Consider the following 144179-nt stretch of genomic DNA (forward strand, 5'->3'; position numbering starts at 1 on the left):
TCCTGAGTAGTAAGGTGAAGAAGGTTTGGCAGATAGCACCGATTTTCCAGCACTTGCCTTAATTAACAGGTTACATTTATCATCAGCATTGCTTCTAGAAGCACTATCACAGTTGAACCTAAATGCCTAAAATAAGAGCCTATTATAAAACACTGCTATTCCTATTGCCAGAATCTGAGCCAACACTGAAACACTGGGAGCAGGAGAGAAGATTTCTACTACCTCTGAGGACGCAAGTTGCAAACGCAGGAAAAGGGGAGAAATTCTAGCCCAAATCTTTTCCTTATAACCGATGGTGTGGAGAAAACTACAGCTGGTGGGAAGAATAGGAAGAAACCCTTAAGCTGCTGTGTCTGCCACCTTCCAAGCAACACGCTTCCAAGCTGCCCACTTAGCACGAGCACAGAGGCGCAGCACTCTGAAGGCGTTTGTAAATGACCCAAACTCTTTGCTATTGCGTCCCCCAGAGCAGCAGAAGCAGCCAGTGCTTTACTGTTGGCCAGAGTGCCAGCAGCTTCCGGCATTTAATTACCACGTTGTGTTTCAGGCCTGGAGAGGATTTATCTGACATTAGCCGAATGTCAGATAAATGAATTTGTTGATACTAGAGCCTTAGCTCACTACTTTTCCTGCTACGGTTTTTACTTGTATTGCTAAACTGGTAATAGCAACCACGGCAGACCAGAATATCTAACACAGAAGAGGCTAAGTTTAGCAATTTGGGCTTAAACTTAAACTGGGTTTAATCTACTAATACACAAACGTTTCATTGGATTGGCCCTGTACAAAGACCTGGAAAAGTTTTATCACAGATGTATCTGCAGTTTTGTGTAAATTATTAATGTACTACAGCAACACTAATTTGGTATTCACAGAGATAGTAATAGCACAGTTTTTACACATCTTTCGCTCTCTCATCGTTATCGCTCCCATGCCTAAACAGACACAGACGCAAACTCCTAACAAGATCTCACATACTTATCTGTAGCCTGCAGACATTTCTCCCACTGATATGCAAGTGACTTCCATTTCCTCACTCACATTATCCCATGGGGATCTTTATACTCACATATATGCATATTATGATAAAGGAAAATTAATATGACAATATAAACACAAATAGCAGACCTTAATTCAAATTATATTGCCAACAACAGTGAACTTTGAGAAACTTCAAATATGCTAACTTCTCTAAGACCTTGTTCAGTGTTGTAACAGATAGCACCAACAAAACGGTATTGAAGAGGTTCACACGAAAACGTTTCCCTCTGCTTCCAACTTTGGTCACATTTCTCATTTTCCCACCCTCCCATACTTCATTTTTTCTCTACTTCTTCACGTTAACTCTTGTGTCTGATTCAATAAAGACAATGCAGTGGTGAAATGCACTATAGCTCCTCCGGAATCTTTCAATTTTTAACCATTTATTACAAAATAGATTAAACCCAGGACATATTAAGTTAAACGAATGAAAGAGTTGATAAGAACACTGAAGGTACTGTGCCAGTCTTAAGCTGGTAATCAAATTATGACAATTTTCAGTATGAACAATCATTACAAAGTTTCTCTCTAAAGTCATCCCAGGAGTTACATGGCTGCCTGTACTCCAGCACGTAGCTTACATGAGAAACCTAGATAAGGTCTCTGAAAAATAAAGGCAAAGGAGTACAGAGAAATCGTCCAAAGTCTTTCAGCAATCTCTTGACTGAAATAGAAATAGGTACCAAAATCTCCTGCTTAACAAGTTATAACACAAACCAGATTTACCAAAGAAACCTTTTCTATACACACACAAACAAGGTTTTCATGTATGAAAAAAATCAAATAAAAATCTTGTCTCTCAAAGGTGATTTTGTTTTGTTTGTTTGGGTGTTGTATGTAACTACCAATGCAGCCAATATATATTAAGTTAAGCCAATTCATATGTTATACCCAGCAATTCAAACAATATACCAGCGGGAGGAGATGAACAATATACTGATCAAATACATTTATTTTAATCCTCAAAGCACAACCCTTTTTCTTCATCATCATCATCAGTAGAATCTGCATAGGACTCAATGGTGTTGTATATGAAAGAGTACAGCTTGACATCCGGTCCTGAAGTAGAACAGCTTCTGCATTCTTCATTGTAGTATCTCAGTAACAGCCTATAAATGTCCCCTTAAAAATGAAAAGAAATAATTTAAAAAAAAAAATAAATGTAAGATCACGCCATAAGAAGAACGTATGACTGCAACTGAAGACTAGATTCGCACGCTCACACCGATAGTGGCTAGGAACATCTCTTTAAATGAGCAGTGAAAGAGGAGGCAGACAACTGTATCGGGGAGCACAGCTGTTTCCAAGTTTGTCTCCCTGTCCTGGTTTCGGCTGGGATAGAGTTAATTTTCTTCCTAGTAGCTGGTACAGTGCTGTGCTTTGGATTTAGTATGAGAATAATGTTGATTGCATGCTGATGTTTTTAGTTGTTGCCAAGTAATGCTTTTACTAAGTCAAGGACTTTTCAGCTTCCCGGGCTCTGCAGCGAGGAGGTGCACACGAAGTTGGGGGGCAGTGTAGCCAGGACAGCTGATCCAAACTGGCCAAGGGGGGATTCTGTACCGTATGATGGCACGCTCAGTATGTAAACTGGGGGAGCTGGCTGAGGGGTGGCAATTGCTGCTTGGGAATGGGCTGGGCATTGGCCAGCTCCCTCAACTTTCTGCTAAGCTTTCTGCACAAGCTATCCAGACGTTAGGCTTGCACACGTACTACTTACAAACATATTGCCAATTACCTCGCTTTGTGTTTCTGTCCTAGAAATTAAAAGACATTTAAAAACCACAGTAGGGTAATGGATACACAGCTTTTCTTGTATTGCTACTGGATAACACATCTGACCACTAACTCATCTTGCAGGATCAAGCCAGAACCTCTATAAGACAAATCTATATAATGAATAGGTAAGCAGATTTTCCCTTTGTAAAGCATTTTGAGTTACATTAAAAACTTTTGCAAACCCTCTCTCTACCACATGTGTCCATATTTTCCAAATTCTGGAACATAACTCCCAAGTGAGTTAACAAAAGGATTCTACAAGTCTTCTAACAGATTAATACTGTGCAGCTGACCCTGAATAAGAGGAGTTCCACACTTTGCAAACACTGAGAAGCATTTGCTTGTGTTCAGGACTTGATAACAATAATTCTTATTGGACAACTTCCACTGACAGAGATTGTTAAGTCTCTTTGCTGCACGTATAGACTTCTTTATGCTTACCAATAGTTTGGCCCTTCTCACAGAGAAAAGTGTGCATGCTGTAAATATCCCGCATCAGCTCCACATCTCCAAAAGTAAAATAAACAACATCACGTCCAGCCTCAGCAGCTGCCAATATCTGTATTAAGGCTGAAACAACAGAAAAGATTACACATGAGTACAGGATAAAACAATTTGCTGAAGGGAAAAACACAGCCTAGGTTTACAGCAAGTAATCATACAACCCATCTCCAGTTGAACTCTGCAAAGCAATTTGAACAATGGGTAGATAAGTATTACTTCCACTTTCGAAACAAAATAAAGAATACTGGGCACTACCGCTCACAGTGTTAAAGTATTCTGCTGGAGTCACTAATGACAATCACCCTTACTTTCCAGATAAACAATGTGCTTAAAAATCAAATGGGTCCATGTCCAGCGCCAAGCAGGATGCAGCCACCAATTATCCAATAAACAACAGCATAAGACGAGAGAGCGCCATCTTACATCCTGGTTTAAGCTGCTTGCATCGAGTCACAAATAGTGGGGTAAAAAGCATCTGTTAGCACATCACAATTTCCACTCTCTGCCACCCTTCAGAAGGAAGGGAGACGGCCCTTTCACTAGGTAAGCTACACAAAGCAGGAGCTGACCCAAATTTTAGCTCCAAAGAGGAGATCCGTGGTCCTGCAGCTTCTTACTGTGCAATTTAAGGTGTCCATCTTACCTATAATAGAAGTATGCAGCATAAAATATGATGGCTCATTCTGACCTATAAAACATGGGTGGCGATGCCAGGAATGCAATTCAGGTTATTTAATTTCCAGCTTTATGTCAAACTTGCTGGACCAACCCGTGTCCCAAGTTCTGTCAATGGCTAACGTTACAAAATAGAAAGAATTTGTTTTTCTATATGGAAAAGAAGAACACTTCCTATCTTGGAAACATATTTTTGAAGATTCATCTTGAGAAATCCTCTGGGGATTGATCAATGGTCCAGCTGAGCCAAGCTAATGACCCACCGCAATTGGAGAAAGTGGCTCTGGTCCAGCTACATTTCCTCCATTCTTGCCCACCTCCTGACTTTTCTGCAGCTCTCGGATGCTTATCAGACATGTCACTGAGCCAATTCCATTCCCCAACCTGGCAGAAAAGTTATACGACAAAAGAATAAAAGCTGGCTGCTTTTTGCTAGATCAGCAGTTGAATTGGCTGAGTGAAGGGCTTGCCAAGAGCCAGAGCTGATGCAAGAGAGGGCACCAGATCATACAGCCAAGAGCAGGGAAGGGGAGAAGAAAAACCAGGACCCTTTTAGGTAGCACCAAACTATTAGAAGAGCGCAGCTTTTTCACCAACCAGTACTGCGAAGTTGGAGTGTCACAGATGCGTGCAATCAATCACACGTTCATGTCAGGTAATGTTGCAACAGTCCAAATAACAGACCCCAGCAACTATTTCATCTATTACAGCTTATCTTATTTCGGAGTCTATGGGTGCAGTTCCAATATTAATTCTTTCCTTTTCTACCCAGTAAGTAGAGTTAATTAAAATGTGATTGTCTTTGTAAAGATTAATTTTAAATAAAATAACATACATAATGCATTACCACCCGCTAGTGGAAACTAAACAGAAAGCTGTCCATAGCTCAGCTCAAGAATCTTTCATATTTTTTAAACAGAGACCTAATAAAATAATGCGTTCTTTAATAAAAACACTCTTGTAAACCCATAGCTAATATTATAAATTACATGATTCACATGTGAAATTAATCTCAATCTGGGAATGATATTTTAATTAAACTACTGAACCAGCTGTAGATTTGGTAAAGCTTCAGTAGTTCAGCTTTTGAAGGGTCTAATTAACTAGCTTGCATAGGGGAACAGAACCTAATGAATCTTATTATTCATTCCAAACAAACAATGCAGTTTCACTTTACAGAAGATATTAAAAATATCCTACTGTTTATTTTGAATTGCTATAAATCTTATGAAACGAGAGTCAAAATTTCTGTCGAGAATCAGGCTTCACAATCCACTGGGCATTAATGATACATACAATGCCACGTGAAATTTTCATGCTACCAGCACAGAAAGGAGCATCACGGGAAGAGCAATAGAGCCTGCTGAACAGGGGACTGGCGGGATTTGGGCTCTTTCGCCCCTTGCACCTAGCTGATGTGATCCCATTTAACTCCTCTGAACCCGCACCTGAAGAAATGGCTGTGCTGACATACCTTCTTCTACCACCCCAGTAAGGGTGGTAGAAGCATAATAAAAATCCCTCTGGGGATCCAGCTATCCTCACAGGCCCTACATGTCCAGTCCCTTTTATCCAGAGGAAACGTTATCACCAGGGACTCCCCTACTGCGGTACCACTGCAGCAGCACAGCCAAAGTCCAGAGATCGGTGCGAGGAAAGCAGCACCAGAGATACAGCGGGGGCAAGCAAAACGAAACTGCACGACTGCGGGCGCTGCAATGCTGCGCTGGGTTAGGCGCTCAGTACTCCCTGTGTTGCTGCCTATCGGGTAAGTTCAGAACTGCAGTACTTATCACGGTAGCCCCTCAATATCGCACGCGTTTACGCGAGGCCAGATGCACGCGTTTCTCTCCTTCCGCTAATCCTATACAAGGGTCTTTTTAAATCTGATGGCAGTCTTCCTATTGAACTTTAACTTCTAACAATTGTGAGAAAGTACTCTTTAGCTGAATTGGTGTTCTTATTTATCTGAGAAAATAAATTTATGTGTTTATGAGATGCCTCATCAGATCATCTCCTGTGCATTTTCAATAAAACAACACTTCTCCAATCTTTCAACAGTTGCATAGCCCCTGCAGCAAGTAATTGTTACATTATCCTCTGGTTTGAAAAGCAAGACAAGATCTTCACAAATTCTCCCAGTTGCACAGACATACATTTTTCAGTATTGGAACTCTTAAGGTTATACTAAAATTTTGTAGAAATATCCCTAACTTAGCTGGAATCCTTCTTGTTTACATTCCAGGTCTTTAGTTTATAAAGCCAAATTATGTTTTTCCTCCCTTAAGACAACTTTAGTTTTTGCATCATCTGTGACCTTGAAGGAAACTGTATTTTATACACAATCACGTTCCTTTAATTCACGACTAAAAAAAAAAACAAAAGTGAGCAAATAGCATAATGCATTATGGCACTTATCAGTTATATCCAATTACATCAAATACTTTGCAGGTTCTGAAATCTGTTACAGATCGAGATACCACTTCTGAAAGGACAAGGGTGTATATGTTAAATGAAAAAAAGCAAGATTTTAAACTGTGAAAACTATTTTGTCATTGCAACACGCTGTCAAGCCTGTGTACTTAACAAAATCTATTTGGGCTCAGTGAAACCACAATACTGATAACCTCAGAGTTTTCTAAAACATATTCTGGAATGAAGAATTTATGACTCCCTATGAAGTGTAAAAGATTATTCCTCCAGTGTAAGAAATTTGCTTATAATGAGGTGAAACCATTGAGAGAATTTGCAGTTCAGAATAACCCTATACAGCATTTTCAAACAAAAGGGAGAAATGCGTTTAGTATTTATGACTGTGCAGGGAGTATCTGTGAACTTTATTTGGTTATTACACATCAAATGCAACTCTATTCTGGCAAAAACACACATGACAAACTGCTGTAGTCTTTTCGTAGCTCACAGTTTACCAAAAAAAAAGAATGAAGCCATCTTGTTTCTAGTCAGTATCAGCTCAGAGGAAAAGCATCACATACTAAATGATGAGCTCCATACCCCATAGCACATCACCATCTTCTAATTCTCTTTATTAAGTATTGATTTTTCAGGGTCAACTAAGAAATTAAGCTGAGTTTACAAAAAGAGTAACTTAAGTGCAAATTAAACCAATGTCTGTCTTTGTAAGGTCTGCCAAAAGAACAGGTGAAAACTTGAGAGTACACACATAGATTTAGATTAATTTTTTGTAACAGCAGCAGTGCTGTAAACTTATTGTTAAGTGTTAATTCTCGCAGACTTTGAAAAAGAAATAAGGTTGATCCAAAACCAGAGGAAGAGTTACATAAACAAAAGGTCAAACTAAAATATTAGATTAAAATATAACTGAGAGAATGTTCAAGTCTTTACATGTACTTGTTCTGCCTGGAGTTCATATCAAAGTTACAAAGCACCACATCTCATGGCTCATTTCATTGTCTACATGAAAGAATTTTCTTATGGGTTACCTCACCAAATGGACTCAGCTCTGGTGGTCTTTGCCAGTATGCTTCAGTTTTGAGCTCTGAGCAATGGGGAGAGGAAGTAAAGTATTGTAGTGAGCAGTCCCTATTCTAAAAGTCACATCCAATGTTAAACGATGAGCCATATTTTAATCAGAAACCCATACATTAAAAAAAATATACACGGGATATTACAGTTCAGATATGAGAAGAGGATTTATGCAAATAAAAGCATTTATTAAACCTTCCTAACGTAATCATAATCAAGTATGATCAGATCCTGCAGTAAACACTACTTCTGATATTGATGACCTGCACTTGGCAGCCCATTTTATCTAATGGAAATCAAAAAACAACTGTCAGGAAATCAATGAGCATTGAGAAAAAAAACCAAACAGATGCTCAATGAATAAAACACATTAAGAAAGAAAACTAATGAAGCTAGTAGCGTGATGATTGTTTGTCTCAATGTAACTACCTAAAGCTGTTCAGTAAATTTTAAATACTCTCCAAATGTTTGAAAACAAGAAAAATCTAAATTTCTACTCAGAACTATATGAATCAGGATAGCAATTTAAATGTCATGATCCATCAGTTCTTGACTTGATGGGAAAAGGTCTTAAATGAACGTAGGCACGTGATCTCTGCTGCATTATAAATACTCTAATTAAAAATAAAAGAACATGAGAAAGTGAGTGATATAGCAGGCAAGTCAGGAAAGAAAGGAGCACGTCTGAGTCACTGGAAACCTCTCTGGCATACAGCAATGTATTAAGGAGCAAAACTAAACATTAAGCATTGCCAGCAAGTTTGTGAAGCCTTGCCAATTACCACGTACTTTAAACGGCTTTGCAGAGATACAAATTTTAAGCATAACCTAAAAAGACTGCTCCAGAAAGATCAAATGATTTACCTGACTGAGAACTGCAACGAACATGTTCTTTTGTGAACTAATATTGCGTGTCCGTGCTTTTGAAGGTTCCAGTGCTACAGGTCCTTGTAATCCCAACATTTCATCATCATGTACTTACCTCAAACTTTAATCAGAAAATAGCGTGTAAAAACAGCATGCATTTTTGTTATTTAAGGCCACTTAACTCATGGCCTAAAGATCAAAGCTAAGGAACCAGTTCTATGAACAGCTTAACTATTATTCCGATTCTTGGCTAAAATGTATTAATTCAAACAAAACCAAAAAATGTACTTGAACAGCAAAGAAAACAAAGCCACGAATCAAAGTCTAAGTGATTTGATTTATTTGGAAATTAATGAACTGCTACAATTTACCTTTTAATCGGGAGTCCCCTCCAAAGGCACCACATCCCCAGTTTCCTGTGGCTATTGCAGAGAGATGTTGAGGTGGAACATTGGGTCGAGAGAAGCCACAGTAGGCCTGCAGGCAGACAAGAGTCAGAAGAAGTTGACAGGCAACCTGTTGCAATATTTTCAAACAATAAGATGATAACAATAACCAGAATTGTCTTCTAGTAATACCAAACTACAATACCAATACACCATTAGTCTTCCTTTAAATTTAAGGTCAATCACTAAAGAACTTAAGGCAGGAAGAATTTTGCCTTATTTGGATCCAAGTTAAAAATTAGATACAAGTGCTGACTCCTAACGGAATTCATTGCAGCTACAGGAAACTTTTCAGGATACCCAGAGCAGAGAATAACAGTAGATTATATCATGTTTGTTGCTTTTTGGCCCATGTCGCATACATTAGAGGTGAACTGCTGTGTCCAGTATTACCGAAATTTCTCAAAACTGAAAATAAAATACAAAATGGCATCTTAGAACACAGGTCTAATGCATTAAAAGAGGGTAGGAGGAAAAAGTGTGATATTCGCTATGAAATCTTGAGTAAAGGCAGGTGCTTCCATGTATAGAAAAAAGGATAAATCCCTCTGGGAACTTTTTCAACAGTACAAAAATGTAATGAATTGGTACAATTGTCTGGTACAGATTGAAGTATTTGCAGTTTCACTCCAGTCTGACCTAAGCTGCAAATTCAGACTTCTGTTAGTTATAATTTAGCAGGGTACCACAATACAGAGTTTGCATAAGGAGCACTTACACATCATCAGGTGCACACAGCTTCTTCAGCTCTCTCAAGTCAGAGCTATTAGTGTGCTTTGTGTCCAAAGCATGTTTGTATGAAACTAGGGGGCCAAGCAAGCCATTACTCTGGCTGCGTGGACAATAATTCTTCCAATTCCATCCTCCCAGCAAGGGAAATGGATTGGTGTTGCAACAGCATGCCATTTTCTGTTCAGCTTTTACTTAACGGGCATGCATTTCTCAACTTGCCAGGACGTGGAGAACAAAAACTGTCCCGTCAGACACAGTAAGGACGCGAGCAAATACGTGGAAGGACTTCAGCAGCCATGATGAAAAGTATCTAAGTAAGCGCTCCCCTATGATTTTTCATAACAAATAAAGGATGAAGATAAAACTAATCACTTTTTTTTTTCCTTTAAAAAAGGAGACAATGCATCAATATTTTAAATCAGTTTCACCTAGCAATACAGGAACATTAAAAGCTTTCTGTGCAGTTTTTAAAGCAGTTGCTCCTATATGGGAAGCAGAAGAGCCGTTCCTTTTAACTACATAAGTGAATCTGCTTTTAAGTTGTAGACAACTTCAAATATATGGTATCTCATATTATTTAGAAGCTGTGTGATGTTTACAATTGGTTTGTTTGCATATAAAAGTGTTCTTACAGTTAACACTGTTTAAAACATAACTCTTCTGGATACCATCATTCCTGGGGAAGCACTTCTTGCCAAAGATGAAGCTGTAGGTTGTTCGGTTGTGTTTTTTTTTTTGTTTTGTTTTGTTTCGTTTGTTTGTTTGGTGTTTTTTTTTTTGTTTGTTTGTTTTGTTTTTAAATCGGTAACTATCAAAATAGCCTTAAAATGACATTTATGAGCAGGAATTGCAAGCTAGTTGTTCCTTAGGATTTGGAAAGTAGAACTTGCAACTGGAAAAATTATTGTTAGTGAGAGCCTTTATCAGGCAATAATCTCAAGGGGCTAACAATGATGAAACAATGACATCTCTTAGAGATCTGCAAATCTTAATGCCGGAATCAGATACAACATGAGGTTTTTTTTCTTACTCTGAACAGCTGACTTTAGACAATATTAATCTTGTTTTCCTGAGTATGCGTTAAACCAGGAAACAACGGTCAGCCTCCAACAACTACCTTTAAAGTAAACTAACCGAGTGTACATTTGGTTCTTCAAGACAAATTGCTTATAAAGGAGAAATCATATAACCTTATAAGAAAATACAAGTTGTAAAAACAATCACTTTAAGTTGTTTCAATCATTTCCTAATGTCATCTAACAAAATAACAAAAGACAAACAAAAGAAGCTCTGGGAACCAATGGACACTGAGCTGTGTCTACTAATAAATAATACACTTGTATCTCAAAGCCTGTGTGCATATACTGTGCTTACTGAGTCCTGATTTATTAAGTCATAATAGAAACAGAGTCGCAGCTTATTCCAGCAACTTGTTTTCACCCACAGAAAAATCTTAAGGTCAATATAAATTTTAAATCAAACTGAAAAAACACACCATAGTACATTCAAAAATATTTGATTTGTTAAATATAAATATTTGTCTAAATATAGAACCTCCAATAAACTTAATGAAGTTTTTACTGTAGTAAACAGACAAATTAACTCAGGCTTAAAATTTTCTTTAAATACCAACCAGTCCTCATCAAACAACATTAACCAAACCGACACTGTATAAAAGTTGTGTGGATCTACCATAATTTATTTTAAAAATCCAAATGCAATCAATAATATTGAAAATTGTGGGCAGATCATAAGTTCACTAGAGTAGGTAATTTGAATTTTGTACTGAGATATCACTGAAGCTTATAAAATTTATTTACTGTCTTTTTTCAGGGCTAATTTCATTACCAACCACGAAGAAACAAGCTGATGAATGTTACTTTAGTCAAGATGCTAAGGTTTTACAACTAAATTAGTCATTCAGTACTGTACCTCATTTCTGGGAGGAATACAAAAAAAAAAAAAAAAAAAGAGATTAGCTTTCAGGTATATTTCCTTTCCCCTTCCAGCTGAGAATTAGGAACACACTGCCCTATGTTGAAGTTACTCAAAATGCATCCTATATGATTCTATACCCTTCTATACTACAGAAAGCAGGAGACTTTAACAATGGTAGTATCATGCCCTTATATTTAACACCCCAGCTAAAGCAGAGGCCCACTGCATCTGTAAACATAGAAGCACAGAAAGCAGACTTTAGCATTAACATGTTTTGAACCCAAATATAAGCACACTAATATAGTATAACTGCATAAACATTCTTGTACGCAACCGCCCAGTAAAAATAGCATTGCCATTGCTGTAACAAGCCACAGGCCTTTCATTACCTATGCCTTATACTAACCACGCAAGGTCCTCATTCTGGCCCATTAGCCTTCTTATCAACTTAGGAGAATTTGCTACATGAACTGGAGATTGATTCCAGGCATCTCTTGTTAGGGTATAAAATTCATACATGGGATAACAGCAAAGGCCTTGAAAACATTGGCACAGGTTGAAAGCTAAGGTCTCAGAACTATAAACAGCTCACTGATGGCAATTACTAGTCATTGCAAAAGTACGACCTCAAGAGCTGGGAAAAGACTGCTTTAGCTTCAATTAAAGCAGCAGCAAAGCAAGAAGAAAAACAACATGAAAAACTCAGCCACAAAACACGATAAAGCACCTGCCATGGCTTGGGAAAGTAACCCCATGTTCCCAAACATTATGCAGCACATAGTCCAAGGGCAGAAAGCAAGGACTGGGAACCATCTAGAAACTCAAGTATCTTATTTAAGGATAAGATCTGAAATTAGGGAGGGCAGGGGAGAGGAAAAAAGATGCCCACCGTGGTTCCAGCTTCCCTTGTCAAAGAGCTCTTCAGCCTGGCAACCTTGATGACTAAGACTATCGAGGCCCGTAGCTGTTGGAGCTAACGGTGCAGCTTTGCATACACACAGCGAACACAGAGTAAGGTCAAGGACCGACTGCTTTGAATGCATAGTAACAATGATTAATAATGTGTAAGAATTATTAGTAGGAAGCGTGGTGTTTCTGAATGTCAGTCTGGAAGTTTAGTTCAAAGGATTAAAACTGGCCTGATTTACCAGTCTTCTGAACACCCCTGTCACTGCAAGTTCTCGCTGGCATGTATATACACATAATTGTTTGCAATTATGCAAATAATAGGGCTATTGTTTGCAATAGCCCTTACAGCTATTGTGCAAATAAAGATAGGAGATCTATGAACAGCTGGACCTGATTGCAAGACATTAGTATATGAAAAGATAAACTCTCAGGTAATATGGCAATACTCCAAGAGGAAACAAGAAAGGTGGAAGAAAAACAAGTGGCACCATATTTATGAACTGTCACCGTGTTAAAACATGAGGCACCCCCTTTTTCACCTTAACTGGAGGGCTGAGTAGGATTCAGCAGAGCCAATCATGGTAAGAGAATTTAAAAATCATAATTTAGGAGGAGGACAGGGAAGACTTAAGAAAAAGTATATCCAAATTTCATATATTTATGAAAGTTAAATAAAATACACCTTTGAATAGCGTATCAAAGGATAAGAGTCATTCTATTTGACAAGTTTCTGCTTTAACTTTGGACAGCAAAACCTTGAAAACTACACCTTTTATAAGAGAGACAACTAAGCAAAACTTCCTTAGCTGAAGATAAAAACGCAAAAATATTTGAAAAGGTGCTATAAACATTAATAAAACAGCCTTAGACTGCAGGCCGTTGTAAGAAGTTACTGGCCTTGTTGAGCTCTCTTCTAATTTTCTCTGGACCAAACTGATCAAGGAAACGTCTGAAGTGAAATGCATCTATCGCGACAATTTCAGTGTAGCGTCGCTGCCATTCGTCCCTAAAATTGGAAGGAGGAGAAAAGTAGATGACATTAGTTGTTAAATATTGGCCATATAATTATGATGCAAACCGAGCAATTCCCTGCACAGCTCCTCTGTTAGAAGCAGGTAGAAATGCGAGTTCATACCAGGCAACAGAGCACTTCTTTTCTTTGTGGGTCAAGAATGAAAGCAACATCAGAAATGATATACGTTTAGAAAGACTCTGGCTAGACTTTGAACACACAAGTGAAACAAATCTAATTACACAGCACTATTTATTAAGTACGTAACAACACCGCAAGGTCAAAGAAAAGCACTTTGGCTCTCTGTCTTCCTCCAACATTTAAATGAGTGTACATTGTGTATGTTTCTATACCAACGGGGTAATTTTGTGCATACACTATGATAACATTGTTGGAGCAATAAATTCAAGAGCTCAGAGCTTTCAACTCAGATTCACAATATTAAAATCTTATTTTGCCACACAGCAGCTGCACTGTGGCACCTGAGGTATCATTGTCAAACTTCTTGTTGCATTACAATCCACAGTTCAGTCGGTAACTTAAAAATTTGGATTAAATACATGTAACCATAAAAGATGTTGGTTTAAGAACTGACATATTGCAGGTACCATTTACTAGCATTAATATCTCATTATTAATATAAAATAACTCTTAGCTTGTGGGGTCTACTGAAGAGAGCAGGTTAAAACAGTCAAATTCTCTATTGAGGCAAATGCTAGGAAATACTTAAAGCACCAAGTTTGCAAATTTATACATTTATTTATTCATTCTACCACTTGAAATATTTATGTGGAACTTTACCTTGGGGTCTTATCTTCATGGCTTCTTGCCCACCGATAAGTCTCTGCATAGCCTGTGTACTCACTGTACTGCTCAGTACCTGAAACAAATGATTTTCTGTATTACATACAAAATATGTACATATTTTTTTCACTTGGCAAATCTTTCATAGGAATTGCTGCTTCTCCAAATGAACACAGCTCTCGGAAGCAATGGAAAATAGAGATTCATATCTGCACCAAGAACACAAGATATTCCGAACCAGTAGAAGTTTCTTTTCCACAGATGATATGTAGCATCCACCACAGAACATTACAAGTGGAGATCTATGTATGCTGTCCAGTATATAACAAGAAGATAGTTTTCAACTTTGCCACTCCCAAGTTCAATAGCTTCTCAGTAAAATGCCTGTGGTCTTTAAAGTTTTACTGGCTAATATGTGGTTAACAAAGACTGCGAGCCTTCGTGCCACCAGCATTTTGCTTTTCTTTTTTCAGGCTACTGCCTGTAAACACGATGATAAAATAGTCACTCTGCTATTGAAAACATGGCAATCCTACTTCATCACAATTTAGCAAACGTCTGAGGCTGACAGTTCAGGAAACATGAGACAAAAACTAAAGAGATTCAAAAGTGTATATGGTGAGCTATATGTTTATAAATTTCTCTAAGGAGTTTTATTTCTCTAACAAAATTAAAATCCATAAAGCCAAAGAAAACCCCAATGGTCAGAAACCAAGCAGGTTTCCAACACACCAGTGTGACCCAATTTGTTGCCCTACAGTCTCTTGAGAGCATCCTTACATTAGGATAGGTAGGACTGTTAAGCTTCCTAGTCCCATTGCTCAATAAATCACCCCTGTCCCTTGTTATCCTTTTGTTTTGCATTTGTTCAGCACGATTCCTGCACTGTGGTTCCTGACAGGAATTGCCAGATATCACAGCAATTAATGGCACTGAATGGAGCGAAAAGCCACTTCTGTAAAAGCTCGAGGACCCACAAAACCATGGTTCAGAACATACTTGGCTGCTCTGTGAAGAAGGCCAGCAGGGTATCTTGGTAAGCATTAAGGGCTGTAAAAAAGTAGCACATTAAGACGTCCAGTAATTTTAGCTATTATGCTCTACGGTGCAAACGTCTTTTCAAAGGTTTATTCCAAGACCAAGGACAGAGTTTTAACTCAGAGTAGGGACCACAACCTTTCTTTCACCTCATTTTACCGTATTTCAGGACCTCACTTGAAAACCTGGGGATGCACAAATACTTCGAAGAAAGCTCCTAAAGCAACGCCACAGCAAAATTACAACTTTTCCCCCTGTTTTGAGCTCACAACAGCTGAATTTCAAAAGTAGAGGACTGAAAAGAATACCTTGTTTGGAAAATTTCAGTTCATACAGGTACAGTTTGGCACAAGTTATAAACAGTAAGAGTAAGAAGAGAACTGTTAAGCAATCCCTTAATTAGAAACAGTGACACCAGCTATGCCTATAAATATAACAGAAAAATAGGTTTTAGAAAGACCTGTAAGCTGACAGCACAAAACATTTGATTACTAAGACAACAGTAGTGCCCAACTATTGCACAGATCAGGGATACTCTGAGAATACAAATGTCTAAATTCAATTTCAAAGTTTTTCAATCTCTAAATAAAATTAAAAAGGTTGAACAATCAGAAACATAAAACTATTCACTTTTAACCTCACCTGACAAGGGAATTTGCATGCTTGCTTTCAGTAGTCTTCAGCATATGAAACATACACTGTTAAAGACTGTTTAAAATGATGCATATACTTCAAGACATTTTCCCCATTTACCCAAATGTATTTTAACTGAAAAGACTTATCAGCGCTTCCTTAACTTATCTGCCTTATTATCCACTCACTATTTATGTAGATTTGTCTAGATGATTAACCATACTGAGGGCACACAAATTTCACTCGCAGCTATTTTGAAGAGTTGCTATGCAAAATGAGTGGGATGGTAAAAGATTCCTCACCAAAAATTCACTGCCCGTTACAAAATCAAAGTCATCAAAATTGTGATGGCAGAATATGCCTATGTATCACACACATCCATGCTCTTGTACAAAGGACAACGGTGAACAGCTTAAGTATTCAGAAGTCAGCCTTCTAATCAAACCGTAGGCTATCAACCTCCACTAAGACTTTTCCTGATGTAGGTAAAATTCAGATTTACTGATGTGCTTGGAAAAACTGTCTGAGCAAATAGTAAGAAAAGACAGACAAGGGAAGCACGTGACTTTTCTGACAGCTCTCTTTAGAGGACAACGTAGCAAATCTTCCAACTTTGAGAAGGAAGTATTTCCTTTGGTGTCTAGCACATGGGAAGTGAAGACTAGGTTATCAAGATATTGTAACAGGATAGAGTAAATGACAGTCAGAGTATTAAGCTGATTTTTTCAAGGTTCATTGTTTTCATTAATTTTTATGGAAGTGCAGTGCCTGATCACAAAAGCACCAGAAAACAAACAAACACGCAAATACATATATATATTTGGGAAAAAAAAATAAAAATCAATAACAGAAACTCAAAAGAAATCACAGGAACTCTAAACTCATGTTCCAGAAACCTAGAGTTAATGAAAATCAATGGCTTTTCAGAAATGAAGCTTTGGAAATGTGTCAGACAAAAATGGTTATTCAACTGGCAGCACTTTTGCCTGTGAACTACTGGGATACAAACTGCTGCTGCTGGGAGAATAGAAGCAGTACAGGATAAATTGCATATGCTAACGTTTCTGGTGAATCTTTTTTCTTCCCGTTAAAAAAAATAAAGAGGTAAAAAAGCCAAGCCACAAGTACAGCATAATAGCACAGTTCCATCAGAACTTTAAAAAACAAGCTACAAAATAAACTAAAGAAGCCTACTAAAGTCAAAAGAAAGTATATACAAGTATCATTCAAAAAGACATTCTTTGTGAAACTCGTAAGTTACAGCATCAGACGAACAGTGAAACCGCCAAGTGTTAGTGCTTATGAGACCTCATTAATCTAGAAAGGGTTGCAATTATTACTAAAAATAAATATACCCCTTTCTCAGACTCCATAGTCTAGCTTTCCATTTGCATAGGATCTGTACGGTGCTATAAAGTTCTCAGGGATTGGGAAAAACCCCACCAGACTGTCCCTCTAGTATTTCTTGTGAGCTAGAAATTATACCTCTGAAGAGGCAGTATCACTAGCGCTGAATAAAAAAAAGAGTACATGTGAAAAGTGCAAGAGTACAGTTTTGTAGTCACCAATATAAACACACATTTACTGCCAAAAGTGAGCAGAAGGTCTTTCTCTCCCTTTCAACCAGTTCTGATCCTTATCTTGCACCACCATTAGTCTTCTGGCTCTCCAGACAGTGGCACAATCAGCCTGCTAAATCCAGCTGAAAAACAATTTTTCCTCTCTGAGTAAATTTTCAGCTGAACCAATTATCTGATCTCGTTCACTGCACGGGTAATGTGCTTACAAGTCTGTAAATGCACTGCTAAGATGTGGTCAGGACTAGCCATTGTTCAATCTGTAGATTTAAAACAAACACGGAACAGCTTCATCTGCTCTTAATGCTGCCCGAGTATGTGTGAACTCAAAGAGGGGGAAAAAAAGAAACACCTTGAACAAAAAACACTGACATTTATTCACAGCTCTACCAGAAATGCAGCTGTGGGGATCTCTGGCATTGCTGCTGACATTTCTGTAGGTAGATGTTTGTGTTGAAGAACTTGACTGTCGGCATGACCAGTTCCATACTCATTACAGCACCGATCTTAACCAGATACTGTGCAATCACAACAAATTTAATTTCTCTCCAATTTCTCAGACTCTTCTGCAAATTTAAGCTACACAGTTATCCCCATTAGGCCGCTGAGTCAAGATGCGTCACAAAGAATGTAATTTATCAAGAGGATTGTGATATGCAGTGGAGACTTGGCTAAGAACTGAGGTGGAAGAGCTCCAGGGATGAAATGAAAATGATGGAATGGCCATTTCCATTAGAGAAGAACATCATATCACAAGTACTAATTGAAAAACACTATGAAGTACTCAGGAAAACTAAGAGAATATTGCCGCAGTGAAAAAAACATTCTCACCTTTATTAATTCATGCCAAATCACTAGTTATTGCAGGGGAATGGAAGAAAGTCTTTCAAAACATTCATTTAGTGTTTTCCCCCAATTGGTTATTACACAGACAGATAACGCTGCTCTGTTTTTACCATCCCCAGAAAAGCCTCACCCCGAGGAAGTACTTCAATACCTTAATCTTGTTATAGTATCATATCCAAAATACACAACAGAAATCAGCGAAGGCCAAGAATTTTCTGACTTTTTTTTTTTTTAAAGGTAATCACAAAAGCCCATTTATCAAAAAGTTTTCTCAGAAAAGGCATTAATTTTGGCAGGGTGGAAAAACAAAATAAAACACTGTCTTTAAAAGATCACCAAGCATAAGACTGAAAACAAAAGATGCTCTGCCCAGTACAATCAATAGCTCACGACAGAGGAAGATTTGCAAGATCTAAGCTCAAAATTTCTCCTGCGCATGCATGTGAAAGAAAGAGCTTTGAAAGGACTTTTCCAAGAAACATGTTCAAATATCTGTGCAAATTCCTGACTGTTGAGGCAGCTCAGGTAACTAAACCCAACATTTTCACTATAGCAGACTGAACAACATTAAAATATACACCATCTATTACAGTATTTGCCCAGAGGATCTCTCAGATCACATTTTTTTCTTTGTAGCTGTTCTTTAGAGTAAATAAAAAGAACATTATAGCTTCATTTTATTTTTCAGTCATGAAAAATGCTCACTGTGTTCCTGCATATAGAACCGAGACACACACAGCATGACCTGGGCCTCTCCAGTTCTTAATAGTGACATTGGCTGTTTTGATGCTAACTCTTTTGATCCAATGGATAATAAAACATTCCAAGTTCTGTGACAGAGGTGGAAACAAAAGGAAAAATGCTTTCAGCAAAGCACTGGACAGACAGCACATCTCCATACACAGCCTCTCAGCAACATACTGGAAAAGTATTTACGTTTTGATGTTGTTAACTACGAACCCGAAATTAACTTACGAGTAACACAAACACATGCTCGTAACTTACAAGATCAAAATCCTTAAGAGACATTTCCTGACTTTCTACTCTTTTTAATGGATGCTCCTCTTTCATTTCCTCTCCTTTTTGGTAAACAGAAGGCAGTTCCTCAGAGCTTTCAATCCCACTGATCTCATCAAATGTGACAAATTCCTGACAGGAACAAAAAAACCCTTCTGCTTTAACGTAACAGAAGCATTACCTGCTGGGACCAGCTAAGAGCTGGTAATTGTGGCTTTCAGTGATATCGCCCAACAGTATTCTTTAGTTAGGCCTACATATTTATATAGGATAAAAAGAGAGTTCTGTCTGCTTGCTGTCACTTTTTTGAAGGTTTTTTGTTTCCTTCACAAAACATCTATTGGAACAGTGGTCCTATGGTCTTAAGGGGTGGGGTGAATAAGGAAAAGAAGGAAGCTCAAATGAGTATTGACTTTTTTTTTTTTTTTCATTTTTTTTTAACCTGACAGCATTCATACTAAACTTCAACTTGAAATAGATTTTCCATATATAAAACCAGAATAAGATGTGAAACATTTTCTGCAAAGACTAACCTGTGATGATAAGACATTCATTGTGATCCAAGACTTCAGTGATGAGCCTCGATACAATCAGTTCTGGGTTGATTAAAAACCGGATTTCTTCTTGTACTAGTCCTGCCCCTGTCACACCACCTCCAACAAAACGGTTTGCAAAATCAACCTAACAAAAATATATTCAGGAGGATTATGAGATAAGCAAATAGAATAAAATCTTTTCATTTACCAAGGTAAATTAAGTCTTGTACAAATTCCAATTCTATTGAAATCTGCTATTATCACTTAAAAATACAAGCAGCAGGACAGAACCTGATTAACATCATGCCTTTCTCTTTTTCCTTTCTACTTCTGCAGAAAACCTAAGACAAGCGAGATATTAGACAGCAAAATAAAGTTCTGCATCTCAAACACTCTGAATCCAAGTTTTGTGGGTTTTCTTTGAAGAGCACATATTTGAGAATAAAACATATTTCAGTAAATGTGAAAGATGAAAACAGCAAGTTACAGTATTTTTTTTGCAATTTTATGGGCATTGAAGAATTAAGTTGTCCTTTAATAAGCATTCTGCCCCAGCTGTCTACACTGAAGCATTTTTAGTTCAGCATTGCTCCTGTATGAGTTGTTTTGTACCTAGAAGAATCTCTTATAAATTATCCTTGAAATACACTTGAACAAGGCCAGTCACTATGATCATTGAGGTTTCTGCTTGAAACAGAAAAGCTCTGGACTAATTTCTGCTGCATAACACATATTTTACAAATTACATTTCTACACAGAAAATAGTTTTTAAAGTAGTTGGTTTGTTCAATAAAGTGATTGCTATTTATGCAAATTAACTGCCCATATAAATTTATAATTTTAAAAAGTCACTTCATCTTTCAAATGCTATTAGCTTCTTACTGGTTTTTATTTAGATAGCTGATGAGAGCACATTTGCAGGAGTGGAACAAAAGTTGCTGGAGTGACATGAACATCTGTGTAGATTACCAACTGATTCAGAAGTCCGAGTCAAGTCTAAAGCATATGGAGAAGCAGCCACTACAACAGCAAGTGTTCCTGAAATCTATCCTGGAAATATCAACACACTTCCGTTTAAGACTTGCTGAACTTGACAGTGATACAAAAAAGTGACGTGAAAACCACCCAGATGTACATTTGGGGCCTTGACGTGCTGAACTTTAACTGTGCTGAGTAGCCTCACCTTGGGTCCCCATCCTCATCCCCCGGCACACAGCCCCTGTACAAACACATCCCCTTGTCCTGGACCGCACCTGAGACATCAGATATGGACCCCTGCCCAGCCCTGTCCTTTCCTGATGCCCTCTTGCTGACTGAACAGCTAGGATTGACCTCGGTGACCTGAATTATCCCCTTGCATTTGTCCGATGACCACCAGCCTGTCAGCAGAAACTGTTATTGTCACCATCCTGCTCTGCTTCTCCCAGCCAGTGACCCTGCCAGCCTAGGCTGGGGTCACTGTGGACTCCCCAATAGTCTTGTCTTAGTCATCCTGCTCCCTCCTAGAGAGAGTTCTCTTCATCTCAGCAAAGACATTTTCTTTGATAAGACTTGAAATAGCCAGGAGGAAAAATACCACTCCCTAGACAGTGCTTGAATTTAAGGAGTGCAACAGAAATTTAAACACTACACAAAAAAGCATAATTCAACCTTCTCTCACCTCTAAGTTTATCGTATAGTTGAATAGAGACAGCAGAAAAGTGAACATTGTTGTGCTGTTGCTGAGTTCATAATAATTTCAACGCACGTTTTGAGAACTTAAGTTTCATACAGTCATGAGACATTTTAAAGTTTGAGGAAAATGCACTGTAGAACACCAGCCCAGTTGCCTAATTCAGCTAGGGTCTCATTTAATAGATAGATCATATGGATCAAACAACCATGCCCATCATTATTGCCCATCATTATTTCCTCTCTGCTCATGAGCAATTTTTGAACTATGATACCTGGATAGCAACCGTGATATTTAAGCAGCTAATTCTTTTATGATTTTTTTTCCCCTGCAGCAATACCCACAGAAAGTGAGATACCTCCAAGACCCCAACCACTCTGCAAGACAAAAAGCACAACATACAGTTCCCTCCCTGAGAAATGTAACAGTCTAATTTTGGACAAAACAGCATAAATGCAACTACTTGCAGAGAGGAGAATCATTACACATTAACTGTTTTAATAGCAAGTTTTGGCCTTCTACTGTTCTCTGGCATCTGCTCTTTCCAGAGTAAGTCCTCCTATTCTCCTTCCTCCTCTTCCTTTGCACCACTTGTTCCCAGCTAAAGAAGTCCTAAATATTTTTTGGTAACTGAATTCTAGAAGGCAGACTTTTTTCCCCTTTTTTTAATTACCTAATTTGAAAACTGAAATGTGTTCCTTGCTATAGATATGGACAGGGCATCCTCCTCATGAATCTCTTTTAGCTGACTGGCTCCCAGATCGAAACAGTGACGGTGGCAGCAGCAAGAAAGTCTCCTGAACTACTGACCTGGTCACTGTCTGGGGCACAAGAATAATTTTTTTTAAATAAAGTGAAACCCATGACAACTCATCAAGACCACAGCCTGAAACTTGTCTTGTCAATCTTTGATCTTGGTTTGAACCAAAAGACCTAAAGCTGTCCAGGGCTTGTGATTTTCTGTCAGTCTTTCTGTAGCAGGTACATGTGCAAACCTAGATGAGCTGGGGAATTACTGACAGTACTACGACTGCCCACAGATTTAATTTTGACGTTTCTTTTACACTGCGTAACAGCTTGTCATTTAAGTCAATTGAGGATAAACAAATAACTTTAAGCTGGCAGACCATTAAAGTATGACAAAAACATGACATAAAGCCACATTTACTGTTATACGTGCTTACCTGTAGCATACCTTGTCCATTGCTTTCAATAGTGCCTTCATAGGTGACATGCAATCTGGACAGTTTTTTCTGAGACCTATCATTGAGGAAAAATATTGTACAGAAAGGATGATTACACAATCTCCACACAAAGACATCCGTTTTTAAAAGAACACTCATCAAACCCCAATTTTCTTACACATCTTAAACATCAGGTGGTTTAAAAAAAACCCTGATGGATTAAAGAAAATGCATTTGCCTTTCAGAAACAATTTTTAAAGGTTTAAACAGTCAATTTTTCAGTTTCTCCAACTCTTTCACCATAAAACCCCAAATCTGAAATTGGAGTTCTATGTTTTTCACACAAGTTTGTCCCACATTAACTTCCTAACCAGCAAGAAAGCCGCACCACTTGTGTTTTCATGCTGGTTATCACCCATACTTCATTAGATTTCTGGTCATTTCTGAAATCAAGTCTCTCTCTTTTTTTCCCCACTCTAGCAACCGCACCAAAGACATGCTACTGTTTTCAAAATTAACTTAAGACTTGTTGGCTTCACAGGCGAACAAGCATACTCAAAAACTCAGGGTGCTCAAACTGCTTGTGGCAGTTCATGGATTTTCCTCTGTACTTCTCTCCATAACAATCCATACCAAACATTGTTTTCCATCATACTTTCAGGCCTGAATCAATTCCACATGAATGGGATTTGGTTACCACTTTTTTAAGGAATTTCTTAGATTAACAGGTTGTTTAACTTACCTTTCCCAGTCAGGAAACTCCTGGAGACACTGCCTTGTAAACGTCACCAATCCCGTAGGTTCTACAGGTAAACCAACCCCAGAGGAAAATGTATTAACTGCTGGAGCTTTAGTCCTTAGATTATTTTAAGTGGTAAGCTTTTAAAATTGCAAACAAACATCATTCTTGGCAGAAACACAAGAGCTTAACTCTCCTCAGGAGCAGCTTTGAATCTTCCCCTGACAACCCCTGCTCAATTTGGAAACAAGTAACACGAAGACCAAAATATTCACTTCTCCCTTTTGAAGTTTTGAGTATTTTTCCTCTTTCTCTTTTTAAGTGATTTTCACTTAAACTGTAAACACCACTAGAAAGACTCAATAGTTGAAGTTAAAGTAAAATGTGCTGCCACTTAGAAAAAAAGAAGTTGTGAACCTTTAGAGGTGACTACTGTGCATTGCCTGTTGACACCGAACAGAGTATTCAGCCTACGGATGGACGAAGCAGAAGCTCATACTTCCACAAAAACGCTACTATGTCATTAAAGACGCAGTGTTAGCGGATCCTGAATCAAGCTGTTTTCAGCCCTGCCAGGATGCTAGTGAAATTCACTGTATTTCAATGGAGAAAAGACCCCTGCCCTCAAGAGAAAAAGAGAAGAGAAAAGACGAAAAAGAAGAGGAAAAAAAAAGAAAAAGAAGAGAAAAGAAGAGCCACTGCTTGTTGCAGGAAGGATGCATTATCATCTTCTCTCCTTATTTTAATCCAAAAAGTTTAGTTTTGCAACAGAAAGATAGTATTAACCTTTCATTAGGTGATGTCATCCTCATAAAAAAATTTGAGACTCATTTCTTTGCTCCAGTGAGTCTATTGCACTGGCTTGTGAAAAACATTCAAAACAGCATGTAAAACACAAACATATCCTTCCAAAAGCCTTAAATAACCCAATGCCTTTATCCAAAACTACAGGGCTTTAGGCAAAAAAAGGGTTGCTTGCTCTGAAGGAAAAAAAAAAAGTGCACAGCTTTCAGTAATCAAGTGCTTTTCCACATGGAAACTCTGGTATTACTGGTGATATTTTACAAGTTAAGCATTCACCTTTTGAGCACAAAGTCTTCAGCTGATATAGTCTCCACTGTGTTCTTTACAAGGAATTCAATTACAATTTACAATAAAAAGAGTTGCAAAATCATTACAATAATTTATAGAGGTAAGTTACTTCAGTCTTACTAATTCCTTGGACAAAAAAGAACAAGAAAAGGTGTCCTTTAAAGGTATGACAGGGATTTTTAATTCAAGAAAAGAGCACTCAAGAATCTAATTAAACATTATTTAAAGTTACAACGTTAAGAAATCTAATATGGTACTTTCATGTTCCCAGCAGATTTCATATGCACAGGGGGTCAGGAACAACTGCATAAATTTAGGATTTGGTTTTCACGAAAACATTATTACTCAAGTACAAAAACCCTAGCGCACTGTACCTCTTCTCAGTCCCACACACAGGTCACAATTTACTTTTTACCTCAGAGATTTAGTTCTACCGACATTGCTGACAGTTTCATAGCCGAAACAGGATGTAGCTGCATTTAATTTGTGGTGAATTAAAATGATGAACTGAAGATGGACTGAATCAAGTAAAGGGACTTTTATATTTAATAGTTTAAAGCTGTCTCCTAAAATAAACCCTTCTGAGAGAATAAGAAACAAATAGTAAAATGCTGACATGCAAAGAAAAAGTTTTATAAAAAATACTGTAATAAGGATATTGCTGCAGATGTGACGTATGCTACTGCAGTAAAATCTCTTTCTCCCCCAAAATACAACATATAAGCTCTGATACAGTTCTCACAAAAATAAATCTATTTTCGAAAGCTTATGCAGATGTTCAAATTGATGGTAATGACAGAAGATTTGACTATGCACACCAAGGCAAATACCACACTAACTTCTAAAAGAGTTTGGGGTATCTCATGTCTTGCTATCTGAACTGGGCAAACTTTATAACAACATTGCTTTGGGAGAATAGAAAGGAGAAACCTGAAAAATCAATACAAGTAGGGGAAAATCCCTCAGCACTACAAACATTATAGTCAAAGTTCTAAATAAGCATACTGCAGGAAATCTGAAGCTTGATTCAAAATCTTTTAGCCTGTGATTTTAATGACTACATGTGGTGCTAAGTTCCCTCTACATCTCACTCTGACATATGCAACTACTTGCTGCACTGCATTAAAAACATTATATACATATATATTTATGTATACACATATACATATTTATATACACACAATTTATATAGAGAGAGGGTGTGAAAAATATATCTATATATATTTTACAAATCCTCCCATATATATCTCTCCAGAAAAAAAAAAGAAAATAGAATAAGCTCCATGCAAAAATTTTAATTGCATGCATCATTTATACGAGAAGTGACCTTAATATGAATATCAGTGTAATTAGCAAGCTGTCTTTTGTTACACACTTCCATGGTAACACTGCATAGCCATTTCTAAATTTAATGGGATTAAGTTTTTCATGTATCTGCTTTGTAGCTCAAAAAAAGAATAAAGGATATACTTTTTTCTGTGACTCTCCTGAAATAGCAGAAAAGGGTCTTAAGTTTCTCAGGCTTCCTTGGTGACCGTCCTTCAAACAATCTGAAAAACAAGAAATAAAAGCAATTAATTAGATTTCAGGGATATAGTGCATCATAAGTAGACTACTTACTAATTGTGACTTGATTTTTTTTTTATATTATGCAAATATTTCAATCAGCCTTGCATTTAAATACTCTACTGTGGAAAGAGCTCTCTAGACAGCCCCTCTGTAACATGGGTCTTTAGGAGTGACAAGTTTGTTCACTTGCCAAGTTTCTGATGAAGATGCTAAATGAACGCCTATCTTGCTCATACTGGTTTTGTAATATCAAAAAGTATAATTTCAATATGAACATCCAGGAAAGCTACTAGTTTTATTTGCAACAGACTGGCTTGGATTAAAATAAGTGACCAAGAGGGTGAAAACATGTGTTGAGTACTCTGAGATCCAAATCTCTTACCCTACTTTCAGCTGAGCAAGTTGCAGAGTAGAATACAATGCAACCATATTGCTTTCAAGAGTTCCAGTGCACCAGCAGCGTTTCTAAAGAAAAGAACCTACCCCCAACAGAAATGGCTTCATCCACTGGGCTACTACTGGCATTCCAACATTCATTTGTAAAAACCTAAGCATTAAAAAGAAGCATCTCATTTTTAGCCATTAAGTGAATGTATTCTTTTAAAGTTAGCTGAAATACTTTTACTGCATCATCTATCTTCCAGCAACTTGAACACGCATTACTTAATTTCACTGCCAACAAAGTGACAAGGCATTGTTATTGGCAACACATAATGGAATTTATCTGGAAGGAAGAACAGCGGTGACTTCAGAAATAATATCCTTTGAGTAGGAAGTCCACTAAAAGACGTCTGATACAGTGAAAGCCCTGAGGATGTAAGATTCCCCCCAATAAACAGTCTAAGTAAAGGAATGACACAACATTATTCATTTGTTTTGGTGCACTGGACTGACAACCTGCCTTTAAAACCAGAATGCTGTCAGATGAATTTAGCTTTTAGTAGTGAAGTGAACTAGATTTTTTCAGTATTTAAAAATTCTTATGAAGAATACATGCTGAAGAGATCACTTTCATCCAAAATCTATATAAAGTCACAGAAGCTAATTTTAAAAAGGTGAAATAAAAATTTCATAAAACTTTTTTATTCTTTGAACAACCAATCAGGACTTTAAGAAGGCAAACTCCAGGCTTATATGGTCTATTTTAAAACAGACCAATATACAAGTTCTGTCAAGGGGTTGTGCTTGCAACAATGGGTTCATAAAAGAAAGAGTTAATATATGTGTGCGTGCACATTCTCGCCTAAATGCGCAAATTATCTCTAACCTTTTATCTGGAAGCCTCATTTGGTACGAACGCTTTAAACTGGTTAATTTATCTATTAGCCCAATCATGCTTTTACTAGTTTTTTTCCTCTTTACTTCAAATTGGACTCTTGCTTATGTTATAAACTCTCAGTAGAGAGTTTGTCATGTCACAAGGGCAATACATCATTTGGCATAACTAGCAGACTGGGCAGGAGAAGTCCAGAACTGGAAAACACTATGCCTGGAATAAATCAGATCAAGCTAAAAGGCAATGGCAAGCAAGATGAACTTGGCTTCGTCCATTACAATTGCTCACCAAAATGCAGTCACTCTATCAATTATGGAATTTCAACCAAATACTATTTTTTTTAAATCTGAAGTGTTCAGCATTGGCCTGTATTTTCTCTTGTTAAAAGCTGTGATAAATACCTGTCTTCTTTCTACCCGGTATCAGAGCTAGAGTAATGCTGATTTGCTTCTGAAAAATCTAATTTACAGTAGGTAAATATTACCCCAACATCATCTATAATTACAATAATAAGAAGACATATCTGTATTTCTGTTCTAGCCCTATACCGCTGCATAAAACCTCCAGGGCAGCACAAAAGAATTTGAAAAAGCCCTTGCTGTAGAGGGATACTCCAAAAAACTGGGGATAGAAGAATACTGAGGTGTTCAAAATTATCTCTATTTTGACCTAGTAGCTATATGCATCCAGTAAGTACATACATCAGAGCTTTTATAGCAGTTAGCACAAGAGCTCTCATCGCTCCTCTCCTCCTCCTCACAGTATTTATTTTCTTCACTATGACACAACATAAACTGTACTCTCTCTTTGAAAATCCGGTCGTTAATGACAGAAAAAGAAATACTTTAATTATTAAACCCAAAAGTGAGCAACACCAGTCCTGAATACACATTTTAGGTCTGAATCCACCACAAATGATGTTTGTCAAAAATAGAACACCCTCATAAAAGGATAAGCATTTATGGCAGTTTGAAAACACCACTGTCTTAGGTTAATATGCGTGGATTTTCTGTGTATTTGTGTCTAGAATTTACCTTTATTAGTGAGCTAGTGGCAAATTGAAGATGGCTATCTCCAAACATGCTTTTTATTATATATATTTGCAATATACAAACCACTAGAATATTACTTGCATATTTTCATATGATCAGATCAGAGAACTCTTGTCTTCAGCTATTTCAAGTACAGCATTAGGAATTTGTTTTAAAGGCCAATCAGACCAGTGGAAAATTCCCCACAGATTTTAATGGGCTACAAATTAGCCTTAAATCCTCATAGTATCTAATTATTTCAAGTTATTGATATTCATTCAGTTCAATTTGACTGCTTCGTATATTCTTTTAAATTTCCCCAGAAATCATATCACAATGACGTTAATGGTTGAGATGACTTCCAGCAAGCTATACTAAAGTCAGAAGAAGAAGAAAGAAAAGCACAAGAGAAAAGCCAAACCCTGTCCCCCAGTAGGCACAGGCAGCCAAGCTTTCTGAAGCCTAGCACAAAGTAACCAGTCAACTTTGTGAAAGCAACAGTAAAAGCAAGTGGTATTTACAACAACTGAAAATGGCCCAGTCCTGCCTCATGAATTTATGTCAGGATATAACACAGTAAAAAGTTATGAACGGTTTAACCTTAAACCTTACTTCTGAAATGATCAATTAGGCAACATTATGAGAAGCTTTATTTCTGAAGCAAATATCTCTATTTTGAAGAACAAAGCTAGATGAGAGCATCAATAAGATATTAAATAAATTTCTTCTTCAAGCTCTAAGACACAGATCCTACTTTAAAAAAAAAACAAACCCAAACAACAAAAATGTAAGTGGAAACGACATAATCAATTTCCTGATTGAAGAACTCAAGGCCAAGACCCATTAATCCCCATTAAAGAACTCATTCAAATGAAGGGCACTGGAAATGAAATGCAGAGCACTGCAAGCCCACTTTCCGTCGAAGTAATTGAAATATTACTGGCAACTGCAAACATAAGCTGTTTTGCTTTGTACAAGATGTTCCCACTGCCATGCAGCCAATGTTAATTTAGCAGATAGAGGAGCAAAGAAAGCTTGCAGGGCTGATCACCAACCACAGCTGCACATCTATCCCTGGCGCTCCAGCTTCCAAGCCAGGGCAGTGGCAACCTTAATCAAATAAGAGACCTCTACAGAGATACACTTAAGTATTCGAAGAATCAAGGTCAGAGGTTTAAAAACCTAAGAAAGCAGATGTGTGAACAATGTCATAAAAACAAACTAGATTTTTAAAGTCATTGTGGCTAAATGGAAACTCTTTCCTAGCAAATATTCAGACACTTAATTCAGTCCTATATATGAGAAATAAAATATTAAAAATAATAACTGATATTGGTAAAATGTAAAAAAAACAACAACACCTTAAAAATTACTTGACAACCTTCAATAAACATACACTAAAGTCACAAGGCAAAAGTTTATACTGTTTCAATAATTATTACAGAAATGTGCTTTTTTTGCATTAGCGTTTTCCTAAAGTTTTAGAGTGGAAAAGAGCATTTTAAAAGTGGAATCAATATCCTAGGTTTTGCAGTCTCATTGACTGCAAACTCAAAATTGTCTTATTTTCAACCAATATTTCCACCTTAGAAAGCTGGAGCCAAAAGCTTTAAAGAACCTGCTCCTAAGTCCCTGAAGCGCTGAGGTACTTCAAAGGGTGTATTTCCAATGACACAACACCACGATTTAATAACAATAAGAGCTACACAAAAGCGACCTTGGCATGCGTATAGTTTACTAGGGAAAAGTTCCAAAAAAAAATTGTTTCCGATTAAGGTATAATTAAAATATAGTAGTTTACTTGTACAATTTAATTTCCGAGGAGCTAAATCGATCCCTTGATGTTACTTGAAGAACTGGCTCCAGTAATTTCTACAAGCAGAAGGAACCATTACAATCATGTGGTTTAACCTCCCAGCTAGATAATTTGGTATCGGTGTTTCCATCCCCAGCCTGGGCTTTCTTTGAAGGTTCCTTTTCAGAGTATAATTGTGTCTTTGCATTGAAATCGGAACCTATCATAAGGCTCCGAAAGCTGTCCACGCTCTAGTAATATGCAAAAATTTGCAGTAAGGATCATACTTCAGATACTTCCCATTCATAAATCCATGGCATTTCATATGTGCTGTTTGCAAAACTGTGGATACACAATTTTATACTTATGGTCCCCACAATTAACCACAGTGCTTTTTCTTAAATACCACAGGCACTAAAGAGTGCCTTTTTCTTTACTACTATAGTTGAAAACACACTTGTATTGTTTCTTGTATTTTAGCATGATTGCGCTAAAGATAACACAGCATCTAAGCAAGAGCAAGACATTTTACTAAAACCTCATTTTTCTCCTACAAATAAAAGCAGAAGAAAGATATACAAGGAAGCAGCATGGACAGATGAATTTCACCCACACCCATTAAATGGGCTAAGCAGAGGGAAGGATGGAAGATTAAGGCAGAAGTGAAAATACCGAACAGACATTACCTTCAATCTCAAGAACACAGCTAATCACTAAGCAGAGCTTCAGTCTGATGTATAGAATGACAAAACACTTGGAAAAAAGAATAAAGTAAGCCCTTTGCTTTTTGTATCTTGTATTTCAAAGCCTAAGCTGATCTGATATATGTATGTGTGTGGGGGGGGAAATACTATGCTTACATATGTTACTGCCAAACTTGTATTACTCTCCATATGATGGAGGGCTACTTTCATTAAAAGGCTGAGCATTCTCAATTGCTAGCAATCTCGATGGGAACTGCTAAAATTTCATACTGATACGCAGAACCCTAAAGGAAAAACTAATATAGTATTGAATGGCACAATAAACTAATAATTTAAGATTTCATCAGTTGCATTGGGGAGCACACAAGCAGCATCTCTTCAGTTTTGCTTGTACAAATATAATATTTGACATTTTTATTCAAGTGTGTTCGAGGTAACTTTGGTCCCACATGTATTAAGGACTACCTATAGATATCAGTGTATCTAATGCCTAGGAAATCTGTATGCATTAACGTGCAGAGAGGGTGTCCCATCATGTAAGCGGTGGAATGTGTATATAATTATGCCTGCTCATCACATGATTGCACAGGATAGCAAACAATCTCTTTCTCTCTAAATATATAAAAGCAATTCAGCCCAGCATGTAAGAATAACTAAAATCATATTCATTACCTGTATTCTTTGCCTGAAGAATTCTTTTAAGAAAGCTGTTTCAGTTGACTATGTATTGAGTGGGGTGTCCCTGTCCTCCCTGCCCCCAAAATATTTATCTGCCTCTTAAACCAGAGTGCTACATCACTACAGCTTTGCTTCAATAAAAAAAAAAAAAAAAAAAAAAAAAAAAGGTAGTTCCAGTCAGTTACTGGTCAAGGACTTTTCATGAAGAATGGAGCTGCAAGAAGTCTTTCACTGCTACCATTTACACTCCCCTTACCAAGAGAAATAAACTACACAATGTTTCATTCCAGCTTACACACCTGTATTTTGTGAATAGCAATACCCCAGACCCACTCTGGTCTCCCAAGTACCCCAGGGGGAGCACAAGGCAATCCACTAGGATGCAGGAAGAAAATATATTTGTAGAATTCATAAAAGAAAAAAATATTTTAAAATAGTGTTTATTTCATCTTCATCTCATCCTTTTTAATTAATGTTTGTGCATGTTTTAGAATATATTAGTACAGCAGCACATGTATGTAATCTGTAAGTAAATACGCATATATTTGGGGTGCATGCTCAAAAATTTTTTACTGATAGGTATGTGCAATCAAAAAAGTTTGAAGACTGCTGCCCTAGACTGCTTTAAATACTTAAACATCAATTACATAATGTAAGATGAAGAAACCTTAGCAAATTTAAGATTGGAAGTTTTTATATCCAATATAAAATATAACCTCTTAATATGAAGTTCTGCAGCCATTGAAAATATTTTAAGTGAGAAATAAAAGTAAAGCTGTTCAGAATACCAAAACTTCAATTCCTGAAATTTGGACTTTATATAAACCAAAAGCATGATGAGAAACTCATCCCAGAGCAATGGTAGGCAGACAAATGAACCAGCTCTCTGACAGCACAAAAGGAAATGCCACTGGTCAGATCTTGCACCTCCCAATAAGAAAAGGTACCACAACCTCACACAAGTCAGGTACGGCAACCTCAGTTCCGCTTTCCTGGTACCTAGTATATGTCTCTTCCCCTTAATAACATTTCCTCTGTATTAAAACCGCCTTCCTTTCTCTGTTTATACAGGAAGTAATTTAGAGCTTTTGAATTCCCTTGGTGTCAAGTAGGAGAAAAACAATACATTCAATAACTCAACCTCATAGGCATTTTCTTATTTACTGTCATGTGTCATAAGTACAAGCTGTCGTCATCTCAAAAGTTAAATTTAATAACATCGTACTATTCAACACCCTTATGTTTAGTTAGAACTTCATCTTTAGATTAAATAGTGACTTTTAAGATTTGTATAAACAAAAAATTGAGCACTGTAATTTTGTTAGTAATCTAGATGTACGAACTATCTTTCTGTCTCAGACACTCACATATACCCACATCTCTATTCTCTGTGATTATAATTTTGTACTTTTGTTTATCGTGGCAAGTAACTTGCAGCATTATAAACCTGTTTTAAGAGAAAGTTTTGGTGATTTAGGAGTCAAGTACTCAAACCCAAGGAATAGCAGGGTAAAATGTTTTTTTCCTGAGGATCTAAAACAAAAGACATCCCACAGCATGGTACAACTAAGTTCTGGACTAAAAAGACTATATTTACTAAGCTAACAAAAAAATATTCAGATCGAGTAGTTTTAGTCACTACAGCAAAGTAATTATGCCAGACTTGTTACAAATGGCATCCTTTTAAAGTTGTCTATTTAAAGAGTATTTCATTGTTTATCACACATAAATGTTGATTTTAAGTTTTTTCAGAAAATTATACTCAAAGTATTCCATCCAAGGCTAATTAGAACATAGACCTAAGGCAGGCATAACAGAATCAGTTTTGTAGGACTAGCGTCTGTAAACTCAGAAAACCTGGAACCACTTTTCAGAGGAGCAATGCATCTTCTTAGCCCAAACCAAGTTCTCTCGAAGTCGTGGGATAATTTATTCCCCAGAGAATACTCATTAGTGTTGTGAAATTGATGTTGTTTATGAAGAGACAATTGCATTACTGGTAAATTAGATTTCAATTCTCCTGCATAAATGTACTATACAGTTGGCCCATTTCCTTTCATGTATTATACATTCCATAAAAGACACATATATCTTAACTACTGGGTTTTTTTTCCCTCATTTCCAATCATTTGAAATTACTTTAAAGGTTTCTTTGATAAAGATGAAGAAATTCAGTCCTAGTGGCATACTGGCAGTTTCAAACGAGAGTATCCACAAATATATGTGCCGAAAGACCTACCAGGCTTATGTCGGTAGACATACCACCTTCAATTATAAATTCAACCTCAGTTGCTTTGACAGGAACTATTACAGATGCATAGTATCTCCAGCTTAACTACCGTAGTTTTTTTTGAAAAAAGAAAAGAGGAGTTATTGTAACGACACAAAAAAAAAAAGCAAGAAAGCACAGTTCAATCTTATCTTTAATATATTTCAAGAGGAATATATTCTTATGAAAGTGCTATGTTAAACAACAAACTATTCACAAAGAAGATTAATTATGAGCATCACCATAAGAAACTACTTTAAACTGTGCAACCAGTATCATTATTGTAGAGACGATCTCACATGAGTCAGTGCAATTCACGCTCTACATTCAACAGCATTCAACTTCCATGGAAAATTTATCAGTAAGAGGAAAAAAATGGCAAATGTAATTATTTTTCTCTTGCGATGGGATATTTTTGCATAAAGCTGCCCAATCTATCTCCATCTTATATTATTACAAAAGTGTTTTTAAAAAGAAAAAATGAACTCTTTAAATTTAGCTTGGTATTTTGAACGGAAGCAGTATTTTATGCTATTTAGTATGATCTAATGTTTGGCCACTGAACGGATGTCATTCCGTCTAGCAGAATTCATAAATATTAAAGCTCTCAAAGTTAAACTATGAATTTCATTTTATTAACTACATTTGAAATGAATTACATTATTAATGACATAAGAATCATAATAGTCCCATCCTTGCCAAGTACGAAAAGGAAGAGTTCAATTAAATTACTGAGTATTTCATTATACACAGGTGACTTCCAGTCTGTACCACGATGACCAACCGAAATAGACAGTTGGTGTCACAACATACTATTAAACTAAGTGCTTCAGTGTCAAAAGATGAATGCTTACTTTTTTTTCTCCTCTCATCTGGCAAGACCAACAGGCAGGAGAGGAGAGCTAAAGCATAGATGACTTAATACTAACACATACAGTGGACTCCCTTCCAAACAGTTGCACTTATTAGCACATGCACCAGCATTCAAACAACTTGCCATCATCACTCTAGTAACAGTGCCAAGTAATGGTGCACCAGTAAATGCTTAACAGAGGGAGAAGGGAAGAAAAAAAAAAAAGAAAAAAGTAAATTCTCAATATTTTGCACTGACCGTCTGTTGTAAAGATCTAATGCAGACAGAAGACTGTGAGGGAAGAAGCATTTAAATGTAGAAACTGTAACTATTTTATAGTGTATAAAAAGCTACTAATGTTTAAGTCTGCACAAAGTGAATTGATAAATGACTGCTGTGCAAAACTGAAAACACAAAGTAACAGCTTATACAGTTGTGTTTCTTACTTAAGGCACAAATTTTACTTTTTGAATCTCAAAGACTTGAGGGGAATGGTGGAAGCCTTTCGTATGAGGGTAGAAAGAGCATACATAGTAGAATCAAAGAACATCACATTTGCTAAAGAAAAATTTAAAAATCACTCAAATGCTAGCATCTGCTCAGTAATTTTGCTTCATTAGGGAACCATAGAAGACTATTTTTTTGCACCTAAAGAACAAAGTCATTCATTCACAGTCATGTAGCAGATGAATTACGCTGAGGAAAGAACTAAGTCTGGAAAAAGCTGCAGACTATAATACTGTGGGGAGAAAGGGTTGCTGTGCGGAACAATCTGTTATGCCCATCCCTAAGCAGACAGAGCAGAGCAGCAGCCTCCAAAGCCTTTACATCAAAACAATGTTATAAAGAGGAAAAAAAAAGTCACAAACATTTTTACTTCAGTCACTGCCTACTGCCTTTTGAGTATATCCAGCTTCATGAAAGGCTTTTTTGGAAAAGCTGAAAATACACACTGCAAAGGACCAAACCTTGTCATCTTTACAAGTCTGAAACAATAGCTGAAAACATGACATTTTATTCTCTGTCCTTGCTACTAAAGAACTTTTCAGGGCAAGAAAATACAGGGTTGACAGAAGGAAAAAGACATAAGATACTATCCATCCTCCTTCTTCCCCCTCGTTTTGGATTTCAACTAAGTCAGGTTATATAAAGTAGCATGATAGAAAACTGTAAATTCTTGTGGTGCTTCTTCCACCACTCACTCTCTTCAATCTCCTTTTGCTTTTATCCTGCCAGTCCCCCTCTCATTGATACATTTCCTCTTAATTTATCCACTGCCTGTCAGGCCTCATTCAACTTCACTCATCTGCTCATTATCAAATGCAAAATAAGCAGGGGGAGAAAATTTTGGTCCAACAAATGATTAAGTAAAAAAGGACCGAAAAAGGAAATGTTAATTAAATAAAAATGGCATAATTTAGCAAACACTGAGGAAGAGCCACTTTTAATCCTCAAGAACCAGAGGACATCAGCTTCCCTTCTTTTCTCCAGTTTGGTAACAATTTTCTAGCACTTACACGAATAGTAACGGATTTCTACCCTGTGTCACTAGCAGTTGAGCATTACCTCATCCATAATGCAAGAGGAAGGCCTGAAGGTTGTCTGCTGCGTTACCCCTTTCAAATGACATTGCTGGAACTTACCACGAGTGATAGCACTAGGCAGCCAAGTTGGAAAACAAAAGAGGACAGACTGGAATAGGGCAGAAAATCCCCGAATAGTTAAGACTTTAAACTGGTCATTCTTTAAGTCTGCAGCAGGAAACTATTTACCTAATAATCTGCCAAGGCTTTTTTTAAGTAGTTCAAAATATTATGCCCCAGGTTAATCACTAGTATTACACTGTACTACAGTGACTTTACATTGCTGTGCAATGTTCAGAGAAGAAAATATGAATTTGCTCCAGTGATTTAACAACATTTTATTCTGTATTTGGTAAGAATGTAACTGCTTGATTTATAGCATGCTTAAGTTACAACAAAAACTGGTACCTTAAAGTCCTTTAAAAAAAAACAAAACAAAACATACAATTCAGCTAGAAGTGCGTAGCTGGTACAGTCAAACAGAACTCTTTCCAGAACTTTACTGTCCTCTTTAACTGCTCTAATCTTTTTTAATGCAGGGATGGTACTTTTCATTTATTTGTTCTTATGAACTAAGTGTGGAAAAATATGCTGAATTGTATGGCACATTAATGTCCACTCACACTTCTCTTCCATAACCCACCGCACTGTTGGAATAAACACCAAGACCATGACCCTGCTCTCTCTGAAATACACAGTGTAGAGCAACCCATGCTAGCCCACAAAGATAATAAGCATCAAAACTGTTATTAGTACATTGGCACGTCTGACGATTTATTCTGGGAAGTTCTAGTCTGATACAGCTCTTATGACACACGTACCCAAGTGTGCTGGATCACAGGTAACAGTATTTTTATATTTCATCTCAGTTTTCAGAGCATATACACAACGTAGGTTAACTGCGAGGAATAAGAAAAACTCTAGATCAATAATCTATCCAAGCTCTAGCCTAATAAACTTAACGTTCATCTACACAGACTTGTATGGAAGTGCCCAGAAGACAACAGACTCTCATTTCTAATCTGCAAGTCCAGGTGAACCATAACATTCTGCAGCAGAAAATGTCTCTGTCCTCTTCCCCCCATTTAAAACTGAAATAAGCATATTTAAAAAATAAAAGATGTGAAGAAAAAATTTCTAATCAAATCTGTCTGTAAGCTAGTGTTGAGGAAAAAACAATAAGCATTTGTTTAGAAATCAGAGTATCTTTAACTAAATACTTATTATGGTCTTGAAACCTTTTTAGGCTAACTTCTAGCGAAAGGACAGGTTTATTTTAACATGCAGCTCTACAACTGCCTTAAAATGATAAGGGATTGTATGGATGCTGAAGAATTAAGTCCTACTGATCTGACTTAATGCATAGATCACCACTGCTACACAAAGGAGGCAACAGAAACATGGCTGGAGAAACATGGACCTTTAATTTAAATACTTACAGATTGTAATTGAAGCACAGCTAAAATACACCATTTGCAGACAAATGGCTTATGAGGAGGTAGCGAATTGTATCAGCCTAATTATGCCAGAGCAAGACTGTGTTTGTGCATGTGCACGCATGAAAAAAAAAAATTGGAATATTAAGTATATCTTCCTGTGCACGAGATCCTTTCTTACATATTTGCATAGTTTTCTCATCCCTTACAGGTAAACAGAAAAGACAGAGCAGGCTACTGAAATTAGTGACAGAAACACGAAAGAAACAATGGAGTTTCTCCCCTAAATGACCACAATATTTTCATTGAAGGGTTATCAGCTTCATTTACTCCAGAGTGCCATACCTGTTGAAGTTAATGTCTGGATAACTAGAATACTCAGACTTCATCTTCGCATTGCGACGTGGAAAAGTACAGAAGAAAGCATTGGCTAGAAAACTAGCAATCTGTTCCTGTGACATTGTGATGGAGTGATTCATCTTTTGTTTCAGGAGAGGTATTGGCTACCAACAAAAGAAGTGAGGGGGAGGGAGGGGCAGGAGAGAAGCGAGGGAAGGAGAGAGAAAAATAATTAGCTTACCCGTTTTAAAAGAAAAAACAGGAGCACAAAATTACATTTGTTAAATTAGAGCAAGAGTAATTTAGGCCATTGGTGAAGCCTTTAATCAGCAGCACCATTAAAGTCAAAAACAGTTTATTCAAGACAATTCAGAAAAAGCTTGCTTGACAAACCGCAGATTTCTAATCAATAATAAAAAGAAAGACCAAGAAAACACAACTTATCAAACAAAACCTTGAGGAACGGAGGGGGAAAAAAAATAGATGGGATGTTGCAAATCCTGGGCAATCTTAAAAACTGAAGCAAAACCCCACTTTCAATAGCTGTGTCATTAAGGACCCTTAAGGAATGCTTTCAGCTACAATAACCGTGCTTTATACTTCACAAGGAGACATGGAAGGCATGCCACAGATCATCACTTTATGACTCGCTTGGAATTTTTTTCCATCCTACTTGAAGAAATAACCCTGATAATATTTCCAGAACACGCACGAGTACCGATTCTTTTATAATCAGAATGAACAAATAGTTCATCTTCACTTTGGTCTTCGGTTTGGAGTTTCATTTGACTCTAGTCACTGTTTCCTTAATATAAAAGGAAACATAGGGGTGGAGGAACTAACAAACCCTGATGTGTTATACATTTTATCAGGCTTTAGCCTCCTGATTTGGCATTTTTGCTTACCACATTCACAGCTTTTTCTTTTTTTTTTTTTTTAATTACGTGATAATACTAAGGGTGTGTGTGTGTGTGTGTTATTCTGACTGCTAAGGAGTCCTGTAACAATTATGATTAACCCACTTGACAGGAGAAAGAGAACAGTTTTCACCCGTTCTTCCAGTATTCTCAGTCATTGTAATTAGCCTAGCTCCAGGAGAGCTGAGCAGCTACATTTTATTCCTTTTAGTTGTGAATACAGAAATTGCTACTAATTTGAACTCTTGAATACACAGCCCTGTTTACTCTACAAAACAAACAAGTTTTCCTTCATTCTTAGAGCTACTACATTCACATTCACTGAATCTCATTCTGTCTTCTGGCTATTTAATTAACAAGCTGTATTATGATGTCTGAAGTCACACAGCTAGAGGGCGAATAGGCTTGAGAATCTCCCTGTAATAAGTGCTACAGCCTATTAAAAATAGCATATTTTGGACAGTATGCTTTATTGGAACAAATTTAACTTGATGTCTAACCAAAAAAATGAGTCTGACGAAGTTCTTCACAATTTACACTGCCTAGCAGTGCATCATCCTTATAAAAGGCGTTACTATATGAACTTGCAAGCGTTGTGCTCGATTTTGTGTTCAGACATTTCATAGCATTCTCAAAAGCTTTCCCCATCAAGTGACTAGTAAAAAAAATAAATTAAAAAATATTCAGTGTTTGAAGTTATGTATCTACTGTACGACCTCTGTGGCATAACAAAGTAGGGAGAGATTTTCCCTGCTCCTGTCCAACAAAATCAATTTAGAAAATTTTAACAAAGGAGCTTACAAATTAGAGTCATTACCCTGCTAACGTGTTACCTATCATACATCTTCACTGCCTTGATCAGTGCTATTCACTTTTATCAGATTTACTACCTACAGAACTGATTCCCATAACAATAATAAAGAATTAGTTAAGGTTTGTATGTGTGCAAGTATTATAATGCTTTAACTAGAAGAAAATATGATGCCAAGTAAGTAAAGGCTTTATGAAAAATACTACTTCTAGGATTAAAAAAAAATCTAAAATTAAAAATTAGACATTTCAAGATTATTGAAGTATTTCAGTTTATAAGTGTAATTTTCAAGCCTGATAGGATTCGTGGCCATTTCACTTAAGAAAATCAAGAAGCAACCCCAGCATATAGAAATGCAGGTGTTACTGAAGTTCAGCCTAAAAATATGACAGCGAGATATACTTTTTTACATTCTATTATGTCATTATAGATGTGCACTGTCTGTTCTGCTCCCTAGGCCTCAGCTACACTCAACACAAAACCTATAGCTTTTATTAAAAATGCAACATGATCCTGATGTTTTGACCTTACCCATTAGTTACAGTTTGCAGAAAAGCAGTCTGCCACAGAGCACTTCACTAGCTGGGTTACTTACCTGGGTGCAGATACTAGGGAGACAGAGCGCCAGCTTGACCATATCAGGAAGAATGGACTGGAACAAGTGTTGAGCTTCTGCATCTTCAAGAACCTGTTAAAAAAATTAAAAAAGGCTTTTTAACTGAGAAATAATGATTGTATGATAAGTTTGTGAAAACAGGACCTATTCAAAAGAAACAAGAGGAAAAAAAAAAAAAAAAGGTCCTATTAGCTTCGTGTAAATCTGCAGCATTTTTCATGGTAGTACCTCACCGCATTTCACCTTGCAATAATCCACTAACTGAAATACAGAAACAACTCTCAAAAGTTGCAGTTGAGAAAACATGTCACCAAATGCCCTATAAAGGAACCTTGAATAAGTTATCCTTTAGTTGGACTCTTTCCAGAGCAATGAACCAAATTCTCAACTGGTAACAACCACTACCTAAGCACAAAAGCATTGGAATGATTTACTTAACTATTTACTTAACTTTCATATTCAGGTCAAAGTCCAGGACAAATACCTGTGACATTCTCCTGTTAAGGACATATGAAATGCTCTGCTGGGTCAGATCAGTGGTCCTCAGCAGCAGCAACAGGAAATGCTACGTACGAAGAGCATGCAAGCCTGGGCACATTCTGCTGTCCATCCCCACCATGTTCCCTCAAGAACTATAGCTGTTGGATTACATACGTTAATGGGTGCAGCCTGCCTGGTCCCACGTGCTGAAGTTGTAATCTTTTCAGTCTCTTCCTGTAAGACAGCTGATCCTATGACTATTTTAGCTGCCCCTCTCTCCCTGCTCTAATGTTCTTCCTGAGAAGGAGAGACCAGAGTTGACAACACTCAAAAAAATGGGCACACCAATGTTTCACAAGGCTTCTCAAAGCTTTTATACCCAAGACCAAGTCGCATCGAACGCTTCTTGTCCTATTCTCAGTTCCCTGCGTGACACTGTCTGGCCCACTGCTGACATGTTTTGCTACCAAAGCATATCAACTCAACATATTCAGAGAAACACCAGGATCTCTCTTCTAAGTTGCAACTGCCAGTTCTGAGCTCAGCATAACGTACTGAGGGTTTAGATGAACCCACCCACTCCCCACACCCCCATTCATGTACTATACATCCATTTCTAAAAGGTGCAAAAGGTTCTTTACGGTGGGCAATGCTCTTCTAAGAAAAGCTAGGATAGGCACATGAAGGGGATGTTGTGAAAAGAAAAGCAACACAAAGCAGTGGGAGCTGAAATACGCAAAGTGGCACAAAAGCATGCTGTATCCTCAAAAGTCTCTCATTCTGCCCTATGAATGGGCTGAAGTAAGATCAGGAAAAAAAAAAGCACATTCTCCATCTTCCTGTGCTGTGGTGCAGTTTTTCCCCCTGATCTAGAGATCCAGGTACCAGATGTGACTGGCTGTTAGATTTACATGCTGCATTTAAAGCAAAGAGCAGACAGAAGAAAATACACAACTTGCATTACAGATGGGGAACACCAGATAAAGGTTACGGTTCAGCCTTCTACCTCCCTCTTTCCCCTACATCCAGGGAATCTTTGAGACAACTACCTTCTAACAGTTTCTATATTAAAATAATTAAAATTCTGAAATTGTGGCTTTACAACTATAGAATATTATTTTTCAAGTAAAACTGTCAGAACTCTGAGAAGAGAAGGCCCCCAGGAGACCTTATTGTGGCCTTCCAGTACCTTAAGGGGGCCTACAGGAGAGCTGGGGAAGGACTTTTTACTAGGGCATGTAGCGATAGGACGAGGGGGAATGGCTCCAAACTGGAAAAAGGTAGAAATCTAGATTAGATATTAGGAAGAAATTTTTCACTTTGAGGGTGGTGAGGCACTGGAACAGGTTACCCAGAGAGGCTGTGAAAGCTCCATCCCTGGAGGTGTTCAAAGCCAGGCTGGATGGGGCTTTGAGCAACCTGGTCTGGTGGGAGGTGTCCCTGCCCATGGCAGCGGGGCTGGAACTCAATCTTCAAGGTCTCTTCCAACCTAAACCATTCTATGATTCTAAAATAATTGGATTTACTACCAGTTTCACACAAAAACAATAGCAGACACAATGGATGAGACAGCATCAAGGTATTATCAACTTTAGTCTCTGTGACATTTCAGAGTAATTGTGAAATCACATAAAGTGATCTTTTTAGTTATATAATCAAAGCTTTGTAATTCATACTTCAATGGAAAGTTTCACAGAGGCTTCAGAATATATAAAAAAAAAAAAATACTGGCAATTTTCTTAAGAAGAAAATATGGTGCCTCTGATTCAAAGCACACTGTTCCCCATAAACGCCAAGCTGAAAATATTGTTTGAAGGCTAACAACTTCTGTAGTTATTTTAATGATCTTGGAAGAACAGAAGTATCTCTGCTCTATTTCCTCCTGTTCCAAGTGATATAAAGAGATAAGAGTACTCAGGAAGTTAAAAAACAAGAACACAAACAAATGCTCAAAAGACATACAACTTATGGTGGGGAAGGGGCACCAATAAAACAATCCCAATACCTACAGTTACTTTCCATCCATTTTGTATGCTGCTCATGGAGACATACAAATAGGGTTCCAATTTAAAGTTTTAAACTGAAACAAGAACTTTCGAAGAACAGCAAGCCTAGGAAACATGAAAGTCATTTGATATAATAGAGGAGGAATCCAATACACAAATTATTACTGAAAAAGTCAAGCTTTTTTTTTTTTTAAGGTTAAGAAATGAAGAAGATGCATCTCTCTCCTGTTGTTGGCTGCATATGCACCTACATATTTATACAGTATAAATCAGATATTGAAAATTATGACCTTTAACATCATCTGCTCTAGCAGGAAACTTTGTTCTCTTCTTATGCACAATGTTTTTAAGTGCCATAAAGTAACAAAATGAGCATTTAAAGGCTGGAACTTCAGATCTCAATACATAAAATGAATATGTAAGTTAAATCTATTCAAAAGATGACATTTAACCCCAGATGTCTACCCAGCTGTCAAATTCTGATATTCTCTCCCCTTCGGGTAACACTTCCTCTCTTTTAAAGTTGACATATAAATAGTGGCTGCTATGCTTTGCTGGCTGCCACAGACTATACAGTATCACTTATCTGGTGACACATTATGGCACTGGACTTTGTCATAGCTGTCAAGACTTCAACCTTTTCTTTATGCTCCTTTGAAAACAATATAATACTATGAGACAATTTCTTCCCAAAACAGAAGCAGGGCCAGCAATTGCACAGCTCAGCTCTGATACAAAATGCGTAACTACAAAGTTCACTTCTTAAACTCTGAAATTCTACTTTTCCTTCTCCTTAACCTTTCTAATGTTGCACCAGAACATGCTCTCATCTCTATATTGTTCCTATGTATGACTTCTACTAGACATCCACTAACAAAAACCTCAAAATTCAGAGCTCTTAATGCCCAGAAGTGTTTTCATTGGACTTCAGACAGGTTATTCTTACATGACAAATAAATGACTTCAAAAAGATGATCATTGTGAGTGCTAAGTTCACAGACCTTGCCAAGAAACTCTTAACTCCACATCATCCTCTAATCAAACCACCAAGCTGCCTAAGCATCCCTGTTTTGAATACTGCCCTATTTAGGCAAAGGTCTCCTAGATATCGCAGGGAAGCACATCAACAGTTTTCAAGCTCAAACATAGTTTGTTTCTTCCTGGAAACGTTGTAACTTCACAAAATAGCTGCTGCAGTGAGTAATCCAAGAACTCTGTTGTTCAACTGCAGGTGCTGCTTTGTTTATTGTTTTGGTTTTATTTAGAAACAAACAACCAAAAAACCTTTCTCCCTAAAAACAACTGCTTCAGGAATTACTCAGTCCTGAGCTTCCCATTTATATCTTGAGGCTATAACCCATTACTGAACAGTGGCAGTAAGCCAGAAATATGTAGCCTTCCTTACTTTACATTTCTAAAAAACTAACTTGAGTCATGGCCACATCCATGTAATCATAACTTTCTGCCCAGGGACTCTTCCTGTACAGGTACCACTCCTATGAGGTTTCTAAGGAAAAGAACACTTGCAAAACCCTGGCTGCTTGGCCCTCATCTTCTTTTGACCACTAAACCTGCATGACACCCCAGTTACATCTTTGTAGACCAGTAGAACAGCCACTGTCACTGCATATTCTCAGCTATGATCAGTCCAACACAGAGCCTGGTTCTATCTGTGACAGTCTTTTCAGACTTCGAAAGGAGCAAAAAGAGCACTCAAATCATGGAAAGTAAAAGGATTCCAGGACACAGAGTGCTGACACCACAGCTACATCTGACAGACATCCCACAACGCAAATGCCAACCCATGAGAACCTAGCAACAGCACAGAGAATACCTGGTCACAGAACTGAATGAAGATTTATTTTGAAGGAAACTCTCTTCAGGAAGCAGTGACTTGTACTGATGTAAAAATCCAGCATATTTAAAGTCACGTTACACATTCTACTTATTTGTTGCTGTTAAAAGAGGGATATGTCATTCTATCTCCCCAAATACACACACCATGTTTCGCCAGTTCCCACGTTCATCTGATAACTTCCTGAGATCCTTCAGCTTGCTAATGCTACAAGAAAATAACTTGGGAGGGGGGAATAGTCTTCCTCTGCATTAATGAGTCAAACCAGACTGCCAAAAAGTCTTGCATTATGAGATGCTATGCAGGGTGGGTGGTAGATGAAACAGAACCAGTCACACCTCTTGTGAAAGCGCTACAAAGGCAGATACCTGTTGCAACTCTTCTCACTGAAAAAGCAGTAATATTCTAGTTAGTGTGAAGCCGTTACAACAAGCACCTCACTTTGAAGTAAATCTCCTAGTAAAGGAATGTCTGCTTTGATTCAGTAATGTGCTTTTCACTGTGTGCAATCTTTTTCAAGGCTACAACCATGCAAAGATTAAGAGAAAGGATTGTATTTCCATTGTTAAAAAAATAACATTCGTTTTATAACTTTGAGGAATTCTAAAAAATGAAATGGTTGTCAAAAATTGCTGATAAAGGAAAATACATTAAGTATCATAGCAATTTTGTTTTTGAACAATTGATCAGTTTCTCCTTTCCGTATTATGCATACATGTCCTCTGCAGCTTCCTTCAGGACTTGAAATAAAAACACAAATATATTGTTGACTTTATTCATAGTCCTCCAATCATGCAAAAAATTATTTAGGAATTAAATAAAAGCAGGAGTTATACCCTGAGGGAATCAGAGCTGCAAAGCATGACTTGTCTTTTGCCAAAGAAATCACTTGGCGATTTCATCAGTATTTGCACTTGAGTAACTGGTGAAATGAACATGACTTAGGGCTCCAATTCATAAGATGCAAATGGTTCAGCGAGCCGTAGCAGAGGTAAGAGCTCTTGGCTAAACCTGCATTGCAATTTCACAAAATGAACATTTATACTGTAGCAAAGAAGCCTGACTAAATGCCGCCATAAGTAATGGCCTCTTGTCACTATAAACCAGTCCTCCGAAATGTAATGAACGGGTATGCCTGACAGTCCTAATAAGAAGGATCTGAGGTAGCATGGGGCGATAGTGATGGTAGAGAGTCTAAATCTAAATCTGACAGCTCATCAAACCAAACAAACTGCACGTACAGAACACAAATTTGGACAGCTCTATCTATCACATGGGAAGGTAGAGTCATCACGCCAACAGGCAACCAGCATGCTAAGATAGCAATGGCTTAACGCTTTCAATTTGTTTGGTTTTGTTTCCCCATATTAACTTTTGTAGCAGGACAAGGACCAACTGAACCACGTTCTTAAGGATGAAAGGGAAGACCAGAATGCTTCCTTCACCCTTTGTGTCTCTTATTTCTTAATTCTAATGGATTTTGACTTTCTGACTTTTTTCTTCCCAGCTGCCATAATGCCTCATGCACTTTCTTAGAATTACTTTGTTTCAGTTAGAGTTTGTAAGTGCTCTGTACCATCAGTTACTATACTGAACTGTCTTTCCAGTAACAGTTTTCCTAATTATGCTAATGTAAGATATCACATGGTTAGAGGCAGTTATAACCTCCTAACTAATTAGACAAACTATAACTTCTATGTACTCTAGTCACAGTAAGTTCATTCTCCTAATTTCAGGAATAATATTTTTCTTTTACTGTCTTCACCATCTTCAATTTGTCTCAAATAAAAAAAAAAATCTCAGTATATTTTTACAGCACATTAAGACGCACATGATGAATATTTCCAAGCTGGAAAAAACTTGGTTGCAAATAGAGGTGTAGTAAATAAGGACATATATAGCCTACCTAAACATAACATCATTATTAAACCTCCTTCAAGTCTGCAATTCAAAGAAAATAACAAAGAAAGATATATGAACAAAGCAATGCTATTCACATTCTCACAAAGAGAAATACTTGCTCAGTGCCACAAGCAAGGAATATGCAGGTGGCACGCACCACAAAATATAAGACAAGTTGGAATAGTCTCCTGAAAAAAAAAATTGAACAACTTTTGTAATTTCACAATTTTGGTGAGGATAAAAGGGAGGACAAAAAACTGAAAAAAAGTAAAAATGTATTTGGGGAACAAGGACAATAGGAACTTGTGTTTGAAGGCCTTATTTCTTTTTAAGGCTGTTAACAGTCTCGTTCTACCCGTAAGCGTTTAAAATTACGCTTTTTTCATGCAATGCATAGACTGTATCTCCCTTCCAATGGGTCCCACTTCACTGTCAAATGAGATGAAAGAGTTCAACTGTGCTCTTGCACTATTCTACAGGGTACTGGTTCTTGTGCACTTTTGGATAATAACAATTTTGATTTCCCACTTTTTTTTTTTTTTAAAGTGTACTGCACAGAAGCAACTCCCAGTCATTTTGAAGCGTCTCTCTCACTATTCCCCTCCAGCTAAGACCCTCCTTTGAGACAACACACAAAATCCTGAGCGTGCTTCAGTAATTACAACATGCAATCTATTTATTTATTATGTATTTATTTATTGCACTAAACAATATTGTCTTCATTTTTTCTTCCTTCCAGAGCAGCCTGTACTTAATTACTTGTTCTCATACAGGAGTCACATGTTTTTTATATGCTGTTAGCGTAACACTTAAACGTGGTGGAGTCTGGGATCTATGACTAGAAGTCCCTGGTGCCAATACAACAAGTCACTGTCTATGACGTTTAAGCCTTTTACCTGAAAGTAAACCAACGTCAGACTGCCAAACTGTACTCCCTTTCTTCCCTTAATACTCACCATAAGTGTTTTTAAGCATTATAGAATCCTAAAAGCAGACTCTCAATCTGTTATTTGGAAAAGCTGGAAAACAAACCCTCAAAACAACCAAAAAGCCTAAACAAGTTCTTACTGGGTGACTTCAACAACTAACATACTAACTTAATAAACTCCCAAAAAACCAAAACAAGCCTCACTAACTCATACTCTCCACAAAGCCTTTTCTTCTGGACAGGGAGTAGATGAATTCTACTTGAATGCACTGTGCCACAACTATCAGTATATCTGATACCGAGACAGAGACACTAGGCTGCAGTCTGCTAACTTGTATGCCTATGTAAAACAAACTCTTCGTCATGATGTAAAATATTATACATATAAACAAGACTGAAACCTAGAAGGAATGCAGGGGCCAGGGAGTTGGGGGTGTGGATTTTAGTTCCCATTGTATTAAGTTAATTAACTTTGAAAAGTGCAGCAGAGAATAGACTATCATCTTCCACCTTTAGTTTCCCTACAAAACTAATTCAGTAGGAAACACACTGAGCTGTCAAATCCATCCCATTTCTCAAGCACTTGTCTGATTAGAAACCAGAGGAAGGACGAAGTAATCTTTGGAGGGAAGAGGGGAAAAAAAAAAAAACAACCACCTCCTAACACTGGATTATGCAGAGAAGAATCTTATTTAAGAAAAATGCTTCTGACATTTATCAAAACCACAAACTGACACTTCAAAAAAAAAAAAAAGAGGAAGACAGCTTACAAGGCAGAGGTTAATTCATTTTTGTTTAATTTTTTTTCCCCCTGAAGGCTCATTCACGTCTTCTGCCAATCCAACCCTGGAATGATCTCTCAGGTGTATCATCCCTAACAACGGCAGCTTTGTTCTCAAAGCTTTTCAACATTCTAAATAAATGCTCAGAGAAAAATGTGTATTTATATTTCCATCTCCTCTTAATAGCTTTAGAAGCCCAGTTTATGCTTCTGAGGTACTGGAAATCTAACCACAATCATTTTCATTACAAACGAGGGAAACCTCAGTCCTGATTCTCTACAGGCCACCAATAGGATCTACCTGTGTGTTCTTGAAGAGAAATTCTATCATGACTAGAAGCATCACAAACATTTCCAAAGCAGTGGCAGAGTCCTGAGAAGAAAAGTCAAATACTGCTTTCTAAATACTTTTGAGTTACTCTTGGAAAGTACAAAGTAATGGAAAGGACAGTGACCTTGTTTCTAGAACAAGGCTGTAACATGAGAAAAAAAAAAAAGTATCTTTCATCTAACACAAGCTAATGGTGAAAACAATCCTTTTCCAGGTTCATTCAAAACTTTCACCTCTCTAAACACAGTACTTAGGAAAACAAAGGTTTAATACTGCTATGATTTTAAAAACATCTGCTAAGAACCATAGTGTGGAAGCTTTCAAAAGCTATCAAATATTTAACTACAAATTTTCAACCACTTTTGAAACGGATAACCTTGGCACTAAAAGCTTCATGAGACAACATAGCTATTGCCCTTATGAAAGCTGTATTTTCTTTAACATTACCAAAAACCAAGTCAAGCACAAACAGAAGAGGAAAAAAAAGCATCAACTAAAGATAACACAATAGCATTGTAGATGTCAACAAATCGATAGACTTTTTTTGCTTGTTTATCAGAATTACAGACTCAAAATTACCACTACCTTGAGAAAAACATCTAGTAATTAAGATTATATTGGCCAAATAAGACCCTCAGACCATCTCCAGAGTACACACTCTGCCACCTTTGCAAACCTGCTCTTTAAAGAATGCATCACAACTAATAACAAACTCTGAAAGGAAGCTATATAAACAAATACAGTTTTTCAGATGAAAAAGCATGAGAAGAATTGGAAATGTAGTTACAATATACTTAATTTATGCCTTCATAGTCATCCTAACAATGGCAATGCCTCTTTATTGCTTCCCTACTTCCACATACACTTTTTCAGAGAGAGCTTCTCTTGAGAGCTTTGACCATCATCAGGGTTTTTTTTTTTGTCAGTCTAACTGCTCCAGACATGGGAAAAAAAAAATTCTAAAGGCACAAAGCAGCTAAGGAAAGCCACCAAACCAAACGGAGCTTCTCTTAGTCATTTGGGATAGATAGGTGAGCACAGATAAATAAGGATTTACACAATGGAAGCAAAGAAACCTGTTCATTGGCCCCCTGCTGCCAAAGCAAAACAAAAAAACAACTATCAGAACAAAGCTTTTGAAATGAGAACATTTATATTTACAGATTTTTTTTTTCTTTTCTTCTCTTTTTTGAAACACGAATGTTCTCAATATAGTGAAAAACTATGGAAGAGATCCTCAGGATGTATCTTCACATTGTCGCAAAGCACTAAGTAACCACAAACACTTAAGACACGATATCTGGTATGTGCAGATATCCCTTCCCTGGTAATTCCAAGTCAACAGTCTGATGCAACAGTCATTGCGAAAGTGCTTACAAAACACCACTTAAAAGATACTCAACTGTTTTGCTGAGAAAGTACAGAAAACTAAGAATAAGCCTTTAATTCAATACTCAGCGCTATTTCTCCTCTACAATGCTTAGCTTCTAATGTTTTGAATGTGTACAAGATGCATATTCCCCCACCCCAAAAAGCTCAGATTTTGTTCAATATGGGGGCAAATTCCTTTCGGTTACTGTGAAAAGAAAACCCTCCATGGCACACTCAAAAGACCTTTTCAGTTTAGACTTTAAAAAGGTAATCTGACAAAGAAAATTGTTTGAAAACATCTGGACTAAAATGAAATCTAGCACGGAGCAACGGATAGGCTATTTTCAGCCTTGGGACATTTTGTTTCGTGCTTAAAAGCCTACATTTGTAGTGCTGACATCTCTGTACAATGCTCACTTCTGTTAGTGCTGTCCAGACAATTATAAAAATGATTTATCAAAAAACCAGTCACCAGAACAATTTGGTACTTTAAAATTCCTTCTATTTCAGTATCACTGATTACAGCAATCATTTTTTTCAAGCAGGTCATTCAAACAACAGAACATACAGGAAAGACTGACATAGTTCATAAGACCTACTAGGAGACAACAGTGGGGTAAAGCCTTATGAGAACATACAAATCTCTCAAATTATGCACATACGTAACAGTAGCAGGTGCTCTTAAACAGTTCGCTCAATTTTCAAATGAGCGAAAATCCAGAACTCAACTATAATCCAACTAGGCTATACTACAGTTGTAGCATTTTCAAATGTTGCATTTGTAGTCTTTTTTTAGATGAAAAATGGAAATAATGGGAAAAATAGAAATATAGTTTCCAAAATTATCCAGGTAATTTCCAAAATCTCTTAATGTTGTTAAATTAAGGTTGTTAAGGTTATGACCACACACACTTAAAGGCTGTGTGGCTCTGTGGCTGTTTAAAATTTTGCAGTTTGAGTATTTAATTGACAGGACAGTTCTTAATCTCATTCAAATCAGCTCAGTGATCTCAAAATGCAACCAATTCTTCTTAGAGAGGAAGCAGACAAACCGCCAATATTTGCACATCTGATTTTTCTGCTCAGTTCTCAAACATTTAATATGCTCCATCTTAACTCAATTACTTGCATCTGACATTTTCCAAAAGTACTAAGTTCAGGCAAAATGTGCTAGTATACTACATAGCAACATACATTTAAATGAGAAACTACAGTTTGGCAAAAAAATGCACTAAGCACATTCCATAAATATTATCCCCGGTTTTACTAGGGTTTTTTTTGACATAATTCAGTAATTCACACACATTTGTTAGGTTTTTCAGTGAAATAATAGAGTTTTCTTCTATTTATTTTAATTATTCGTAAGTGCAAAGCATTGACTAACAGAAACAAAACTGTCATGGTTTAGGCAAAGACTTATTGTAGTATGCTCCACCACTCCTCACTTTAAGAAAACTCACCTATATTCTGGAATCTGTGCAAAACACGTGCAGTATAAAAAAAGAGTGATATCTGAGAAAGTGTGTGCACATATCCATATGAATATTGCTAGGCCAAAATTAAACAGTAAAGATTTGTGCGAATGAAAAATAATTCCTAGTATCATGATTAACTATCATTTTTCAAGCAAAGTAAATCAGACTTTCAGAAGAGCAAAACATCTCTAATATGGATGTGTGGTATTTATAGAAAAAGCTGTATTTACAAATTAGTTTATTTGCATATTTATCTTGCGTATTATATATTAATAATTTTATGTATTTGTAAGTAGCATTTATAGAAAACTTTGAAAAAGTATTAAGTGAGGTTCTAGAAAATTACAGGTAGACACTTGTATGTAAAAGCAGCCAGTAATGAAGGTTTTCACATCCTGACTGCTCCAGTCTTCTAAAAGGATCTAGCATCCAGAAGTATGATTGTCATGCAAGTTTTAATGGAAAGAAGCAAGGAGAAATGGGACTCCTTTTCTAATCCTGTTTCAAAGCTAATTACAGTGGCAATTGTAAGACAAACATTTTTAACAACCCGTATTCTATAACATGTAAAAGCATAAATAACGGGTGAAGAAAAATACCAATATATTCTTTCAGACTGTTTTCTTGCTACGTAGTTTGTTTTTTTTTTTTTTTTATCAGATTTTAGGATAAGCTGAGATTTGTGCCATAAAAAAAAAAAAACAACTGCTAACAGCCAGTTTTGAGGCTAAAACCAGTGAACTCATGCTTGACTGGAAAAGGAGAAAAAGGAGGACAGAAAGTGGTCTGGCACATTCTTCTTTTTTCTTCATGCTGAAGATTCTTCTCTGCAATTAAGTATAGACAGGAGAAGAGACCAGTATTTTTAAAGAGCATTATCATGTTTCTTTCAATCTCATAGAAAAATCAAAATGTAAAAGTTATACAGCTTCTTTCATAATAGAAAAGTATTTCCTGAATGCTGAATTTATATGAGAATCAACAGCAAACATGCAGATCCTTGTCATTAAATAGATTGATTGACTTCAATCAGCTTTCCCTAAAGACAAAAAGATCACAAGACACCTATGAACAGGCACTGCAGACACACATACACACTTTTTCCTACACTAAAAGCCAAATCTAACAGTTGGAAACCGAGTATTATACAGTGGAGAACGAAACTGTGTCTTTGTAAAGATATCGATAGCATATCCCCTTTAAGTCTTCTTATTTGCACCAAGTAGGCACCAAAGTTTTGCAGAACTTTAAACCAGCTCCAAGAACTTTAAAGTTCCTGGAAAAAAAACAAATTTTAAAAGGTATAAGTGCCTTCAAGTGAGGTTCATTTTAAATGTCAGTTACCTTTATTATTTTGTCCTCCTAATGGAGGCTAGGGTATAGGTTCCTATGCCCTTCTGTCAGCAACATCTCATATCAGTGCTATACCACAAAGGGGCCTGCACGACAAGGCCACTTCTGCCTCTCAACTTCAACTCAAAATCATAAGAATGTAAAAATGGACAAAGGTTCATGAAAATCTATCAACAAAAGATGCCTAGAAAAGTCTAACAGTAAGAAAAGCAAGTAACCAGCAGCACTTCCGCACAATGCTCTTTACTTGCAGTAATCAGTTTCAGAAATTTCCAGAGTCCACCACAATATCTGTGTAGATGTCAATGGGATCTTTCTACCAGGAATTTCTCCAAATCCCTTCAAAACCTGATGTAAAGCCACAGTATCCTTTACATCACCGAAAAAGGAGTTCCACAGCCTTTTATTCAGTATCTAAATAAGTCATTACTTCTTTCTGGTTTTGAAACCCTTACCTGCTAGGAATACTCATCTGGTGTCCCTTAACTGTTGTATTAGAAGAACAAGCAGTCATTTCCTCTTCAGCCTCTCTTACATTCATTTTGGACACACTGTTATACCCATTCCTCACTTCTCTCAACTAAGATGAAAAGGTGAAACGGTCCTACCTTATATAAACATTCTTCATATGCAAACTGTTACATACCTTTACACCATTCTTGACTGCTCTCATTGTATGTTCTCAATTTCACAGACACAAACTTTCCACCAAGATGATCAAGCTCAAAGAGCCCAAACAAACATAAAAGTAATTATGGATACAACGTGAACAGCTGCAAGATGTATTGTGATCCATTTTTCAGATGACTCACAGAAGCTCAGAAACAATCACTGTCTATGCCACACAAATTTACTTAAACTCTAATCTTCGGTCTATGCTTTTTAAAAGATCAGTGAAACTTATGTCTAAACTATTTGCAATTTCCAATACATGAGTAATCACCAGAGATTACAGTTTGTCTTTTAATGACATGCCTAAGTATGGGATTTAATCCTTTCCAGCACTGAATAGCATGCAAACATTATTTCACAAAGTAACTTTTTAAACACAAATATTTGGGGAATCCTAAATGCTAACAGTCCTGCATCCATAACATGAGACCCTCTCTGCTTTGAATAAACAAAAAAGCAGCAAGAGTAGCTAAAAATCAGATGACTAAATCAGATTCGTTCCTTTTACTGAAGCATATCAGGAACACCTATAGCTTGGATAACTTGCAAGTAAGAACTGAAAAGCATACGAGTGTTATTCCTTTGTTTTCTGACACTAAAATAATGAAAATGCTATAGTTCTCCAGGTTTCAAAGGAGTTTAGAAGATGACTGAAATTAAACCACATGAGCAATAAAAGCATCTATTGTTGTTTCAGTGTCTGCAGAGTTCCTTTTTGTCACTTTAAGTGTCTTACATATTTATTCAGTGGATTTGTTATTAAGTATTGCTGCTAAATCTCACAAATTTTAGATGGGACCAAATAACTCGGTTTGATACAGTTCTACTGTAAAGGACAAAAACATTTTGTAAGGCTGCCCACTGACTGGTTCATCTCAAAAGAGCTTAGATTTTAATGATGGGAGAGGGTCTATATCATGAAGGTTCCTGAAGCTTCACAACATAAATCCTGATGACTTAAGTTTTTGTATACTCTGCAACTAAAACTGAATTTAAAAGAAGGATCACCTTTAAAGAAAGTCATGCACTGCTTATACAATGTCATGTCGATTTCAGATTTAAACTCTCCTCTGTTCCTGAAAGAGCAGGACAGATGAAAGAAATAAGAGGAAGAGTTCATGAAACAACATTAACAAGAATTACTCTTAAGCACTAAGAGACTTTAAAGCAATACAATAAAAACAAAGCATGTCCAAAACAAGCAGGCCCAACCTAAGGCAGCAGACCGTGTGATTGTCTGCAATGATGAAGCCCTACTTTTCCCTTTTAATAAAGTTGTTGTTGTTGGAGATTAGCCTAAGACATAAGCCTTGAATGACCTCACTAGACTTTCCATTCTATGCACTTAGGAAAAAGCAAAAGAATTTGGTCTTGCCTGGAAGTGGAAGGGTAAATCTGCAAGCAAGAAAAATACAAACTACTACAGTACATAGCACTGCTGATCAAAAGCACATAAATTCCCAACCTATCACCATTCATGTAAATAAAGCTCATCTACAACACATTGTGGGTCCCGAAACAGCTCCATCCACAGCCATTTCCTCACATTTCCTTTTCTGCTTATTGTTTCCTCTTTGCTGTCTGGCTTCTAGATAAATTTGGGGAAAGGAGGATGACTTCCAAGTGACAAGAATTTTGCAAGTAAGAAGAAAAATGTTAGCACTAATAATTTTCATCCACTGAGTAATAACTTGAATAAATCCTAAGCCTGTTTGCCAATATTAACAAACAGATGGCAAAACAAATCAATACAGCAGCGTGGAAATTCTACAGAGGACAACAAAACTGTCAGATATCTGAAGCAAATAAGCTACTGAGAGCTTTATGTACATTACTGATGGGTGCTTCGAACTTTTTAAAGAAACAAAAAACGTCCAAGGTCCCAAATATACTTCACTGTACAAACAGGAATTTTACCTCCGCACATTAACCGTCATCCAAAAGAATCTTTTCAAAATAGTGTGAGGGCTCCCTCTTCTGACAACGCTTTGGACAAACTGTAAAACTGGTCAGCCTGTACGTGTCAGGGTACGTTGTTTTGGGAAAAAATCCTGGCTGACATACACAATATTTATTTTCCGTTACTTAAGAAAGCTGAAAGTGTTTTAATCTTAAAAGAAAATAAACTTAAGTCCAAGAAACTGGTAGTTATTGTTATTACAAGGAAATTGCTTTGAATCTTACAAGCAGGATTTAAAAATAACGTATGTTTTGATTACGTAACTTGGAAGGGAGCTACCTGAAATAGGAAACACAATGTAAGACTGATATGAAAGCATTTGACATATTCATAGGTAAGGTGAGCTGTGTCCAGAATCAGAAAATAAAATAACAAATGGTACTTCAGAATTTACCAAGCACAGACCTATTGAAGTAATTAATCTGAATATGGTGGCCTTAAATGAATCACTAAAACAGACACCATTAGATTTGTGGACCCAGATCCCTTCTAAATCAGACCACAGAATTCTTGGTTAAGATTGTATTGGAAGTCAATAGTGCCCAAGAATATAACTAGAGATTTGAGGATAACAGACTCTGTTTTAATATATATTTGTGACTACTTCTCCCTCTGTTGAGATTCTGCCCTTCCCTTTGAGCTGAGTACTCAATCCAGCTTTCCTTTCAACCAACCCTCTCGACTTCTGCTGAGCAAACATGACCTGAAACAGTTCCCCAGTTCCCTCAAAACTGTAACATAAACAAGAAAATACACACTCCAGTGGTAAGCCCTTAATTGTTGACTCTCAAACACAGTAACTTCAAAAACTACACTTTGTTACAGCTGGTATATTTAGGGCATTTCCACAGAGGATCTCAACTTTTGATTTAATAGCTGTTCACTTAAAGAGCCTGAAAGAGTCTTAGAAAGCAGATACCTTGTTAATTTACAGAACTTGAGTTCACACATCCCTTAATAACAGAAAAGATTTAAACATCTCTCTACAAGATGTATCCCCGCCACATGTTCGGTTCACTAACTTCAAAATATTCAATGAAAAAAGCCAGGGTAAGATTTTGCTCCTCCGGTCTACAAGAAGCCACTGTCTTACAGGGCTTCACTATTCCTTATTTAACATACTGCTGCACAGTCTTCATCTTGGTCTGAAATCCATGTTTTGAAATCTCTTTCCTCCCTTCATCTGGGAACTTTACAAATAAATTGCCATTCCCAGGTGAAAGAAATTTGCCTTTTCACCATCAGTGAAAGACTGATGCCCAATATATAGTTTATTTCCTTATTGTTCCTCTCTTCTCTGGAGACAGCTGATATTACTTACTCTCCCTGGCTGATGATCTCTGAGTCTAATCATCCATAGTTTCCGAATGCCCAGATGCATGATATGAACGCATCAGAACAAAGTCAGTTTCATTTGTAGCAATGTGATGCAAATCTGGTACATTCCTGAGCCAGATTTTTAAAAAAATAGTTTGCTTGTACTTTAAAACATTCTCATAATTTAAATATGTATTCTTGAATAATACAAGATTAAACAGTTGAACAGGCCAAGTTAATTTTGGTTAGTACAAGAGTCAACAGGAGCAAAGAAGCCAAATGTCCACAGCCTCTACCATCCAGCCAGGACAACCTGAAAAACAAAGACACCCCACAGATGAGAGAAAGGAGCACTAAATTGGCAAGATGGGCAAACGCAGTAGCTCTCACAGCTAGCAAATATGATACTACCAGTATTTTTACAGGTACCTTCTCTCGGTAATAACAAATACTGTGCTGCATGCAAAACAAGACTCATTCTGTAAAGCAGTACATTTTATAGTATAGTAACTATAACAATAGTGTACATATATAATAATAGTATATATATTTCTCTATGCAATGGAGATAGGTAATAGAAAGAACAGTTCCTCTGATCACATGAATTAAGCAGACATGTATTTTAAACATAACTAACAAAGTTAACTTCAAATCAAATTTAGTTTCCACTGAACCTTAATACAGCTTATCAAGCCCCTCCAAAATAAAACGAGCACACATTTTAAAAGCGCTTCTGAGTTGGTGGAAGAGAAATTACAACAATTTCTATTGCATCTCATTTGATCTCCCATACTGCTTTAATTAGCATAGTTTCTGAATGTCAGTCAGGATGTATGTTAATAATAGTTCAACTTGCATTTGCCACCTACTATTCATTCTTCTTTTCCATCCTCTTCCAGAAAAGTAACATGAAGTCATAAAAACCACCCCTATCATTCAAAGGCTCTATAGTTTAAATTCATCATCTCAGTATACAGTAGAATTTTACTGCTAGACCAGCAAAGCACAGCCTATATAAACACCACTGTAATGCACCATTAAAGTCGTTTAAAAAAAAGAAAAAAAAAAGGGAAACACTTTTTAAAACAAGAAGCCATTACACTGGAAATATTAATACAATTTATTAACAAATCTGGTTATTATAAAACAAAGAAAAGGCATTTCTCACCTTACCTTCAGTAACCTTAGTTGTTACTGAAGCACCCAAATTATCTGCTTAAGATTTAAAATGAATACAGTTTATAAAGTATAATTATCATTTCAACTGAAGCTACCAGCCAAATAGCTGCCCACATAGATGACTGCAAAACCTTTACTCTTGAAAAGGGAAATCAAGCCAAAAGGATTAAGACATGTAGACAAAGTAGTCACTTATATTTTATTTTTCTTCCTATTTTAAATCAATCTGGTTTACCTTCTCACAGAAGTCAGTAAGAGCAGTGAAGTCCCATTTCTTGGAATAAGCAATGTTGTATCTCAGTATAGCCTCCTAAGGAAAGAGCACAACAAAATAAAGCTTAGAGATACTTATTAACAGAAGAAAAATGATTCTAGGAAATTTCCTTTTTGAAGGAAGAGTACCACCTAGTGGCTAAAACCTGTCACAGCGCCTACCAAAATCCATAAAACTGTATCAATATGGTGCGACTCCATGACACTGAATCCTGAATTTTAGGTTTAGCATCGAATAAGCTTTAGTCTACAAGTTTTTCCTCCTAGCACAAAATAAGACAAGGCATGCTTCGATCTGCCTACCATACACAACATAAACATTCCCCACTCCATGCTCGCTCTCTTTAAAAATATCAAAAAAAGTGTCTCTCAGCAACACAGCAGAAGTTTTAACAGTTTAAGAACTTAAAATGAGAACCACAACAAAATTAAATAGGCCCTTTACAACACCAGCCACCTTTAAAAAACTCTCCAGAAAAAATAAAATAAATATTATCAATATTTATATGTCAATAATATATAAATATTGATATTATATATTGAAATAAAATAGTATTATCAAGGGAAATTTCATTAGTTGCTGGGGGAGCACTACTTAGTCATTCAAAGTTTAGCTGTAGCTTTTGCATCCTTCCTCCTTCCCTACCTTTCAGGTATAATCTAAATTACATTATTATTCACAAAAAGAATGTAATAGCAATTCTAAGATACTCCAAATCACAACACATTAAAAGCCAATGAGAACTGTAAGAGTTATCAACAGAGCATTATTCTCCAAAACTTACAGATTTTTGTCAGCAGCTTGAATTGTTGTAATTTTAGTGGAGTATACCGGCGTGAAGAGTTACTGCATCAAACTCTCTCACCTGTGCAGTGCCTTACCATCTGGTTATAGAAAAACCCTACGTGCTACATTTACTACAAACTAGTAGATACTGCTGGACAAACACAGTTTTGTGTAGACTTAGAAAAAACAATTCATTTTAATAATACCCAATAAATTCAGTAGTAACACTTAAGACTCATTAATTAAGATCCTTAATTCATTAGGGAATCCTTTGAACAGCATAGACTTTTAAAAAATTATTTTTCTAAGTGATTAAACAAATAGGACTGAGACAGAATCACTAAACAGTACACAGAGGGCCTGAATGTAATTATATATGTACATAGACCTGATTTCAAATTGACGAGCTTACCTTCAAATCATGAGAGCAAGTAAATTTGTTAAGTAAGGCAGTTTGGATTAGTTCCCATCGGCTTCCAGCAGTTCTATCTCCATTCTTTAAAACAAAAGCCCCAAACAAAGTGAGATTAAGTTATCCAAAACAGAAAGACATATTTACTAATAATTGTCTTCCTCGCCACACTTTTTTTAAATAGTTTGCTCTATTTGCAAAGTTCTTTAAAAATAAACCACATATTTTGAGTAACTGTAAAGTACTTCTTGCAATTTCTAGTCCCCTGCATTTTACTTCCTTAAGAGTTCCTTTTTAATTGAAGCATTCACAAAATTCATAAAGAGCTCTTTTTCACATATATAGCACTCTTCCTCATGCCATCTCAAGGACAAATAATGTTCAGTACATTCCTTGTGGAGAAAGTGGATTTTGTAGATAAAACATGACCACAGTTTATAAAATCCACAACTCAAAAATATAAACTGAACCAACTTCATAAAAAATGTAATATTACAAACAATGAGGGCACAGATTATAAACGCATACTGCTGTGGCTGACTCTTGCCAACCCAAATTTAAGACATCCTGTGATATTCTTCCTCAACAGAAAGTCTTACTGCCAGTTACAAGCAACAATAATATTTCTTATGAGTACACCACAAGGGCAGAGACAACTCATCTTGCTCAACTGGCAACAAAGACCTTATCAACACTATCTCTGAAACATCAATGAAATTAATTTTATACTGTATTTGTAAAATTGATAAATGAAAATACTGAGGCTACAAAAATTCTCTGTTCCATATTCAAGTATCAATAATCATTATACAGTCTTCACTACAAGACACACTTGCTCATTTTATTCAGCACAGTCTGAAGTATTTCAGTGGGTATGTTTAAGTAAGTCTCAAGCAGCGACAAGAAATACCACATCAACAAACCATGCAGGGCCAACTCTAATCTCTCTGCCATTGTTTTAGAGGAACAGCAGACAGATACAGGTCCATCTATCAGCAGTACCTGACTGGATATTATAATCAGAACGTGGTTACAAATTCATTTACGTCTGTTGGCATCCCAAATTGCTTCACAAAAAAAAAAACAACCCAAAACATAAATATGTAAGTATACAAATAACAAACTTATTTGATTACACAACTGTAAATACTTTATCTTACCTCATCCTCTACAGGGTATAAATTTTGTTCTGAACAGGGCATTTTAACATGTTTGTTGTCCCACAAATCTTTGTAGTGAGTTGGAAAAGGTTTAGGCACCTCTCCTTCCCTCAGAAGATCTACCTGCAATACAGGAGAGGGGGGAAAAGCTCAGACTCTACTTTCAAGTTTTTAAATGGAAGAAACAAAAAGCAAGCAAAAAACGTAGTTTAAAAAAGCTCTCATCTACAGCCAGTCTTTTTGAAAAGAGGAAAGGAACAAACCAACGACATGACAGATAGTCAGTTAGAAAAAAAATCTGTTACTTTTTACTGGGTGAAAAGAATACCACCTTATCATTTGACCACTTGAAACACAATGAAATAAAGGTAATAATTAGACATAAAATAATTGCAGTTATCAGCTAAGTACTTCCTCATTTATGAAGTATCTACATAGCTTCATTCAAATACTTTCAAAATGCAGTTTCAAATCTAAACATAGCCATCTGCAGAAATAACATTTTTTTAACCTAACACTGAAGAGAATGAGAAATCACTACAGATACAGCATTATTTAATGTTTACTCCACAGAATATCAGAAATGTAAAAATAAATAACACGATGTTGTTAAAGACTTAATCTGCTATACGGCCTTCTGGCAGCACTGCTTCTCTCAGAACTGACATTTAAACTTAATGTATTTTTCTATTGTTTGCAATTTATCCATGACCCTACAGGTTTCTAGTCACATGTTTTATTTCAACAATAACTTGACTGCATACTATGCCAAAGGATTAAAGGCAAATATATCAGATTTGATCTAAAATGCAGTAGTAAAGTTGTTGAAATTCCTCTTCGTTCTTTGTCTTTTTCATATCTTGAGCCTTTTGTATATCTTGAACCCCAAACAGAATCATATTAAAATGAAAGTATAACATGAAAACGCTGAAGTACAAATTTCACTTGCAGACATATTTAAATTCCCAGAGTTTACAACTCAGACAAGGAAGTATACACACACCTATGCAAGAGAAAAATACTTGTCTCTAACAAGCCAGAGGCAGTAAAACCACCATTACATTTCTCTGGATCTTAATATCCTAATTCTGTGCATCAGAAAAGTCAATTTTCAGGAAAATCAGTTTCCCCAGTCTGCTCGCAAAGAATGGCAAAGAAAGATTTCCACAACCTGCTAATACTATAAGACTAACATTTGGCATTTCATATTATTGAACATTTCAGTAAGAAATCCGATTTCAGGTAATACACTGAATTATCGTACTCTGACAGTGACTGTATGATTGGCTGAGGGTCGCAGATGAGGAAGACGGGCTGCACACATAGGCATTCTTCTCATCTCTTCGATCGGTGTCCCAAACCATTTCCTATTAGTTGGAAGAGGAGGTGGCACATATTTAGGAATCTTCCTTCCTGGCCTCTGGGGTTTGAATTCACACTTTTCTTTTCTGCTGTTAAAATAAAAAAACATTGAAACATTTCATTTCCACTGAAAAACCTGGTAGGCAAGTACATGAACTCCAGGGTTACATTTGTAACCGAGTCAATTTATTTGCAAGCCTTTGCTGTGGCCCCAGGCCAAAGCTTTGTTTGGGGGAAAACCCCCACCATCAACAACCCCCTCCTCCCCAACAGGGGCAAGTACATGACATGTACCAAAATACTCTTCTCTACAGGCTTACAAACACCTTCCCAGAACTGCAATATGTTAGCAAGACAGGGTTGTCCTCTGCAGAGTCATGCTCTTTCCCAACACAATCTGAGAGTCCAGGGATAGGAGACAGACTCGGTAATCTGGATTTGTCGGGATACCCTCTACAGCCCCTTCTCAACTGTTAGAAAATACACGTGTGCATGCACAGAAGCACATATCCCTTCTTCAAACTAAAAGATAACTTTCCCAATCACCCTTTCTCACTAGGATTGTATTTCATGCCAGGCATACAATATACGCAACAGAAGTAGAAATTTAAAAGTAATCAAAAAAACACTTCCAAAATTCAAATACATGCAAGAGCAGATGAACTAGTCCTCTTTAATGGTCTGAGATACTTTGGGGAAGAAAAATCTGAACCTGCTGATGTAATATACCAGATGTTTCTCATGCAAGAGAGTTCTTAGACAAAAATGCAAAACAAGTTAAAAGCCTACACTTTGAGGTACTGTTTAGACCTCTAAATTCCCCTTAGCGAACTTACTCCACCCTTGGATAAAGATGTTGTCCAACCTGTTCGCTGCGTCTGTGCATATGCCAGTATCTTCAGGTGCAGACAATGCCTTCAACCTGGCCGATCACATGCAAAAGGTGTAGCCACATCTGCATGACACTCGGTACAGGTCCACAGTGCTCATCTGAGAGCCAAAAGATAATTCTGGCATAGCATTACTGATGACTGAGAACTGTTTGATACACTATTGCTTCTTTCTCTGAAAGTTGAGATCTGAGCCAGACTATTATGTGTTGTAGACCTGGGCTAACAAAACCCAAGAGGAAAGCTTTTAAGTTTTCTAATTGCCCTCTTAAGCACTATAGACAATATCACTATTTTGCCTGGCTCTGAGGTTTATAACCTTCACATCACCTTGTTTAGGTCCCTCCCCACCCCCTCCAAAAAAGTCTCGTACTCTACCTTACTAATGATTCTGTAAAGCACTGCTAGGATTCCCATCTATCCACACAGCAAAACCTTTGCATGAGTTTCCTTCTCAAACATGGATTTATTGTAACACACAATGCTCTAGCACTGACAAACAAGCCTCAACCTCTGCTGCTTTGCTACAAAAACAATTCATTTAAATTAGTGAAAACAGTACTCCCTAAACCCATCATTTTAAACTTTATGACCGCATTCTCCATACTTCTTTTAGCAAATTATTCATCTATCCATTTTCCTTTTTTTTTTTTTGTTTTCCAAATCCAATCTCAACCTACTCATCTTTTAAGATTTCTCAAACGCAAGCTCTTGCCGCTATTTAGCAGCCCTCCGTCACCCTCTTCAGTTCCTTGAAAGGTATGGTTCATGCGGCTCCTCACATCCAGAAAGGACTTCCCAGTAAAGATGCGCAAAACTACTTTCTTGCCCTACTTCAAGGACTTGAGTCTACTGAGATAATTGCTTATTACACCAACACACAGAGTCTTCTTGCTTCTGCTTACTCCTTTGCTGCTTATTCACTTTCTCAGCTCCTACTGAAATCTAAGCCCTTCAGAGCAGAGATTATCCTTTTGTCCTTACACGACATCTAGCATACAGAGCCCTGGGTCATGCTCAGGGCTTTCATTTCCATTGCGCTAGTGTAATCACCAGTCCTTCTCTCTCCCCAATTACGAATAAAGCCAAAAACACCCTGAAAACCCCTCACACACATCTCTACAACTGCTTTCAGAAGGGAAGTTTTTCACATCTATTTCAATCAAAACATCAGTAGCACTGATGCTTCAACAAAATATTCAGATGAAACTAAAAAATAACCAAGAAAACATGAGTTTCCTCAAGCATTCTGAATGAAATAATGAATACTAGAGCTACACTCCATAAAGAACTCCTGCACTCAGGATTAAAAATCCCATGGTCTTAAATCACTTCTTTGATAAAAGAAAAATCAACTTCCTACAGTGTTTTTAATTCCCAATTTTAACAGATCCTCAGCGATTTAGAAAACTGCACTGGACAAACATAACCTTTAAAAAACATAAGTAGTCCCATTAAAAATCAGTTACTTCAAGCTTACATCAAAGTTGTCTTTGTGTCTTAACATACATTTTGCCAAACTCTTTATACAACCCAGCCTCCAAAGTGCTATTACCAAAAAGAAAATTTTAGAGCATGAAAAAAATGATGAAGAGGCTGACAGAACGCTACCTTTTATCCTCAAACTTAGGTATCCTCATGAAGTGGGAAGTGATTTTGGAGTCTCTCTTTACACCCTGTTTTGCACCTTTGCATTCTGATGATGGAGCAGGAGAGATCCCAGGTGACTTTGCATGCAGACCATCCTCTTTAACAGAATTATCTACTTCCTCAAAGCTTTCACAGCCCTTAGCAGAAAAACGAGACTTTCTTGACTCCAGTTCAGCATCCCCATATTGAATTCTAAAAGATTTGTTCATGGATTTTGACATACTAATCTCCTCTCGCTCATCAAGAAACGGACTTGTTTCTTCATCAGCCTCTGACCCATGACAGCTATTTTTAGAATTATCCACATCCATTGGTGACTCCGGTTCACTTTCTTTCTCAAAAGCAGGTGAATCCCCTGAACTGCTCTGACACTTGTTCAGTTTCCCAGGACCTCCAACATCAGATACACAAGCATCGCAACCAGCATCTGAAAGTGGACTTTCTGGAACTACATCCCCTTCTTCTTGTTCAACCGTTAAACAGACAGAATTGCAACTCTTCAGCTTCTGTGAATTGCATGAAGCCACTTGTCCATCTGTCTCAGTGTCTTTTGGAGAAAGTTTTGTATTTCCCATTTTCAAAGACCGGCCTGCTGATAATTTCCTCTGAGTCCAATTGTCACTGCTTTCTTCACAGCCTCGCTGAGCCTGCTTGCCAGGTTTGTGCATCTGATCGATGTTGGCATTTTTAAAGAGGTCTCCAGACTGCGTCCCTTTCGCAGGCTCTGTGTCTAAGACTGGATCTTTGTCCTCAGCCTCCCAGTTATACATGCTGCCTGTCTGAGGCAAATTTACATGCTTTGCACCAACTTCTGCAGATATTTTTGAATAATTTTGCTGACAAATATTCTCTAGCTTTTTCACATCATGCTCACAAAAGTTCTCTTTTTTAATGGAAGTCATCTTGGGATTTGCTTCAGTATTGTTATTAGTTTTGCTGTGCAAGCTGTGGAAGAGAAGTATAGGAATTTAATGTCTTGTCTCCAAATGAAGTTTCCATACATTTTTTTTTTAAAGGAATGATTATAAACATACAATAGAAACAACAAAATTTTACCCATTATACTTTGTAAGTGAGCACTACCAGGCTCAACAAGTTTTACTGCACTGGGTAAGGTAGCTCAGTAACAATCTATTTCCATTTAAAGGCTCCAAAGGATGATGAATCAGTTGCTTACCTTAGAAATCTATTCCAGCAGTTCATTATCCTTATTTTAACATCTAAACAGTATTGCGCTATTATTTAGTTTTTCTCTCCAGATGAAAAAAGTTACAAGTCATGATAAAGTCCTCCTTAACCTTCATTTTAATCAGTTAAATTCAGTGAGCAAGGCAACCAGTGATTTTGTAGCCATTCCCTCAGAGCTACAAATTCATCTTTTACAAGAGCAGGACACAGTAGTCCATAGTCTCAAAGACATCCTATTATTTCCTTACTTCTATGAGCAGCCCACAACTCTTAAAAAAACCCAACACAATACAAAAGCATAAAATGTATTTAGAACTGATAATAAAAATTAAAATACACATTAAATCAATTATTATATATAATAAGGGGAAAATAACCCAATTTGTCCTGCTTTGTCTTACACAAAGAATGGAAAGAAATGTCTCCTAACAGTTACCCAGGGAAATTAAGCAAGTTTTGTATGAGCAGATGAAACTTTTCAAGACAACATCGGAAAGTCATTTCACACTTACATACTAATTTTTGTGTCAGTGTATTGATAAAGAAAAATATTTAGACACCATATGAATATTAAAAAAACCTGACTAGTCTTGGAGGATATATCACTCTGAACAATACCTTCTCCTGAACGTATTGTTACAACACTGTACAGAACCAATGCAAACTGAGCACACTAAACTCTGTATGTCTGGTCATTGCCCAGGTTTCCATCTACACAAAAAAGGAAAATACACAATTATCTCACAATCCTAAATTAGACAACTAAACATCTTAACAGATTCCTGAAGGCATTAATTCTCTCCATGAATGAGAACAGATCCTCTTCTAAAAAAGTACTCTGGATAAAGAGATGGCATTCACACCTTTACCACTACAGAACAAAAAGGAAAAAAAAAAAGGGGGGGGGAGGGGCTGCTTGGCACAACAGATGATAGCTCAGAACTTATTTGAAAACCAAAGGATTTTAGAGGGGTCTTTGTTATGATAATTTAACTCCACCTCTATGCATTTGTTCCTGCACTGAAAATTTTGATGAAGAAAAATGAAAATCATGTTACTGCTGCCATCTCAATAAACAACTGGTTAAATGTACTGACATCTGTTGCCAATTTAAGATGAGAAATCAAATCTAACACAGTGTTCAAATAAATTAAAACTGCGATGCAACATGCAGCAGATAGGCACATGAAGTGTTTACACGACTAACCTGCTGCTTAAAACTGACTAGGCTGTAATCTGTCAGCAAGGATAGAGGTGGGCATGTAAAAGCAATCCTCTAAACGGAATCTTAAAAAAAAAAATAAAATAATATTCATTCCCTCCTTAAGCATCTTCCTAACATCTTTGCTTTACTGCAACCTATGAGCCTGTAATTGAGCCCTATGTACTTCTGTATTAATCATTATCACAAGTTTTCCTAGCTGTTCTAGCACTGCTATAGATTTCAATTTCTATTTATTAACAAACATCAATGAAAAATAAACCAGAATATTTACAATTGCAACTGTAGAAAAATAATATCTGATATTCCTCTGCACCAGATGGTTTGACTCCTAAGAGTTTATTTTTAACTCTGCCTTGCAAACATTGCTCCTGACAGACTACATTAGCATAAAAAAAAAAATAAAAATCAAACTTTACCTGGTGCCATTCAGCAGCAAAACTTTTATAACATCTTTCACAAAATAATCTGAATGCACATTTGAGCACCTGTAAGTTCTGGTCCAAATTATATCCAGTTGCACATGCTTATACTACACAGTGCAATGAGACGAACCGAAACAGAATTTTGTCTGTAAATTAACAAAATTTTGAGTTGAATGCAGGACCATCAGCCAAAATCTGTAACTGTTATTGCTCTATGTTAAACAAAAATAAAAGCAGAGCTGTCGACTAAGGACATAGTCTGATATTACAGCAAACTCGAAGTAGTGGTTGGCTGCCACTGGAAGCAGCAGTTCCACTTTGCCTTCCCTTGCTGTAAGTTCCCATCTTTTTCTTTGCAGGAGCAGCAGTATTTATTCACCTGAACAGTGAGGTGCTTCAAGAAGCTAAGTCAGCAAAAAAAGTTTGGGTTTGGGGGTTAGAGGGGAGGGGTGAGGGACCAATTAGCTTTTCGTAGTGAAAATTATACTCAAGGGAATGTGCCAAGGTAAGGAAAGCAGCAGAAACGGGGTTGCCTTTTTCTCAGTAGCTACCCGTACTGGCAACCTGCGCATTGAGTTCCTCACAGGCCCACTGAAAGAACACAACTTTTGAAAAGGTATGCTGTACGTTTTACCTTTTGGACTCTGTTGTCTTGGGTCCTTTATTCTCCAACCAAGTGGTAATCGTCCGTTGTTTACAAACTGAAAAACCACAGTTCACTACATTACTACATGAAACATTATAAAACTGCAAAATGATTGCATATGAACAAGGTAACTTTCATTGGATGAAGATAAAAACACCTCAACTAAGTCCTCATTATCAACTCTACTACAGGGAGCATTGAGACACTAACACTATTAAAGCTATGTGTGATGCAATATTTAGTTTGTATCAGACAGCAGCTGTAGTTTCTGTAATAATCTTTACAAATGCCAGGCTTGGTCTGTGGTGGGTTTTTTTTCCATCCAACTTTTTTTTTTTTTAATACGATTTAAAACATACAGCAAATCTCTAGATTAAAAAAAAAAAAAAAAAGAAAGGCAACTTGAACTTTCCAGCTCTCATTAGCACCTTTAGTTACCATCACAGTGAGCCCTGAAAGGCTTCTGCTGAATTTTGGAATGAAAAGGCAACATGACATAACTTAAAACAAACAAACAAAAAACTAACTAGGCATCTTGGAAGACCCAGCCAAGAACCTTATTCATATGTAACATACTGTGAAACATGAGGCTTAATATAAACATTGTACACCTTAGAAGTGACAAGTGCTGAGAAAAGGACTTTTTCTTTTCCCTTCCATACATGAACAATTTGTAAAGCCTATCAATACTCACTCCCCTAAACAGCAACTAAATGTGAAGGACCTTTTTTTTGGATTTACTGCCAAGGACACAGCTCCAGTGAATGTGATGTTGCAGTTCAGACAAGCTTTCAATAGAACAGCAGCACATGAACTAATTATGTAGAGACTTGGGGGCAAATAAGGAGAAAAACCTCAAAGCAGTTATTTCACAACTGGAAAGTCATCTTCATTAGTATAAGAAGGGGTTTTCAGTTTTTTTTGTTGTTGTTATTTAAAGATAATTCTGAAAAATTGGCAACTAGCTTCAGTTCCTTTTCTTCTACCTGTCACTGCTGACTGTGCGAGGTATTTATTCACTGCTTTCAACTGGGTAAGTAAAATTTGTAGTTCCCCAATTGCAACAGTGGTTTTGCAGAACTTAAAAACCAATACAGCAGATCTGGCTATTCTGATTAATAGTCATTATGGAAAGACTCAGCATTTTACTGCAAATGGAGGTTGTGTAGCATAGGAAGCTTAAGCCATAGGTAACTTAAGAGACATTGTTTCATAAACGCTTTTTCTAACATTTGAGGCCTTGAACACTTTCACAGCTGGTTATCAAATATCCTCATCAAAAGTACAGAATTTCTAGAATGAAAAAGTAATCTCCAGAAAATGTTTAAATCATTTTAAGTTCTTCTGAAACTGCCCAAACAATAGTGCAAAATTGCCACCATGTGACTAGGTCACCAGGGAGTATGTAGATTATGAGCACAAGGACACCTGTGCCATACTCAGCCATTCAATTTTTCAACAAACGGTCAGCTTCACCCAACTCAGGCAAAAATAACAGCTTGATGGATTTTATGAGCTGAAAGATTTTTATTTCTAAAGATTCACTAAAACTTAAGTATATTAGTCATTCCATTTACCAAATTTAACTTTCTGTTTGAAGCGCTAACCTAAATTGCCTACAGGAAAGGGGAAAGAAGTAGCCAGAAAAAAACCTGAAAAGACATGTTTAAACATGGGACAAATAAACCTCTTCAAAGGCAGCTGACTACCTCCTGAGGTATAAACTTGCATTGAGGAAGGAGTACTTATTCATTAGCACAATAAGTAGGGATGATAGGAGCAGCATCAGAACAGAACAAAATGGCTTTGGTCTGAACTTTCACATCTGAATAGCCATTCAAGCCCTATAACCAACATAACACAATCCATTTTTCTTTAATACTACTAACATCTCTTTTTGCTACAGATAAGGTAATAAAAGCATAAGAGGCAATAAAAAGACAACGTATGCTTACATTCAGTGTAAACAATAAAACCAGACTTTCGCGTAAATTTTTTTAAAGTGGTGTCTCAATTTCTGTTCAAGATTCCCCAAATCATTCCCATAAACAAATGATTCCTCAGAATCTACCACTGAGGAAAACAACCTAATTTTTAGAAGATTCTTATTCATCACTCTGTAGGAGTGCATACGTATAAATTCAAACTATTATCTACTCTAAGTTGCCTCTTAACTACTGCTTACTGAGGTTTAATTCATCAACTGAAGACCACAGCAAATCTGTTTGGGGTTTGGTTGTTTGGGGTTTTTTTCTCTATTCTGGAAACAGGTACTTTATTGTGCATTAAAATTTTATTTTGAGAGCATTAGCTCCAAATAAAAATAATGTAGGGAAGCCACGTGGGCGCCTTTTCCACGCAGCTGTGTTGCGCAGCAGGAGGGGCACCCCAGAGGACCAGCAGTGCCCCAGGCCTGCAGTCACATGCCCATGTGGGTTCCTGTCATTACCCTCTGCTCTCCCTGCTGCGATAGCCTGGCACAACACCCTGCCGAGGGCCCTTTCCCCTACAGCTAGTCTTCATCCTCGCACACGGGACACACGCTACCTTTGGCGGCTCGCCCCTCACTCGGGGGGTTGCACTGTTACCCAAAAGTTTGTAGAGAAGCAGGCACAGAGCCAGGATAACGACCCCGTACCCAAAACCATCCCCAAAGGGAAGCAACGCGCACTGCCCACACCACCGGGCTCGGGCACACGGGGCACGCTGGCTCGGAGTAGCCAAGTTAGAGACGATTCAAGCCCGACACGGCAGGCCAGCTCCGGGGAGGCGACGCGCACCGGCAGAAGCTGCCCTTCGCCTTTTAACGCTGCCCTCCCTGCAGTGTACCGCGCCGACGGGAGCACAGCGAAGCAATAAGCTGCAGGGAGGGACCCCCCAGCTCGACCGAGCCCCGGGCCGCCTCCTCCCACCAAGCCCCAGGCGCGGCGTCGGCGGGACGGGGCAGTGGGGGCCGCCGAGCAGCGCTCCGGCCCGGTTTGGGCAAGTTCAGCACCGCCCAGGCTTCGCGGGAAGAGCTGGCCCGTCCCCCGGCACCCTAAAATCGCCCAAGCCCACGAAGAGAGGGGGGAACGGGGGTGGGGAGGACGGACCCCCAGCGAGCCCCCTTCCGCGCCCAGCCCCGCCGCTCGCCTGGCCGCTCCCCCTGCCACGGGGAGGCCGGTACAAACCTTTGTTCCCCACGGCGGTGGCGGCGGGGCTGCCCCTGTCGGAACTGCTGCCCCCGGGCCCCTCCTGGCGGGGACCGAGCGGCGGCGGCCACTCTCCCTGGGAGCCGCCGCCGGGGCTGGGGGTGCTCGGCCGGGCTCTCTTCCGAGGGGGGTCCCGCCCGCAGCCCGCACTCATCCTCGGCGGGCCCTCCTCCGCCCGCCCAGCCCGCCTCAGCCGCGCGGGCCCGCCAGCGGCCGCCGGGGCCAGGCGGCAGCCGCCCCCCAGGGACGGCGCGACGATGCGGCGGCGGCGGCTCTACCCCTCCGCATCCTCCGGCCCGCAGCGCCGGGCTCGTCTCGCCGGCCGCCCCCTCGGCGGGAGGCGCGGAAGGAGCGGCGAGGCCGGAGCCGAGCCGCGTCCAGCGAAGGGGGCCAGGGGCTGCCGCTACCGCCGCTCGCAGCAAAATGGCTCCCCGCCCGCCTCGCCCCTCTCACCATGGCGACCGCGCTCCTCCCCCGCCAGCGGCTGCCGCGCGGGCCGGAAAGCAGCGCGGCGCGCTTTACGGCGGCGCGCGGCGGTCGTTGCTGCGGCGGGCGGCGGGCGCGGGGCCCGGCGGCGCCATGGAGGGCGGCGGCAACTCCAAGGGCACGGGCCTCGGCGGCCTCTTCGGCACCGGCGGGGTAGGGTACTCCCACGCCGACCTGGCCGGGGTGCCGCGTGAGTACCGGCGCGCAGGGGCGACCGGTGGGGCCCGGGTGGCGGGGCTGGGGGGGGAGGGGGAGGGCAGTATCCGCTTCCCGTCAGCGGGGCCGGGCGGCCCGTGCAGGCCCGGGGGTGGCGGGGCCGCTCTCGGAAATCAGCACGGCGCGATGCGGCCGAGGGCGGCCGCTGAGGGGCCGAGGGGCCCTGGCGGCAGTGGGCTGGGGCTCTGGCGGCCTCCGGGCCGGCAGGAAGGCGAGACACGGCACTGCCCCCGCCGGCGGTGGGAGCGGGGAGGCGGGCGGTGTTCGCAACGACCAGGCCCTCGGCCGTGACAGCGTGGTGCGACGGGCAGTGGTTAGAGACACGTCGCGTCCGTGCTATCCGTGCCGCTCCTGCCGCGCGTCCTGAAAACGTGGGGGGGGGGGGGGGGGGGGGGAGGGGGAGCGGGAGGGTCAGTCGGTGCCGTGTTTTAATCCGTTGTGCAATTTAACGGCGTAATTTTCACTGGTTCCGCGCACGAGGTCTGCCCCCTTTAATTTACTGGGTGTGAAATTGTTACTAGGGAAATTGATTTTAACGTATTCTGTTTTTACCTTTCAGTAACTGGAATGAGCCCTTTGTCTCCGTATTTAAACTTGGACCCCAGGTATCTAGTACAGGTGAGAAGGCGACTTGTTTTTATTGTGTTGAACTTGATTCCATTGTTTATGTGGTCATATGTGAAAACCTGAAAAATCCTGCAATGCTGTGTGGCATGTACTGAAGTCTTGAAGTGATGAACAGTTGAAATGAAAGATTTTTGACAGTATTGTACCTAATAAAAGCTTGCAGTGCCATGGCATCTAGGAGGAGAAAACCAGTTTTAATAGAGACGATAAGTGAGACACTTGTGTCAATATAAGCCCGCCAGTATTGAAAAGAGGAGGTCTCCTTCCGTACTCTGAAGCATACAGCCCCACACACCCTTGCACAAGTTCTGGCATTTGCCACACCCTCCTCTGAGCCTCTTCAGTCAGTAAGAGCAGCCAGAAGCTCTTTAGTCTTTTGAAGGATTAGTTTTCTGTACTGTGGTGAGGTCAATTGGTTTACAGAGGTGTTCAGCCAAACCGCAGACCAGATACAGGCTTTGTCATCGCGTGTACTGTCATCACAGCAGCAGCGAATTTCACACCACTTTCCTTATGTGCTTTCCCAGCTGAAAGGATGCCATCATGAAATAGAGCTTTCCGTTTTATTCTAGAGAATGATGTATCTATCATACTTACACAGCTTAATATTAGTTAACATAGCATGATGGCCCATAGGCCACCACAAGGAAAATAAAGTAATTTAAAATCCTATAATGCTTTCCTTTCTTAGCAATATTAACTCTAGATGAAAGGGTTTAAGTTAATCCAATAAGGATGCATGTCTTAATGATTTTATTTAGTTAATATTTTCTATATATTTATATATATGGCTTGTCTTATCTGAGAACCTTAAATTTTGCAGAAGTAGCACTGAAGGTCAACAGTGGTATTTGCTAATCTGTGTGCCTTTTGTTTCATGATATACTAGGTCACTACTTCTTTTGTAAGCTCTGAATGCAGTTCTGGGGACTGGTTTTTATATTTCTCTTTCTCCAGAAGCTGTTGTAGTAAAGATTACAATGTAACAGTTGGTAGAAAAGAGGAGATATGCCTCTGTTTGAAGTGGATTCACTAGCATGATTATATTGCCTGCTGTTGTTCAGTGGTCAAAAAAATGCTAAGTGATTATTTAGACCTCTTCTGAAAATATCTTCTGAAGTTGTCTTGTTTAGTTAGTACAGTACATCTGGGAACATGTTGGTGTTAAAAACGGTATAATAGATTTTTTTGGAACAAAGTATGTGTATACCAATAATTTTTTTAAAAAAATAAGCTTGCTTTAAAGGAAAAGAAGGTGTTGGCATTGGCATCATGAGTAACTTATAAACAGTTCTAAAAATACCTATTGATGTAATACTAGAGGCTACAGCTTGGGTTGTAACACTTCACTGCTCTTTATGTTTAACACTAGCAATTACATTGAAATAAAAGGAAATTCCATTTAAATGTGAGAATTTTTTTTACTTGAACATGTTGCCCCGGCAAGCTGTGGGGTCTCCATCCTTGGAGATGCACAAAACCCAGGTATAGCCCTGAGCAACCAGCACTGTCCGACCCAGCTGTGAGCAAGGGAAATTACACTAACCATTTTCTGCAGGTCCCTTGCAACCTTAACCATTCTGTCATTCGAAAAATTCAAGGAAAAAGACATAGCTAATATACAACTTAAATTATTAGTCTTTAAAATTGGTTGGTCTGTGAAGGTGTGTATGGAGGGGTGAGGGTCTCTTCTATTTAAAGAACATCCATTTGCTTTCAGAATGCAGAAAAAGTCAGCCTCGTTGTTGAGAATATTACATTTTGATCCTGGTCGTCCCATAATAGCGAATGGTGCAGTGGTATTCATGACTTTAAAACCCTCTTTCTCTCTTAGTCCATTAATGCAGGTGCAAAACAATGTGTTTTCTGCAATGCTTTCGATACCTTCAGCAGGTATGCATTATAAAATTGCATGCCAGCTTTTGTCAGAAATCTAGAGGGTGGGCTTCCTAGGTTGTTGTCTCTATAGAAACGTAGAGGTTACATACAGACAATGATTGCTTCATCTTGACTTCTAACTAGTGTAGGCACTGATTTTTTCCAAATACCTAGTTACAGGGAAGATAGAAACAATATTATAGGTTCAGTTTATTGATAAAGTATTCACAATTTTAGAAACTGTATATTTTTCTCTATTGCCATCCATGTTTAGTGCCAAATATGGACTAAGAACACCCCTTAGAATGCAATTATTTGAGCCTGAAGTTGTTGCAGTCATATATATCAATTAAATAGAGGGTGAATAATACTATGACTGGAAAGCACAGAAACATAAAAAGAGATCTTACTGCTTTAGCACCTTACCAACACGTGTGTGTCTTGTCAGTGTCTCATATTGAAAAAGTGCTTTGGCCTACCTTATCTCGACACATATGCTAGTTATCAGCCCATTTCTCTAGCTTTTTAGACCAATCTGATTTATGAGAACACAAGCTTGTCCCTGTGGGAGAAAGATGCACAAGTAAAAAACTACCAAGCACGCATATTTCATGCCTGATCATCACTAGTTTTGATACGTTCCTTATGTTTTTCATGTCTTCAAAGTAAGTCACTTATTTCCCTGTAAGGAAGTAATTCTTTTGGTACAAAGGCAGTTTTTCTTTAGTGTCAGCGTAGTGGGAAACCTTAACACGTTACTGCATCAGTATAGGTTGCTCATTGAGGAAACAGTGCTGTGTATTCAGACAGCAGGAAGGTTATTAGAGGGCAGTGAGTCTTGTATTGCTGGCTGCAAGATGTAATAAATAATTAAGTAAATAGTCATTTAAAAAACAAACAACAACCCACACAATATAAGTTTCTTGACTGCCTGATGTAGTTATAAAAAGGTAGGACAGCTGGGAGGAAAAAAAAAGCTCTCAATCAATTTACCTTTTTTAAGTCTTTTCCCATTCTTTCTAAAGTATACGTGTAGTCTATTCCATCTCTGTTCTAGGATAGACAACAGTTTTCCAGAAACAGTGGGTGTATGTGTCTTCTCTTTCATTCATTGCCTGGATTAAAGAAAAAAGGCAACATGGCCTACGCTTTAAAGCACGTACACTTGGAAAATGCAAAAGTGTTTGTTTTGTTTTGTTTTCCCTCAGGATACAGATGAGTTTATCTTGCCCACAGGAGCCAACAAAACTCGGGGCAGATTTGAGCTGGCCTTTTTTACCATTGGAGGATGTTGTATGACAGGTAGGTGGTTGTGGTTTTCACTTTTCACAGCTGCCCAGGTAACACCTATGTACTACAGTAATTGACAAGATTGTAAATGTCTTGTCCTGCAATCTAGTCTTACATAAACAGCTATTTGACTTCGTTCTATACACTGAAGTCTATTCTCAGTATGTGCTTCTAGTATTACTCTTTTTTTTCCTTTTGCTTCTTAAAAAGTAATAACTGATATTATTATGCTAACTAGGGGCAGCATTTGGTGCGCTGAATGGTTTGCGACTTGGCTTGAAGGAGACGCAGAATATGGTGTGGTCAAAACCTAGAAATGTACAGTAAGTGTTTAATCTCAAAAAAAAGTACACCTTAGTGACAGAATTGTTTCTTCCAGCTTGTACAAGGATGGATCTGAATATACTGCAAAAATAAGTGTATTTTTGTGTCTTTAGTGGAGACAAATGAGAGTCAGTGTTTGTCTGCATCAAGTTATGAAATGTTTTTAGTTATAAAGATGTTCAGTTCAAGCTTTTTTCTTTTTATTTAGTGACAATTGCTATGTCCTCTAACTTACCTTAAATATTTGAGAATAAATTACTACTTTGATATTTACTAGAAATCTACTTCAAAGTCAGAACAGTGGTTTTATATGTTGAAATATTCCCAGAAGCAGCAGTTTGCTTTGAGCTATTTTTTGCTGTCACTTATCTGAGAGCAAGTTCTCCCTTCCTTCCCAAACTTTTCAAAACCAGGAAGAGATGAAAATTCGGAAACTGGGCCTGCCTGGATTTCCATTAGGGATGACATTGGTGTGTGCTGCTCAGCAAGTGTTGCATGGTGGAAGTTGTTCTGGATTACAGCATCCATGAACACCCATGGCATTCCCATGTTTTCACCTTACCTGATAGGTTGAAAGAACGCAATAAAGATAGGAACACATTTTTTTCTGGCAGTATTCTTCTAGAATTATCGGTAGTTTCAACATAACTATAAGAAAACTTAAATGCCTGTGAAAGAGATGTAGGAAACTAGAGGAGTGAAATACTGGAGGAAACCATTTTCAATCCCACAATACTTTAGAAAAAAGGAATTTTAGAGGGGGGATTTAATATTTCCCAGTACAGTTTGTACTGGCTCTGCTCCTTTTTAAATTCTGTTTCTGTATTCTTCATCCCGTTCTTTACCACCTCTAGAGTTAGAACCAAAATAGTCCCCACTATAATTATGACTCTTCCGTAATGTTCTAGGTGAACAGAATTGTATGTTATATATTTGGAACAAGCTGGGTCAGACAAAAACATGTTAAGCACAAACTTTCACAGGTCGAGCCCAGCAGGTGGCAGTCACCGCACATGCTGCTGTTAGGCCTTGCCCTTCAAGGGAAAAGGCATGTTGAAGGTCATCACCTTGAAACAGTGTATTAAGTTCCATGTTTTCCTAATCAGATTCAGGGAAGAGACTTGCCTAGCTAGATTTGCTTCAAATTTATCGTTATTGTACTTAAATTTTGCTGTCATCAAGTATCTCACAGTACGTCATGGTTATTAAAATTATGAATTTTCTCATCGATTCGGAATTCACGTAATGTTAACAAAATGGGGGTGGGAGTTGTAATTAGGGGGGAGGTTGTCAATACCCTAGCCTTTAGGATTTTTTTCTCGTTTCAAAAATGAAGTTATCCATTATTGTTTAGTTCATTGTCCAACAATATTCGGTAATGCCTGTGTCTCCTAATGGAAATTATAAAAAAAGGAAAAGTAGTGGAAAATGAAATCAAATCAGAAGGAACATAATGTGTGACATTTTCATTGCTTTAAGTGATAGGCTAAGTTCCAGCAGTAGTCAGCTGTCCAGAGCAGTACTGTGCCTGTGATAGTGTTACACTGCTGGGAGATAAAGATCAGTCATTTCTTCTGGCTGCTGTTGTCACCATTCTGGAGACAGCTGATGCCAAAAAGAAGTGGCATTGTGCTTCCCTGAGAGTGTGCTAAAGATTTGCTTTCCCTCTTTAGTGCTAGTCTGGAAGCATACATACAGAAATACTGAGGGTACTTTACCTTTTGTTGGGTCCTAAATTTGACAAATGGAAGTGCAAAAGATTGCCTCTTTTCTTCCTGACTTGATTTGGTTCAGACTTGCTTTTAATACCCACGCCATTTGTTCAGGCATCACCATGCCGCCCAACACATGGTCCCTGTATTGCTCGCACCTTCTAGAAGAGCACTCTAGCTTTCTTGGAGGTCTTTTACCCAGTTAAGTCAGCGTAAGTGTATCAGTCATTCTCAGGATCTATGCGTAGTCACCACATAAGGAACATTTATCAACTAGGGTTAGAAAGTCATTTGAAGGGTAGAAGTTGGATTCCTGGTAAGGGGCAAATTTGACTTGAAAAGAGAGAAAGATTTTCTTTCTCTCTTTATGGGCACAAGTTAGAACACAGGAAGTTCCGTTCAAATACACGGAAACACTTCTTTACGGTGAGGGTGACAGAGCACTGGCACAGGCTGCCCAGGGAGGCTGTGGAGTCCCCTTCTCTGGAGATTTTCAAGACCCGCCTGGATGCAGTCCTGAGTAATGTGCTCTAGGTAATCCTGCTTTAGCAGGGGAGTTGGACTAGATGATCTCTAGAGGTCCCTTCCAACTCTGAAAATTCTGTGATTCTGTGATTTAGACTTGACAGGACTAAATATTTACCTTTGGTTTTGCCTGCATTACTGTTTGTGGTATGTGACAGAGGAGATTATGTATTACCAAGCTGTGGGCTTTTCGTTACTGTTTTGTTTTGAAGGGCTTTTGCTTCATTATTCCAGTTTTGTTAATCAAATGTATAGTGTAAACACATTACACTTACTATCATAAACACTGCCTCAATGTAAACACAGAGAGCTAAAGGTTTTAATACCTTTTTAACTCCTTTATAGAATTCTAAATATGGTGACAAGGCAAGGAGCGTTATGGGCTAACACTCTGGGATCTCTGGGTAAGTAAACTCGATATTTTGTAGGGAAAACAATTTAAAGATGTATCTGTTTGGTGGCAAAGTGTATTCTCTAGATTTTCATTATGAAATCCATCAGTAAAAACTGCATTTTTTTTTTTCTTTGGGAATGAGGGCATTTCAGTAGACACTGAAAAGGAAATTAGATGCTAAAATAGGATTTGAAGCATAAGTAGCCAAAAGCCTGTAATTAAACCCCAAATTTTTAGTAGATTACAAACAAGAACTCTACCTGTGGAATAACAGGAGCAACTGGAAATTATAGATAATGCTTACTTGTTAATAAATTCCTGTCAATCACAACTTTAGGCAAAAAATAAAATTGAATACTTCTGAAATAACTTTAATAACCTAAGAAGAGACTCGGTGGTCATGTAAGCAACTGCCTGATGTCTGTTTCCAGTTAAAGAGAACACAAAATATTTATCTGTAGAAGAATGTGATAATGACTACAAAGATTTATCCTTTTATGATGGTAGTTTAGCTAGAAAAATCACAGATGATACCACCCACTTTAAATCTAAATGTTGCTTATAACTAATATGGGTTAGAAAAAAGAAAAGAAAGTGATCAAAAGCCAGATATAGAAGAAAGAGACTACTGTGAACTGAGGTTTGGTGGGGGAGGGGGGCAGGAAATAAAATCACATCAGTTGCCTCAGAAAAAAAACTTCAGATGATTTCATAAAAGTCAGTGGAATAACTAATGCCCTAGAGGATACAAGCTCTCTGTCTTCTCCCCCCAAATTTTAAAAGACCAAAGGATGCTCGGTTACTTTGAAAGGAGAAAATCCAAAACTGATGAAATTATTTTTGAAGATTAACGATGGAACTCATTGCCCCACAAAGTGGTAATAGAAGAATTAGTAATATTTAAAACAGAGATCACATCATGTTGTAACCCAGTTTACATACATTTGAATTTTGAAAAATGCATTCAAGCATAGGCTTAGTTGGATTTATTACATTTCATTTCAGTCTTATTTCTAAAGAGTAGATTGATTAGCTTGCCATTTAACTCAAGACATCAGCTTTTGAGGCGTAACATAGAGGCCATGGATAGAGATGAGATTCTGAACTGCAGTAAGAACGGCAGTTTTCATGAGATGCATATTGCCTAGTGAATTTTCTGGTGGGATTTTTTTTTTGGTTTGCGTTTTCTTCTTTTTTTTATTTTCTATTCCAAATCTAATCAAAACATGTCTGAAAACTGATATGCAGGCACACTGCAGTTCAAGGTTCCAGGTTAAGTGACACATTAACAGGTTTTTTTCAGCTGTGTTTGAAGAAAGATTACTCAAGAAAATGTTTGTGCATTCCCGTAAAGAATTGTTGTTTCTTATAAAATATGGCCTCCCAAGTCACAGAGTTAAACAGAACTTGATATTTTGGGATTTTGTATAGCTCTGCTTTACCCTATCTACCAGAGAAGTTCCTTTCACGGAGCTGAAATATTTTTGCATCTTATTTCGCTTGTGCAGCATTTCTGTACCACAGAGATTCCTTTTGTCACTCCTGACAATTTTTGTCATTCTGTTCCTGAACAGAGGTAGCAACATCTGTGTTAAACTATTTTTTAAAATGTTAAATTCAGCTTTTCCTTCCCCTAATTATTAATACTATGTGCTGGTAAGACAACATAAAATACCATTGCCTATGCTGAATGGAGAAAGATGCTACTGTTCAACTCACCAACGATAATATGGTTGCTTATGAAGGATTAAGATGCTTTTTAGCAGAAGTAAAGATTTCAAATTCTTGGAGGACAAATTAAAGCGGGATGGTGTCTGTCACTTTTAAATGATGACATAGTCTACTGTTCTTTGTCAGCAAGAAATACATCATGAGGGGTGAGGATCGGGGTGCCTTCTCCCTTCATCAAAATGCAGAGATCATATATGCATCCATACTAAAACCCCATACATTCTTCTTTCTAATCCTTTCCAGGACGGTCCCCAAAGTTCTCCCAAAGCAAAAGGCTGTCCGGGGACAAAGTTTTCATATGCGGGTAGAGGTGGAGCAGCTGTAAACATCAAATCCCAAGCAGTCTAATAATAATTTTTAAGGGAAATGTAGCCCATTGTACTCCAGCCCCTGATAACATGATCTGAATGCTAACCTGCATTTCATCTTGGTCACATGTGGGCAACAGTTTTCTCTGGTACCTACAAAGTGTTGTTGCATTTAGTTTCATACCATCCACAGATGCAGTATAAAGGCTGACAGTACAAAGTTAAACCCTCAAAAGTTTTTTAAATAAATTTGAACTAGCAGAATGGGCTTAAAATTCATTCAGAGCTTTATATCACATATTTATTATGTCTTGACGCAGTACTAGATGTCATGAAGAATGCTACTTTATAACCAAACTATAGCTAGAGAAAGAAAAAGTATCCATAAAGTAGAAACAGGTCTGGAAAAAAAACACCAAAGGTGGGGTTTTGCAAAGGATTCTCCCCCTTTAAACAAACAAAATCTGTGTTTTGGAAGCATAGTCTAAATAGTTACACTGAGCCTGGATTCTAAGCCTTGTGTCTCAGAGAATGGGAATTTTCATCTTGAATTTTTTAATATGTTTCTTTCCCAGCTCTACTATACAGTGCATTCGGAGTCATCATTGAAAAAACACGAGGTGCAGAAGATGACCTGAACACCATAGCTGCTGGGACCTTGACAGGAATGCTATACAAAAGCACCGGTAGAGTAGCAAAATGTTTCTAGTTTTTTTTCTTCTGCTGCTTTATCCTAGTTATTAGAATTCTCATTACTTTCGCTAAATACTGTCCTGCTCTGAAAATTGGCAGTGTAAAAATGGTACAGTAGGAACTAAGACCTATTAGCTCAATATCCCCTAACCCACTCGTTGTTTTTCACACAGCTAAGACTACTTAAGGAAACTTGCACTTAAAAAAAATCCAGCTGAATTAAATTGGATTCCTTCCAACTTGCACAGCACTAACAATAATCAAGAGAGCCATATATAACATGTCTGTTACACATATGTACTGGCTAAACACTCAAATGTTTACTCAGATTTATAGTGAGATTGTATAAAATACATACACAGCTCATTCTTAGCCATGTTTTTCAGGTAGAGCAGGAATAAAACCAATAGTTTCTCAAGTCCATGAGTGGATGCAGGCAGATGGGAACTACCTTCCAAAGTGAAAGGGGGCTGGGGAGGGGAGGAATGCAGAGAACACAGCTTGACCACATCAAGATGAAACTTATTACAAGTGATTTGTGTGGTAGTATTTGGAGCTGCAAAAAATCTACACGCATAGAGAAACTGATACATTTATGAAGTTACTACTTAGCTGTTTGTGAAACTGTCGTCTTGTGGTAGGACTCTAGTCTTTGCATAGTGGTCAAAACCAACGTTATTTGAGAACAGCATGGAATTACGGTTAGTTTGCTGATGTGTACTGAATTGTTTGAAGAAGAGAGGGTCTGAGCTTCATCAGCAAAACACATATGCCAAGCTGAACAATTGGAGGGATCATCTTTTTTAGAGAACTACTGAGTACTGCAGATTGACATTATCACAGGAAAAAAAGTATAAGTTTTAAGTACCTCAGTAAAGTTTTGGCTGTATGATTCACCTGTATTTTACCGAGGAGATAATTTTATAATTAACCTATGTACTCTTACGTACCTAACTGAGCCTCAGCATCCTCGAAGTGTTCCTGAAGGCCAGCTTTATGTATGGGGCAAAACAGTTTGAGAAGTCTTGTTTTCCTGTTGGCCTACACTACTTGAAACCAAAAAATAATTGACTTGAGTAGCCTTCATAAATACTAGCTTGTGCACTTAACCTTGCAAGAGCACATAGCTCTCTTGTAATTAATTACTTATTTGGAATTTCATGAGCAATATGACAGATTACCAACAACAGCTGGGCAGGGTAGTAGTATAGAAGTCTAATGTTTTCTGTAGGAAGTTATTAAGGAGAACTGCCATCTTACACTCCAGCAGAAGCTTCCCCCTTACCTTTCAGAAGTATAGAGCTGGCATTATGTGTAGGGTTTTTTTGGCGCAGTGCAACCCTGGATAACTACTCCAGTCACAGGTACGGTCATCTGACACTACAAAAATTTTTCTTACCAGAGCACAGTGGGACTTTTGTTTTGTAACATAAGATCTACTGACCTAATGGTAGCACTGATAAAGGTAAATGTAGTCAATAAGTCTGTGTCCATTACGGTATTGTATTTCAAGTGTGTCATGCATATGAATTGTAATGCACAAAAACTCAAAAGAAATATATTTTTCACAATATGCAGGAAACTTGAGTGGCACAGTAGACCTTAGAGGTCAAGGATTAGGTCTGGAAGTGAAAAAGATGCTATTTGCATCTCTTTGAAGAATTTAATTCCAATCTTATTTTCCTTTTTTTTTTCTTTCATGCTCTGTCCCTCTTGCTGCTTCTCCCTTGCTTCCTCTCCTGCCACCTTATGCCAGAGTGCCCTTCCTAGTTCTGTATGGTAAAGCTTCCCTTTAAGTTATGCCTTTACCCAGCATCAATATATATTTACTAAAAAAACCTTGAATATTTAAGCCATACACAAATGATCAGTTCACATCTGTGAGGTATATCAAGTTTGTAATTGTTTCCTGTGTTACATGGAATGCAGTGTTGTGTTGGCATTAAAAAAGGAAAAATTGAAAGCAGTCAGGGACATTTCTGTTATAAATCCCCATATTTTAGTGTTGGCTGGAAACCCCCACCAATGCCATTTCAAATCAAGGTAGTGCTGTTCAAACACTCAGATTGCCCATTTCCATCATTTCTGTTTTGTAAAGAGATCAGGAACATATTTAAGAACAAACTGTGTAAAGTGTGGCAGGTTTTTTATTATGACATTTTGCTTCGTGTTTAAACATAGCACTGATGGAAGAATCACATCAGCAACCCTGCTGCACTGAAAAATATTCTTGTGTACATTACAAAGCCTAGATTGAATTTCTGAAACAAGTGATTAAGCTTTTGCTGAGGGGAATGAGTGCACAAGAAAAAAAATGGTGGGAAGACTTTTTGAAGGCTGAGATTTGTTTCCCAAACCGGTCCCAGTTTTCACAGTTTGACCTTGTAGAGGTGTTAATCATTACCTAAATGCCAGCAGTCAAACAAAAATGGCTTTCCAAAATACACACGTTCTAAAACCATTAGAGTGTGAGCAGTTTTGTGCAAGACTACTTAACACACAGCTTGTGTGTGAGAAGATAAAAGAGTGTTAAAAAGTCTGCAGGTGAGGACTGTGGAAGTTCAGCCCCCCTGTGTTCACTGGAAGTGGTGTTAGTCACTGAAAGTTCCCCATCACAAGTGACTAAAGCAGTGAAGTCCCCAAGACTTCTGGTGGTCCTCCTTGGAGTGAGTCTCATACTGTTAACTTGCCATTATAAATCAAGTGTTAGCTGGAATCCATCTCTGCATACTATATGGCCTAGGTTAACAGATTTGAGTTGAGTTTGAAAGTAAAACTGATTTGAGGAGCTTTGAAACATCATATGAGTTGCTGCCTTTGACCAAAGGGATCTCTAGATTTCACATTTATTTGAAATTAAATTTAATACCGAGATTACTGACTAGAGTTTAGCGCAAGTGTAGCACTGTGAGTGCAGTATTAAATTCTTACACTAGACTTGCAACTTTATGGACACCACATTTTGAGCTCACAACTTAAACTGAATGTTCTGGGTAGAAGTTGAGTGACAAAGAAAACCATTTGTGTTCCTTTGCCAGTGGTGTGTGTACTAGAAATGCTGTTGCAGCTTAGTCAATCCTGTTTGAGTTTTGCTAAAAGGGAGTCTGATATCCTAAGTCCATGAGGATGGCTTTTCCATTTAACAAGATATTATTCTCTATTCTTCAATTTCAAGCAAAGGTGGAAATTAAGATCTGTTATGTTTTTCTGAGAAATGTTACAAAGCACAAATACTAACACATCTTAAACCAAACAAATATTTAGCCCACTTACATGTGTTTTCAACCTCTTTTCTAAATCAAACATCTTTATTTTGCTTTCTCATAATTGTATTAGTCTCTGAAAGTAGCAAAAGTCAAAGAGATGATTGTCACTGTTACTCCCTCCCGCTATGAAAATGCACGTGGTTCCAGTCATCGTGTCACAAAGGTACAGCTGGCTGGGGATCGTACGCTCCTCCTCAAGCATGCAGTATTGATCGCTCAGGGAAAAGATACTGAGCTAGGTGGGACTTTGGTCTGACCCAGTGTGACAGCCAGTTATTTCTCATTGAAATTCCTGACAGAGACTTCAGTAAGCAAAGTTAAATAACCTTTACCTCTTCTCTGAGGGTTACACAGATTGCAGATGTTCTTTTTTAAAATTTTTTTTTTCCCTTTTGAGGTTAGGGAAAACAGGGACAAAAATAAAATAATGCTTTGGACAAACTAAATTATTTTGTTTACTGTACTTCTGTGCAGTAAGAACCCAGTACTAGACAGAGCATCTCATGCCTTTTGCATAATAGAAGTTACATAATTTGGTATAAAATGGTGTACATCTGAAAAGAAAGGAATTGCATGCTAGCGGTTGTCATTTTAAGATCTCAGAACGCAACCCTGAAAAGTCAATACATTATGAATTATTAAAGAAGAACTAAATGTTTTATTGCTAGCAGTAAAGTCTGACCAGAGGTAAAGATCAATTTTGTGACATTCAGTGGGTAGGAATTCAGGGCAGTTGTGTTAGCTAACTACTTCTTGAGCTATAAAAGCCTCTTCCCTTTGGGCTCAATCTGTGTTTTTCTTTGGGTCAGACTAGGTTTGTTTATTTTTCTTGTTTCTGTTTGGTGGGGACAGGGAAAGAGGAGCTTTTTGTAGACTGCTGCAGGTATGGCCCTGGGATATTTCATTTTTCTGCGTTATTTGGAGAAAAGCAAGTAAAGGATTTGCTTCTGAACTTTGAAGTTCAGCACTGTCAGGCGTTTTAGAGATTAAGAACCTCTGTTAAAACCTGCGTTTAACATAAGTCTATAGGACTATTAATCAAATGGTATTTAGTGAAAGGATTTTGTTTCGGGTCTAAAATAAGGAAGAGATAAGGGCAAAGTACAAGCAGGTGCTACAGGTAATAGCTTGTTGAGGCTTTTTTTTGTTACTTAAGGGCTAACGTCTAAGAATATGTGTGGCCACTGAGAACAGTGCTGCCTTCTGCCCAGCAGAAACGGTGAGCTAAGTTGTTGGTGCTGCAGGGATTTGAAGGATTCCTGCTGCCATTTACAATAGTTGAGGTAGTCTCCTGCCAATCAGGTGCTACTGCTTTCACTCAGTGAAAAGACAGGGAATTTTAATAATGTTTGCAAAGTAATTTTAACAGCTTTAATACTTCTAAACTTGTAAATTAAATTATAAAATCTTATTGTTTTTTCTAAATTAGCCTTCACACCACAGTAACTACCTGAAATGTTCCCTGTTTCAGGCTTTGTTGTTTCTGTATTTTAACCACAATACTGTCTTAGCTGCAGCAGTATGAAAGCAGAACATGCTTTTCTGGAGTGTATCTAGTTTCCAAAATGAAGTTTATCCATTTCCTCAGTAATTTCTGTACCCACAGACTTTGCCCACACTTACAAGATTTCATAAAATGACTACTGTGGAACAGCAGGAGGAAATTGTTCAAATTTTCTACTGACATAGGGCCACCTGCAGATGTTCAAACAAATGTCTGCCTGGTGGTTCAGAGGGTCTGGATAGCTACCACTGTGCTTAAATTTGGAGCAAAACTGAGGTTGCCTTGTACATTTGAAAAGTCAAGCCCTCTAAACTTTTTAAAAATATTCTTGTTCCTGGAAGCCCTGAAGGAAGAGAAACTGTTTGCATTCTGAATATATGAGAGAGTGAGAGACTGGAAGACAGAAAACTAATCACAACTATTAGACTTCTTTTTTTTGGCATAAATATCTGCATCTGGATTTTCAGTTAAGGTATTTCTGATGTTTCCTGTTGGATGGTTCTAGCTTTAAACATCCCAGGAGCTATCCCAGGATAGTGGAGTAACACATTCTGAAAATAGAGGCAGTAAGGTCCTAAATGGAAGATTTTACCTTCGTGTTTTGCAATACAGATAATGTCTTTACCTGCTATGTGAGTCAAATTCAGTGTTAGGAGTAGATCGTGCCATGAAGAAATGCAAAGCTGTGCTATTAGAATTCTGCGTGTCATTGCATAGCGTGCTCTGAAACCTATTTTAAATGTATAGGAGGAGGACAATACAGTGAAAGGGAGCAGCAGCTAAAGGGAAACAGAGAACTAAATTCTCATTTAGACAGCATCAGGTGTATCTTTAGAAAACCATAGCAGCTTCTCAGCTGTTGTGCAAGTTGCCTGATCTCAAAATACCTGCTTTCAGAAATGTCTATCAGCTGGAACTTTAAGTTATCGTACTCAGACATGCAAGATTAGAGGCTTGCAATCATGTTTCCAGCAGGGTTTGTCGAGGCAGACTTGGTATCAGAGGCTCACAGAGGGTGATTGCAGAGGAGGGGTGGGAATGTGTTCTATCATGCAAACACAGCTGGGATGGGAGTGGAGCATTTAATTTTTTTTTTAACAAGGTAATCTTCTCAGAGGGCTTAACATTTCCTGCCCAGCAACTAGGCTGCATTCTACAGTGCATTACTGTTTGAAGTCTGCCACAGGCCTGGAGGTATTTACTCAAATGCAAATCCAACCAGTTAGGGAACAGAAAGCTTTTCCTTTCCCTTTTTTTGTAATTACTGTGGCTAGTTCAGAAACCAGGTGCAACTGCTACAAAACAAATTACTGGGAAAATTTTGTAGCAGAGGCACAAGGAACCTGGTACAGTTCTTGCATGTTTTCTTCTGGGATTTTTTTCTAACTCACTCACTAATGCACCTATAGCAACTGTACAAGTTTCGTTCCTGTTCGTGAAACAGACTTCCACTGAAACATCTTCAAAGTCCTTAATTTGTCTGCAAGACCTACAGACTGCTTTAGGCCCAATGGTTGACACTTTCTTTGCAAGTGGATTCAGAGCTGCCATCCTCACCTGGCTGATGTTTTCTGTGTTAGGAGCAGTACATCTTAGCAGCACTGTGTCCAAGCCTGCAGAGACGCTAGAAAGTGGTCCAGCTATCCAAATTGAGGAAGATAGCTTTCTTGTACAGTCCTTCACTGAACTTCACAAACTTCCTGAATCTGGAACCAGGCTTGATCAGCTTTCAACCTACCTTTCTTCCATAGGAATAATAGGATTTAACGGGAAAGGGAGAGGAATTGAACCCAGGGGCCGAGGGAAGAGCCTGCAGGAATAGTCATAGCTCTGTACTACATTACATTCTATGAGGATGTTCCACATTTCATGCATTTCTCTGTACACTAGAATGGTTAGGAGCCCTCTTTAAGGGCTTTTTCTATAAGCAATGACTTCTTAATATGAACAGCAGAAAATCAGGCCCTAATGTTTTATTCATTTTTCCCAGAAGTAATGAGAAGTTAGCATTTTTACAGACTATCTCAAATATTTGTTTTGTACAAAGTGTCCTTTAAATTTCACCTGGGGCTTGCTTGCACATGGTTAGTTCTGTGTACCCAGCTTCAAACCTTTCATGTGAAAAGCTTTTTGTGCTAAAAAACTGAGGATGAGTTATCAAAAATAGAATTCTACATTCGTGTTGTGTTCCTAAATCCTGATTTAGGCATGTAGGTGCATAAACAGTATGACTTTCCGTAGAGCTGTTGAGTTCTCAACAGGGCAGTGAACTAAGACTTATATCCCAAAACCCCCTCGACTCCTCACAGCCAGTCTGGCAATGAAATTTCTAGAAACTATGGCTAGGCATGATCTCTAGTACAAAGTCCAACTTGTGCTATCACTTCTGCAGCTTCTTGGTTTCGCTACGTGCCTAGGTGATGTGAGTAGGTTTAATAACACCAATGAAATCCATTTAATCTTGCGGCACAGGTAATGCAGCCTCAGTCTAGCTGGCACCAACAGCTTCTTGCCCCACTACAAGCCTAAATGCAATTCTGTGGGACAACTTTATGACCCATAACGGAGAAAAAAAAAAAAAAAAAAAGAAATCACTGATTACCAAGATGCATTACAAGTTGAGGAACCAGAGTTCCACTATCAGTTTTATCAACAAAGCGGGCAGGTTTTATCTAGCTGTAGGCTGAAGCTGGCCTTGTTCTATATACTGTACATATTATCTAACTTGCTTCAGCTGGGATTGATAAACATTGCAGAATCAAACTCAGTGAAGTTTTCCTAGTGTTGAGGGTCATACTCTCAGGTGTTCCTGTGCATTTATAGTGCATTCTGGGAGCTTCACTAAGGTAGTTTCTCCGATTGAGAAATAGAAAAATTCTGCTGTTCAGTAAAAGCAACAGAAGTCCCTACTTTTGGCCCTGTATGCCATAACCCTCGCTTGGGTGGATTGGAGTTGTAATGCCATCTGACTCCTAGCTATAGCCAGGTGCAGTAGCGCTAACGTAGTTTGAGAGGAAGTCACATCAGCAGAATTAGTGTCAGGATCAGGAATTACCTTTCTTGTGCCTGGCAGCAGGTTTGAGGGGAGGAGAGAGTTAGCACAGGTACCCTTTCTGGGAAGTTACTAAAAAAGAAAAACTGTGTTTCATTGAGATGCCTCTGGATTTGAACAGCATCTTGGAGGTTGCTGTAGCTGACCATTTCCTCAGATGTAGCTTTAATGGGTTTTAATCTGTTTCTCTTTTTCAGGTGGAGTGCGTGGGATAGCACGAGGTGGTATTGCCGGTCTGACGCTTACTGGCCTGTACGCTCTCTATAACAACTGGGAGCACATGAAGGGCTCCATAGCCCGGCAGTCCCTCTGAGCAGGGCAGCCAGCGCTGGACGGAGGACACGCTTGCATAGTCACCAATCAAATCAGTTGCGAGAGCTGTCTGGTGCCCTTTCCTATTTTATTTACAATTAGCCTGAAACTGAAGGAAGCCATGCTGGGAGGAACCTTTTGCCACCATATAACTGGACTGGCCCTTTCCTTCCTGCCAGCCAGTCGCTGGAGAGGCAGCAATATTTGTTGGACCCGCAAGTGAGCAGAATGGCCACCAAGATAGAGTCTCCCTGACACGCTCACCAACTAGCCCTGGGCCAGAGCTACGAGGCATGCTCAAGTCCCATAGCTGTACCTGCTGCGCTACCAGGTTTGTTCGGTTGCGTGTACTACAACGATAGCGCTGCGTAATAAAGTCTGTGTCCATAGAGCTATTCACTGCAGTTGTTCAACGTGCATCACCCAGCCAGCCAGTGCCTGGAGCCAGTGGGAGCCTCAAGTAGCTGCTGGCACTGGGCAAGGCTTGTTATTCTGGTAGCACAGGGTAAGCTGTAAAGAGGGACATCATCATTAATAAAAAGGGTGGTATTACACAATACCGTTTCTATGCTTTGCTGTTCCTACCGCTGATAAGGCAAAAGTATGCCGCATCCAGTGACTCTTATTTACAGTTTTGTTTTGAAGGACTGAGGTGATAAAGTCCCAGGGGAGTTAGTGGGTGAGGGGAAATGAACTAACAAGGCTAATGTCTGCTGATGTGAGGTGATTGCGAGGCATACCAGGGGCTGGCTCCGCTCCCTTATTTGCTCTAATAAATAAGGAACTGGTTGTTTCTGGGTGAGGTACAGTTGCTGATGCAGAACAGCTGCCATTGGATCATCAAAACACTGGAGTGCTCCAGGATCTCAGAATTTGTATAGCCAACAGTTAGAAACTGAGAAGTATAAATACTCCTCTCATTGCCTATTACAGGATTTTTAATTAGTGACAAGCTTGCCTCACCCCCAGTAATGTTTGTAGGTTATTGGCAGAATGAAGAGATACGATGAACCTGTGCCTTCTTCAGTGTTAAAATTAAACCATGTACCAAGTATTGTTTGCACATAAATTAAACAGCAAGTTGTGAATTAGTTCAGTAATTAGAGTTACTGTATAACAGCTCATTCCTTCAGCTCTTAAATAATTAAACAGGTCTGAGACAGTGTGAAGGCAGGGTAAGGAAAAAACAGGAAACTTACTTCTCAGTAAACAACTTAATGCAAAACAAGAGTTTACTTTTCATTCTCCCTGCTGAAACAGCTCAATAACTACATTGCACCCAACAAAAAATAAAGACAACAACAAAAAAAAAGCAGTAAAGGGAAGGGGGGAGCTCTTACCTTCCTCTGAGAAGAAACACAGCTTTACTAAGAAGCCTCTTTAGGGGGAGGTGACTGCTGAGACTAGCATTTTATAGAGCAAGTGCTGCAGCTAACGAGCCTTCACAGTTGAACTCAATTAGCTGTGCTTGGATACTAAGTCACAGCAGATGCTTTATTCTAGCATTTAACTAGATGTAGCACAAAGGAAAGAAACCAGGCCTTTTCTCACCCAATTTGTAAATGCGGTTTCTGGTTAAGCCTTATGTTTCACTGTCTTTTGGTGGGCTGTGTGTAACTGTTGTGGTGTTGGAGCTGGACCTTCTAGCGTGCATTTTTCAAGGGCTGTACCGCCAAATAAACTGTCCCCTACTCGCAGGCTGTAGAAAGGTGACATAGGCACTGGCTGTGCAGCGCTGCCACATGGAATATCAGGAAAACGCGTGCGCTTTCTTCCCGAGCTGCCTTTTCTCTCCACAGTGGCATCGGTGAGTTCCTCCCCGTCCATGTTTCTTGGTCATGGTTAATAGGACTCACACCCCTACGCGCTTGACAATGGTGGATGAAGGATTGATAGCTGCTTTGAGGGCTGATGGCCAGCGAGGGTTGCTTTTTAAGTGTCAGGAACTTTGCGGTGTATCTTTTAGGTTTTCTAGAGACTTTTTCAGGACTGAAATATGACCCAGGAGCTATCTGCCCCTAATTGAAGTAGGAAAACTGTGAAGCTTAACTAATGTTTTTCCTCCTTTAGGTGCACTGGAGATCATGTAGAAACAAGCTTTTTGTAAGCTCAAAGTTGCCACAACCTTAAGACTAGGCTGACTCCTGAGACAACTTAGCATGTTATCTGGTCTGCGATAACCTCACATTTCCTGGAATTGCTTACCTCAGGGGCAGAGCTGAGTGCATTTTTCTGAAATAGCTGTGTTTCTGGCACTGTTAAAAGCTCTGGTTCATAACCTGTTTGTATATGGAGCACTCCATAGCTTGAGCTATGAAATACAGCAGCATGGAGGCAGCAGGGAGGGATGTGCATTGTAAGTGTGGAACACAGAGAACAACTTGATGTTGTTCTGTATCAAGACCTACTGCATTCACAATTTAATGGCGAATAATCTGTATAAAGTTGCTACTTAAAGCTGTGACCAAAAGTATACTCAAGTTCAGTAGGAATAAAAGGAAGGAAAGTCAAGTTGCAAACAGGATCTGGCAAGGCCCTTACAGTCCTCCTATGCAGTATAACATAAATGGGAGCACGGGAGACCTCGGCCGGCGTGAAGTGCGGTGTTTTAGCCCCCTGCAGTGCTAGTCGCGGCATCTAGTTTTGCTGCTAGAGCCGAGACAGCTTTCCATGCTGCGGCAGCAAGTGAGGGAGTCTGAAGTAACAGGTATAATGACAGCTTTTTGAATCTTGTGAAGCTGCTTTTGTTTAGTCTTGGGAACAGAGAAAGGCAATTTCACCATTCTCTGTTAGCAGGTGACTTCTTACAGTTGGGGGAATTTGTTGAAAAATCACTAGTCATGTGGTAGGAATCTTCAGATTCCTCCGTGAAGCAGAAGCTGCTTCCAAAAACAGGAGGGAAATGTATGCTAGGGCAGAAAATGATCCAGTCCCTAATCTGGGACTGAAAAAGGAGAGGGGAGAAAAGTCCTTCTTTTATGCTTTCACAGCAGGTTACCCCTGTGCGTAGTAAATTCTAGATAGTTAGGAATTTGGTATGTTTGAAGTGAAGCTTTGTGCATGGTGTGAGTATTGCCCTGTGCTGTTGCATGCCAGACACCTCACTGACACCAAAGGGTACTACCGCCTTTTTTTGGTACTTTCGCAGCACCATTAACACCGGTCTTGTGTAGGGCATGAGTTAGGTCTGCACCTGGCTGCTTCTAACAAAGAACCTCTAGTCCATTTATAAAAACTGCGTGTACACACCCACATGAGAAATTCAGGGTGTCACGGTTGAAAGACTGCCAGGCCCAGCTGTATGCTCTCTCATGAGAATGTTCTCTTAATGCTACAACGTAGCCTGGAGGTTAAAGGAATGGAAAATCTCAGGAGGAACGAAACATGCAGGGAGCCTGACCTTCCAAAACCCGGAGAGAAGAGCCAGAAAGGAAATACTTCCAATGGTGCAGCCGGACCAGGGATGTTCTACAGCCATGGGAGAAAAGGACCAAAGGCCACTAAGATCCATACATCCTCCTTATGTATTCAAGAGTGATAAGAAACAAACATCATTTTGTCTAAATCTGTATTTCTTACAGCAGCTGACCATGGCAGGGTGATTTGGACACAGCAGCCGTGTGTCGCGGGGCTGATGCTGCGGTGCAGTGCAGGGCAGGAGCTACCCCTGAGGGGTACCTGGTGCGAGGGGGCTCCGTGCAGCTGCAGGAGGCGGTGGGACACAGAACTAAGACGAGCGAATCCAGCATGGGGATGGAAGCGCAGCTGCAGCGGCACCCCAACAGAAGTTAACCAGGCAACGTGCCACAGCATTTTTTGTTAACCGCCTTGCAAAGGAGACGTACCACGCCTGTGGTTGCAATTATTTTTTAATGGAAAAGACTAATCAATGTTTTACATAAATATCAATTATTGATAACAAGTCAGTTGAGTAAGTAAAGGAATACATACCCCCAAGCTTTAAAGGCTCATAATGAACTGACAAAGTAGCACACAATGACAACTACAAGGAATTGTAAGAGGTGGGCTGCACGTCAATCACCTTCATGTAAGTTCAACTTCTAATCAAATTAGGCTATTATTGGAGTTAGTCACAGTGCAGTCTGCCCATGCAGCAACAAGGACCTGTTCAAAGGAAAAAGTGAACTTCAAAAAACATATTGCTGCTTCCAGGAAAAAGCTTCAACTACGAAAGTACGAAAGCCTCAAGTGGTCCACTGATGTTAAGCCCTTTCAGGGTCTGGTTTCAGATGTGCAGTGTCCCCCTCACAGACTGAAAACTTATTTTTAACCAAATGCATAGGTTCTACCAGATGGGAATGTCTTCACACTGCAAAGTGATACCAAGGTTGGATCTTGCTAATAATTTATTTTCTATAGCATTGTGAAGAACTGAAATCACTTTTATTCCCAGGTAGGCTGCAGGGATGGGGAGAAGGGGAGGTTATTTTTATAGTCATTAGGAATAATTTGTTAAGTGAGTAGAAGCTGCACCAGAAACTATGTAACTTCACAGTTTTTCATGCAGTCTGACAGGCGTGATCCACATTTCCATCTAACATCTCTGCACTCCTTCCTATGGGTTCAAAATGCTAAATAGCTAGAGGTATTGCTCATACTATGTCCACAGCTACAGGGATCAGAGTTACTCGACCCCACTTCCATATGGATAATAAATATGGAAATCCACAGCTTAAATATCTTTAAAATGGATCAGTGGGAGCCACACAGTTTGCCAGGTTAGTGTTTCTCAATTAAACAGCATGACATCAATCTGATAAGAAGACATCTAATTCCTCAAATATTACCTTTAAATATTATGTGGCTAAGATGCCTGCTTTCCAGTGGTTTAGTCAATAAAAGTTCATTATGAATTATCAAAACCTAGCAGAAATGTACACATTTCATCTCACAGCTTGTTCAACAAAATTAAAATAGTTACTAAAAGCTGGGGACATGGTAGGATCTGACCTACTGATGCATGAAAATTAACACCCTACCCTGTTCTACCCTGTCTGAACGGCTTAAAAATTTGCAAGAAAAGTTTTCATTCAAAACTAAATTACCAGTTCTCCTGTCACACATCAGGTCCCATAAATTCATGTCTTTTTCAAAATCTGGACTACACGGACGCACCTATACAAGATGCAAATGAAACCTTTAAAGTTAGCAACTGCTCAATAAAAGAAACTGCTTCCAAATACAGCCTAAGTTATCCCGCAATCCCAGTAAGCTGGAACCCAACTCATGACAAAGTTGTTGCAGCTGAGAGGAAAGGCAACACTTCTGAAGTCACTGCCAAAGGTGGACATTTCACAGCAGCAGACAGATTTCACTTTATACTTGCACTGGCTTCAACATACTTCAAGTGACAACCCATTGAAGAAGATTCACGTAGTCCCATAACAGATATGAATTTACTAACGCCCCTATAGTATCGGATTGCTTATGCTCAGAGGGTTTACATTTCAGAATTAATCATAACAAAAAGGCATCTTCTGCACCGTAACTCTGTTATATGAGTAATCTTTTTGTTATAATTTTAGAAGAAAAAGCAGATGGCCAAACACAAACACAAGAATTCAGCTGGCTGCAGTCACTCAGCGTGATGTGCGATTGATCAGCAGGAAGGGGATGATTTCGATGCTTCCAGTTCTTCACATCTAAACAAATTCAAAATTGGGTTATTCTCTTTGATAAACAGAAAGCAGCACTTTTGGGAAAAAAAAAAAAAGTATAAGACACCATAGAAAAAAAAAATCATACTGAAATATTTCCTAAAACTGAGTATCTTGCCTTTTAGGGTTGAAGTACGCATGCTAAGGACTTTTTTCATGAATTTCAAAAACAATGATAAAGAGTTACCTTGGCAGAAAGGAAAAACATGACGTCAGCTGTAAATACATAAACGAGATAAGAAAGAAGCTGCCTGGAAATTTAGACATTAATTGCCTGTTCTAGTTACAGTAGAAGTTACGAAGATTTTACCATGTGTCAATAAGTTGAAGAGTGATTTACTCAAAAACCATCAGTAATTCCCTCCCTGGCTTGTGCTCAAAAGAGGAGGAATAATGAAAAAGTAAGAGTGGTGAAAGCTGTTAAAAAGGTATATGGGGAGGAAATCACAATGTTTTTAAACATTGCATTCAGAGACCTCTGCAGATGACAGTTAGCTGCCAGCATCTGCATTCTGTACCCCCAAGTTATGCTTAGGCTCAGCCGTTCTAACACATTCTGTGCACCCTACCTGTAAAGGAGTCCGATACAGCCATTTTTCTTTATCTCCATTGAGTTTCATACAAGCAAAAAGGTCACAAACTGTAGGAAGGCCAAAGTCCTGAAAGAGAAGTCACCTTAATTACTGATCTCCAAACATAAATAAATACTGATGCACCTTCAAATTCTGTCAAGTGTTCAAAAAGAAAATAAAACTCACTTCTGAGTCTTTGAGATGGATACTTTCTTCATTTAGTAAAACGTGTTAACTCGGTTTGTGTTAAATGCTGGCCTCATCTACTTAAGTAACTAAGTAATAATCACGGAAAACACTGAAAGAGCTAAGAAACCTGCAAATTTTCAGTCAGCATTACCCAGAAGAGCTATGAATTTGGAAGAGAAGGCAGGCATAACATTCAGTAAAACAATAAACCCAGTGCATTGGCTTAAGACGTGGCAGTAACAAAAACTGAGGAACATGCTCACTTGTGCTTTCTTGCGTAGAAGCCATTTATCTTCTGCTGGAGGTGGGTTAGCGTTTTCTAGGTTGTTTGAAGTCAACACCCAACTGTTTACATTCAAGGGGAGGTGGAACGGAGCCAAGAGGTCTAGGAAAGGAGTCTTGACACTATTATCTGCTTTTTCCCTACTTGACTTTTCTTCTGTGCTTTCTGCTTTGTGCTCAGACTTGGCTAGCCAGCTTGTCAGAGGCCTTTCGAGCAACACTTTCAAGGGTTCTGCGATCTCTGCCGAATAATCTGCTTTCTCTGCACTAACGGGTTCCCCTGTGAGCTGCTGTGTGGGGTTAAGCCAGGTATTGGCAGCAGACTTGGTCTTCTCATGCTCAGGGTTTGGTACATCTTTCTGGCTGACTGGAACTCCATTTTTATCCTTCCCTTCTTTCTTCAGAAGCCATTTACACAGAGCCTCTTTTCCACAGTTTTCATCACACACGCATTCTGAAAGGCTGGCACACACCTCATTAGCTTTGCACACATCTTCCACCTTAAATGGGGCCTGGGGATGCTGAAGCAGCCAAGCGTTTACAGCAGATGTAGTGGGTGATTTCTTTCCATCAAGATGCTCATTCAGGCACTTCAGATTTCCCAGGTTCTCAATTTCAACACTTTTGATCTGGCTGCCGCGACAACTGGTACATGTTTCAGCTTTGAGGAGCCAATCATTGAAATTAAATTCTTCCCTAAAAGGCTTAAATTCATACTTCCATTTCTCCTCTGAAGCATTACTTCCATTTTCTGTGTTGGGAGTAAGCAGCCAGTCAGAAAGGTCCATCTCTTCTTGTCCGAGGGATTCCAGTTCCTCCAGCCTTTCAATAGTGGAAAAAGAGGAGTTGGAAGTAGAAGTGGAGTCCTTGCGGCCACGGGAGTCCGTCTTCCCAGCAGCATCACGTTGTTGATTCTGCAGGAGCCAGTTTTCCAAATCTTTCAGATTTCCCCAGGCTTGCTCAAAATAACAGACTTTGGAAGAATTTAAATCCTAGTAAAGACACATTGAAATGCATCTGTTAGCAATAAAAGACAATGTTCAGTAACTATTTGCACAGTTACAGCTGGGAGCATTCTGATAGTAAGTGCAAAAGTATTAGTTGAATGTGAGGCAGAGCAAAGAGAATTACAGAAGGTTTAATTCCCACCATATTCCGCCTCCAATTGGATACTGTGTTTTCCCCTTTATTAAAAACTAGGTTAGTGCATAAGAGGCTTACCTGGCTGGGCTCTGACACACATTTTTGTGTAATCCATTCTTCAAGATTGGTGCTGGGAACATACGGAGCCTGGCAAACACCCACGGGTCTGCTTCCAAGTAACCAGTCAGCAAGCGAGGCGCTCACTGTCCCACACAACGTTTTCTGCTGAGAAAGAATGTTCTTGGTTATGAGAAAGTTTAATTGCTGAGGCAATCTATGGCGAACATCAAAACAGGCATTCAACGTGCAACAGTGTTTCTGAACCAAAAGAAAAAACAGTCCCTTCTACTTAAGAAAAAAAGTACATCTTCAATCACTTGTATGACTTTAAGCCACTGCACTGATAGATTGTTTTGGGATCCCAGATTCTCCAGAGAGCAAATGACAAGAAAGGGAAGTGACAATTTCTACAGTGCACAGTTCTTATATGTGTAACTCTGCTGGTTTGGGCTGGAGTACAGTTAAATTTCTTCACAGTAGCCAGTATGGGGCTATGTTTTGGATTTGTGCTGGAAACTGTGTGATAACACAGGGATGTTTTCATTACTGCTGAGCAGTGCTTACACAGTGTCAAGAACCTTCCTGTTCCTCATCCTGCCACACCAGTGGGCTGGGGGAGCCCAAGGAGTTTGGAGGGGACACAGCTGGGACAGCTGACCCCAACTGGGCAAGGGGATATTCCATACCACATGACGTCATGCTCAGCTTATAAAGCTTTGGGGGAAGGAGGAGGAAAGGGGGCCATTTGGAGTTACGTGTTTGTCTTCCCAAGTAACCATTATGTGTGATGGAGCCCGGCTTCCCTGGGGGTGGCTGAACACCTGCCTGCTCATGGGAAGTACTTGAATGAATTCCTTGTTTTGCTTTGCTTGTGTGTGAGGCTTTTGCTTTACCTATTAAACTGTCCTTATCTCAACCCACGAGTTTTCTCCCTTTTGCCCTTCCAATTCTCTCCCCCACCCACCAGGGGAAAGAGGGCGACCTGCTGGGTGGTGCTTAGTTGCCAGCTGGGGTTAAACCACGACATAGCCATAACCCTCCATAAACTAGCCATAACTCTCCTTCTCACCACAATTCCCGTTACTGGTTTGCTACCCTCCTTCACTGACGCTGTTTCTGTGCAGAACCCAACATAAGACTTCCCATGAATTTCTGCATTAAAAGGAATTGGATAGTTCCAAGTGCTGACTTGACAACATCAAGGAATATTCAATTAAAAACTTCTGACTGACCGTCACACTCCAAATTCACTTTCATACTATGTTCTTGCACGTCTGTTTCTGCAGCAGCTGTAACATCAGGTCACTAATGCTCACCACAGCGACTGTTACTGGCTACTCAAACATCTCAACAAACAAAGAGAAGGCATTACTCAAGCAAGCTAACATATTGTGCTTGAGTTCTCCTTTCCCTTTAATACCACTAAATATTCACAGATACAAGTCCCAATCTTACCTGCTCACAGTTCATTAGGGCACAGTTCTGCCCCGGGAACCAGGGAGAAGTGTTCTCTCTCTCTGAGGTTTGCTGTAAGGAAAGAAAAGTAAAAGTTAATTTAAATCTCAATTTTGTCCAGTTTCTAGGATGAATTCTACAGTAAAGCAGAAGTAAAACACAGTTACAACTGGTCAGCTCTTTGCAGCTAACAATTCCATCAACATTTAAAAACAGAACGGGGAAAAATTTACTATAAAAATACTACCTTCAGTCTACTTCCTTTAAGATAATTATCTCTAATAATACAGGAGATACACTGTTTACATAAGAATCTCAAAATATTTATATTGCAGAAAGCCATCTACAATGCATAACTCTAAATATCTAAAGAAAACCATAATGTTTATTTTCAGCTGTTGGAACAGAGTAAGAATACAAATATCATTCCCTTAGTCTCTGCCAAAACATATTAAAATAATACGTATGTACCAGGTCTAAGCTCAGTCAAAATTGGAACTGCATGCAATAGTTAATAAACCATTGTGCATATATTATACAGCTAAAACTATATGACTTGTACACAAGATCCATTCAAGCTATAACTAAAAGTAGAAGTATCACTTGGAATATATTGCACAACTGCCTCAAAAAATTTTTTTTTCAAATATTCCAACCCAGGAAAGTCTTGGTGCTTACCATCGTTTTAATTGAACCAAATGAGGTAATAGCCTGGCGAAGGTAAGATGTGTCAGCCTCAAAATTCAGGATTGAAGACTCCTCTGGTTTAAGAGTAAGACTTTCCAGTCTGAAAGGGTAAGATGATAGTTAAGGAAAAAAAAGAAAAAAGAAAAAAGAAAAAGATGACAACCTTCTTTATCTGTCATGTTTTGGGAATCAGTCCATTATTTCATGAAAAGGCTTCCAACCTGATTTAGCACTAATTAGGTAACAAAAAGACTTCTAATACTTGCATAAAAATAAGAGATGCCTATCCACAAATCAAGAACAGAATAGTTTATCCTTCTTACTTCAGTTGCCATCAACAACTAATAGTTGAAATAATCTGTACAAATGAGCACCTCCACTGCTCATTACAGTCCTGTTTTTTCAATCAAGGGTAAAAAAGATAAGAGGAATGCTATCTCAGACTGCTTTGAAGATCTTATTTCTAAGAATCATTAAAAATGTGGAAACAGTGAGTTAGTTCTATTATTAGATCTATTAGAATAAAAAAATCAGATGAAATTCAGAAATCAAAATAAACACCAATTGTGTTAACTTGCATCATAAAACATATTTACCTCTCCAGGCAAACTGAAATCTGGTTTGCTAGTTCGTTACTATAGGAGCGTTCCAGCTGATGAATAAGGCAATTGAATTGTCCCAAATACTGCATGGAAGACAAAACACATGTTATTGTTTTGGCCTCTAAGATCAAAATTGAGAAAATACTCGCAAGGAGAAAGCTTACTTAAAAATGCCAGTGCAACAATGTACAACCAAATCTTACCCAATAGAGCTGCTGTGCCTGCTGCTGCAACGCCTCCTCTTTCAGCTGCTGAATGAGATCTACCTGCTCAAACAGCCAAACTTCGCGACTGCGCAGGCATTCCAGGTGGCGGCTTATGTGGCTGTGAATCTTGGCTTTGACCTGTAAGGGAACACGTGCCATTTCCAGAACATCTGTCAAACCGCATGAACAAGCATAGGCCGCGCTGATTACAAAATAGCGTTTGTCACAGAGAAGTGGTATTTTTGGAGCAATTTATTTCTCAAAAACTAACCACAGTCACCCACAGCACCACATGACTCACAGTAGTAAAAGTTCCAAGGCTACCTTTAGAGAAGTATCCAAGAACAATCCCTCTCTATTTTGAAGTTTCAACCAACAGCTTTAGTAAATTCTGCATTCCTAAACTAGTAATACAGGAATACCTTTATCAAGAAGAGTATGACCAAATTACACAGCAAGATGCTTGCGAGTCTCTAGGCAAATGTCAGACCATCATCGTAATAGAAAGTACTCTGGTATAATAAAAACTGTCAAAGTCGTGTTAGTTATTAAAACATTTTTTTAAAGAGTTTAAAATTACCTCCCGCCAGTTGTCTTTAATCTGTTGTTCAGCTTTGACAATTCCAGATATAGCTGTTTCCAAGTCCTTCTTTGCTTGAAGGCACTTTGCCAGAGGCTCACTGCTGCAGGAATTTCTACTTCTATCTTGTGGTGGACTCATTCTTGAAGTGTTCCTAAAACACAATGACAAGAATTTTCTTAATAGTTTCTATTCCGTTTTAATGGAAGAGGAAGGGCGTCATATGAAGAACCATCTGCTCAACTTCACTATAAAGGTGAACAAAGAAAACTCTAAGACCCTACACCTATGCAAGTTTTCTAAACATAGACAGAGCTTTCTCCAGGGGCAACAATGGTCTCTTAAACACCTCGGCCCACGGAATTTGCACAACCACAAGAAAACCAACAGATATTGACAACAGCTTCAACCGCAGGAGCTTAGGCAATCCTCCCCTGCCGTTCACCTTCCCCTGGCTTTTATGTCTAGCCAGCAAACTCCAGCAGCTGAGCGCTGATTCAGGCAAGGTTCAGCAGCTCTGCCGGAGCTGGGGGCGACAGCCCGGCAAGGGCCAGGAACTGTTTCAGTCACCCTTTTTTCAGCTGCAGGCAAACAAACTGGCTCCCATAAATGAGCAAATTCTAATACAGTTTGATCAACTGAAAAAAACAACCGTTGCTACACAGATTACTCTTTACTAAGCTGCAAAGGCTGAAACAGCAGCAGCCTGTTATTTTTGTCGTGGTCACAGCCATGGTAACTTACTCAGCTTCAGCATATCCTCAAGTAAAAGGGGCTCAAATACAAAATCTCTAAAGAAGTTACACTGGTAAAGATTCTACAAGTAAGGGAAAAAAGCTAAATATGGATTTTTAGTAGAAATGGGAAGTGCCAATGTAAGCGTTTTTTCTAAACGGTAGGTATTTTGTTACTGAAGTTTCAATTCTCATGTTAGTTTTGTGGTATTCCTGAAGCACTAACTAAAGACTTGTAGTAAACATTCTATTTAAAACAAGTCTTCAGCAACAACAGCAATGGAAATTCCCTACAGAATTACTTAAAGCGTACGTATGTGCCAATCTAAATATTTCATAGATTTTACCACTCCTCTGGAGGGAACTGAAAAGAGTATTTTGAATATGACAAGATGACCACGGAGCTTGTGGAACTAAGCAGTTATTTAGGCTGCAATTTCCAAGCCCCATGACCATATAAACTGCAACCCAAAAATCCTTCTACAGCCAAGACCCAGCAGATACATATAAGTTGTGTATTTCAGAGCAGAGGGCTAGGAGTGGTTGGCAAGTGGAAGCTGACAGAAAAAGCAAGGTTTGCTGTTAGGCAGTGGCAGAGGCTGCATCTCCCTTGGTTCCCTCCACACCACGGGCTTCCCATCTCCCAGGTGCCCCAGCCATGAGACACAGAGCAGGCACAGAAGCCACACCAGGCCCCTGCATGTAACTCAAACCCATCCTCGCCGTAGTGTCTTGTCTTGGAAGCACAGAGCACAACTACAAGAGGAGTGAACTTTAATTTAATTGTTACGCTTATGTTAATTCTACACCAAATTAGACAGGGTGCAGAAGTCCAAAATGCATCATTCATTCTGTGACATGAATGCCAGTTTTGTCCTTGTATTTCCATACTCTAAGTCATTCCCCAGTTCAATTCTGTCAGGTTTCATGATCTTCACCATGCTAGTGATGTGCAATGAAAGGTATGCTTTCTCTTCACAACACCCCTTTGATTTTATCTTGCTTGTCAACTCTCTCATGTACAACCTACAAGAAAACATAAGTGGGAGCCCTAGCTCTCAGATATAATCTAAAAGTATTAATGCAAAGTAGAGATGTACCCAGCCAAGAAAACAAGGGCATTAGATATTTTAAGATGTCATATATTCAAAAGTAAAAAAAAAAAAAACCCAAACATATTGTTCTTTATTACTTCATTCATTGTACTCTTATGTAACAAATGACCAAAGTCTAAAAGGCTAAATGTAATTACCATGTTTGCTCGCACAGTAGATAATGTACTTAAAATTCTGAGTTTCGTGAAAATTATGTTAAGCTGTGTATCTACAAATGCCAAGTCCAAAGTATGCTGCATTGCCATTTATGTATTTTCTGACTTTATGCCACCAGGGAATTGGGCTCGATGCCTGAAGAAGTGCTACTTTTTCACACTTTGCATTACTGACTTCATACTGGCACAGTCAAATTTAAGAAACTTACACACGCTGCTCTAAAGATCTCCGAAAATACTTGCATTAGTTGCTTTTTTGATTTTTTCATTTGATTGCAAGAATCTCTCTCCAAAATGCATACAGAGAGAACCAATGCCGCTTTCTCCAGCCAGCCAGCTCTTGTAAAATGGCTGTTCTTATGCTTTGTCAAAAATTAGCCGATAAAAGTAACAGTGCCGTTGAGGATGAGTCAATCCATCCTTCTTTTCAATTCCCACAAGCAAAAACAAGTGGGGGGAAGCACCTATTTTCTTGCCTCCCCACGATCACCAACCAGCACCCGGCGCTGAAGGCATTTTCAGGCGGCACGCTCTGAAACACGCCAGACCGCACACTGCGGCCCAAACAACAAAACACAATCACTTCTGCAACAGCATACGCGGTTGCAAGGCGGAGTCACCATTTTTGGCAATTTCCACACCACCGAGCCGTTTCCAGCCCCACGGCGGTACCCCACCGTGGGTACACTGCGTCACGGGAGGCACTCCTCTCCCTCCCCCCCCCCCCCCGGGAGGCGCTCACTCCCCCACTCCCTCCCCAGCTGAGCCTGCACTTACTCTCCGTGCGCAGGCAGCAGCAGCAGCAGCGCCGCGCCGCGCCGCCCCCCCCGTTGTGCAGAGCGAGCTCCGAAGCTGCCGCCGGTCCCGCTGCGAACTCCGCTCCGAACCCTCCTCGCTCGCCCGTGCGGGCCCGACCCCGCTCCAGGCGGGAGGGTGGATAGAACCCCGGTGGGGTCCGCCCTCCGCGGCCCCGCGCCTTATCGCGGCGGCCAACCCCGCCCCGCCCCGCCGCCACAGCGCCCGGCCGCGCCCGCACGTCGGCAGCGGCCGCGGGAGGCGCCGGTGCCCCGCACCGCTGGGCCGTTCCGCAGGGCGGGCACCGGGCCCAGGCACCGCCGTGCTGCCCCCGGCCCGCCGAGGAGGAGGAGGAGGAGGCGGAGGCGGTGGTGGAGCCCTCGCCGTGTCCGCTCCCTCGGCGGGAAGGCCAAGCGCCTCCTCCGAGCATCCCACTGGCAGTTCAAACCGCAAAACCCGAGAGTTTTGCAACAAAACCACTATTTCTTGCAACTTCAGAAGTGTGGCAACACGCATGTTTCATGTAATAAATGCAACGCGGCACAGCCAAGCGCTGCTGAGGCGTTCGGCGCCTGTTTCTTCCGCAGCAGCAAGGGCTAAGCTGAAATTAAACCAAATTAAACCTTCCGTCCCTGGCCACCCACAAAGCCCAGCACTGAGAGCGCCCGATGGTCCAGCACCGCACCTGGGAAGTTCCAGAAATCCTGCTGATAGCAAACCGCTCAGACATGGTTAACTCCTGGCAGGACCGAAATGACACCTACACACACAATTCTTATCACACCTACCCTTGCTCCCACCACTTCACATGCAGGGGAGGAACGCACACATGTACACGTCTGCACGTAATCAGCAAAAAAGTCATCGCTATGAAACCAAAAGAACTGCCCAAATGAGGCAGGAAGATAATACTACTGTTCTTAATTGCAAAACAATGACCAGCCTTTACAGACAGATTTTTGGCTGTTTCTGTTAACACCCAAAAGCCTGGCTGACAGGTTGTCACTGCAAAGGTCACTGCAGCCAAACTTGTGGTCACAGTATTACTTCTAGTGCTCTGTACCATCTCCAGTCTTCGAACAGGCTGCCCATTCCACCCCTGCGGTAATACTTCTCATAGTCTTCTTCTCTTGCTTTCATTATCAGAAGCTGCTGGACAAAAATACTTTTTCCTTTTTTTTTTTTTTTAAATTTAGATTATAATTAAATATCAGTGGCTGGGGAGCAGCAAAGGAGCGGACAACCCTTCCTTGCCTAGCAATCTGCTAGCAGGCCAGCAGAAAACTGGTTTTACCAGCTTTTCACTTTCAGCACAACCATCCCCACCGCACATTGTTTTCCATTTCAAACGGGTGTTGAATAACCTTGAAAAGATGGCTGTGCCCAGTCTTTGCTGGGGAAAAGCTTCTGAAGGGAACAAAACCTCACACCGAACAGACTCTATTTATAAACGTGGAATGATTTCTTTCAGTTGGCAGGATGAAGCGGTTCCAAAGGTCTCCGTGACCTGACTTCATGTGGTTTTAAACCAGCTGGTTGGTTTGAACTGAAATCCCTCTTAATTTCCATTTTGCTCCATCAGAAAAACAGTAGTTCCTCTTAAGTAACTATCCCAAGTTAGGTACGTGGGAGTTGTGGTCAGGAAGTGAAGTACTGTAAGTACATGAACTGAATCTCAGACGTTTCCATTTAAATCCAAGCATAACAAGCATTTTATACAGTACAGCATCAACACTGCGAGCCAGGATCTGTGTGGAGCTTCTGCTGGGGGGATTATTTTGTTCCAAAACAAGTGTGTACCACCGTATTTTGAAATTCACAAGCCACGCGCAGAAAAAAGGACCTCTCAAAGTTCTAAGGAAGTGAAATTGACATCATAAGGAATAATAATAAGTTTCGGGTGATACATTTTCTAAAATTCAAGTAGGTTCTACCTGCCTGTGCCACAAACCTCAACACACAGAACTGCCTTTTCAGTCTATTTTAGCCCTGGAAGAGCCCAGCCAGCGCACAAAGCACACGTACTGAGACGCCTGCACGGGAGCTGCGTTCTGAAGGGCTGCAGGTCACCAGCACAGTTGAGACACGAAGTCTGATTGTTGTTTTAATCCATCCATTGTAAATGTATTTTTTAAGTACAGAACAGCAGGCATATAAATAGAATTACAAAATATCCAAATATGAAGGCCTGAAATTACTATACCGTAATTACATCCAGTACCAAAGTAGACATCCCAGAGCAGAAAAGACACGCTGTTATTTTAACGCAGACTTTACATTACAACACAACCATCTTTCAGACTTCTGCATTTAAAACCCTTTGGGAAACGACTGACAAATCCCTTGCTCTGCTTGAAGCATACGGCCCCAAAGATGGCATTGCCATGCTCCGTGTATACCCATCAATGCACCCTTACGCTCTTGCAGCCTTACGAACGGTGGTTTTTAAAGGCCTGTCAGCTTTTTTCCCCTCCCCCTCACTGCATACCTTACCTAAAGCCCCAGCGAAAGACAACCTGTTCCTCTGTCAGCTTTTTCCTTTTAATCCCAGTCACAAATACCGAGTTTAAAGCTGAAAGAATGACTAAGAAAACCCCCCAAAAGCTCCGGCTCAAACCACTCACCCATTACCTACCAACAGACATTTTCCAAACTTCCAGCAAAGGCGGTGCGCGACAACTCCTGACCGTTTCTAACCCCGATTATTATTGCCTCCGTGTTCGATCAAGGTTAGCTCTCCCCTACAGAACGGTAACGGCCTGCCCGGCCCACGCCGGCTCGCCGGGACACCCGCCCTCCCACCGCCAGCGGCTCCGCCCGGCCCCGAACGCCGGCCGGGCCAGGCCGCGCACCCCCGGCCCCGCAGCGCCGCCACCTCCCGGAGCGCGGGGGGGGACCGCAGCCACCACCTCCCGGAGCGCGGGGACGCGCATTTCTCCTAAATCGGCCCTCAGCGGGCGGCGGCACCGCTGAGGGAAAACCCTCACGGGGATTAACGACACGCCACCGCCCCCCGCCGCGGCCGCGGAACGCGTATCTACCCGTGTCGTCGTCGTCTCTCCACCACCCCCGCAACCGCCGCCTGCCCGGCCCGCGGGGGACCCCGTCCCCGTTCCCCCGGCAGCCGGCGGTCCCGGCCAGGCCGCGCTTACCGGCGTCCGGCGTGGCGCTCCCCGCTCAGCCCTGCGCCGCCGCCGCCGCTGCCCCGCCGCCAACGGCCGCTCTCGCGAGAGCACCGCCCCCGCCACGCCCCGCCGCGCCCCCTGGCGGCTCGGCGGAACGGCTGCGCGGCCGTTGGCGGCGGGCGCGGGGGCCGTGCGGGAGGGGTAGGCCGGCGGCCCGCCCAGGGTGTCGCCCTGCCCCACCGGAGCCGCCCACGCAGGTCGTGGTCTCCGGAGTCTTCCCTTCTCGCCGGTGGAGGCGGGAGGGCTGCGCGGCAGGCGGCGGGCCGGGCCCGCCCCGGGGCGTCGCTGGGGTCCAGCGCCGGCAGCCGGGCTTCGCCTGAAAACCTCGGACCGCAACGGGCCGCCCTCCCCACCCGCCGCAGGGCAGAGCAGAGGAGAGGGATGAAGCAGAGAAGATGTGGGGGGATGTGTCAGGCCACCCGCTTGGGTCGTTTTCGTGCCCGCCGGAGAATAGCCCATTGCGCGCTGCTTGGTTGGGCTGTGCGCAGTACTCTTTGTCTTTTCCCCAAGCACGGAGCGCAGCAGAACGCTTCCTTACACCTGCCATGATGGTTGTCAGCGGGGAAAAGGACCCCGTTAGTGTCCTGGAGGGCAGTGGGAGGGGGTTGCGCTTTTAGCTGACAGTCAAGGAAACCTGCACCTTCCCGGGACCAGCCGACAGCGGCCTTTCATATTTTTTTGCACATATACGTTAACAGAGAGAAAGAGCTTCAAATAGCAACCTGAGTAGCCGTGCAGCTCTGCACACATGCGGTAGCTGAGTCACCATGTCCTACACACAGGAGCTCCTCTGGGCACCGACCAAGGAGCTGTTCTTTTGAACAGGATCTTGCTTGTGGTTAGGGCTCATGGCTGCTGCCAGAGTACAAATAATTTGACGCTAAAGTAAAAGAAAGTACAAGCCGGCCACCTCCTGTCAGAAGTGCTGTTACCCTGGGAACCTGCACTGCAGGTATTTGCCACCTTCATCTAAACACGTAGGAGGCAGAGGCTGGGCTATATAATCCTTCTCTATTTGGATTTAAGAGAAAATCATGCTGACCCCATCTGACCTTGAAAACCAGCAGTTGCTCACACACCTCTTGTGTCCCCCATCCAGTCATTCGGCAGGACTGGCGCAGGTGAAGGCAGCAGCCGGTTTGCTGGTACGCCTTCCATTGCCTTGGTCAAGGCAGTCTCGTAATCCAGACGGTTTGAGTAGTAGAACCGCTCATGCTGGTAGGTTTGCTTCACGCTCTCTGTGTGGACTCATTGTGGGTAAGGTTATGCTTTCCTAGGAGGATTCGCCAGTTCAATACGTCTTCCATCTCATCCCTAAAAGAACTTCAGAATAAGAAACCATATGCATATCTTTAACGGGCTCTTTCCTCCCACCACTGATGGGTTTACACACCGCTCTTCCCTGTGCCGTACCCTTAGCCATGCCAGGTGTGCCTGTTTACCCAAACCTACACAGGGGATCGAAAAATGAAATTTAAAATGGCATTAGCCTAAGCAAAGAACAAATCGGTAGGCAGCTAAAACGGGGGCAAAAGGTCAGGTGGAGATGCAATTTTATGGGAAAAATAAACAAGATGATCTCCCCATGGTCAAACAGTAGCAAATATGGAGGCTTATGTACTGTGATAGTCCTCAGTGCTGCATAAAACTGTGTATCAGTACTGACAGTAGGCCTCTAACCACAGTATGAAGAGAAGCATTTTGGACGTGTAAAAGGGATCTACGTACACATCAAAGATAGATAATGAGGGTTAACGCATGCGACTTTCTCCTCAGGAAGTGTATGACTGCATAATGTGCTCCTGTACCCAAAATTCAGTACTACTTCTTGCTGAATGGCAATCACACGTACTCCTGCACCATAAAGCCCATCCTTCCTCACAAGCCGCCACTTGGCTTTGCCTTGATTCAACAAAAGTGCTTAACAACCCTTTTTGTACACTGAGACTTCTTTCTTGCTCGGCCGCAGTGTGGGAATGAAGGGCAGGGTGGGATTCATCCCTCCGCACCCCCTTGAAACAGGAGCCTCAATACAGAAGCAGAAGCTTTTCCTGCAGTTCTTAAGTACCGGCCTGCCAAACTGCACTGCTCTGCACCACCCAAAACACAAAGAACTTGAGGAATGTTCTCAGCTGCAATGATTTTAGAACAAGTTTTATGGGGTTTTATGCACATGTTGTTAAAGAATGTTTCTGGTTCCTACTTAGACCATTCCTCATTCAATAACTGTAGTGATTTAGTTGAAAAGAGTCAGTTGCATTAACTTCTGTTTAACACCCCGTAATGTAATTTCCCTGTTCTGCAGCTCTACCCCACAGTTAAGCAGCACATCGCTGCCTTTTCAAAGGGAAATAAAGTGCAGCACACTGACAGCGGCGCAGCACGCACAGCACAGCTGGAGGCGACGCCAGATGCCGAGGCAGTCTAACAAGCTGACAGGGGCTCCTCTCAGAGACAGCAACAGTCCCAAAGCAGAGTAGGAAATTATAGAAGAGTCGTCATTGTAGGCGTCGGGGAATTTCATGCAGCTCCCCAGGGAATCACTAGTTTCTCCAAGCCCTGCTGCTGGAAGCGGGCTGTTTTCTCTTTGTCCCTGCCAGCCCGGGTGAGCGGCCCTCCCTCCCGCATATCCTCTCTGACGTCTGTCCTTGGTCCCCTTCCAGGCAGGCCGTGACCTGGCACTCGGTCCCACAGCTGCGTGCCAGATCCCTCCCCAGCCTTCCCCCAGAGCTGGTCCTGCCCGTGGCCTGAGGCCGACCTCGCAGCCACCAACCCGCCCAAGGAGCCCAGCGGGGCAGCAGTCCGTTGTGCTTAAGTCCGAGGCTCTACTTCCCCGCAGGGGATTTTCAAAGCTCTCTGCGCTGTAGTTACTTGCCTCGAATCTTTGCTGTTTGTGTCGAGCTACCTCAATACCAGAGATAAACTAAATACTTTTGAACTCCCCAACAAATGTTTCCATACATAGATGTTTTCATAACCTTTTTCTGCACCCGCACTTGGCCTTTTTCCTTCCTCTAGTTTAAGGATGTCTCGTTTCTGCAACCTTTTTTAAATTGCTGTCTATTTGTCTATCCCACGTATAGCCTGTCCCACTTCACATGAAACAGAAGTACAGAATACACCCAACTCCACACACATCTTTCATTTAAAGAGGTTCCCAGAAAGGTTTTCTGTATCTTGTCCAGGAAGTCAAACCAAAGGCAGAACTTACTTCTGGAAGCAATGGACTGCAGTGCGAATCCCGCCTTCGTGAATTGCACCACAGATGCAAACAAATCTCTTACTTGTGGTCCAAACATACCAATGCTAAAAATACCAACAGATGATTTAACCCAAGAAGTGTCACCCCTGAGTAGAGGGACAGAGAAAAGGAACAGATTTAACTTGTGATAGTGGAAATGCTCTCCCTCTTGCAATAGGGGTTACTTGCAATTGTAGAGGGAAATACCTTTATTTGTGTACTGCTTCATCACGTGTGCAAGGAAGGTATTAGGGCTCCGTTGGCACAGACATGTTGGTCAGCACATACCCACACATTCAGATGTTTGTCAACACAGCATCTTTGCGTGATAGATGCCTAGGCAAGTAGGTTTTCCTAAGGGTCCCCCACGTTCTCTACAACAAAACCATGGGTACAGCCATTTTAATCCTCACCCATTTTGTTCTGCTTTTTTGTTATTAATTTTTCCCTCCTGAAACCCTCCAAAGCGTCAGCTGGTAGATGCATCTCAAACAGCAACAACTTCCTATACACATATCCTTTTGCAGAACCAGGAGATCCTCTGCTGGCCGGAAATTAAATGTCTTCCCACCAACCAAGCAGAAAGCACACTCGGTTCAGATATGATGGACAGGTACTGCAACTCGCACGCGCTTTGCAAGCGAGGGGAATGTCCACGTATGCTTTGTGGGTTACAATAGGCTTGACGCATTCTTCAGTGGCAGCAGGAATGGCCCAATTGCTACACAAAAACGCGCCAGCACAGAGCGTTCTTTGTCAGTAAGTGCGTTACTGACTTCATCAGCAACTTCTTCCAAAACTTTGATATTTGTGTCACTGAAAAATTGTCGTAAAGGCTGTGCATACCTGTAATGAGAGTTTCCGAGGCCAGGAGTGTGGCTTTGTGTCAGTGCCTGATATAACTCTCCCTGCGGTGTTTGGCTGAAAATACCCTCTGCCACAGCTTGCTGGCCAGTCTACAACACACAGAGAAATACATCCAATAAGCAAAGTCACATCCCACCAGCGGCTCATTGATCCCAGACTCAGTGGCTCCTGCAACTTGAAATATTGAGGAAGGAGATAAATATTAAACCTAAATCCTTAGTCATGTTCCACATATACCACACGGTCATTTTTTGACTAACTGCCTGGCGCACTTGGGGTGTTAGAAATGCTGTAAATTTAAGAAATTGGAATATCAATCGAAAAGTTTCCCATGCAAGGGTAGAGCTCCATGCTAAAATTTCAGAGACATATGGTTTCCTGAAGAGCTGGGTTTTGGGGGTAAAACCTCCCATGCCTCTGAGCCTGCAAGTGACTGGCTTTTGGGACAGGGCAGTCGCTTTGTGTTTGGCTGCTTGGAGGACAGCTGAGATGCAGGCTAATGGAGAGCAGTTAGTGTTCGATAACTGGGCATGAAACTAAATTTGAGTTGATTTCAAGACATTATCTGTGAAAAAAAATTGACTCACTTTGCATTTTAATCAGAAAACAAACCAACAAACAAAAGCACTTGATCCTGCACAATGTATTCTCCAGATTGTTCATTACCTCCTGCTTGTTACGGCAGGGTTGAAGAGATAAGTTTAAACTATACGAGGTTATTATTAATCATCTTCCTCAAAAGACAGTTGGCTTCTGTGATGCTAGAAAGGTGGGAAAGCGATACAGGAAAAAGCTGGTGTCTGGCACAGGGGAGGAGCCTCCAAATTTAATATCCTTTATTTCACATAAAAGTATATAATACCCAGATATTCAATATTTCTATGAGAGAAATAACAAAAAGCTTGAATAAGAACCTAATGAGGAGAAATCACGTGGGGAAGGAGCAGACCTGGTGACTCAAGTGGGGCGCTGGCCCCACCACAAGTGCCCATATTCGAACAGGAGGGAAGGGCCTCCAGGGAGGGGAAAGCAGAGGAGATGCACGTCGCCGCTTTCTGGCACAGCGGCGAGGGGCTTGCACTGGGAGGGAGGCAGGCGTGTAAACAGCGTGGGATTTCAAACAGTTTTAACTAACCTAAAACTGCTTTTACAAAGCTTCGACCTACTGCAGAAAACTGGTTCTGTCACAGACAGACTGTAGTGAAACAGCTGTGTGATTTTGGTCACGAAACATTGTGAACGTCTTTTCCCCCCATACATATATACACACACACACACACACACACATATTCTGGTCAAAATTGGGGCAGGAAAGGATTCTCAGTGCAGGCTTGAAGTACAAGGGCTGTTTTATCTGACAACTGGGCTGTGTTATGGCTCTTGGGATTGTTCTCATTTCAGTGGAGAAGTGGGTTGTTGAACAACAGGCGTCACACAATCAAAACAGGTCTCTTCTGCTTTCTCAGAAACACTTGTCTCATCTTTTTCCAAGATCCTTTTTAAGAAAGCAGCTACAGCAGCGTGACACTAAAGTAACCCCTAATTCTACTGTTAGAGTGAGGTTGATACTGAAAAAAAAAAAAAGCATAAAATTTAGCAAAACCAGGTCACTATGAAAACAAGGAAGAAATTACAACATAACCCCATTCGTGACCATGAATTCAAATTAAGGTACAGGAAGTTCCTAAAATTGTATTCTCTGAGGCAATAGCATTTGTAGGGTTTTCCAGGCGATGTGAACACAAGACAGCATTTAATTTACCTTTGTGCAGGGATTTCTGCTCAGGCCCAATCCGGGGTGGAGTAGTTTGCGCTACAGCCAGCGCCAGGGGCCGGGTAAGCAAATTACCTACAACCATTGAAAAAAGCAGTGAGAGGAGATGAAAGGCCTGACTTTTTATGCACATGTCATTACCGAGGGTGTTGTGTCTGTGGCAGGGGAAGGAGGAGAAACGCCAGCTCCTGCCCTTGCTGTCAGGGCGGTACAGTGCGGGTCAGATCACGGCACCCAAGCCCGGATGGTTCCGTACGCTCCGTGCCCTGCAAAGAGCTGCCTATCAGCAGCCGTGCCCTGGAAAGCGCAAACAAAAGGGAGTTTGGTCCAGGGTCACTGTGCAGGGAGCTGTGACCCCATCTCTGCTTTACAGTAAAAATTGTCAGAGGTGAGCAGGGACCAGAACATGCAGGGGACCAAGAGCAGGTCCATACTGCCAGGCTGTGCGCAGCCGCTGAGCGCCAGGTGGAGCTTGGAGATGGAATCCCATCAGGCCAGCAGGAGTTCTCCAAAGCGCTTGACCCAGATTTGTTACGTTACACTACCTTTAACACCACGGGGGACAAAAATCTCTTTTCCATTACACCGCTGAGCCACCCGCGACACGGGGGATGCTGGAGTTGTCTTTTCTGCCTGCAGGCGAGCAGGAGGTGGCTGGAACAGGATGGAGGTCTGCAGTGCCATTTCCTCGCTTGTGCTTCCCCCCTTTGTTTTCTAAGCTTCCTCCACATGTCGTCCGAGTGGCGTAGCCCGTAGTACATGGAAAGGTTGATAATAAGATAGATGACATCTGTTTAGGTCACACATTAGATAGGATTAATGCTTCTAAAGACTTACAAGCTACAGCTTAGTGCTCTGCTATCTGAACACATTGGCCCTTGTACATGTGATGGCTGTCGGCTCAAGACCCAGCACTTCTACAGCTTGAGAAAGATGGAAGCTGGACACCCAAGTGACCATGGCAAAGGATGCGCACCATTCCCTTCACTGACGCAGAGCGGCAGTAAAAGCCAGAAGCGACTGTGTCCTTAGTCTTGGGAAGGAGCTCCCAGAAGAAGACAGGGCTCCGCAGCACTGGTTTTGCCCGGGGCAGGGGTGCCGCCCCACAGAAAACAGATGCGCTCATTCCAGCTTGTAGAGATGAAAAAATAGCACACCCATTTTTATACTGGGCAGAATTTTTGGCTGCAAGTTTCTTTTTGAGCGAGAAAAGGAACAAAATTCTCATTAACCCATGAAGTTTACCCATCTCTTCCCCTTTACAAACCACGTGGCTCGGTAGAGCTCCCCGCTGTTGGAGGGCAGGGAAGCGGGATGCCCCGGACTATAGCATCAGCAGAAAGCACCACGGCTCCCTCCCTCAGCAGGTACGCAGTGCTTGCAGACACGAGCAGCCCAGGGCTCTACGCAGCAGCTCACAGGCATTAGGTTCTCCTTATTTGCAGAGGGTCAGCTGGGTCTTGTGCGGTGTAAATAACAAGGCTTTGGAAAGAAGCTCAATAGGCACATTGCGTTCTTCATTTCAGATCCATAGTTCCAAATAGAGGGAAGAGAAAGAAAACTTAGAAACCAAAACTCGCTTCGCTCTTACAGCCCTGAAGTCCCGTGAAAGAGAAAGACACAAGTGACTGACGCAGCAAGTCCCACCAAGTTATTTAACTGGTACTGTAAGAGTCGATTAGAATTATTTATTTCCAGCTCATAAACCCACATGCTGCCTCCTTCTCTCTTGCCAATTAACAGTATTACTTAGCACTAATAGACTGCTTTCATTTTCAAGGGGCTTAAGACGACAAATTAATCACCTCAACATGTCTGAAAGGAACAGATGGTAATGAAGTATTAACATTGCAATTTCACAGTTGGAAAAGCTCCTGAGAGAGGGGACTGGCAGTGTCTGGAGGGCACCTGGCCCCGCTCCCTGCGTGGAGCCAGGGTCCCTGGGTCGAGTCTCTGCGCCGAGATGCTGCTTTATCCCAACCTCAGCGCACACTGCTTTTCCTAAGCGAAACTACGTGGCGTTTCTTATTCCATCTTTAACAGGGAGTAACATCCAGAAGGCCTCTTACCTCAGCACGTCTTCAGGCAGGTCATTACTGCTTTGGATTTAAAAGACTAAATGTCTATCCAATAATGCAATTAGTCCAGCTTGCCATTATTTCTTACTGGCTATAAGCAGAGAAGTGAGCAGGAAGAAATACGTTCCCCTCTCTGTACAGTGGAGATGCCTTTTTTCCCCTGAAACATCTCTGGTCACAGCTGGGCACAGAACAGCTGGGTACATTTGCCGTCCCCCTCGCTCCCACCTCAGAGGACCATGGGCACAGAGCGGCGTTGCTCCAGCTGTACAACACACAATTTCTTAAGCTACATCTGGAAGGATGATAAGTAGGGGTTCCTGAAGCAAAACCCGCGTATGAAGGGTGATATCTGTGGCCATCCTTAGCAGAGCCAGCTCAGGTCCAGGCTGTAGCAACTAAAAGGTCTCTTGCAGCAGCACGAGGCCACAGGCAAGTGGTCTGCAAACACCGCAGACTGAACCAGGGGTGTGAGAGAGCCCCCAGCAACCCCGTCATGGGGCTGCCAGCTTCAGAGCACCCCTCAGCTGCACATCCCCATCCCTGCTGCCGTCTCCTCATTGCCCTGGGGCAGCAGGAATTGCTGGTAAGTCTGTTATGGGGGCACCCGCGTTACTGGGGCCAGAGGGAATTTGGTTCAGTGGCCCTCTCATCTGATCCCCAGCCATAAAGCAACTTGTCACAAACAACTCTAGAAAGCCCTTTCTCAGAACAAATTGACATTTTCAGAAGACCAAAACAAATAAATACAATGTTTTAAAAACTAACTGATGTGACATTGACCAAGCAACTTACTTGTTTGTTTTGGGGTTTTTTTTGTTTGTTTGTTTTTAAGAGAATTGACTTAACTATTGAAGGTTTTTATTTAAAACATGGAGAGGATATCCTCTATTTCAGTATTTACCCCACAGTCAAAATATTATCTCAAATTATAGCTGTGCAACAAAGTCAGTCAGTGTCAAATGTCTGACAAGTTTTGGCCTCTCCTCCAGGAATGGTATCACAGTATCACAGTATGCTAGGGATTGGAAGGGACCTCAAAAGATCATCTAGTCCAATCCCCCCGTCAGAGCAGGAACACCTAGATGAGGTTGCACAGGAAGGCGTCCAGGCGAGTTTTGAATGTCTCCAGAGAAGGAGACTCCACAACCTCCCTGGGCAGCCTGTTCCAGTGCTGTGGTTCCAATGGTAACAGTAAATATGGTGACACATCTCCTTTGTTACTACAGCAAGATAATAATGCAGAGCAAAATGAATTATTGTAACTCTTTTGCAGAGCTATTTCATCAGCATACTGGTATCAGTATCAATTCCCTTCAATCTGTGCAGAAGCTGAGCATCTCAGCCCATTATCAATCCTGTAGCCATTAAGTCCTATGAAGAGTTCAGTCCCTCTAGAGACATTAGTCAGCATCTAGGGATGATATAACATATCCCAAATACCGCATTACCAGGTGGCTGTTCCCATCTTTCAAGGGAAAGAAGGAGCCCTGAGGCAAATGCGTTAAGCTCCCAGTGTGCCGGTGCAGCCCTCACCCAGGATTTGTGTGAAAGGCAGGCCCGACTTGGTGAGCTGTGAACGCGACCCGAGCACCCAGGCTGGGCAGCAGAGGCAGCGTGGTGTGATCCAAACTGGTTTTTGACTGGGCTCAAGAGAATAGTACACCCTGGTTTCACCCTAGCTTGACAAGCATCTGTGTTCAGCATTGGCCCGTTCAGTTATAAATCCAATGTAAGTTGTCCTTCTACTTTTTTTTATATTTAAAAGCAGAATATAAGGGATTTGCATCTTTCTAAGTTAGAAAACATTAAAAAACAGAGTCAGAGTTCTCACATTTACAAGAATAACACTTGAACAGAGCTCTAATACGAAGAATACTTAATATACAACCTGACTGCATTTAAATTAAGAAAAAAAAAATTGAACCCAAATGCAAAGTGAATCCAAATTCCCTTTTTAAGAGGTATCCATGATACAAATGAAACAACTTATTTTATCCATGTAGTTAATACTCAGATGAGGATTTTGTTTGGGGTTCCTCCCCAGTCTCTGTTAATATGGCTTGTATTTTAATCCTTTCCAAAAGCATAGGAAATCCTCAAACACAAACACTATTTTTGTTACCGACAGCAACTCCAATTAGTGTCCTCAAGACTCACAATGCCTGTAATGAGCGAGCATCTGTTTTTCTTGATTAGCAAGTCATTGGTGTCCTTTCCCCTTGTTTGTCATTTATTTCTCTCATCCAGGAACGATAACCAGTGTTTAGCACTGTAATAGCAAATCCATACTAATGCATAAACCATAGGTAATTCACAGTAGAGCTGTATGAAATTTAAGAGTTTTCCCAGCTTTTACAGCATACAACAAGCAAAGCTCTCGAGGGCCTTGGCTATATTGTTCCAGTCCCTTCTGCAAACTATCTCTTTCTGACCAGTTTGGTATTGGTCCTATTTTATCGTCTTCCTAGAGTCGGGGGTTTTAATTTAGAGGAGTGCTTGGGATGGGTGGGAAGGAGAATCAAGATTATTCCGCATGTCAAATCGCCTAACAGTATGGGTTATGATGGTCATGGGAGCAAGGTACAGTTGACATTTTAAAGCTTTAGTTTAACTGTTCAAATCTTTAATTCTCCTGCACACCTGTGGACAAGCTAACAGACAACACAAGGTTTTATGCCATTATAATGCTTAAAATTCTCTAAGTGTAATATTTGAAGAAAGGAAAAAAAAAAAAAATAATCAATGTTTGGTACTGCTTATGATACTCTGGCCCATAAAATAAGCCCATATAGAAACTGTCTAGCTAAATGCCAGTGGAAGTGACTTTTTTAGTTACTCATTACTTCTCTACTTCTAGTAAAGCTTTAATAAAAGGATCTTTAACATCTAGGATCATTATCAAAACTTGGATGCTCACAGATATAGAGGTACCCTGAGTAAGGCGTCTAGTCCAGTGGTTTCAGACTTGTTTTGCATCAAAGTCGTTTTGAGTTCAGACTTTTTTGAGGCCAAAGTCCCAGGGCCTGAATGAAGCCTCCTGAACTCAAAGCGAGTTTCATGAAACCCAGCTCTGTTTAATTCCACTTTGTCCAGGGATGAAAATTTGGTCTTGAACTACTCTACGTTATTAAGTTAATGCAGCACAGCGCATCCCAGCTAGCAGCTCCTATATTTAAGGATTTTCTAGCTGAAATTTTAGAACTATCTTAAGCACCAGGGACTCCTGTTCATATACACATTAGGTGAATGATACATAGACATAGACATAACTTATTGTATTAGGAAGCTGGGATGAAAACCAAACCAACAAAAGCACAACCACACACAGTCAAAGAAGAATGGGTAATTCTACAGCAGTAAGTTCTCTGACACTGCAAGTTTTCCTTTGAGACAGAAATGAATGTCCCTCCTCTCTCTTCATCAAAAGATATTGCACATTCCTAGTTTCCTGAAGAATCTTAGGCATTGACCAAAAGCCACACATGACACTGTCAATAATAGTCTCAGCTTCCTTGACAAACCTTTCACTGCAAACAGGCCCTGCACTATGGCTGCATTACGGTATCATAAAAGGTTTCTCACTGGGAAGTTGTCTGCAAAGTTGTTTTTGAGCAAAAAGAAATCTTTAAGCTGCCCATATGACCAAGGCACTCAGAACAAATAACCTTAGAGCTGTACTTTGGTGAGACACAAAGTCTCGCTTTCAGCAGACACTTGACGTCAAACCAGATAGGGAACAGAAGACGAGCAAAGGTTACAAGCTGTCACCTGTGGTTTACACAACAACAAAATAACCACTGTTCAGGATAGATGCACATAAAATAATTCACTAGAAATTACTTTTAATATAAGCAAAACAAAACTGCTTATGATTTGGAGGACATGATAATGTGACAGACTAATCTGAACAGCTTTTGTTTCATGTCTCTAATAAGCAAGCATTCAAGAAGTAATTCACATTACATGAGACGTCTTTGGTAATACTGTACATTTGTGTCAATCACTTGGTAAACATCAGTTCTGGATATTTAGAGTGTAATTCATCATAACTACAAACTAATTTGAAAGTTGCAGGAGCATCCTCCAACTGTACATCAGCTTGCAAAGAGAAGAGTTCAGACTAACAATATCAAAATTACTTCAGAATTACGTAGCAAAAGTTACAATGCTTTGTCATATAGCATTACACTAGTTTGTCATTTTGTCTACTGTTAAAGTGGGTTTATAGTCAGCATTATTATAAATTAACAGCAAAGTAGCTCCCAAAACAATTTAAGGGAGTAGGATTGAAAGCTAAGAACTTTGATTAAAGCATAATTTTCTAACTTTGTTTTCTAACCCTAAATTATGAAAATACAGAAAAAAAATCATTATTTTAAAAAGATGCATCATTTAGAAAAGAAGTATCATTCCTTACAATCTAATTTAAAACTAACAGAAGAATAAAACAGCGCTACATTAAATACAGTCAAGAGCATTCAGGTGGCATGATGCAGGTACAACTTTATGTCCTCTGTTATATGGCCCAGCCATGGGTTTTTCCTTGCTTTGATGTGTATTTGATGGTCACTTTTCCCACTTACCCCAAAGGGCATTGTCCACATGTACTGCGTTAAAACATAAGAGTCGGTGTTTATTTACACTTTAAAAGCAGCACAGCTGTCCTACAGCCGTGCTCACTCCACTGCAGTACTGGAACGAGCACAACAGCTCGGATATCTCAGGGAATGCATCATTGTTCTGAACGGCCTTTTTTTCCCCATTTTATCAGAAGATGGCTCCTCGTTACTTTTCCCAGCCAGCTCAGAAGGCTCTGTCTGGAATTGTTCTATTTGAATTTCAAGATGTTTTTGAATGGCTAACCCAAGGACTTCTGGATCCACAGAAGCCCCATACACTTCCCATGTCATTCCTTCATCATCCCATCTCACTTCACGTACTGGAGATTTGGGGTCCTCCAAGTCTTGCTCCAGGTTTACCTCTGGGAACACGTGTGAGTGGCCTTCTGCGGCAGCTGCTGGGCTTGTTGCCACTGATTTGCATTCCACGGTTGGAAGAGTTTGTACCTCGGCATCTCTACGCTCAAGAGCTGGTTTCAGTCCTTTGGTTAAATCATTCATAGAGGTCATAGTCCACATATCCTTAGTTGTCGTTGCCATGCCCGCACCTCGCGGGCTACTAAAGGCAACACGGGCAGCCTTTGCTTCTGGAGGCGTGCTCTCCTGCTGAGCGCAGTGTTGAGCATGTTGCAGTTGTTCTCCAGGAATGCTGCAGCACTTCAGGACTCTCTTGGCATCCAGGCCAGATTCACTTACTGAAGACACCAACTTAGGATATGTCAGAATGTCTGAAGTAGAAAACGAGTGAAAATAGCCAGGTGCTGTCTGCTCTTTTCCCGACTCGCTAACCGAGCATACCAACCGTGGAACAAGCTGTATAGATGGTATGGGCAAAGAATGGCAGTAGGCAGGGATGGTGGCATCTACTTTCATACAAGGGTCCTGCCTTATATTACAGGGCCCTGCAGAATTGTTATGAACTGTCATCACCATGGGTGAGTACGCAGAGTTTGGAATATTACCATACGTCAGACCACCATGAATAATCCCAGTGGCTTGACTGAACATTGTCCTGTTTGAGAAACCGTTTCCAGGCATGTGGGGTCCCAGAACGGCAGTGTGAAATGTTCCAGGATCTGTGTAAACAGTAGTGTTACGTGGAATACCACCACTGTCAAAGCTATTTGTGGGTACTTTTTGGTCTCTAGGTAGAACTGGAAGATGAGTCACAAGGTTTTGATAGTGAGATGTATTTTCGTTTGTTTCTGATCCATATCTCTGTGTTTGGAAAGACAGCCTAGCCACCGGTGGACCATGCCTGCAGCTAGAAGAGCTTAGGCTGGAGTGAGTAGCACTGGTTTCTATGTGAGTAACATAAGTCTGCTGTCTGCAGCTGCAAGTTAGGTCTGAGTGGCTTCTCTGAAGGGCAGTTCCTGGTTCTTCCATTTCACACATGTTTTGGTGGTGTACAATGCAGGCTGAAGAAACATTCTCAACAGTGCTGCTCTTTACACACATCTTAGCGTCCCCCACTTCCCGGGATGCCGGGGACTGTTCAGCGATAAGAAAATGGTTTGTAGTCTTAGTTCCGCTCTGTGAATTGTTGTCGGCTGACTGATCGCTTATGGTTTGGACCACTGATCCAAGTCCCATCATCCCAGGCTGCGAGAAGGACCATCCAAGACTCGGCACACTCCTGGCGTCACTCTCATTTCCTGGAGTATGGCAGATGGTGCTACTGTGGCTTTTCTTCAGCTCCTGTTTGTTGCTTTGCCTTTCCTCTAAAGTTGATTGCCCGGTACAGGCCAGACTTGAGGAGCTCTTTGACAGGGGGTGACTGTTGACATTCAAGAGACCGTGACAAGTAGAACTTAGTGTGTCCTGGTAGGAATGAGTGTGGAGCTGGTGGCTGTCAGCTGACATGGCAAAAAAGAGAGGTCTGCAAGAAATGGTGGAGAAGAAAAAGAAACCATTTAAGATGGAAATACATGCATTGGAAACTATAATCTTTGTTGACCTTCTGCCTGGGCTTCCTGCTTTTCACAGTTCACAAATACTTTTTAAAAAAGCACTATACTGTAGTCTCTGTGTACTCAGACTGGCCAGTTTCCATTGTCAGTTTCCATTAAGGATTTTTCCCTGAATTAGATTCAGGATTTATTGAAATTCTGGCTTTTTTCCATTTCATAAAACACAAAGGGAAAAAAATTCTTCTTGATTTCTACCTTTTAACAATAACAGTCTCAACATTGCCAAGTGTCATTTCCCCTGAATTTACTGCAGCCATTTTTAGGACACCCAGAGATGTCATATAACTTTAAGCAAAGACAGAATTATTTTTAAACAAGACAGCTTTTTGCCACTGTGTTCATTAAGCCAACAATATTAACTGTATTGTCAAAAAAAACTGTTCAGTTTTTAGTCTCTTGGCATTGTCATTTCGGAAGTTATCCAGTCACCGCTGCAGCTTTCAAACATTAACAAAGCCTCCGCAACTGAACAAATTCTCCCTTTTTCCCCTGCCCTTCCTAACAAGCTGCTTTGGATTTCCTTTCACAAGAAGATCACTGTTTTAGTCAACTGCTTTCCCAGAGTCTACACAAGTGTACAGTAGATGTGGACAAAACTGTTTTGAGCACCTGCAGCAGAGGAGACAGGACAAGACACCCAAGGAAAAGATCTCTGACAGGCCTGTGAGGAGGCATTGCCAGTGTTCCCAGAACAAGCAGTACTGGGCAGCATGGGGTGAAGATTCCCAGCTGGCACACAACAGTCAGTGGGCTTTCTAGCTTGTGTTTACCACTGGCACAATAGGAGGTGGCAGCAAAGAGGGATCCAGTGAAAGGCTGGAGGTGAAACTCCCCTAGGAACCACTGAGCCAGATGGGAAATCTGCATCTCAGCACAGAGCCTGTGAAGGGTGCACTGAACGTGTTCCGTTTGGGCTTCTTGTGCCAACCACTTTTGGGAACCCACAAGTTCACACTGGCTGTGGAAGATACATACTCACTGCAGCAGAAACAGGGTGAAAACAAAACAAGAAAACCTTTAACCAAAGTATTGTGGTGGTTCTGTCCTTTTTCCAGTGTATTCAGTCACCCATATTGTTAGAAAATGCTCGTTTCTGCTGGTTGGTATAGTATTCTATATGTTGTTAACATTTATGTTAGCACTTCCACATCTAAGAGTAGCTGTAATTGAAGATTTTTAATCTAAGCAGATTTAGTGATCCATTTTTGTTGATTGGATCAGATCTTCCACTGACGGACTACGTGCATTCCCTTGGTGTCACAGAGGTCTTGCAACATTTGAATAACTAAGTTACTTTAACATGCTCATATATCTATATCTATCTGCACACATACATATAAATATATCTGTTTCCTAAAAGAAGCCATTCGGTTGAACAGAAAACTCTAGAGCATTTATTCATTGCTCCCAGGTCACGTACTACAGGGTAATTCATTGTGCAGAAGTATAGTGGAAGCCACAAGTTCTCATTTTAGAGGACGCACTCAGATGCACTCTGTACACTCTGCCTCCCTAGCAGGACTCCTGAAGAAACCTTCACAGTTTCTTGTGAACTCTATTACCGAAATAAAAATGAATGTGTGGAACAAGAAAGGTATGTACACGAGGTGGACAAAAGCACTCTGTAAACGTAACAGAAAAGTTCACTCAAAACACCGAGAGACCGGTGGCTGCAAGGGCTCACACAAACCTCTCAGTGAGAAGCTTTTAATATGTGATCCTTTTAATATGATATTTACAGGCTCAAAGAGTCATCTACCAACATAACTGATAAAGAGCATGCCTTTTGCTCCATCCACAAACCAAGAGCTCTACTGCTGAAGCAGACAGCTATCAGCGCTTACGCTTGTAATTCCATTTTCATTGTTAACTTTGGCAAGCTAACAGTTCAGGTTGCAATTTTCCCATCACCTGAAATTCACTTGCATTGCCTGTTTTCCATAATGAAATTAAATTGAGCAAGATAACACTGAAAAATAACAATATTTGCAATCACTTCTTTAAGAAGCTTCTCATTGTGGGCTGCATGGTAGGGACTTGTGATTGGCAGCAATATCCTCCAGCATTATGGCTCGCTCAGATTTGGACAGTATGCAGAAAAAAGGCAGTTTCCCCTCCTGCACATGTGCTTGTTCAGTTGGAAGTTAAACTCATTACAAAGTCCACCTGCACCAAGCCCGCTCTGTATGCCACACAGCCTCTCTGGCCTGTGGGACTCATCAGGCTGGTGGCATCTAAGGACAACACAAAAGCATCTTTTCTTCCAGGAACTGAATTTCAGCTTCCTGGGTTAGAGGCACTGCTGAGTGCAGCTGCAGTCAAAAGCAACCGCTTCTTGCCAGGCTGGCCACCAATATATTTGTGTTTTCCAAAAGCTCTCACTCAAATCTCACTCGACACTTTGAAGCAAGAACTGGGAAAGTGACAGTTCTAAAACACTTCACCCATCTCCTCCAGTGTGTTACCTGTCTATCCTGCAGCCACTTACGCATATGGGTAGAGTCTGCCACTTAGAGTTCAAAGGAGTCAATAGGATTAAACACCAGAGCATAGCTGTCTGCAAGGTGAAGACCTTACGTTTCATCTCTTTAAAAGATAACACCTGCCAAGGCTCTCACACACACTGGAATGAAACAACAATTACTAATGGAATACACTCACAAATATTGAGTCTCAGGTGAAAGGAAGCTTCAAACATAGTCTGTTACAGATGATACAAGGCTGTGCAAACTTTGAAGAGCTCTCTCACAGAGTTTACAAGGTTCAAATAGGTATGTATACACAGATACCAAGACCTCTATTTCTTTATGTAGCACTGCTGCAGAAACCTCCGCAACTGGAAGCAGTGATGCAATTTGAGATTCATTTATCACTTGAATGTGAAGAAACACATTGAGATGAATGAAACAGTCCAAATATATTGACATCACTGAAAACAACACATCCAGCGTGTTCGCAGTGAAACCTACAAAGAGAACGCTGAAGAGATTTATTTCACCCCACCCACATAGGCTCCAACTGCAGCTGAAATCAAGAGCAAACCTGGGCCAATGCCACATATACAGCACGTACAAACACATATATAACATTATAACCAGTAACTATCAACAGCATTTGAACATCTTTGCTCAGATACACCAGCGTTCCATCCTAGCACAATTGTAATGATTATCCTTTTTGGACTTTTGGACCTTAAAAACAGGGACAATTACCAGTCAAGTAAAACAACATCTCACCTGATATTTTAGGACACAGTTAAGGATGAGGGGAAAAAACAACAGTAAAAAAAGAAAACAACGCTCCATGCAAACAAGATGAATCAGCTTCCCTTAGAATAACGCACTTTCCCATTGTGTTGAAATCCAAAGTTACATTTTCCCAGACAGCATGAACACTTCCCTATTTATAGGCCACCTATTGCTCTCTCCCTCCATTCCCTGCTCCTTTCCCCACTCTGGAAAGACCTATGAGCCCTTACACAACCTGCACGTTTTGCCCACCTGGCAGAGGCAGGGCCTTGAGCCAGACGTGCGCACATGGAGCTCCGCATGGAGGGTGACAGCTGCAGAACAAATCAGTGACTGGTAGACCTGGCCTCTCCTCGCCTCTGCTGCAGCCAGATGTTGCCACAGCATTTCACAGTAGCAGAAGTGAGCATGCAGGTGTGCCACAAACCACATCAGCTTCCTGGCCCTAATTCCCCCCCCCCCCCCCCCTTTTTTTTTTTAATGGCTTAGCTTTCACTATATCAGATCACCAAGCCAGCCGCACCAATCACTAATGTCAGCACAGGGAGGAAACAGAAGATCAGTCCCCTCTGCAGAAATGCAAACTTACTAGTGACATAAACCCAGAGCAAACCTGCACACATGGTGCCCTTCTTCCTAAGGCTTTGCAAATCGCACGTGCCCGTGCGATGCTGGCACTGATTCCCCCAGGTACACAAAAATTCTCACGTGTACACATACACCCCTACAGAAGAGACACAGACTAGAGGTGCTGTACTTCCCGGGTGAGCTCACGCAGCCTGCATCCAGCTGGTGAATTGTGAGAAGTGGCAGAACGCAGACATGTCCGGATGGTTATACCGACACTTACACCAGGGAGGGGCTGGGGGCAGGTACCAAGAATGGGGTGACAAACTTTTTTTTAAGTAAACAAAAAAAAAACCCAAAACCCAACCAAAACATGGAACCTCTCTACTGTAATTTCACAGTCATGCAATGCCATTGTATTTTGTGAATCAGCTAATCAGGAATGGATTACCCATGTGAAACATGGGTATAAACACAGCTGATTTGTTGGGTACTTAGCGACCTCAAACAACTTTTTTGCACGTTACGTAGAGAAGACTACTTTGCTTAACTTTGCTTTCTAAAAAGTAAATACATAATTTATAGGAAAGTAATTTTATTCAAAAATACCTATTGTAGATTCTGAGTTGATCTGAGAGATTTTCATTTGGAAATTCAAAGGAAGTCTGCACCTGAATACACAAACAAGAAAGCATGAACTTTGAGGCAGATACCCTGCTATGAATATATAGAAAATTGTTAGACAAGCAGAGAAAGGATTAGGATAGAAATGGAATTAACATCCACTATTTTTGGCTTAGCTTCAGATAGCTTATGAGGGGATCTAGGCTGCTTTCACTAATTCCACTGAACTACTTTAAAGCAACAAATGTGTATTTTGCTATGACTTATGATTAAAGTTGCGACCTATTTAATGCACTAGTAAATTTAGTATCAGAATATTAAGTATCATGGATTTATTGATTGAAAGATGTTCACTGGTAATTTAACTATGATTCCAAAATTCTTCAGTATTTTTATACTGCATTTTAATTACAATTTGACAACAAACACGAATGGATATAAAGTAGAATAATTCCTTACAATTTTGTCAATATGTAGAGCAAGCTTTCGTGTAATATATAAAATACCATGTGAAATTCCAGTATGATTGTGTTTAGTTCCTGCATTATATATTTGCTGGTGATTGTTCTCTTCCCTGCATTTGCAGGCTTCACAAGAGTGATATAAACACCACATCCACAACACAAATCATAGCGTTTATAACGAGGATAGTAACATGGGACATGAACATAACAGGACGTGTTAATAATGAAAAAATTCCAGCCATGCTCGCATTTCATCCAACAAGCAAAGAAAGTACAAGAAGGCCGTAAAAGTTACTCAGCTGCTGGATCCTTTATCCCAGGAACAGATTTTTTCACTTTGAGTACTGTCTTGAGCAGAAATCTGCAGCGCAGCTTAGCACACTGACTATGCTCTTTCATGATGCAGTATGAATTGCTGAACAAATTAAACAATACAAGTTGCAGAATTTGGGATGAGTCAAAGGAATTTTGTTTGAAATGTAACACTATTTACTAGAAAAACACATGCAATGCCAGAGAATTATTTCTCTAAGTTTTCCACAGTTTATTTTTGCTTTATATAACTGTGATGGTCAACCCCAAAATCAACAGGACTTGTAATAGTGATTGCAGGCTGTTTCACCCTTCTTCACTTTGCTGATCATACAATCAGAAAAAAACCAAACTTTTTCTTCATACATTTCATTTTGTGCTTTCAAACCCAGCATCTGGCTACAAAATAAGTGATAAGTCAGAGCTGATTTCAGAGGTGAGAGCATTAATATGCAAGTGTGGAATTCGGAAGAGTTAGGTGATTTGATATGTACCAACATTTTTGTACGATGACTGTTCATTTCAGGTACTGACCAGGACCCTCCGGGGTGAGCACTAGCACCGTTGGAGAAGACAAGCAGCATTAGGGGGTTGCAAGGTCTTTCCCCAGAATTTGATTCTTCATTTGCATCATTCTGGCCCCGCTGTGCATCAGCACTTGGTAACCTGTACAATAATCGACTTCATAAGACACAGAATTTCCGCAGTAGCACCAAACTCCCAAACACATGTATGTTTTATACAAGGAGAACAGTGTGATTTTAATTAACTTATGAGATTTACTTGAATAGAAGGCTGCTATATGTAGGTTCTTAACTCTACCTGATCTTACTGCAGATAACATGGTTATAAATTTGAAAAGGCGAGGGCAGTTTATGGTTAAAATGCCAGAACTTTAATTACAACCTAAAGGGCAGCTGTCACTTAGCCATAAACACCGCCGACACCTGCCTAGGACACAAGACAGCATACACAGAAATCGCCAAATTTCTGCCTAAACAGCCGAGTTACCTTGGGTACCAGGAGCAACGCAGCATATACACGCTGTATTCTCTTCAGGCCTGGTATTTTAAGCAACGTGTCTTCCTTATTGGCATCTACAACTGAACTTTTAAGATAGATGTTTACCATGGTAAAATGACAAAAAGGAATATCTTCTAATACGACATTAATTTCTTTAAGACCTGTACTCATTTTAAAGCGGCTTATACCACCAAATTTGAAAAAATAGAGTATGGTCATGTCTAAAAATATGTTCCCGTTTGCTCACATTAAGAATTACTGGTAACGTGCACAAGAACAACCTGTTTTGCACTTACACAAAGATTGACATGCTAGTATTGTGAGACCTGACAGCCTCTCCCTAACTACACTCCTCTGAAAGAAGTAGTCCATTAACAGTAATCACTAACCTCTGCTGTTGGGTGGGGGGAATCAAACCACTTGAAAGGCATTGGCAAAACAAGATTAGCCATGGTAAAAAGCTTAGAGATTCAAGTGTCTGGGATTAGTTTTTTATGGCTTTAATTGTTTATTTGGTGAGGTGTAAGGGAAAGGACAAAAAAGAGGAGTTAAAATAAGGGAAAAGGTATCACTCATCAGGGAACTTCAAGGACTTTCTCTAAATTCTGTAAATACAACTATATCAATGCAACTAGATTAATACAGAATCAGGTTGAGACCCCAATTACTTAACCTTTAATCCGTCATCTTTCTTTAAGCTTTCCTTTTTGGAATAGCATTATAAATTAACTATGCCTTGTGCGGTTCAATCTGCTAATGCCCTCTTGTAAATATTTTGGGTCATCTTATATTTCCAAGTATCAGACAGATCTACAGGACGGACTGATCTCGGCATCTACAAATACCACCAGATGCACACAACAGACAAATGCATGCAGAGTATGCAAATGAATAGGATGATTTTTTTCAGTTCCGTGACACTGGAAGCACCAGTGACAGCGGTGCACGTGATCACCATAATTCACTTGTAGGAAGAGAGAGAAGTACAGGCTAGAAAACACAAGAGCAGAAGGGTTACGACAGCAATCAGCACAGCAAAAGCATGGGTCGTGTGTGTTTTATGTACATATAAGCTGACTAGTCACAGCTTTTCTTTCATTTCTGTTAATTATCACTTTGCCCATCAGGCTTGCTTGAAGTTCCCCGCCCTGACTTTGTCTTTTCCCCGTGTGAACCTGAGCACACTGGACAGACATCTCTCTGCATTGATTGGCAACAAGATGAAAAGGAAAGAGTGCCCTTTTTACTGAGTACTAATGAACCTCAGCTATCTCCTTACTTAGGACCCAAGCAGAGATTGCTTCCCCCTAATGCTGTGGGTAGCCTAGTTACCAGTGACCTTACCAGGGGATAATAAAATACTTGCCATGTCAGAAAGCGAGCAGATGCAAACATTTGCCAATACATTCACCTCAAAGCAGAATGACGAGACCATTGTGTCCACAATTATCCCAACAGCATAAGAAAAGTCGTGCAAGAGGATGAGCATTCGCTTTTAAGAAACAACAGGGGCAGCCCACAGCCCAGGTAGAGTCTGAGCCAGTAAAGAAGAGGTGGGAACTCTAAATCCTAAAATGAAAAAGGCTAAAATGAGAGTGCCATGAGACAAGAGCCTGAGAAGGATGAACCAAAGGAGACTATTCTAATGATGGCTTGACCCGAGTTCCCAGGAAAGAGAATTCACACAGGGCTGTAAACAAATTATTGGGAAACCAGAGAGGGGTGCACTCTATCATAAGGGAGGCATGTGTTGGGAGATAGTCCTGACACCACCACATGATGCACTGTGCAACTACGTGTCCTGTCCACCACCCTTCCTTATTTAATCATCTGTCCCAGAAACAACATCAAAGATCTCTTAGGATTTTGATCTTTTTATAGAAGAAATTTATAAGCAAAGCATTACTCCCACTATGTCTCCATGTGCACAGAGACCTACCTCAGTGTACAAGCTGCCCTACAATACACCTGACAGAGCTAAAATAGGAGATAATGTACAGTCATATTTGATGCTTACTGTTAGTATTTGACAGCTTGCTTCTTTAAAGCTTATCTCTTCAGTCAGAAGACTTAAAATGTTTTAATTACAGACAAAATATGCTGATATGGTCACATAATCAGCTGTTTTCAGCAGCTGGGTCTTTAAAAAAAAAATAACCATCGAATATCACAACAACAGGCAACACTGACCTAGAATCATGCTTAGTGAACAGTATGTGCCTACAAAAGTGGTACATTAATATAATTGCCTTTCTGGTTTAATCAGAACAGAATTATGCAAAATGAAACTGTTAATTCAGCTGCCAGGTTTATGCTGTGAAGAATTGCTGGCCACTGGTATCTGCTGGCAGTACAAAAGTCTTGTGAGAAAAACGTTTCATAATTTCTTTAGGAATTAATCTTTAATGCATGAAATTTGCATGAAAATTGCACACCTGTCTACATTTGGGTTTCTTTCAGAGAGACAGACACTAGGTGAACCTTTTCACAGCAGAGGATTCCACCACACGTACCGATTTGGAGGGGACGGGGTCAGGTCGGTATTGAACGACTTATCCTCCTCAGAGCTCCCTTTTTGAGTCCCCTCTTCAGTCCTGAGTGTACTAACCCCAGAGCAAACCCATTGATCTGGAACACTGTACGGCCTTAGTTTGCTCAGCAAGCTTCTACCTGTCAGACACCCAAGCCTGCAAACTGGGTGAATCACAGTTGCCTGTGAAGTACCAAGAACTTAAAAATCATACAGAAAATCAAAAGCCTGCCTATGGCTTGCTTCCAATCTCACAGCAAGGGAGTACAGCTACATATTAATACAATCTTCTTACAAGAGGCCAGCAGTTTGCACGTCCAGCAAACTCCACCCAAACTGGCTAAGTGGCTAAAATACCTACTTGTGAATTCACGTGTTTTAGTAGAAAATATTCAAAGCATCGTTTTTGCTGTTTGTTTGAAAGCTTAATAGCAACAGTTAGAGGGAAGATATGAACTCAGCTTGGCTTAGCTCCTCTGCCCTATTGGATATCCTAGCTTTAAATTCAGGATTCAGCACTGTAGTTACCTTTTGAATATGGGAGCAATGAGACAGTCCACCCTGACAAGCTCTGTCACACAATCTGTGCGAGTCGATGGACAGTTAGTGTGTGCGCGCCCTGTGCTGACAGGAAGGAGGTGGCCAATGCGCAGGGCTCAGCCCCACCTAAGACACCCAGCCTCCCAGCAAAACTCACTCTCCTGGGCTCGGTGTTATGCCCATAGCGATCACAGCTTGATAACTAGTTGGGGTGGCAGACAAAGCAAGCTCAAATCTGCCTTCAGAATACTGACTAGATATAGACATGAGTACAGCAGCTTTCACGTTCACCTATCGTCCTTAATTGAGGGACAGCAATTCCTATAGCAGCATCAAACAGGAGTAACGGTGACAAACAAAAGTAACAGTAATCTGAAGCTCTCCAAACATATCTGTTTTGATAAAGGAAGGCAATGTTTACAGATTGAAAGACGCCCCACCAAAACAATCAAAGATGGTTCATTCTTCTTCTCTATGTAATAGTTAAATTTCTTTCCTGCCTAAAAAAAACTGGCAACTTATCTAGCAAGACCTAGTAGTTTACCCTCATTTCTTGTTTCCTTATTTTTCCCTGTGGTTGACCACCACAGAAGGGCTATAAGAAACCCTTTAATTCCTTATTTAAATTACAGTGTTTATGAATTGTACACAAAATATTGGAGAAAAGAAAGAAAAAAAAAAAGGCAGTCCATCTACCTCCAGAATTTACTCTCAGCAGTGGTAGGCAGAAGAATGACTTCTAGATTATAAAAAACAATTGCTCAGTAATTAGAAAGAGGAAACAATTGCCTTCTAATTCTGTCTGTCCTCACTGACATACGGTATGACCTTGAGCAAGTCATTCACTTTGTGACTCAGTTTACTCATCTGTGACTCAGGGATTAGATGCAGAATCCCCTGATGTAGGTACTTAAATGCTTAATTCATGATTGCAGAGCATTCTGAAATCCCAGAATGAAAGATATTAAATATAAGACATTGAGAAGAATGTATTCTGACCCTTCTTTCATAATATTAGGTTTGAAAGAAATAGTGTATCTCTATGTGAAATTCTTGTTGCACTTGCACAAAACTCATCGTACCAGTAAAGGTCAGACACTGTCCATGCCTCAGAAGCATCTGGTTAAAGCACCCCCTCCTCCAGCTTCCCAGGATCAGGTGAGGATGACTAATCTTAAGGATTCCAAATACATAAACCCAGTATTAATAGAATTTCTCAAAATTTATATACTGTATATCATATGATATAATATGCATGCTAACAAATGCATATTATATATGCATGGTATATTAAGTAGCAAGGATTTATTATAAGTAGATTCATTATTCCTTTATAAGCAGAGCTGTCACAACTGCAGACCATGTTGTCCTGCATTCACTTACAAGCTTTTATTTACTTTCATGGAAATCTCTCCAGCAGAGAGATTCTGTGAAAAAATTCAGTCTTTGTTTCACACTGCAAGCTGTCTTTTATATTTCTTTAAGCCAGAAAAGAACTGGCAATCTCTATCCAGAAGGATAAGTGGTCCTACACACATACAGTCAAGTAAATATTGAAAAGTATTGAAAAGAAGATCATCTAATCATGTTTCATAGCATTGCTAAAAGTTCCTATTGTCTGACTGTAGTATAAGATACCTTTGAAACCGTATAAACAAAGAATATGGGAGGAACTAGGAAGAATAAGTTTTCTTTTCAAACCTGATATTTTGTCATAAATAACAGTTGTTATACCCAAGTGTGGTGTCTCTTTCTCAAAAAAGCAACTGTCCCAATTACTCTGTGGTCTGATCAGACATATGTGGGCAGCTATTATCTACAGTTTTCAGAAGACATCTGAAAGGGATGAAAGGGAACATCTCTCTACTCTCTCAGGACTGAGAAGAAAAACATGCAAGCTTGGCTAGAGGAGAGCCCATGCTCACAAGATGTTATCCAAAGCTTAAGGACAGAAAACCCAAGACACAATAAAGCAGCAGACTAAAGCCTGCAAACGTTTTGTCAAATCTGAGTATGTGAAGAACTTCCTCAAGAACTTATGTTTACAGCCTGCTGTATGTAAACAAGCAAGTTTCCCCTCTTCTTGGTTAATCTCAACCACAAAGTGAGTTGCAGAAGTCTTTACTTCCTTATTAAAATTTAATGATGTCAGAAACACAAAATATTGAGGTATAAATATGGAACAATGCAGGAGCTATAAGACAATGCAGGTTCCTGCCATCACCAGGGTAGAGGAATATCCACCTGTATAACATGAACATACATGAGGACAACTCTTTAAGCATCTGCTGTTAACCACTAGCAGCAAAATACTAATTATAAAGAATTCAGTCTCTATTACAGGAATTCTTTGGTTTTCAAACATTGGTTTGAACATATCCAAACCCAAGTGGACAAAACCCTAAGAAATCTGCTCTGACCTCATAGCTGTTGCTGCTTGGAGCAGGAGGTTGGAACAGATGAGTTCCCAAGGTCCCTTCCAAACAGAATGATTCAATGATTTTTTTTTATTGTTTTCATAATTTTGTGCTATTATCTGTCATTGCAATGCGGCAGCTTTCATATAGCTTCTCATCCTGAGCCTCAAAAGAAGCCAGAATGTGCAACCATTTTGCAATATTAAACCCTTTGTTTAATTGAATAGTGAAACCTGTACCTTTTACTGAAACAAGGTAAAACGGGAATGACTTTTCAAAAGAACCACAAAAATGATCCCTGTATTCTACAGGCAAGGTGATACATATGAAGGAGGCAATGAACTCCAAAAGTTTCTTTCCAGACTGTTAGCACCTTTCTTGTTACTATATCAACAAAAGGACTCTACCCCTTCCACAGTTCAGAGGCCATACAGAACCAAATAGAAATACTAAAACAAGATGTATCTTTTTCCTCGACAGGATTTCAAGATGTACTTATCCTCCCTGGTCAGTTATAAAAGCTGAACCTTCCCAGAAGATTCTTTGCAGAAAGCAATAAAATAATTTTAAGTCTAAAAAAAAAAATAAATCCAGTTTAGAAAAGTTCGGGTGGCTTTGCACATTCATCATCTCTCCAATGTCCGTGTCAGGTTTGCTTAGTTTAAGCTGGAAAGGAAGTCGGATCTTTCAATTCAGCTCAGATGAACTGGGTTCTGTCAGTCGTATGCACTGTTGACTTACAGTAAAGCTCTCCAAGTCAAATGAAGGTCTTACAACTGCTCAATCCCATTAACCTTCATTGTACACTCAGGTGTGCCCTGGCTAAAGCTTAATTAGCAAATATTCTGAATATGGAGAAATAATCTTGCTCCTTTCTCTGTTTTGTATTAAATCCACACTGCGTAAGAGTTAAGCCATCATTTTGGAAGACATACTGCTTTAAAGATGCACAGAGGGACAGGCCAGTTTAAAGGGGATCTTTCTTACAATGCTTTTTTGGTGCAGAATGACGCTTGGATATAACTCATGTGCTTAATGCTCACACTCAACACCACGCTAGCAAAGACCTGGCTGACGTCAGCTTCATTTAGTTAGCCTGTCCCCGTTCCCATGCTCTGAGTGTATACATACCTAAGCAGCCCCAAAGTGATTTTTTGTGGTTCCTGTTGCTCAAGATAATTTCTCTGAGTGGAATTTTTTTCTGAAGAGCTTTAACAGCTTTTGTAAAGGAAAGAGAACACCTTCTTCCCCACCATCCACTAAAAAATCAGAGGATACTCCTAAAGGACAGTTCTTAACATATATACGAAATATCAGCTGCATAGCTTTAGATTAATTCAGCAGTTATAATGTATACATAAGAAATAATGCATAAAATTATCTTAACCAGAGAATGGCTCATTTAGTGTCTCTCATTTCACTGCTTTCTCACTGTATCCCTTGTGCAGATACTCCTGACCAGTGTACTCCAACATTTATTTTCATTCTCCCCCTCTTTTTGCTTTTACAGAAAAGTTGTCTCTCTCTCACAACTGAAACACACCCCACCACCCTAAGATAAAAAAAAACCCAAATTATTAAGAGTTTGGATGATTCAGATCTCCCAGAATTTTAATAGCTCAAAGAGAAGTGTTTTCACATACGATACTGTATATGCATACAGCATTACAGTTTACACCAGGTAAAAAACCCTCTTATTACTATTCAATGAAACTGCAAGAATTTACCAAAAGGCTCGTGCCCACAAAGCCTATGGCGCTGCTCATGGTTACAGGAAAAAATAAAAAAATAAAAAGAAATAGTGCGAGGCTGACAAGGAAAGTAAAGCGTAAGATCATTTGTAGCCTATGATTCATGCTACGCTGTTGTTCTTGGGCCCGAAGGGTTTGGGACTACAAATGATTAAATATCACATATATCTGCCAAACATAGACCTTTTTGTGTCTCTTTTGTCTCTTTTAGGAAGAGAATTGCCTAATGACTTGAGGGTCACTTGCATCAGTAAAACTATGGCATATGATAACAAAAATAGGATTTTTATTTTTCCTGATTCATTGAGAAAAATACTTATAGAACACAGAAAATTAATAAATACCATTAACAGTGCTCTGTCAGGTTCCTGAGCCTTTGAAAGCATCTTTCCTAGGCTGCATTCTCTTGCAAGTTGTAGAACCACTTGCAATATCCAAATACAAGGGACCAGTCAAGTACACTCCATCCTCATTTTAAAACATGAACTATGGGGGAAAGGAATAGAGAATTCAGCCTCTTTAATTTCCAGAAGAGTTGCTGAAGAAGGAAGAGGATTTTGCTGCTGTTCTACACAGAGCTAACCAGCCTGCAGACAGGTTTAACATCTCACTGGTACAGCAAATACCTCTGTTCATCTGGAGCGTTTTGAAGCTACCTCAAATTTACCCTTTGTCATTGTCCTTAATAGAAAGAAAATTAAAATTCAGAAGTATAATGATCATCAATAACAATTTTTGTCTGTTCTACCCTCCCTCATACACTTATTTTTCAAGTTTATTTTGAATATGTATAGTTTACTAGGGAAGGAAAAATGTGGATTTGTTATGGGTATCTAATGGGGAATTACCATTCCTGGAAATAAACCAGCTCAGACATCACAAGGCCATATACAGTTCACTGCTTTTGTTGTTTATGCAGCCCTAGATAACTGTCAGATAAACTAAACGGTAGCTGCAGCTCTCTCTAGAGTACAGCTAAGATAAAATGTCTGGATGATAAAAAGACAACAAACCGCTACAGTCAGAGTGTTTTACAGAGTAACTGAAATATGACATGAAAACATGAAGCCCTTATCTAATCAACCCTCAAAAATGAAACCTTCCCCAAACCTAATTCTTTTACACAAAGAAGCCATGCAGAGGTCTTCGAACCCAGATCTTAACACAACATAGGTCCTGCAAATATTCAGACATATGCTTAACCTTAAACATGCAAACAACTATTTGCAAGCTTTAATCAACATCTGGGTGCAAGGAAATCATCAGTATTTTTGTATCAGATGATTACTTTGAAGCATGAGTCACTGGAAAAGAGGTAGATTTTGATCTTTATATGGTCCATCTTATTTATGCACCATCTCAACATCTTGCAAAATATATTTATCCAATGGTTACCTTTCCAGTCACCTTTCATGCTTAGAGTTCTCTAAACAGAAATAACTCCTTTCTCTCTGCCTCCCTTTTAAACCTCTTCCCCTAAAATCCAGAAGCACATCAGCACAAATTCTTACTTTTAATCGTAGGAGGTTATAAACTACAACGTATGCCATATGCACAAAACACTTTTACTACGGTTTCCGATTTAAAACATTTGCTCTAGTGACAATAAAATGTCAAATCAAACCTTTTAATTTGGAAAAGAAATGTTTTGGTTTAAAAGAAAATTTTGTCAGTCATTCTAAATACTTATTGATCATTTATCTAGGATAGAAGAGTGCATAAAAAAGCTGATATGCAGAAGGCACTGAAATATTCCTCAGTTTTTCTCTTGTCTTGGATATTAACTTCTTAGGAATCTAAAAATCATGTGGTACACATGGTGGAAAAAAACAAAGGAAACCATTCTCTGGCAGATTAGTACTAAAAGGTAACAAATTAAAGCAATACAATTTACTCTTTTTTTTAGTATCAAAATCCCAACACACACAAAGATAATCAAAAAGCATCTTCATAAACTTGCAGATGTGCAAAGGAATAAGATGACTGGGATTATGGGGTTTTCCTCCCCCAAAGAAACAGTGACAAGTATATTCTAGAACACTTGCTGAAAGACAAATACACACACATCTAAGTGAAAGACACCAGTACAAACCCCCCACCTTCTACACAGCTACATTAAAATCAATTAAAGCTCAGAGCCATAGTTCCCCATCATTTCAGTAAAAGAGAAAACTCCAATTTCCTAGGCTTTTCAGTCCAGCTATCAACCCCCTGCTGCCAACACAGCACTTACAGAAGCCTGGGTTTGTCTCTGTGCAGCTCCTCTCCCTTCCCCTCATCTGCTTTGTTATTGTCAAAGACCTGCTGGCAAAACGGAGAGGACTCGGTGTCCTTACAGGAGACGAGGGAGTGGGCAATGCACGACTCCCGTGGTCCTTACCTTCCCCCTACTCAGAGATTGTACATCCAGCCTCCCCGTCCAAGTTACTTGGAGGGTATTTAAAACAGATGCTTAGAAATCTGAGGAGAATGAAAGCCAAAAGAGTTCAGATTTCCTTTAGAAACTGGGCTCCTTGATCCGCCTGGTGCTGTTGACACTAAGGTGAGCATATGATAAGGGGAAGGAGGAGGGATTGTTAGAGAGCATCAAAGGCAGGAGACTGGGAGATGGGGTTTCCTCTGCCTAGACGTGACGCCCCTTCCTGCCTCCCCCCTTGGCTGGGGAGGAAATAAAATGGAGCCTGGGAGGGAGGGAGAGAGATAATCCCGCGACTTCATCTGATTAGAGAAACTGGGCCTGTGCAGAGCCGGCAATGCCGCCAGGGAAGCACAGGGAGGGGAGGCGAAGAGGGGCAGGAAGAGGAGGAGCAGAGGGGGAGGAATAGGAATGATAAGGGAAAAAAGAAAATTATACAAAGGAACTGGCACCTGGGCCAAGCCACCCTGGATACGTTTGATTTCTACCCTCACGTAAATGTGAAATCACCACTAGGAAACACCCGTTGCTTCAGGTAATCTGGAGGGATCAGAAAAAAAAAAACAAAACAAACCCCAGAATTCATTGGTTGTTTAGGCATGGACTGGGAACAAGGGCGTACCAATGGTTTGAAAAGAGTGAGATTGTTTGAGCTGAGTAGGGAAGAAATGGAAAAAGCAGTATGCTGCAGATAGTTATCTAGTTTGTCATGAACAGGACACAATTTAGAACAAATTTTCTATTGCAAGTCATTTTTGAGAACCTGTTTCCGCTTACTAAAACAAATCTTAGTTGAACCAAAGTGACTTTAAAAAAAGTACATATCAGCACACGCATCAGGGTGCTTGCAAGCTGTGGCCTTGGTTGCCCTCCCACAAGCCCCATGCCCTGGCAGCTATCATCCCAGCCATGCCCTCCTTCCCTCCCTCTCTCTCATGCCCAGCGCAGGCACTTGTGGGGTCATGGCTGCCCACCTGCACCACCGTGCTACTGCACCCCATGAGGGATCCCCAGCTTGCAGGAGAGTGCAGCCAGTCTGGCCCTCACTGCCCGCAGATGTGAAGGCACTGGCAGAGTCACAAGGGTGCTGCTGTTGGACATCCCCCGTCCCGTCCTCCCCTGTCAAGGAAACCTTGCCTTGAAGACCCAGGCATCCAGGTCCCTCCAAGCTGCCAGGCGTGACCCACAGTGCACTGGGGAACGCTGAGGACAGGTGTGGCCAGGGGAGTCTTGTCCCCATCCATGGTGGCTTGTTTCTGCAAAGAACCTCGTCTTTCACTCACCTTTATCTGCTGCTACACTCAGTCCTTTCCCAGGCACCACTCCTCATCTCCACATTGAGAGCTGCTTTTATTTCCTTCCAGTCTATTCCCATCCATTTAAAGCTTCACCTCAAGGCAGGCTGGGTGGATCTCTGATGGGGCAAAGAGGAGGATGCCAAAACATCAGAAAATAACCCTTTCAAGTTCTCTTCCTTGCTGTTCAGGAATGAGTTAATACCTTTCCTGTAAAACACAGCACATTCTCACTTTGTTCCTACATCTTCACCCAGTAGCCTCCCGTCATGCCTAGCTCAACTGGGAAAAGGGGACCAAGACACTCCTCCCGATGCTTTTAGGAACACAAGATTGCTCCTGGAGTCTTCAAAAGGGGCTGCAAACCCAGTCATTTTCTATGTGTTTCCAGGCTTTGTTCCTAAGACTTCCCCCCTTGGGCTACAGGTCAGGAAGCATTTCAGGGGTTAACAGCTGCGCACAGGTCAGCAGCAGCTTTCCGGCTGCTTTATTTTACTTGCCATATTTATTATAGCAAAGAAGCAGAGTAGGCAATTGAACTCAGCGGTTTGTGCTGACCTTGTGCATCCTTCCTGCAAGGCTGGAAACAGAAGTTCCTCAAAACCTGTCCCTTCCAGAGCACTCTTATCATCAGTGTTCCTGGTGGCCCAGGACCATGCCCAGGCAACTCTCCCCTCCCAGTGGTATAGGACTGCTTTGATGCTGCAGGGAGAGGACTCTCTAACAGTATTTTTCTTGCTTTCTTATTCCAGCAAAAGACTTGGCTGACACGACGAGAGACACCCCTGGCACTTGTAGCTATTCCAACTTTGTTCCAGGGCTGCCAGTGCCCAACTGTGGAACAACATAGTTTATGACTGTTCCAGTCAAATGCATCTTCCAAACTTGTCCCAAGTTGCCCAAAAGATGCCCCAAGAACATATAAGGGATACAATGTGAGAGTAATATTTCATTTCTCTCTCTTTTTTTTTTTTTTTTTTTTTTTTTTTTTTTTTTTTTTTACAGGAGGGAGTTGCATAGCTTTCCTGTCTTGGATTTGGTATGTCCAGCAAGGTTGACTATTTTCATTAAAGGCATCAAAATGTGCTTACTGAAAGATACTGGTGACCAACTTTTACCTCAACATGCTACACATCTGGGCATCCATAACGATGCAATTGGCATACAGCTTTTTCATTTTACATTTAATTAGGAAAGGTGTAAAGATGTTTCAAATTCAAATTTGAAGATTTTATTCTCTATCTTTCTTTAACAATGTTGTAAATTAAAGGAAACAGAGAAGTCAATAGTCCACAGATACATTAGGCTAAATCCAGACAATGTTGATGAATTTCTTTTGGGAAGAAGGGAGACATTGTTTTCCAACAGGATTTTTGCAGAACAGTTCTGCCACTGTTGCTCAGCCTGACTAGCATCCATGTTTCCCTGAGAATGCCACCCAGGGTTTAAACATGTAAGAATGTGTTTAATTTCATGAAATTAAAGCCCTACGGCCAGCCATGGAAAAGAGCTTTCAAATTACTATTTACTGATTTGGATGCTTGAAGATCATAAGAAAACAAGCCAGCAGCCCCATGACTTTGAGTCACCTCAAGTGAGGAGAGGCTCTGCTTGCCTGGTGAAGAAGGGCACCACTGGGCAGAGCTGTCAGACCCACAGGCCAGTTTTTGTCACCTCAGGCTCCATCCAGGCAATCAAGGCTTCCACGTTCAAGAGAGAAGCAGCGTAGTCCTAGCCCAGGAGCCCTTTGTCTAACCTAAAATTCATTAACCTCACTTTGGCCATCTAGCCCTCTTCATAAGAAGGTATGGGGTGGGAAAATTATCCTGATCTCTTGGCTCCTCTATATAAGACCTAAGAACTTGTACTGAAGCCCTCTGCTCGCCCCTTCCTGTTTATAACCCTACAGCCTTTTCTTGCGCTGCCCGGACTGCTGGCATCTGTGATAACTTTCTCATGCCAGGAGGGGCAATTTGGACCTGCCCAGGCTGGGGTTGCTGAACTCCTCCATCAGTCTTGAACCCTCCGAGCTCTGCCGCTGGCAGAGCTGCTCTTTGAGGAGGCAGGTTCAAGCATCCCCGGCGGGAGAGTGCCCTGCTGGAAGTGCCTTTCTCTGTGCTGACTCACAAAAACGCTGCTTGCAATTTGTTCATATCTCTCTCTGTCTGGGGGCTCTGTACGCAAACCCTGGAAGGCTGATATTTGCTGTCTGTTGATTTCAAGCCACTTAAGTCAGTGAAACTGCACCTGCAACCAGGCTGATGTTAGCTTAATGCATCTCTGGAATATGTTCTAGTCTACAACAATAATGTAGCCCTCCAGGAACAATATGCTGTCTTGTGGGTAACACTGCTCATTTGCCTGAATGTCATCTGCCACAGTCAATTTGGATCAGGTCTTGGATATCTCCATTGTAAAGTATTTTTGAGTGTTTCTGAAGAGTAACAGCACTTAGCGCAGTCTGAGAGAGCCTTCAGGATAACAACTAATTCACCATAGCCAAACTTAACTTTTACTATGCCTATAACCAATGAGAAGCTTTCCACTCTAGATACTGCTAGCCCCTTATTGAAATTGGCATTCTGTATGCAGTGCCAGGTTTGCAGTTTTTGCTTATGCTCGGATACCCAAAATAATTCCAGTCGGTCCAGTATAGGAGCTAGCATAGCAAGTGCTTTCACAACACTTGAGGCAAGGGAAATGCATCTGAGACTATTTGAAAACATAAAACTGACCGTCACCTTCCATTCAACCCGAGAAGCACAATTATTTCTAACACAGAATTTTACAAAGAGAGCAATTCTGTCAGATAAGCAATATCACAAAAATATCAAATTTTAAACACGCAACAGCTGTAATTCAAAGATAATTTACAGATAGAATCCACCTGATCACATGTTAACATTCCACTTCAGAACGCCATGCCACTTATATGTAAATGCTTAACTTATTAAAAATCTCTGCAATGCTAGACCATCTTCTCGCGTACAGGGTTAGATGAGCACTAGTGCTAAGGCAGGGTGTGAACACCTTCAGGGGGTGTGGGGGGGTACATGTGTGTGCACACGTGCACGAATACTTTTAGCCTGCATAAGGCAACACTGGGCATTAACAACCTGAAGATCCACTGAGAATTAGGGAAAAAGTGAGAATGAAGATGGCAATCTTTTCTAGTGACTAGTCAACATGGGGACAGGATACTGGGATCCAGTCTCTATTCTATGGGTGGTTTATTCATTTAATCCAATGAACATTCTGTGTTTTAAAAACTGATACTGAACCCTTCCCCTAAAGATCCTCATTGCCTCAGTTGCACTACAATGCATATGATAGCCTAATAAGAAGCCACTGTTAAAAAGCAGTAACAGCCTTACTCTTTATGGATTCTACTATTATATATCCAAGAAAGATAGATCAATAGAAAAAAAGCCACTTTTATACATCTAATTAAGGATATGCCGTATATCTATTTTTAGAAAAGAATAGCTGTCAGACACATTTAGAGTGTTTGTATCTAGCAAGCAGTGTGATGACTTCTGCTTCTTCTGCCTGGGAGAAGGTAATTGCTGGTTAGACAGCCTAATCGTAGCAAGCATGGTCTATGAATAAGTCTCTATTCTGCAATTTTATTTTTCTGTGAAAAAGATGATGATTTGTGTGAGTTTATATCATCTGTTGAAAAGTCATTATCAAATCTGCCAGGTCATCTACATTCATCTTTCTTGGGAATAATGCTGTAACACTACTGGCATGACTTTTTTCAAGGAGCAACATAGATGTAGTACTCTTCTTTGTGGGATTAATCTTTTTGAAAGCTGTCAGGCTTTTTTGTACTGTGAAAACTGGTGGTTTTGAGCCGTGTCATCTCCTTTCCTTTTCATCTTGGATTTAAGAGCAGCTTTCTCAACAAAGCAGACCAGTTCTTTCGCCTTTATTGTGCCTTGGCAGTTCGCAAGGCAGCCTGCTGATATAAGCAATCTCATATATTTCAAAGACTTAGCAAATCTCTACACAGCACTATTTTTTGTTTGGTTATCAAATGAATAGAACAACAGCTGATTATGGAGAATGCAAACAAGATCCCTCTTTTGAGCATGCTTTCTTATAAACCAAAGATTTCATGACGTAAAACCTTAAATCTCATCTTAAATCAAGGGACTATCACATGGGCTCTCTGCTCTCACTTCTCCTTCTCCCAGATCTCATTTCCTCCCATGCACAACTGCCAGAACGTCTTCTCTGTTCTCTATAGTTGCTTAATATCCAGCAGCAAAAAACAATAAATAACCACACAAAAAATGACCCTTCAAGCCAGTTTTGGGGTAGCTTTAAGCTGCCTTTCATGCAATAAGGGCTTTGGCCTTTTTGAGAATTTAATCACACGTTTAGCTTCACTCTGCATTTCATTGCTAGTCTTCCATCTGTTCTGTTACTCTCGAGTGGAAAGGAGGCAAGCCAGCACCACATAAGCCGGCAGGGCTGCCCAGGCTTATGCACACATAAACAGTACAAAACATTACACTTTGAGAAGTCACCAATAGTTCTGTCCTACATGACGTGTCCAGCAAAACACTCCTGCAAATTTGGATCTGAACTCTTTTCAAAAATATATTAATGTATATACTAAACCTCTTCACTTTTGCAAATGGTGTGATTAAAAAAAATTATTTGATCTTTGGGTGACAAATAGAAACAAAAGTATTGCAGTCTTTTCTAGATTTTAGGTGGTGCCTAGGGCTGAGTGATGTCAACAAAGCGTGCTCTAGAGACAGTTAGCTCGACTTAATGGGACTCAAGCTTGAACTTCAGTGCCTCAATTCCCAGACATAAAATGAGGAAATGGCATCATCAAGAAGCTGGGGAAGGCACCAAGGAAAACACTGTACAAGAGGAAAGTACCGTATCCTGGGAGCATGATTTCTGGCCCTGATGCACTTTGAAAAAACTTAGCTCCGCAGCTCCAAGAAAGGCTTTGTTTTCCCGTATGACCTGGAATAGTCCCACACAATTTAGACCACAGTCATTATAATATAGTTGTCTGTTGGCCCCACAGCGTGTGGATTGACTCCAGCCCACTCAACACCCCTAACCCAGCCTTCCTTTCCCCGGACAATATGCTTGGGCAGCACACCTACCCACCCCCATCTCTGCCCCGTGCAGCAGGAGCCTCCCTACACTGGTGTCCCTGACTTCTCTCAGGCGAGCCGAGATGCTCGTCCAGGCTATGCTGGGGAGAGAGTATTATGGAAGGAAGAGAGACAGAGGACAGACTTCAGGAAAGTTGGGGGAATTTGAGGAGGATTTGGATATAGTCCCTGTGGCTGCCTATATTGGGCCACTCTCATAAGAGAGATGACCCTCGGTTAAATGAAGCAGAAACAAAATTATTATGCAACCAATATACCAGGGTAGCATTCAAATTAGACACAAGCCGAGAACAGCAGCA

At 40.1% G+C, this 144179-nt stretch overlaps 4 protein-coding genes across 11 annotated transcripts; 1 reads left to right on the plus strand and 3 right to left on the minus strand.

Moving 5' to 3' along the window:
- Window positions 1-993: 993 nt before the first annotated feature.
- PARG (poly(ADP-ribose) glycohydrolase) lies at window positions 994-71392 on the minus strand (the record flags this gene model as incomplete). The annotated part of the gene is made up of 18 exons (XM_082486365.1): window positions 994-2163; window positions 3262-3390; window positions 8742-8847; window positions 13293-13401; window positions 14209-14287; window positions 19856-20003; window positions 22715-22790; window positions 23457-23517; window positions 26016-26095; window positions 38085-38242; window positions 40402-40494; window positions 58268-58342; window positions 59505-59588; window positions 60665-60787; window positions 61929-62115; window positions 64528-65511; window positions 68036-68102; window positions 71218-71392. 18 exons carry the CDS (start codon window positions 71390-71392, stop codon window positions 1997-1999), a joined length of 2901 nt encoding a protein of 966 aa, XP_082342491.1. The 3' UTR covers window positions 994-1996.
- A 363-nt stretch (window positions 71393-71755) lies between these two features.
- Window positions 71756-90113, plus strand: TIMM23B (translocase of inner mitochondrial membrane 23 homolog B). 2 transcript variants are annotated; one of them, XM_082486366.1, is made up of 7 exons: window positions 71756-71914; window positions 72500-72558; window positions 75654-75747; window positions 75974-76058; window positions 78642-78700; window positions 81305-81415; window positions 89442-90113. In XM_082486366.1, exons 1-7 carry the CDS (start codon window positions 71818-71820, stop codon window positions 89555-89557), a joined length of 621 nt encoding a protein of 206 aa, XP_082342492.1. In that variant the 5' UTR covers window positions 71756-71817; the 3' UTR covers window positions 89558-90113. The 2 variants fall into 2 exon arrangements, with proteins under 2 accessions (XP_082342492.1, XP_082342493.1); XM_082486367.1 differs by having other exon boundaries at window positions 71796-71877.
- A 3297-nt stretch (window positions 90114-93410) lies between these two features.
- On the minus strand, window positions 93411-107023 carry NCOA4 (nuclear receptor coactivator 4). 7 transcript variants are annotated; one of them, XR_014269408.1, is made up of 11 exons: window positions 106962-107023; window positions 101011-101164; window positions 100428-100568; window positions 100219-100307; window positions 99614-99722; window positions 98936-99007; window positions 97499-97645; window positions 96259-97269; window positions 95804-95893; window positions 95131-95219; window positions 93411-94692 (listed from the first exon to the last, which is right to left on the minus strand). XR_014269408.1 is itself a non-coding variant. In XM_082486689.1 (10 exons), exons 2-10 carry the CDS (start codon window positions 101149-101151, stop codon window positions 95214-95216), a joined length of 1806 nt encoding a protein of 601 aa, XP_082342815.1. In that variant the 5' UTR covers window positions 101152-101164; window positions 106962-107023; the 3' UTR covers window positions 93411-95213. The 7 variants fall into 7 exon arrangements, 5 of the variants coding, with proteins under 5 accessions (XP_082342815.1, XP_082342814.1, XP_082342812.1 ...); XR_014269409.1 differs by having other exon boundaries at window positions 95131-95893; XM_082486689.1 differs by having other exon boundaries at window positions 93411-95219.
- A 12038-nt stretch (window positions 107024-119061) lies between these two features.
- On the minus strand, window positions 119062-121439 carry GPRIN2 (G protein regulated inducer of neurite outgrowth 2; the record flags this gene model as incomplete). The annotated part of the gene is made up of 1 exon (XM_082486540.1): window positions 119062-121439. One exon carries the CDS (start codon window positions 121437-121439, stop codon window positions 119634-119636), a length of 1806 nt encoding a protein of 601 aa, XP_082342666.1. The 3' UTR covers window positions 119062-119633.
- Window positions 121440-144179: the final 22740 nt, after the last annotated feature.

This window comes from Vanellus vanellus (assembly GCF_965231255.1).
Source record: "Vanellus vanellus genome assembly, chromosome: 7".
Lineage (NCBI taxonomy): Eukaryota > Metazoa > Chordata > Aves > Charadriiformes > Charadriidae > Vanellus > Vanellus vanellus.

Excerpts from the sequence above, each read along its gene's own strand:
- TIMM23B (XM_082486366.1), top strand. The coding sequence starts at position 71,818 with ATGGAGGGCGGCGGCAACTCCAAGGGCACGGGCCTCGGCGGCCTCTTC. Across the intron at positions 75,748-75,973 it reads TGGAGGATGTTGTATGACAG|GGGCAGCATTTGGTGCGCTG; the intron begins GTAGGTGGTTGT and ends TATGCTAACTAG. Across the intron at positions 81,416-89,441 it reads AATGCTATACAAAAGCACCG|GTGGAGTGCGTGGGATAGCA; the intron begins GTAGAGTAGCAA and ends TCTCTTTTTCAG.
- NCOA4 (XM_082486686.1), bottom strand. The coding sequence starts at position 101,151 with ATGAGTCCACCACAAGATAGAAGTAGAAATTCCTGCAGCAGTGAGCCT. Across the intron at positions 97,270-97,498 it reads GTGTGTCAGAGCCCAGCCAG|GATTTAAATTCTTCCAAAGT; the intron begins GTAAGCCTCTTA and ends TGTCTTTACTAG. Across the intron at positions 95,894-96,258 it reads TTCTACGCAAGAAAGCACAA|GACTTTGGCCTTCCTACAGT; the intron begins GTGAGCATGTTC and ends CTTCTCTTTCAG.